The sequence below is a fragment of the Ostrea edulis genome, chromosome 1 (genome assembly GCF_947568905.1).
Source record: "Ostrea edulis chromosome 1, xbOstEdul1.1, whole genome shotgun sequence".
NCBI lineage: Eukaryota > Metazoa > Mollusca > Bivalvia > Ostreida > Ostreidae > Ostrea > Ostrea edulis.
In genome coordinates this window covers 143,007-256,432 of record NC_079164.1, presented here as the reverse complement: position 1 = coordinate 256,432, position 113,426 = coordinate 143,007, and the positions used below count along the sequence as shown (strand labels likewise).

At 35.2% G+C, this 113,426-nt stretch overlaps 2 protein-coding genes and 3 long non-coding RNA genes across 6 annotated transcripts; 4 read left to right on the top strand and 1 right to left on the bottom strand.

Moving 5' to 3' along the window:
- Positions 1-9,840: 9,840 nt before the first annotated feature.
- LOC125665100 (uncharacterized) lies at positions 9,841-10,241 on the top strand. The gene is made up of 2 exons (XR_008799672.1): positions 9,841-9,999; positions 10,129-10,241. It is a non-coding gene; the product is annotated as an uncharacterized LOC125665100 (long non-coding RNA).
- Positions 10,242-10,540: 299 nt separating this feature from the next.
- LOC125664576 (uncharacterized) lies at positions 10,541-11,416 on the top strand. Its single transcript, XR_008799671.1, has 3 exons — positions 10,541-10,642; positions 10,753-10,901; positions 11,002-11,416. It is a non-coding gene; the product is annotated as an uncharacterized LOC125664576 (long non-coding RNA).
- A 1,928-nt stretch (positions 11,417-13,344) lies between these two features.
- Positions 13,345-26,791, top strand: LOC125664565 (uncharacterized). 2 transcript variants are annotated; one of them, XM_048897378.2, is made up of 8 exons: positions 13,345-13,582; positions 13,954-14,118; positions 18,106-18,153; positions 23,107-23,247; positions 25,019-25,117; positions 25,236-25,334; positions 25,771-25,885; positions 25,971-26,791. In XM_048897378.2, the coding sequence occupies exons 1-8, from the start codon at positions 13,549-13,551 to the stop codon at positions 26,113-26,115; spliced, it is 846 nt and encodes a 281-aa protein (XP_048753335.2). In that variant the 5' UTR covers positions 13,345-13,548; the 3' UTR covers positions 26,116-26,791. The 2 variants fall into 2 exon arrangements, with proteins under 2 accessions (XP_048753335.2, XP_056008802.1); XM_056152827.1 differs by lacking the exon at positions 23,107-23,247.
- Positions 20,116-21,067, top strand: LOC130051235 (uncharacterized). The gene is made up of 2 exons (XR_008799670.1): positions 20,116-20,607; positions 20,697-21,067. It is a non-coding gene; the product is annotated as an uncharacterized LOC130051235 (long non-coding RNA).
- A 4,427-nt stretch (positions 26,792-31,218) lies between the features above and the next one.
- Positions 31,219-78,106, bottom strand: LOC125664556 (atrial natriuretic peptide receptor 1-like). The gene is made up of 20 exons (XM_056152806.1): positions 77,980-78,106; positions 77,564-77,760; positions 76,998-77,123; positions 76,754-76,889; positions 71,469-71,599; positions 70,723-70,831; positions 66,363-66,444; positions 63,927-64,023; positions 53,891-54,052; positions 53,069-53,173; positions 52,809-52,880; positions 52,536-52,701; positions 46,754-46,906; positions 40,688-40,859; positions 37,434-37,574; positions 36,993-37,185; positions 34,499-34,688; positions 33,737-33,820; positions 33,527-33,618; positions 31,219-31,567 (listed from the first exon to the last, which is right to left on the bottom strand). The coding sequence occupies exons 1-20, from the start codon at positions 78,104-78,106 to the stop codon at positions 31,388-31,390; spliced, it is 2,715 nt and encodes a 904-aa protein (XP_056008781.1). The 3' UTR covers positions 31,219-31,387.
- Between the last annotated feature and the right edge of the window lie 35,320 nt (positions 78,107-113,426).

The following is a 113,426-nucleotide window of genomic DNA, read 5'->3' as shown; positions in this document are numbered from 1 at the left end:
GATAATCAGCATTTCCAGTGTACATTTTCTTGTGAAATATACTTATCTGTCACTTAGGATTCAATTGAATATTAAATTACTCATCGATCAGTTTACATTTGTTTGCACTGTAATAGTTAATTAAAACTATCAATAAATAGTATCACATCATTTCATCATGTTCTCATATCCACTTGTCATGTAATTGTTTTCTTTCTCAATTACTTGTAAAATAATCAGTACAAACGTCAAGTGTAACCGCAAGTAACCCCCTACGTTAAAATCAAAGTTGCTAAACTTCGTTTTTATGATAGATATTAGGCTACCTCTAATATATTAGCATAATAAATGATTTAACAAGAGTCCACTGGGCCACATCGCTTACCTGAGGCACCTTGGTCCTGCTGTTCAGTTGTTGTACATTTTATAAGTTTTTTTTTCCAATTTTTATTTCCATGAAATGTAGTTAACGTGCTAACCTACTGAACTACTCAGTTAGGTGATGATTATTGCAATGAATAGGGAACTATTGCTGATATCTATATTCCCATCCGTGTTTGAAATGGAAGTCACCCATTATGACAATGTAAACTACCTCTTTAAGATGAGAACGGAACGCTTTGGTCTAGGAACGGATCGTTGAATGGTTTCAACGGGACGGTTTGATGTAGGAACGGAACTTTTCTTTTAAAAAATGGAACAGTTCACATGATGTTGTCGTACGTTTCAGGGTCTGTATATTTACAAACGACTCAGATAATCGGTATCGATATTGTGTTTGCCGTTAATGAACTGAATATGAAATTGGTAAGGCTGGGAGCTAAGAGCAGCTCAGCGCCTCAACATTGTTATTAACGTACACGAGCGGACTATGATCAGTTTTTAACACAAATTTGTGACATACAAAATATTTCTGGAATTTTTGTGGATTACTCAAACGGTTCAACTAGAGCATACGGATAAGTAACTCCCTCTAACCAATCAACACCTTCCGTTTTTTGTGTTTAAATTGAAAAATGGCGGCATATAAACTTTGGTCAACTGCATCTGATTGAAAATTAAATAAAAAAATCACTGCGATTAGGCAATTTCAAAATAGGTGAGCAAGTGATAAATGTTTATTCATGGCACTTTTCCTAAGCAAGTTTAGTTGACATTTCTTTGTAAGATCTGTAAGTGGTAATGTTATATGAACAAGGTTCCTTACAAACTTTGGTAAAATACGACAACACCCAAACACCATTATACCATTGCGAAAGGCGAATGTAAACAATAGTGATCAATCTCATAACTCCTACAAGGAATAAAAAATAAAAAGTTGGCAAACACGGACCCTTGAAAGTATCTTATAATAATAACGATAATAATAATAATATCCTTTATTTATACAGGATTGCACAATTTGTTATATAAACTAGTTTACATTGTGGTCCTGTCTATAACATATACATGTACATATCGAGAACATATATCACAAAGCATGGAAATATCACAATTTATATGCATACAAATAAGAACTAAATGAAAAGAAAATATAAACACACAAGTATCATTGGGGATCAAAATAATGTTTTAGATAGGCTGATTTAAAAGATGTGAAAGTTGTGCATTTCTTATAAAATATGGTAATGAGTTCCATAAAATTGCTGCTGAAATGATAAAAGATCTTCTAAAATATTCTGTTTTGGCTCTTGTAACATAAATGAAATTAGTAAAGCTCTCTCGTGTATTTCTTGTGTTTACCTCATTCACAAATCTAAAAACATGTAAATACTCTGGAGTCATATGTTGTAAAACGTTAAACATAAGAATAATTTTTCGATAAATAAAATAGTCAATCAAAGGCATCCATCTCAAATTTGATATCAAAAAGTTGATACTGAATGAGGTACTTTGATTTTGCCCTCTTTTGTAATTTAAAAAGCCTATCAATATTTGTCTTGTCCTTTGTATCCTACTGTACAACAATAATTAAACTGAGGAAAGCCAATAGTATTGTAAATTTTGACTAGTGCCTCCTTTGACATAAAATATCCCAATCTCCTTAAAACACATAGTTGCTGACTAAGTGTTTTACATAAGGCATCTGTGAGATAAGAACACGTAAGACATTCATCGATGTTAACACCAAAAAGTCTGACACATTTAACATGTGCTATAAAGAATTCACCAACATTAATACAAAGATTTCTACATTTCGATAATATATGTGACGTTCCTATTAAAATACATTGTGTTTTCTTTAAATTTATTGTCAATTTGTTCTTATGCATCCATTCCATAGAATTTATAAGATCTTCCTTTAAATTTTTTTCAATCACATTTAAAGATTTATCAGAAACATCTTGCGTGGTATCATATGCATATATATTGACTGTAGAGTGCTTGAAACACGTTGGGTAGTCATTTACAGACAAAATAAAAAACAGAGGAACAAATATAGAAACTCGAGGGACTCCAATGGTAACATCTTTTTCCTTTGAGATGGTCCCTTTCCATTTGACACATTGCGATTTTTCATATAGATAAGAATGAAACCATTTAAAAGTTTTTTCACAGATACTATAAGATAAGAGTTAGTGCATCAATAAGCCATGATTGACTTTGTCAAATGCTTTGCTTAAATCAATAAAAAGTACACCTGTAAGTTTCCTTTATCAATGTTCTCAAGCCATTTGTCAATGATATTATGTAAAGCAGTTTCGCAAGAATATTTTGGTCTGAAATCTGATTGATGCTCTGTTAAAAGATTATTTGCACTCACATACTCGTAAAAAGTATTAAAACATGTCTTTCCATAATTTTACTTATGATAAGTAAACCAGATACCGGTTTATATTTATTAACATGGAAATTATCCCCAGATTTGAAAAGCGGGGTAACTCTAGCTTTTTTCCATTCATTTACAACGTTACCCTCCTGTATAGAGAAATTCATGATGAAACACAATATGTCAGCTACAACATCAATATTCAATTGTAATTTTACAGAAATTTCATCCATACCTGTAGCTTTTGAACTTGACCTGCTTTTAATTTCTTTTTTAAAAATTCTATAGATATATTTGGAATTGTAAATGAGCCTTTGGCATTAGTTGTTCAATTTTCGGGAGCGAATGATCAAACTTTGTCGCAAATTTATGACCTATGCCACAAAAGAAATCATTGAAGGCATTTGAAATTTTATAGGAGTCTGAAATTACTTCGCCATCAATTTCTAGGTAGGATGCTGATGCGCCTGTAGATTTAGATGGTAGAAATTGCTTTAATCTTTTCCACATATCCTTAGGTTTGTCACTGCATTGATTTATCGCATTGTCAACAAAGTCCCTTTTAGCATCACCAATTATTTTTACAACGCGGTTCCTTGCTGATCGATATAAGGCCCAGTCCGATTCGTGGCGGGATCTTGGAACCTTCCGATGGAGATAATCCCTTTGACGAATTTCAGATATAACGTCGTCATTATTCCATTTTTCGAAATCGGCCCGGATATGGTGCACTTTGACTACCATATGTTTGTCAACTATTTCCATATAAGGCTTCTTAAATGTTGACCACATTTGATTTACGTTGTCAAAAGATTTAATATCATTCCATTCAACACCCCGCAAATCCCCGAGAAAATCATTTTCGTAAAATTTCTTCTGATCTCTGTATTTCACATAAATATGATCAGTTTGTGTGTTACGCTTTTTTTTTTAATGTTTTCAGTTGGTCAATATTGAAGTCACCCATTATTACACGTTAGTGACCACTACTCGTTATATCTTCGATATATTCCTCATAATTTGCAAGCCATTGGGTGTTTGAATCCGGTGGTCGATACACAACCCCAATATTTATTGTCGGAGAGTTCATTGATTTAATATCCACAGTAAGCATTTCACACTTGCATACGTTTTAGTTGCTCATTTCTCTTTAATGTACATTAGCACTCCTTCACCATGTACATTGCGATTTCTGTGTACAATATCGTACCCGTTTACCTGTATTTCAGAATCCATAATTGTATCGTCAGCGATATTATAAACTTTCCGGAAATATTATAGTTTGTCACTATTTATTTTTTATTCTACTGGAAGTGTGTTTGTTTTGGAACGGCATGCATGGATATATAACCCCACGTTTTGTTTCGTATCTTATAGCTCAATAATGTTGGATCTATCAATGTGTGAGTAACTTCATGTAGATTTATTAAGTATGAGTTCTATAATTATCAGATGTAGACTGTTATGCGGTTTTGAGGAACTATTGACTGGCTGTTCAAACTAATTTGTATGATTTATTTTGATGTGAAAATTACATAACAAAGTTTTGTCATGATTTTGGTAATTTTTGTACTTTCATTTGTAGGTTGAAACACTGGAATAAATGGTTACAACAGATGGTGTATTGTTTTATTGTTGAGCTATACAGTGATATTTGAATCTGGTTTACTTTCAGAGATTGCCAGAATATCGTAAATCCCATCTTTCAATAAAATTCTGATTTGGTCCAGTTTATTCATTAAACCACATAGATTCACATGGGCAAATTTTGTACCTTTAGGGAGATTAATATCATTTTCTTCTATTTTTTCGGTGTTGTAGAAGTTTTCAGCTATGTCGATGATACACGAATCACAAATCCATTCAATATTTTCATTGTCATTAAACTTAACATCCTTCGTGTTAGTATTCGCACAACCTATATTTATGTAGGTAACAGTAGGTCAAGGATTTAATTGAATATCACTCGAAAGCAAGAGGCACAAAACCGTGAATAGCTGATTTGTTCTCACTTCGCCTTGATACTTGGATGTGCTTTTTCTGTGTTTTGCACAGTATTGGTGAAATTCCACCTTTCTTTTTTAACCAAATGAATCTTCACCTTTCTTTCCTAACCAAATTGATGTGGAAAGGTTTGATCTCTCCTTGCATATTAAGCTTATAATTAACCCTATTTACAGTCTTTAAGATATCAAATGGGCCATTCCACTGTAAAAATAATTTATTGTTATTTGTTGATAATTTTAAATCTTTATCACCTGCCTGTAGTGTTTGATTTCTTGCCCTACTGTCATGATGTTTCTTATACCTTGTAGGAGATTTTTCTAGATTGTCCTTCGCAAGCTCGAAATTGTCTTCAAGATATAAAGTATACAGATATTGTTATCGGTCAGAACAAACCCTTAATATAGCACGGCAGTATTTACTAACAAAAGGCAATCAAGCAATTGATGATATTTATTTACAATCAATAATTGATACTTAGTTGAACGCACACAAAAACCCATTTCATGCAAGAATATACAGATACGAAAGCATAAGATTTAGAGGAAGAAATGAAATACTACAAGCAAGAGTAAATGTATATTTAAAAAATCATCATTAAAATTCAATCTAATTCTCCATTTTTGCTTCAGATATTGCGAAAAGTGCAAGCTATTTCAAATAGAAAGCTGGATAAATGGTATAAGAATTTTGAAGATAATCTAAATATAATTAAAATCAATAATGATAATCAGTTAATCGTGTAAAGATTTTAAAATTCATTGCTGGCAGAATTAACTAAAAAAATAAATAAAAAACTAGAAAAGAAAGGTCTACTGAGCCATGCAAACACACCACATTAACGATGCATAGATAAAAAGAGGAGAAGCAACATATAAAGCTACGTACACTGGACCTAAGATCTGCATGATTTACAATCACAGGTGGGACCAGACCAATTGGAAATAAAACTTTTAAATTGATTTAAGGTAGTAAGGTGCCTAGCTTCATTTGGCAAAAAGTTCCAGATTTTAGGAGCACTGCACCTAAAGGATTACAGCCCATACCTGGTTGTCCTGACACTGGACACAATGGCAGTGTTTGTCTATCTGAAACTGTAAGAATGGTCGTTAAGTGCAATGCTGTCATGAATAAACAGGGCTGGATTTGTTTACAATTTTATAAGTTTCTATAGCCAGTGTGCGCATACGCCTTACTTTTAAGGTTGGCAGAAGAGATATCGAAGGAATTCATCATATGTAAAAACATAATCATTATACAGTCAACTCCGGATATAATGAAATTTAGGGGACCGACCTGAATTATATCCAAAATGTTCCAATATGTTCATTATATCCAAAGTTCAATATAACCAATCCTGAACTACACAAATATTGCTACTGGGGGATTTATTCTAACTTCAATATAACATATACTTCAATATAACCGACTTCAATATAAGTGGAGTGGACTGTATATGAAACGAAAGACCCTTTTCTGTAGTTTTTCCATTTTTATGGTATTCTTTTCAGAACAGAAGTGCCAGGTAGGGGGATTAACTAAAATTTGATAAAAATAAAGGAATGGTGAATTGTGAGTTTACTTAAATGACTAAAATTGTGTTCTATTCTTTTTAAAACATTTAATTGCTTAGCTGCCTTCCTACAGATGTCAGCAATATGGGAGTTGAAATTTAATTGAAAATCTATGGTTACCCCTAATAATTTAACCTCCGATTCACAACATCAAGTAGTTTCTCGTAAGTCAAAAGTTAATTCAAAATCTTTGCTCCTCTTTCCTACTGAGATTGCCTGGAATTTGTTAGGGGTTGCCTCCATTTTGTTGCAATTGAACCAGTTTAAAAGGGATAAGCTATAATTTTCCAAGGTGGTCTTTGATAGATGCAAGGTGAAGATAACGAACAGTGATCAATCTCATAACTCCTACAAGCAATACAAAATAGATAATTGGGCAAACACGGACCCCTGGACACACCAGAGGTGGAATCAGGTGCCTAGGAGGAGTAAGCATCCCCTGTTGACCGGTCACACCCGCCGTGAGCCCCATATCCTGATAAGGTAAACGGAGTTATCCGCAGTCAAAATCAGTGTGTCAAGAACGGCTTAACAATCGGTATGAAACACGTCAGACAGCATTTGACCCAATGCGAGGTTGTATTGACGAACTAGATCGTTATAACGACCATAGAATTTGCGAAATTCAATCGAGATTTGCTTTTTCATGAGAGTAAGAAACAGAGTCAGAGACAAATCCAAAAATATTATTTATAAAGATATTAAACAGTATTGGTCCAAGTATCGAGGCCTGAGAGACACCTTTGAAAACTGGTGGAAATGAACTAGAAAACTCCCCGATTTTCACATATCGATATCTCGCACTGAGGTAACTTTCCAGGAGACTTAAAGCCTCATTTCCAAGATCGTAGTGTTTAAGGTAGCCCACTACACTAAAGCTTATACTCTTTATGACACTATGTCACAAGATGACGATTTAAATGTTTTGTGAAATTATTTGTATACATCAATTTGTTTCTCTATCATTGTAGCGCAGTGTTTAAAGCATTGGGCTGGTGAACCACAGATCTCGAGTTCAAATCTGCCAGAGTCTTTTGTTCATGTGTGTTAAAAGAATTTTTGGAAAATCATGTTGTTATCCAAATTTGCATATTTTCTGCCTTTATGGCATATATGCTTATTATATATCATCATATCATTTATGATTAAACAATTTGTACTGATTTGAGAAATTATTTCAGGGTGTAGTGAGCCACCTTAAGTTTAAAGAACATGTCCATCGCTTATCATAAACAAAATCATCAAATAACACATAATTCGCTGGTTAATTTGATAAATTACTCAAACACATACACCAACGCGTAAGCAAGTTATCGGTGAAAATCGAGTTTTACACATCTGAATGCGAAGTCTAAAAATAAGAATTTCCGGATGTGATGTCACATTAGTGACTCTAAGGTAAACACAGAGCTCAGTCATGCCGAAAGAAAAGAAAAGAACCGGAAAATATTGTGTCGCAGCGGGTTGTACATCAACTAATGCTGACAACGTTTCTACACACGAATTTCCCAAGGAATCTAAACGTGAGCTACGGCGTAAATGGATTAATTTTGTAAGGACAAAACGTCAAGACTTTACTCAACCAACGAGATTTTCAGTGTTATGTGAACTTCACTTTGCGCCTGAAAGTTACCTAGTTGAATACAGAATTAAAAAGTCCCTGGGAAATGAAGTGAAAAAGAAATGTCTGCTACCTGATGCTGTGCCAACCGTCCATTTAACAGGATTTAAACCTTCTACATGTATGTCTTCAAATAGCCCCATTCACGATGCAAGCAACTTAAATGTCACACACGTGGCTGACATAGGTTCACCTGTGGCTGCATCAACACCAGTGAGGGGAGCATTTAGGAATAGGGAATGCCTACGGGTAATACACAAAACTTGTTTGGACTATATAAATACAGAAAAAATGTAATAACAACTAGATATATTAATAATATTTATCTTACTGATTTTACTATAAATCAACCTGTTTTTAGCTACTGGACAGTTAGTTGCACACAAGACACTAAATATGTTGAACACAACATGGAGATACAAGGCGTAGAGGATGGATTTAATCAGAATGAGGTTATAGTCTTTTTTATCAATCAAAATTTCTTGATTAAATAACTAAACATGTATAAAGTTTGTACATATAATTTTGAAATATGTTAATAGAATACATGTTCAGTGGGAGTACAATGTACTGGATGGAAACCTCATCAAAGGTCCAAGAAAATACCAACTAAAATAAAGCAATGCGAGAAAGGTTAGTATCTTTGTATTTCGAGTCTTTATTGTTCATTGTAAAGAAATAAGTATAGATTAAAAACATCAGCTCATTTCCTCCTCAGCTGTGCAGTGTGACTTTCGAGGTGATACGCCCAAAATGCGCAGTATTGCTGTACAGTGTAGCAGATATCTCGAGGAGAGAAGAGGTGTGTATAGTGTTTTTTTTAAATATTCATAACTGCTCGTTGAGACAGCAGGTACATAAATTATTTAAATTCATATTACTTTCAGATACTATAAAGCCTTGCAGAGTTGTGAGTACAACTACAATTAAGCAAGGCGATTTCTCTGTTCCCTCCAGTGAGGATGAAAATGAGGACAAAGGAACAGACACAAAATACTGCCCGGAGTCAGCTGATGAACTTGAATCATCAGAAATGTCTTCCAATGATGGATCCGACCAGTTAGTTAAATTATTGCTTAATTCTTTTTTTCATTTGGCATATTGATTTATGTGATATATATGATATAAAAATATATTCTTTTAGAGATGATAATCCATGCCAAAAAACAGATAGGAAGTACATAGTATCTGAATCCAAGTTAGTACAATTGTTTTCAATTTGTACAATTTGTGCATCTGCCACACGTTGCCAAATTAAACAAGTTTTAGGCACAATGATCAAGATAGACCAGTTCTGTGGTATGTGCGGATTTCAAAGAGCATGGGACAGTCAGGAAATGATTGGAGCCCTACCGTCTGGAAATCTTTCCTTGTCGGCAGCCATTTTATTTTCAGGTATGTTACTTGTATGAATATGATCATTCCTGGTAAGTAAAAGAAAATATGCTTAAACAATTAATGTATTATTATTCCTTATTCATTAGGCCTCATACCAAGCAAAGCTCTTCGTTTTATGGATCATATGAATGTTGCTGCCATAGCATTAAGTACCTTCCATCAACACCAGAAATATTATCTACAACCAGCTGTGTCAACATTATGGGAAGATTTCCAAAATAATTATTTTAGTCAAAAGACAGAGCAAGGTGACTCCTTAATACTGGGTGGAGATGGCAGGGCTGATACTCCAGGACACTCTGCTAAATATGGCAGTTATGCTATGCTCGACATGGATCTAATGCTGGTCATAGATATTCAATTTGTGCAGGTTTGCGTTTGATGAAGAGAAAATTGTATTATGAAGATTTTGTTTAGTGAAAAAGCTATATTCATCTATCATTTTTATTATAATATGTTTTTATAGAGCAATGAAGTTCAAGGTAGCTACCACATGGAAAAGGAGGGGTTTATTAGAAGCATCAATAACATCGAGGGGAAAGGATTGAAGATAGAGAAATTAATAACAGACCGTCATCTTCAGATCCAGAAGCATGTCAGAGAAAACATGCCGAATACAACCCATAACTATGATGTGTGGCATGTTGCCAAAGGTACGATTTATGATATCTAATTTTGTCTTAAATGACATTGATATACATTTATGCCATTGTATTTAAATACACTGTAGTAATAAGAAATACAAACAATAACTAATATACCATAGAATTATTTGTTATCAGGTTTTAAGAAGAAATTAACCGCTCTATCTAAGATTAGGGATTGTGAGTTCCTGCAGCCTTGGATCAAGAGCTTGTGTAACCATCTTTACTGGGTTCCAGCATCAACTCCAAATGGTCATAGGCAATTGATGCTGGAGAAGTGGTAGTCTGTCTGTAATCAAGTTCAGAATATCCATGAGCATGATGGTGACATTTTTCAGTCTTGTGAACATGGACCGTTGGATGAGCAAGATAGGCGAAAGGAATGGTTAGAAAAAGGCAAGTATTTAAAGAAATATTTCAAATCATAATCCTGCAAAACTAAACTATGCAAAACCCAAATGATAATTAAATTTTCTGTAGGAAGCAAAGCCTGTGTTAAGCTAGAGGAGCTTGTAATGTCCAGACAAATGCAGAAAGACATTCCAAAACTTTCCCCAGGAGCCCAAACAGCAAGTCTGGAAGGCTTTCATTCCGTAATCAATCACTTTGCTCCAAAAATGTTTGGATTTTCATACCATGGGATGTTAAGCAGGTAAATTGTGAATTCACATCTGCTTGGGAATTGTGAAATATACTAAATTCAGTCAGTAATTATAAATAACTAGGGAATAAACAAACATCTTATTTATGATTTTATTTCAGATAAAAAATTGCTGCCCTTCATTACAATGAAAATGCTATGCGAGAGCAAGCATTTACCAAAGATGGACAAGCACAATATAATATTGTGTATCCAAAGTTCAAAAAGGGTGGATTCACAGTTCGCGAGGTGAAAATAGGTTGCACATATGGTAAGTATTATTAACAGATTTATTTATCTAATTAATCTTCAAATTTATAGTACATTGTATTTATCATTATTAACGTAAATCTTTTGTGTATATCTTGTAGGTTATGTCAGCAAGCTTATGGACATTGTGTTTTCCAATGCCAGAAAAACTAAATTAAGTCATGTAGAAGTGGACGGAATTGCAGCGCCTCCTCCTCTCTGCAGTTCATTTGAAAAACCTGACAAAGCGTCAGCGACTCTAGAGATGACATCGCGTTATACTAATAATAGACAGGCCGAAAATTATGAAATGGCTGATGATGGTTGCTGTTGATGGTTAATCGTGATCCTGAAAACCAACATAAGCATCTTGGGGTGAAGGAAAACGACTTCGTATTTGGTTAACAGCACATGCTGGCAAAACCACCCTCACATGCTTCCCAAGGTATCCCCATGTCCATCTCACGAGCTGCCTGTAGCTAGTATACCTATATCGTCTGAAAAGGACATTAATTATTCAATTTTATTCATGTTTGCTAAAACGATTTAATTAATATTTTTACTATTATTTATCATAGCAACTTACTCTGGAGCATTCAGGATTTTGTTATTGTATTGTTGCTTATACTGGTTGTATGCTGTGTCCAGTACATATGTATTCAAGCATACTGGGTCGAATCCCTGATGATTAATCAATTTTGGAGAACTTCTAAAGTACGTATAGTGAATTTAAAATCAAAAACATTCCCAAAATCAACAGCAAACGTATTATCATTATTTTATTCATTTATAAAGCACAAAATTACACAATTTATATAGTTTCTATGCGCTGTAAATGTTTGTGTAAATAATCAATAATAATATACCAAACAAAACCTGCAAGAGCTATAAAGTAAATGATAAAACAATAGAAAGACATGTTTGTGATAGTCAAGGTGGGAAGTTTCTGTTGCATTGAAGACCTTCGCACACGTTTCCTGGTTGAGATGGTGTTTCACCTTGGAGTTCTCCTGATGTTGAAGTACATCTTTCTTACTTTGAAGCTGACTTGTATTTCCATTGATAAGGTGGCGTCTAGGGCAGCACCGATACTTGGAACAGTAGACTTAGGTGTCAATATTGCCCCACCCATCTTCAGACGGACGGACCATTATCTCAGTATTACTTTTCAAACGTATGACACGAACATTCTGCACGATGAAATGAAGACTGTTTTTTTAAATATCACAGCCAGCTACTTCTTCAACAAATACGAAACATAGAAATATTCATATCTTCTGATCAGCCATTCAAAAATTACTTTGTTAAACACTGCTCTGGCTCTTCGGACAAGTACTCTGACATAAATGTTAAAAAGAGTTCCTCATTAACAATATGTACTTGGTATTTAAAGATTAAACCATTCATCAGTCTGTTGGAATTCCCATGGGCACGAATTATGCTCCTATATTAGCCGACGTGTTTTTGTATTCTTATTAGGCATAATGTATTCAAAAGCTTCTACAAGAGACGAAAACAATCTCTAATTTTCTTGGCCTTCATCGCAACATTTTGGTAGCTCGACGACGTTTCATCTATCAAGTCTGCTCATTTTCATTCATATTCGATTCGATATAGCCATGTGAAAATTCCGAGACTCCCATATCTGCATCATGTATGGTTATGTTATCTAACATATATGTTAACGACACAATGATAACTCAACTTTATGAGAAACGGGGTGATTTCAACTTCTCCATCGTCAACTCCCATATCTATGTAGCAATCCATGTGGTGTTCATGTATAAACTGATTCGAAATGCGAGAGCATGTTATGCCTATGATCAATTTTTTAATCGAGGCAAACTACTGAAGTTGATGTTACATAGGGTGTCAAAAGTCTTAGGATATATCGAATCGTGATATGAATGAAAATGAGGATTGTAATGTTATAGAGAAGAATATTTCAAAAGATGTTTCCTACGTTGATCCCCCTATTGTGGTCCACCCTACTCATGTGGGTCACGATTCTAACACACGTGAATACACTGTATGTCAAGAAGCTTTCACGTAACTTTAAACCTTAAGCTCATGTGTGATAAAATTGAAAGCGAGACAATGCACTGCATGTATTCGTTTTTATACTGGTGGGCCTCAACGATAAGCACTCCCCCAATGTCTGGTATAGTGTTGAGACGAGAACTACAATAATATGGGTTGGTTGCATATATTTTAACATCCTGCTCGAGCAATTTACTGAAAATTACATGTACTACATAGAACTAATAATAGATAATATTGTTTACTTTCGTGATGTCCAAATTTATTTGTGTGTGGCATGGCACGTGAAGGTACAACATATTGGGAATGTTAACGCAAACTGCTACAAATTCCTGTTTTAAAGTTTGAACTTCCGGATGTCAATAGAGATTTTTTTACCAATATTCCATATAAATAGTTTCTATAACGAGTTTAATCCTAGGTCATAATTATTGCAGTCTTAGATTACCACATACGATGGATATTCGATAAATGCTATTGAAGCTGAGTTCTGGAATTTTTGTGTGGAATTGTTTCAACCAATCCATTCTAAGCTACACGGAACGTTACCAAGTCAATATAATTTCCTGTGTCGTCCCCATTCTGTTATTCAACCCTCACACACAATCAGAGGAGCCATATCAGGAAAGATGAGATTTATTTTCTACCTCGTCTGTGTTCTTGGTGAGATGTAAATCTAACTTACAAAAATGAACTGACTTAAATGATTTAAGAGTCTTTTAAAAATGTATTTCTTGTTCCCTTAGCAAAGAACAAGTCAAGCAATGTTTATATCATTAGATATTATGTACGCTGCTTTACGTAATAAATTTCAACTATTATCATTCAAATTGTAGATTATTTCACATCAATATTTCTTTGTTTTTTTATTATTTCATTATCTCCTTATTGATTCAGACATGTTTTGTTTGATTCGAAATGCTTTTGGGGGGATTATAAAACTATCAGCATTTCACATATTTGATCTAAATTAATTGTCATCCAGCACATTCCCCATGTTTTATCAAGATATTCTATTTTTTTATTACTTTCAGTGTCCGTGTTTTCGTATGAATCAATGCAGGCCTCTTACAACAGTTGGCAGAATGGTTTACAGAACTGCTTGGACAATGACAATGGCATGCCTGTAACTGCTGAAGATGTCTCGCTATTACAGAATAACTCGTGGGTGTATGCTGCTCAGTTTAGGATTAACACAAGTTGGTATCCGAATCCATTCCATATATATACTGTATAGACAAAGCAGGTTAATATCTGAATCCAGTCCATACGTACATTGTATTAACACAGGGTAATGTGTGAATCCATTCCATGCATGCATTGTATAGACAGAACAGGTCAATGTCTGAATCCATTCCATGCACGCATTGTATAGACAAAACAGATAAATGTCTGAATCCATTCCATGCATGCATTGTATAGACAGAACAGGTAAATGTCTGAATCCATTCAAAGCATGCATTGTATAGACAGAACAGGTCAATGTCTGAATCCATTCCATGCATGCATTGTATAGACAGAACAGGTCAATGTCTGAATCCATTCCATGCATGCATTGTATAGACAGAACAGGTCAATGTCTGAATCCATTCCATGCATGCATTGTATAGACAGAACAGGTCAATGTCTGAATCCATTCCATGCATACATTGTATATACAGAACAGGTCAATGTCTGAATCCATTCTATGCATGCATTGTATAGACAGAACAGGCCAATGTCTGAATCCATTCCATGCATGCATTGTATAGACAAAACAGACAAATGTCTGAATCCATTCCATGCATGCATTGTATAGACAGAACAGGTTAATGTCTGAATCCATTCCATGCATACACTGTATAAACAGAACAGGTTAATATATGATACCAGTCCATGCATACACTGCATATTCAGAAGTGAATTCATGTACATGTCGACAGGGGATGCTTTCGATTCCTAGGCACCTGATCCCACCTCTGGTCAGTGTTTGCCGAACTCTCTATTTTGTATTGTTTATAGGAGTTATGAGATTAGTCACTGTTCGTTATCATCACCTTTCATTTATTTATGTGCAGTTTTACATTCAGTAAGTCATCGCTCATGAGGTTTTCTAAATGTCATTGTTGATAATCAAAGTTGTATCGGTGTCATCCATAAACATAGGGAATATATCTCAAGCACGAGGGGTGTGTAGTATACATGTGTGGACGTTGAGTGTATATTATATAAGCATGCTGTTTTTTAAGATAAGATATGTCCTATATTTTGTTGTGAGATACATATTGCTTGTCGTCGATATGATACATATGTCACCAGATGACCACCTTTCAGACATACTGTACTAGTAGAGTCCTTCCGTGAATATCAACTTTCCAACGCAAATTCTTCATTAATATAAAACCAAATTATAAATACTATAAAACGTTAGGAAATCAAAGCTGAAAGGTACTACTTGAGGTAAGTGAAATTTTTGGTTTTGTCCAATCTAAATGAATATTTTGCAGTAGCGTATGCGACAAAGGGTGGTTGGTGCTGTAAGGGGAACAGGTGACGCATGAGTCCTTTTTTGTGCGCAGAACATAGAAACAAGTGTATTTATAATATATCATACAAAATAGATATCTAACTAATCAACTGTCAGACTTCATAACCTTATTAATGGAGAGTTTTGAATCGCCAGTTCGCGAAACTTAGCAATCTATCCCTGCATATCTGTACATACCACCCTCTCTATTAGAGCTCCACCCTAGGGGTATTCAATGAAACCATTTACATATCTGTACACACCGCCCTCTCTATTAGAGCTCCACCCCTAGGGGTATTCAATGAAACCATTTACATATCTGTACACACCGCCCTCTCTATTAGAGCTCCACCCCTAGGGGCATTCAATGAAACCATTTACAGGGATTATACAGAATGCAAAACAATATGACAAAAAATAAATTTAATTTTCAAAAGGGCATGTGTCATGTTTGTTGCTGGTGAATGCAACTTTAAAATTCATTTTCCGTTACAAACTTGTATAAAATGTCAGTTGTGCTCATCTTTTCCTGTAATTTTACCAGGAAATATGATGTATGAATTATCGTCCAAAATAGTTCGCCCTCTGCTTAAATAATCCAGCCAATACTTTTATCTGGGTAATGTTATTAACAAGTACAGTCATTTAATGATTTGCTTACTTCTCTATACTATGGTTTATGATCTTTGTGGTACTTTATTGTGTGATATTTGTATAGTATGGTGTAATGTAACTTTACATGATTAAAAAGAGAACATGAGGAAATGTTAAGTTGTTGGTTGCATATTATTTAACACCCCCGCTCGAGAACTTTTCACTCATGTGGAAACGTCACCATTTCCGGTGAAGGGCTGCAAAATTTTGGCCTATGCTCAGCGCTTACGGTCTCTGAACAGGGAGGGGTCTTTATAGTGTCACACCCACTATGATATGGGGCATCGGTTTTTTGATATCATCCGAATGACGGTCCCATTTAGTCGCCTCTTACAAGCAAGGTTCTATTCTAACGTTGATCCCTACGAGACTGAAATCTTGGGCTAATTTCTGAAGTAACTGTTAACTAACTAAATCTTTAAAATGCCCCGTCAAAATTGTATATATGAAAGGCGACGATAACAAAGATTGACAATTCTCATAATTTCTGTAAGCAATACAAAATACAGAGTTGGGCAAACACGGACCCTTAGATGAAAGGTTGGATGGAGTGCCTAGGTGAAGTAGGCACCCCTTATCGACCGGTCACACCCACCGTAAGTCCTATACCTTGATCAGGTAAACGGAGTTATCCGTAGTCAAAATCAATGTACCGCGAGCGGCCTAACAATCGGTATGAAACACGTCAGACAGCATATGGCCCTATGCTGGGTTGTATTGGCAAATTAGATCGTTATAACGACCATGAAATTTGCGAAATGCTGACTTTAAACGAAACTATTAAAATCCCTGAACCATCGACATGTTTGTCAGTAGCCTGTTTCGGTTTAATGACTAATCATTTGTTGAACAAGCTCTTTCGTATCGAATCAGTTGACATATATACACACCATATGCAGGTGATAATGGAATATTGCTACATAAATATGGAAAGTTGACGAAGGAGAAGCTGAAATCATCCTGTTTGTCAGAACGTAGAGTTGTTAGATTGCCGTTAATATCTATTTGCAATAAAATATCTAAGTATGAAGCAGAAGTGGATGAATCTGTGTGTCTTACTTCGAGTTCACTGGGATATATCGAATCGTCATATGAATGAAAAATATTATGTCGAATTGAAGGCCACAGCAAGAGATTTTATTCTTCTCACATAGACGTTTTTGAATAAATGTTGCTTCATAAGAATATAAAAACAGGCCAGCTAACAATGGAGCACTATCCACGCCAATGGTAATTTTGACATACATAAGATGAATTTGACTCGCACACGGGTGTGGCCGATCGATAGTGGATGCTTACTCCTCGTATATACCTGATTCCACCTCTGATATAACCAGGAGTCCGTGTTTACCTAACTCTCTATTTTTGTATTCCTTGTGGGATTTTTAATTACTGTTCGCTATCTTCGCCTTACATGTAGGTATAATAGATAATACTTTCATTTGACAATGCTGTGGTATGGTAAATCACGCGTTTTCTGCGATAGGTATTTATAGTATTATTTATGTTGTAAAAGGTTAGCATGAAATGATTGTACGTATAGAAATTGCCTTGCATAAAATATTTACGTTGATGATGTGACGATCCTATTCTTTCTCAATACGCAAACGATGTATGCATCATGCTACATTGCAGTATGGGTTATAGTAAAAGTATCATCCAATATCCACATACTAAATGCATTGCAATGTGTTATAAACTTCATACATTTGTTTGACCTACGAACATAAAATACAACGTGCATGGATGCGGTTTTTGAAAAGATTAAAACCAAATCCGGTCTAATATTTTTTCTTTTGTTTTCCTGAATTGATTCTTTACGTAGATGATATAATACTATGTGCCTTTTTACAGTCTTTTATAAGGAGAGCATGGGAATTTTGAATTAAATATTCTAAATGCAGTTTCAAATTTTAAAAATGTTTGACAAATGTTGTTTTCAATGAAAATTACAATGGATAAACAACCGCGTGAAAAATTTATAACCTGTCACTATATATTGAAATCTACTGACTCTTACTTGCAGGTGGTATTATCATAGTTCAGATGAGGAAGGTGGAAGATAACAAGATATGTAAGATTTCGTCATTTTTATCAGTTTCGCATGTCGTGGTAATTTGACAGTGCAATGCTTCGTACGAGGCTATGTGTAAAAATTAAGTCATGATCCTGTTTCCATTCAGTTTAATTTCAACATCAAATATTTACTACCCTTATTCATAAATCATAACAACATATCTATAGATCAATGTTCCAAAACTTGCGTATTCATTCTTATAAAGTATATATCACGCCAAAATTGTCTTGCTGTATTTAAAAAAAACAAAACAAACAAACGACAGAAATATATCTGCAATGACCTCCATTCCGCATCTAAATAAATGATAAACACACTGATAATAACACAATGAAAATACAACGCGTGTACGTGTAATAAGCTAAATGGGTTAACGGGTGGATGAAAAACGGTGAAACACGTGGGCCGTCTTGAGCTTGAACGACGAGAAACCGAACCTGCTAGTCATGTCGTATATATAACCCGCTGTACATGTATCGATACGCATAACTTAAGTATATAAACTATAAATAGAAAACCACGTGTTCAAAGACAATAGTGAGATTTTATGAATTTGGAATGAATTTAAACGTTTAACATAGGAGAGTGACTGTTCCTTCGTCAAACATCAAACGTTAGAAGCGAAGTACACGAGTCTGTCGGACATTATACGATAAAGAACACTGTTATATATTTAGCGCGATGCATCAATGTGTTCAAGATTTGAGTCATTTCACCTACAACTGATCATATATTTAACAGTGAAACATTCTGGTCATATATGTAACAGTGAAACATTCTGGTCATTTATTTAACAGTGAAACATTCTGGAATGGGACGTAAATATCTCCGTTTTTCATTATTTCATAAAGAATATAGTTTGAACGTGTTTTATTGACATCAACTATCAACAAAAGAATTAGGATAAAAGTTAAACCACCTTACTAATGCATTCTCCAGCTAGTAATTAGTACAAGTATCACGATGACATATAAAATGTATTGAAAGATAGTAACAATTTCCTATTATGATACAATAAAGATATGTTGGAGGTGGAGGGCAAGTGAATTGGGTTGGAGACACTCAAATCCTGTATTGCGTCCGTATAAATGAAGCTCACTGTATGCGTGTAGCTATTTTTTGTAAAGATATATCTTTATATGTGAATCGTTTGGTATTTGTAATGTATTTGAAAAGAAGCAGTTCTAGGAGATGCCAAGCTACTCCAAACGACATTAGTGTTACTAACAGATCTTTATGCCAAACTCTTATCAAACGCTTTTGAAATGTCACAATAGACTAAACATTTGTTTTCACCATTTTCCCTGTTTACATATATATTGTGATATATTTCTATTAGTTGATGGATAGTTGAATGATTAAGCAAGAACCCAATTGCATATTATGTAAGAGAGAATTGTCTAAGGCAAAATTATGTTAAAACTTGATTTTTTTCAAATGATTTCCACATGGTGCTTAAAAGTGATTTTGGCCTATAATAATATGGTATATGTGTATTTTCTTTCTTGTATATTGGTATTATAGAATACAGTATTAATTATAGTTCTTGGAAGGCCTTGCGACATTACATGTACTGGTACATAATTTACATAGCATTCCGTATTAGGCAAAGGCCACTTAATGTCACTTAAAAACCAACAGGATCGACGGATGATCCACTTTACATCACTTCAACAGCCATTTAGATCGATGGTTGATCCACTTAATATCTCTTGAACGGCTATTAGGATCGACAGCTGATATAAGGTCATCAATAACTTGATGCTTAGTCATGATGTTTACATAAACCAATATTTCGTTGATAATAGATTTACGCTGTTTCTGTGTATTTTGTTTAAAAAATAAGGTATTTAGGGCTTTATGGAAAATTTGATCTCGTATCAGCGCGTCCCATTAGACATTTTAAAATGATGCCTTATTACTAATGTTTACATTTTTGATCGATAGCCAAATGTTGCCCACTTGTGTGAACAGCACGTTTTCGTACATTTCACATTGTTGACCTACATAACGCTTCGTTCAAAATGACGAAAACACAAAACAAAGTTCCATCAAATGAAGAACTACTTTAATCATTAAAAAGCTGAAAAGCAATTATATCAACACCGACATATACATTAACCCAGGAGCATATAATTAAAAGCTGCCTTATGTCTAATTTGGTAATTTTGGAAAACTGATAAAAAAGTAGGCCAACTGTGAAATGGGTTGCGCAACGTTACAGTTTTGATGCGCCCTTTCACATTTGAAAGTTGAAGACGCAGCTGTTGAAGACCGACTTTGAAAGACATTCTACGGACATTAAGGAGTTAACAGAAGACTAAGGTTGAGAAACATGAAGAATAGGGCGGTAGTCGTCATGTGTAGACAAATAATTTATAGACGGGACAGAGGACGCAGATGAATATCCTTAAAGAACTGACATCTCAAAGAATGTGGAAGTGCAGGAAGGTAAAGAATGGTTTTTATTTGGATTTGTAATTGTTGACAAACATGAGATCACTGAACTCTTCTGTTGACTTGATAAATTTCTATTACAGGTTTTCAACGACGCCTCGAAATCGATGCCTCGGCATAGCATGATTTGACGTGCTTAGAAACCGTTATTACTTATGGTTGTTGTGGCACGCAGGCGGTGCGGTGTGTAGGTCTAAATGCACGCGGACGACTTACAAATATTGGCCATAAACCCCGTGAATGACCTCTTTGCTAAAGGTCAAATTTCTTGTCTAACAGAAAGTACAATTCCGCATCACCCACATGAAAGTTGCCAAATGTTTGCCATTGTTTACATAAAGTTGACCAGAGGTCAGTGTAGCAGACAAACATAAGGAGGACATTGTTTTACAGAAATGTTTTTATTATTGATGAAAGTCCACTGCTTGGAATAGAAATAAAATCATAAACACATCTTGTGATGTTGATTTCATCTATTGATAGATTTTCTGTAATAAGCAGAAGTAATGGCTAGATGTGTATTGCCTTAGTAAGAGTATTACCACTAACCCAATTTTAGCAAATGTTCATACGCATAGCCGTGACCTCTATTGACCCCATTTAGGCATTTATACAGTTATAAATATGTCATCCTCTTAATAGTGTTATATAAGAGAAAACAATTGAATATGTAAATATATGAGAAATAAATTTTATGACGGGATGACCTGCAATGCTTCACGCCGGCGAAAAATTGCAGTTCATCACCTCAATGAAATTTATTTTTATATTTACATTCTACTTTCGTTTATGTCGGAATCCCAGTCGTTAAAACAGATATACTATATTTATCAAGATTCACATAAGCATTGAATACAATGCAGCATATTCATGACAAAATGACTATCATTACAATTTGTAAAGATGTCAAAGGCATGAAAATTCAAAATATATATATGTGACGATAAACACGCCTACCTTTTAACTTGAAATAACACCTACCTTTACAAAATGTACAGACTGAATCCTAGACAGCTTGTATTATGGGGAAAACTTGATATTTTCTGCACAATGGATGATCATGACAAGATGGGAGATGTGAGGAGCAAAGGGTTATGTTACAATGACATGGGTAACTACTGACAACTTAAAAAGAGAAGTGGGTGCTTAGTAACACGAAAGGATTGTATTGTATATTTCATAATAACTGACAAATTTGGCATATAATTCACAAGGCACTACATAGTGCATACTTACCGTCTATAACTATAAGTTCATTTTGCGCAATTAAAATCACACCACAAAATTAACTAACAAATCAGAGATGGCTTATGTAACATACAATTTAAAATAGATAAATAGAAGTAGAACAAAGATGGTGGGTACTTGTATGCATGGTACACAAAAACACCTTCATCATTACACATAACCTCTTTTTCGTGCAGAGCCATAATATATCTTCTCTTGATTATATGGACCCACGATATATATTTTTAATATGCATATAATGTGTGACTGTTGGACCGAGCGAAGTATGAAATGGTTATTGACTTATCCCAAGTGATAATAATAATTCGGTAAAGTACGGTAAATTAGAATCCACTTAAAAATAAATAATATGCATGAAATTCCCCTTGCGCTTATCATACAGTAACATTTAAAGAGAAATATATGAGGATAACAACAGGATCGACCTATGCATTTATCGCGGGGAATTTAACGCCAGCCGACGTAAACAGTGCATTGTAAGGTTACAATTACCCTCGATTTTTTTCCTTCCAAATCAAAAACAACACATCCCGTATTTTTTAATTTAAAGGACATGAAAAACTAAACAATAATAATAAGCAAATTTACTTGGGTAAAAAAAAAGTGTAAACATATGTATATTTTGATTTAAAGAAACTTATGAACTCGTTCATCTATTAAGTCGTATTACTTTTTTTCTATTTAATGATTTGCTTAAAACTATTACAATAATAATTATACCATTCATTTTCAACAAATTGAGTTTTTGAATTCCAAATAACGCATCAGAGTATTGTATTTTTGGCATTCCAAATCAAAACACGAATAACTGTTAAAGTAACTGATGACACAATAATGGCGGCACCCATATGGATAACAAAATGTTCGGTGAACGTACGTAGATATTAGCTCATTTCTTTTGCAGATTTTGTCATTTTTCATTTTACATACGTGTTACATTTACAGCATTGTTTCGCGGACGGACCTTTGCCCGAGCTTTGCTCGGTATAACATGCATCTCTTGTTCAAGAGGGTCCACATCACATCTTTCTTACAAAACATGGATCATCTGCTTGTGTGAAACTACAATTTATTGTTTTAGAACACGTGGATTTCTTCGATTTATGAATATATTAAATAGATCATAATATAGTTTGAAAGACCGTGGATTAATGTAGGTAAAATTTGTTGACTTGCATATCATTCTACGTGCATGTTTTATATTGTTATGCAGTGATAACAAATAATTCAATCTATGTATCTAAGGCAAAGAGAATTGCAACAAGACTTGTCAAGCCTGTGATACAGATTTTGTCTTTAACGGCAAGAACAGATCGTCCCTAAGAAGTCATCAAAATATCATGGATCATGGGATACATTACATTATGAAAGATTCTCATTTCGATGGTATGGATACATTATCTAATCTCGAAGCGTAAGATAGAACATCAGCTATAACTTTGTTTGATTTACAAATATCTATGTTCATTATCTGATTGAATAACTCTGCGCTTTCTGATTGACCGCGACCCAACAATTAGAAACGAGACAAAAAACCGACGCTTTGAACTGCACGTACCTTCAATGTAAATGTAACGTTTGATTTGTCTAACATCGGACCAACCTAAAATTGGGAATATCCAAATTGAAAAGATTGGTAAGACATATTGCTTACTCCAACTAGGCACCTGATCCAATCTCTGATATGTCCAGGGGTCCGAGTTTGCCCAACTCTTTATTTTGTATTGCTTATAGGATTTATGAGATTGATCACTGTCCGTTATGTTTGCCTTTCAGGTTTTAATATTTGGTAGTTTAATGGAAACCAGCGTCTCTATTAATTTTAGCTCAGTCTTGCATCGTAATAAAAACGATCTAGTTTGCCAATATAAGCTGTCATTGGGTAAAATGCTCTCTGACGTCTTACATCCTTGTGAGGTCGAAATAGAGGACACCAAAGAGTCGTCCATTTCTGCTTCATACTTAGATATTTTATTGAAAGTACACATTAACGGCAAACTGACAACTCATCTGTATGACAAACGGGATGATTTCATCTTCCCCATCGTCAACTTCCCATATCTGTGTAGCAATATTCCATTATCACCTGCATATGGTGTTTATATATCTCAACTGATTTTATATACAAGAGCTTGTTCTGCGTATGGTCAGTGTTTAAATCGAGGTAAGCTACTGACAAACAAGTTGATGGTACAGGGGTTTCAACAGTCTCGACTGAAGTCAGCATTTCGCAAATTCTATGGTCGTTATAACGATCTAGTTCGTCAATACAACCTCGCATTGAGTCAAATGTTGTCTGACGTGTTTCATACGGATTGTTAAGCCGTTCTTGGCACACTGATTTTTACTGCAGATAACTTCGTTTACCTGATCAGGATATAGGGCTTACGGCGGGTGTGACCTGTGAACAGGGGATGCATACTCCTCCTATGCACCTGACCCCACCTCTGGTGTCTCCAGGGGTCCGTGTTTGCCCAACTATCTATTTTGTATTGCTTGTAGGAGTTATGAGATTGATCACTGTTCGTTATCTACACCTTGCATCCCGATTATTAGACCGTTCTTGGCACACTGATATAGACCACAGCTTTCTACGTTTACATGATCAAGATATAGGGCACACGGCGGTTGTAACCGTCGACGGAGGATGGTTATGCCTCCTAGGTGAATTCCACCTATGGTATATTCAGGTGTCCGCGTTTGCCCAACTTTTAGTTTTGTATTCTGTATAGGAGTTATTAGATTGACTATTGTTCATTACCTTCACCTTTTCATTGTTACTAAAAAGATACGATTTCTATCGCGAAATTGAGGAACCATTGTTGAAGTACAGGAACATCGATCCCGATATAAAGCTTACTAAAGGTATCGTTTGGTATATGCAGTTTCTAGTAGCCGTTTTTATTTCTAAAATTATGTAATCATAAAATAGACAAAACCTTTTAATCAGTTTTGCCTAGATCGTACAACAATTTGTATCTGTATCACGTTAAATTATATAATATTCAGCACAGAACAAATCAAAGTAAAGCGAGCCAACCAATCATTGACGTCTTATCCACCAATAAAGCTGACAACTGTTGATTAATTTAGTCTACAAACATCCATACCTGTGGCGGGAATGTTTCCTTAATATAAAGTATCAGTCTTATTACAGATTATCCAGATCCTGATGAATGTTTAGAATACGAATTTGCTGTTAGAAAACTGGTAGCTAGAAACTGCAGTGACTTTCGTCAAGTTCAATGTATTAACGGTAAGGTATATCTCCCCCTATTCTTATAAAACTTTGTTTGCAATAAGCGGAATCGTAAAATTATAATTATATGTATAGTTATTTTGTAAAATCAGTAACCGCTTTTTGTCTGTAAAAGGTCCCAGAGAAGCTTATATAACGACGGCGTGTTATCAGGTCTCAGGGGAGGAATCATGCTTACCAAACATTGAGAGATTGATGACCACTGATAGCTACGGTAACAATGTGTTATATCACCTACGGAGAATTATTCTTCACTATTACGCACTATAATATTAAATTGACACTTTGCGATTAGGATGATATTGTCTAATAGCACGTCCCAAAAACTATTTTAAATATTTCAGAATTTCTAAAAGCCATATTGAACCCAAGAGTTTCCCATGAAACCATTTGGTTTTGCATTATTCGTAAATATTTAATTAGAAATTCAAGTAAAAAATGCATTACATTAAAACCGGTTTTTATTGGTACATTTCATGTATTCCTGACCATTTTATCTTGTAGTTTCATCAAATGACAGAAAATGTCACGTAAAAAAAGCAAAATGCTATTTCATTTGATGCTTAAAAAATTCTGGGTGTCTTATGACCTTAAGTCTGCATCATAAGCAGATTTTATGATTAACATTGAATGACATCATCCCATTGTAGGCCCACAGGAATGTAGATTTCCAGCCTCTTGTCTTGAGGGATCCTTTTGCCAGATCATTCTTATTGGAGGGATTTTGTTTATAAGTATCATATTCAGCATAGTCTGTATAAAATGGTAAAACTTTAATTCTGCGGACTAATTTCTATTTCAAACACTGTAAAATTGATAAATGTAAAACAGAAAATATTGGATATTTCAGCTGCATTAAGTACCAAGTTAGAAGGATACTGAAGAACATAAGACACGAGGAAACCACAACAGATCAAAAGGACCCCAAGATAAAAATATATACCTACAACTATACTGACGAGCATCACCGCCCCGCCCACAGCACGAGTGTCTAATCATAAAAACCACGACAGATCGAGATCTCAAGATCAACTATACTGACCAGCATCACCGCCCCGCCCACAGCACGAGTGTCTAATTATAGAAAACACGACAGATCGAGATCTCAAGATAAATAACTATACTAACGAACATCACCGCCCCGCCCACAGCACGAGTGTCTAATTATAGAAAACACGACAGATCGAGATCTCAAGATAAATATCTATACTGACGAGCTTCACCGCCCCGCCCACAGCACGAGTGTCTAATCATAGAAAACACGACAGATCGAGATCTCCAGATAACAATACTCACTAGGATCTCCGCCCCGCCCACAGCACGAGTGTTTAATTATAGAAACCACGAGAGATCGAGAAGATCTCAAGATGAATAACTATACTGATTAGCATCTCCGCCCCACCCACTGCACGAGTAATTAACTATAATTCCAATATTATTGATTACAATTGTTTTGATTGGACAAAAATAAATCTCAACCAGAATTTACACATCTGTAAATCCAAAAACGCTATGTATACATAGACGCCTGATAAGGAATAACAGTGCAGGGAAAATATTCAAATGTTTGACATTGATAATATATGTGTAAACTCAGGACATTTTACCTACAAACTTAAAATAAAAGTAGTGTGCAGTTTAATTTAGCTTGTGAGTAAAATGTATTGAAATTACACATCGATTTTTTTTCAAAACGAATGTTTAATCCTATAATACAAATCATCTGGTTCTAGAAGACAAATCATGAATGCCAAGATTTCAGATGATTGGCGTAAATTGAAGAGAAAAAAACTTCATTCTGATCAATGTAATGGAAATCGCAAATAAGTTGAAGGAACCTGTGAATAAGGCGGAGGGAAGAATGCTGGACAACTCCCCCCAAACAACTCGCCCCATTGTTGGGACAATTCGCCTCCTCTCAGGACAAGTCGCCCTCTTTCAAGACAAGTCGCCCCTTCTCTTGAGACAACTCGCCCCCAATATTATATATGAATATATTATCACACTTTATTCTTATTTTGTGTTTGTACTTGTACAAAAATTTACACTATTGACTGTATAAAGATACGTCTCTTTATTTCATACTTTTACACAAATGGTAAATTCTAATACACAAATTTAATTAGTGTATTTAAGAAAAACTAAAATATTTTTCATACTTCAATTGATTAAGAAAATTATATTTACTGATCTTCAGGTAACTGATTAAGTGTCCCCAATATTGAGAACAAATGGGGGTTGGGGGTGTTTGCGTCTCTCAACTAATTTTCGTTGAAAATCAAAATTCCCAATTTCGAAATTTTATAGCGACATTGTTTCAGTGCTTCTTTTTATGCAGCGATTTCAAAGTGAAAAGTACTCTGATGATAATCAACTTAACTTTGGAAGTAAATATATAACAACTTGGGGGAAATCAAACAATTAGATTTAACAGACGCAGATTACTGATAATTATTTAGTTATACTCTCCCTACCAAACGCTAACTTGTTTCCGCTGAAATTATATATTTTACATGTACATAAAAGTGATGACGAATTTACGGAACCCCAGCACTGGATTTTCACTTAAATTGTTCGTCTTGCATAAAATGACACGACGTTCGTTGTCCATGTGAACATGTCTTTTTGTCTGTGATGTATGTACACGTACTATCTATGCTAAATGTATTAATTTGTGCTAACACATCTCTTGGGTTTAGACCAAAAATAATAATTGTAAACATGCATGCTATGAAGTGGTGAGTTATCTCAAGAGAGGGGGCGAGTTGTCTTGAGGGCGAGTTGTCTTAGGGGCGAGTTGTCTCAATGAGGGGGCGAGTTGTCTTGAGGGCAAGTTGTTTAGGGGCGAGTTGTTTTGATACCGGAGGGAATGATGAATGTAAATAAAAGACAGTGTAAATCAAACAATAATTGATGAACTATAACTCTAACTCCCGATGTGTTAAATCATTGTACTAGCATAATGAAAGGTGAAGATAACGAACAGTGATCAATCCCATAACTCCTATAAGCAATACAAAGTAGATAGTTGGACAAACACGGACCCCTGGCACATAATAAAGATAAATTAATCACCATTATTTGACACTCATTATAAACTATTTAACCCATCTTAGCGATTGATACTTAACTCAGAAGAATTGCAGCCAATGCAATTAACTAGATTTGTATATATTCATGTTTTTGTTCATTGAACTCATTGATTTTTATGTGTGTATATTTTTAGATGCACCAATTCATTATCTAACAGGTTGCCACATTATAAAGATATTTCACTATAACAATTGGCTGCAATATATGTATTCCTCTCCGTTTTTTTTTTGGGGGGGGGGGGCTACAACTCCTTAGCTAGCTGCAATAATGTAGCCCTCTCTGATTTTTTTTTTTTTTTTTTTTTTTTTATAGGAGAGGGCTACAACTCCTTAGGATCTCCGTAATGGTGCAAATGCGGGAGTGATTCACTCCCGCAACATTTGCGCTCATTCTAAACATTTCCTGACTTTCTTTACGTAAATAAAATGATATTCTATGTTTCTTAGTCAATATATAAATTTACAACCTGCAACTTAAGATTTGTGAGGCTCTATTCTACCGTTTTCAACAATTTCGATAAATTCCAATTTCTCGATTCATATTTGTGCGCCATGTTTGATGTACTGAAGTATAAACTTCCGATTGTCAAGTCATTTGCATATGCCATATAAGGTAATATTTACATCAGTGGAAAAGTATGGAGGCGAAAGCTATTTCGTCGATATTGAAAAGGTTTGAATTTAATATCAAGTTAAAAACCGAACAGCAGAGTGTAAATTCTTTCTGCAACAATATGATTTTCCTTTCTTTGTCGAAGTGGCTCGAGTAACTACATTTTCGCGCTGATTGTCAATGCTTAGGTTTTTCATTGGATCCACCTACGAGATCTCGCGATAAGCATGGCGGAGCAGACGAAGAATTTTGCATGCTGTACATTGTATTTAATGAAAAACACCTTTATTAGACATGCCCGAGCACAAAGTTGGTACTCCTTTTGGTGTAAACAACATTTGGGACTAATACACATAGTTTATTATCGGTTATTCATAAAATTATTTTGCACCATTACGGAGATCCTGTGGAATTGTAGCCCTATCCCGAAAACGTAAGAATTAAAAAAAATTGGATAGGGCTACATTATTGCAGCTACTCCTTAGCATCTCCGTAATGGTGCGGATGCAGGTGGGATTCACTCCGGCAACATTTTCGATCAGTCTAAACAATTGCTGACTTTCTTTACGTAAATAAAATGATATTCTATGTTTTTTTAGTCAATGTATAAATTTACAACCCGCAATTTACGATTTGTGAGGCCCTATTCTACCGTTATCAACAATTTCGATAAATTCCAATTTCTCGCTTCATATTTGTACGCGATATTTAATGTACTGAAGTTTCAACTTTCGATTGTCTAGTTATTTGCATATGCCATACAAAGTAGTATTTACATCAATGGATGAGTACGCAGGAGAAAGCTATTTCGCCGGTATTGAAAAGGTTTGAATTTAATATCAAGATAAAAACCGAACAGCAGTGTGTAAATTCTTTCAGCAAGCATATGCTTTTCCTATATTTGTCGAAATGGCTCAAGTAACTACATTTTCATGCTGACTGTCAATGTTGAAGTTTTTCAGTAGATCCACCAACGAGATCTCACGATAACAAGCATGACGGAGCAGAAGGAAAACAAATACATGCTGTACATGATATTCAATGGAAAAACACCTTTATTAGACATGTCCGAGCGCAAAGTTTGGTGTAAACAATATTTGGGACTAAAGCACATAGGTTATTTTCGATATTTCATAAAATCATTTCACACCATTACGGAGATCTTATGAAATTGTAGTCCTATCCCGAAAAACCGGATATGGCTACATTATTGCAGCTATATAACAACATACTGAGTGAAAGGCATTTGTGATATATCGACCTTAACACATTTACTCCCTAATTTGTTCACATGTACTTTTCACGCCTTACCCATCCACCTCCTCTATCATTAAAATCTCTTTAAAGTCGTATCAGGGAAACAAGTATATAACAGTTACAAAAATAATGCTATATTTGTATTTCCAATGGTTTCCCGATTTATATATTTATAAATGGCAATAAAAGCCATTTCTTCATGAAAACATTGCAGTTGGGAACAATACGCGTATGAATCTTGATAAGTATAGCACGTCATTTAGCGATTAGAAATTCCGACTGAATAATGTAGAATGAAAATGTAATTTTCAACGCTTAAAGCAAACATACTTTTCATGAAACGCTAACACACTTCATGGAGAATGACGGCGCGAAGCGTCATGCCCTTTGAAAATGAATTTTATTTTTTACATGACACCAATCAATATGGAATACCAGAACCATTATTTCGTCTCCGATTCCGTAGCGCTTTTTATACTTAGTCATATCAGGAAAATAAGTATATAACAGCTACAAAAATAATGCTATATTTGCATTTCCTATGGTTTTAGTATGTCCAAAGAGATTACCTTTTCAGTTAACAGGCATATGCTACTTACTTACGATCAGCTATAATGAGTTCAGGCACAGTTTAGCGTCGTTTTTGAAAGTTGAGGGGTGGGGAAGAAATTGAGAAAAAGTGTCGTTATATTTAGCTGAAAATTCTTAGCAAGAAAAGCAGTTCTGCCCAAACCCCAAATCGTAAAAGGGAGATATGTTATCCTTCAGTACATGTCTACGAGTTCAATTCATCGGCTCAACCTTGCAATTCCAATTCACAGCTATTATAAGAAGTGACCAGCTAATATATTGATCTTTGCATGTACTAATAACGAATGTTGTGATGATAACGCGATGTCAAGAAAGAAGGAGGATGGAGGCAGGTGTACAGACATTTAATCCAACAACTCAAAATATTTGGTACTAAGGTATTCATGAGTCGTCTTTATCCAACACATTTTTTGTTTTACAAGAGTTGCCCAAGTGAGGCATAATTTTCGTAACTTCCCTTTTCTGAATAGTTCCAAAATATTTTTCTAGTTCCGCTATCCCGTATTTGACAATTAATCATTATCAAATATATGATAAGCAAAAACACCGAGCAACCTATTTAATATCAATAACGACAGATGGACGGAACTGAAGACTATATAAATAAACTAGACATCCTCATTTCAAACGTTCATATTCTCATTGTATTGTCAGACTAGATTTTCCTTTAGTGCACGATTTCGATCGGTGATACATTAAGCGACATTTGCAGAGTCAGAAATGTCCCCTTTCTTCTATTGAGAGTCCATCCGTTTCGTCTACTTCACTGTGCAATGGCCTCATGTGACTGGGAAAACTACGTGGGCGATGCTGGTCCAAGTTAGACGGTGAGGATGATTGAGGATGTGTGTCTGTTTTGTTGACCAACCAGTAAGTATACATTTCCCCCTTCCCCTGAAATAGCAGAAGGTATTTTTACAATTAGTCTTGTATTGTGATTTAAATGACTCCTCCTCTGCTTTATCTAGGGGTCCGTTTTTGCAAACTTTTAATTTTGTATTCCAATGAAAGACGAAGATAACGAACAGTGATCAATTTCCAATAAACAATACAACATTGAGAATTGGGAAAACACGGACTCCTGGATAAATCAGAAGTGATATCAGTTACCTAGGAGGAGTAATCATCCCCTGTCGACCGATCACACCCTCCGTGAGCTCTATATCTTGGTCAGGTACACGGAGTTATCGGCGGTCAAAATCAATGTGCCAAGAACGACTTAACAATTGGTATGATACACGTCAGACAACATTTGACCCAATGATAGGTTGTAATGGCACACTAGATCGTTATAACGGCCATAGAAATTGCGAAGTGCTGACTTTAATCGAAACTGTTGAAGCTCCTGCACCATGAACCCGTTTGTCAGTAGCTTAGCATAGGAGTTATGAGATTGGTCACTGTTCGTTACTTTAATTTTTTCATGGGTATACTAATAAAATTGCACCTCATATTAATTTAAGATTAATTGAATTATTATGAATTTAGCATTAATGATGGATTACTGTCATTATTCAAACAAATTGAGGTATTGTGTTGGTCATCCATAAATGAACGTTAATTGGCCTAACATTTATTGAACATAATTGAATATAACGTTATTCTAAGTTGAAGATAACGAACAGTGATCAATCTCATAACTCCTATAAGCAATACAAAGTAGAGGTAAGGTAATGTTAAATCACTGTTATTCAAACATTGAATGAACGCTTATCAGGCGTTAGACACAGTTGTGCAGAACAGTGTTATTAGTCTTAATTTGTGTTTGCTAATTAACTGAGTTCATCAGCATTTTGATGATTCTTCGATGTTTGATGCTACAAGTAGGCTTAGACTTTACTATGCTTTTGCACGGAAAAATGTTACTCTATTTCACTTTGCAATGAAAATGAATTATCTAATTTTATGCTTGTTTGCCAAACTATTTATTTTGTATTGCTTATAGGAGTTATGAGATTGATCACTGTTCGTTATCTTCACCTTACTTGATATTCTTGCTATAAAGATTATTGTCGAACACATTTAAACAAGAGAAAATAGTGTACCATTAAAGTTAGCAGTATGATGTCATCTTATTTGTGTAGTCATCGAATTTCGTGTAAACACCTTGCATCGTCGTATTTCAAAGGGATCCGAAGAAGTTGGAAAATTACTTTCCAAAAACTTTAAATTCTTGAGAAGGAAAGAAAAAAAAATCCCTATCTTGAAAATCTTATATCGAGGAGGGGAGGTTTGGCGGAAATTTTGAGTTTCAATCACTCCGTAGATACCAGGGGTGGAACCAGGTTCAGTATGCAAAGAACGGCCTCAGTTGGTATGAAACAAGTCAGACAGCACTTTACCCATACGTTTTACTGACTACTTCTATCAAAAATAGTTGGAGCCAGTCACCCAATATATCTGTATTTGCATTCGGAAATCACAGATATGTTCATTGTCAAGACAAATGGGTGGGGTTGTCCTTCCGATTCTACTTGTCTAAAATTTGTAATAAACATAGTTTGAAGCAATTTATCATTCATTTATATGTTTGATATGTAAGTGATATTAAAGCATCGGTCACAGGAAAATGTTATGTTGAAAAACAGTGATCAATCTCACAATGTCTGTAAAAAATACAGAATATAGAGCTGGGCAAAGACAAACCCCTATGCATACCGGAAGTGTAATCAGGTTCCGGGGAGGAGTAAGCATCCCCAGTTGACCGGTCGTGGCTCGTCGTGAGCCCTCAGTTTTGATCATATAAACGGATACCTTAAAAATGCCAATTATATTCAGAATAAATCAAAGGTAGAATTGCAACCCATTTTAACTGATTTTGAAAAATTATAATAAGGACGTTACGTAGTATACCTTAATCGGAATATTTCCTCGATCTACTATCTCATACCCTCCAAAACTCATCAGTGCACTCCTCGTCATCTGTGTGATGTGTATTTTCCCACCTGTTCAAACAATCACTTCAATGTTTCAAAATTTACAATTATGCAGATATTTTATCTACTAGATCGGATGCGTTTGGGTAGTCTAAAATTCATGAAATTTAGACCAGTAATTTCTCACCTTCTCCATTAGACTCCATCCGGGAAGCTGTGTTCACGGTGTCGCCGAACAAACAGTACCTTGGCATCGTCTGTCCTACAACGCCTACAACAACAATAGTTATAAGTAACACAACACCTATAACAATGCCGGTTATAAATAACATCTCCCAATACCGACATGATCTCAGATGTAGTTACTGTCATAATCTTATATTTCTCTACTTTGTACCTTTCAATAAATCATTAGTGTTGAAATCAGGGTTTTTGGATAATTGTAAACGGTATGTAGTTTTACTGCACCCTTTCATTTGTATAATTCACTGTTTTCATACAATTTTGACAAAAGTGATAGAAGAAATTTGAGAAAGAGAAGGAGAGAATGAGATAATTAGATGAACATTCTCCCTCAGTTCTTTCTTACGTAACAGTCTTCGATACATTTATCATGGATTGAATATCAATGTAAGCATATCGTGTTAGAGTTTATGTAAATGTTTCATCGCTATATGTTGTTTAGCGAAATTATGTTTTGATGCATTAAATGATGTCAAATGATTACTACATCAATAGGAAGAAACAATATGTAAAATTACTTAATCAGTGATTCAGGTAAAATGTGTAATTACACATTAAGGTAAAATTGTTAAATTAGACATCATGATGAAATTGTTTAATTAAAAAATTCAGGTAAATTGTTTGATTATATATTAATGTGAAATTGCTTAGTTAGACATTAAGGTAAAATTTCTTAATTAGACATTAAGGTGAAATCGTTTCATACCTGCGCATACTGGGCCAGTGTGTAGTCCTATGCGGACCATAACTTTTTGCTCTGGTATTGCCTTCAATTTAAATTGTTTGAGCTGTTTCAGTATGGCCAGAGACATGCTACCTATCTGACCACTGTGGGCGTTTTCATTCCTTTCCGGCAGACCGCTGACTACCATATAAGCATCGCCAATTGTCTCCACCTTAATGCAGAAAAAATAAAGCACTGATGGATTCCTATTCATTTCTTAAAGTTCATTATTTCCTTATTACTTTATTTGACTTTACTTAGATATAGCGTGATTATTCTTGATATCGATGTGCAGGCGCATTGTGATAATTTGTCTACAATCTGTTTCGAGTTATTTCCACAACAGATGTGAAAATGATTACAAGGGCTACGCATGATTGGATATATCCTCTCGCATTGAGTGTCTACTAACTTTTCAATGAAGTATCATAGTGACCTTAATCTTTAGCCTTTTGATCACAAACTCAGTAGGCCTCTTCATCTCTTGATTGCAAATCTACATGTGAAGTATCCATCGAGCAACAAATGTCTCCTTTAGAGTGTTTATGTTTTTATGAGGTCCTGTAGTAACCCTGCCCTCTCTTGATAGCATAGTTACATTTGAAGTATTAAATGATTCGAGCAAGAAATGTGGCTTGTAGAGTGTCTAAAATGTCAGTGTTACATATACATTTACACCTCTGGCACACTGTAATACCGAGGGGTTCGTGTTTGCCTAACTCTTTATTTTGTATTACCTATAGGAGTTATGGGAGTGATCACTGATTGCAAGGCATTACGTGGTATATTAATGTAGTATTTAAAAAGAAACTATTTCTCTTTCTGATTCCGGAATACGTCACGCGCTTAAGCTTAAGTAACAATGACCGACGATGGAAACAGAGACTTGTCAGCTATAACCAGACACAAAGTAAAGTGAAAATATGTTTAGAAATAAATAAGTAAATCAAATACAAATGAAAATTCCTGATGTTTTCATTATTTTTAAATAATAGTTATAATTTAGGCCCTAAGTATCCATGATACATACCATTCCCCTGTTGCAAGACGGGATATGTAAACGCGTTATTTTGAGCAAAAAATATTTAAAATTGTAATCATACCTCTCCTAAGTACGTTATACATATATTTAAATCACTTTATTTTGCTACAAATATTTCCATCGTCCACTTTGGGATCATCAGCTATTATTGAGGAAATCGAGGGAGTCTACTATGTAACGTGGATGTTAAGAGAAATCAAAAATGTGTATTTTGAAAAGCAGCACTTGTTTTTAATATCTTTTTCTCAATTACTTCAGTTATTTCTTATGATATAGAAATAAGAAAGTTTTGTTATTGTTTGATAATCGCTTGATTTGAAAAGAGAGAAAAAACAACGTTGCTGGTAAATCGACGTCGAAATGCACAGTTTACATCGGATGTGTTATATTTCCCGCGTTTTTAACATACACTTTCAGAACATGAATATTGTAAGTAATTTTAAACAGAAAGTAATAAAAAAAGAACATCTCAAAAGCAACAGTTCTATCATTCCATGTGGAATAAATTCAATAATAAACATCAAAACATTTTTATATTTTCATTTTCATTTTCAACATGTAAGATGCATATTTATTGTAATTATTACTTGCAGCATTTATGTAAGGAAGAGGAGGGGATGACTAGACTGCTTTTAGCGCCATAGTAAACATGAAAACCATATTGATACTTTCAGGAAAACTTCCTGCTAACATATGTAAAACATATTTAAAATTTTTAAAAAATACACTGGTCATTTATTTCTCAGGGAGTGAAAATATGTCTGCTTTGGTGAATAGTTGCCTTTTAAAAATTGCGAAATTGTTCATAAGCAGCCCTGCTTCTACTTCATATGAAAATAGACGGACATATCAATACAAATTATAAATCAATTAAGACTTTAACTTCAATTTGATATAAAAATATCACTTACTCTTTTTGTATCATTTTTAAACACCACCTGAAACACCTGTACCATTTATTACAGAAAGTCGACAAGTGGGGTTACTATGACAACCGTGGCGTCACAATTCCCGTGAAAACCGTATATGATACTTTCATAATGAGTTACAAATACTGCCAGCTACAAAATATGTAAAAATTAAAAACAAAATCATAGATTCATTAATTTTCAATGACCCATGCAATCACTACCTTAAATCTCATATTTCCTATAGAAATACAAAAGTAAGAGTAGGGCAAACACGGACCTCTGGCCAGATTCATATCATTGAATATGTATTTTATTAATTACAACATACATGAATATTAAAATGGCAGAATAGCTAGTTCAGCTTAACCCTAACCCCATGCCGGTTTTGACCTGTGGTGTGATAAGAAGAGTTAAGTTTCCCCTTTCTTTCGGAGGTCTGGATAAAGTGCAAACTTGCAATTCAGTTTCATGGGAATAATACAATGGACTGCAAATATTATAGTGTATTGTTTTTCCAAATTACCTTATATACGTCAAAAGTGGAGATGATATCGTCAAATAACGTGTAAATCTCGTTGAGAAACTGTACGACATCTATTGGTGTGATTTTAGATGCGATGGTGGTAAATCCTACGATGTCCGAGAAGAAAATTGTAACTGCTTCGAACGTTTCAGGATCAACTGATTCCCCTCTCTTTAATTTCTCGGCCACAAGCCTATATAATTACGAGTATACTACATGTGCACAAATATCATGTATTCCAAATAAAAACTTCCCATGGAATAATACAACACAGAATAGATAAATGTATTACATCAGGGATGTACCTTTCGCATTCTTATCCTTAGATCAGTGCAAAACCGAAATAAAACATAAGTTAAGAGTGTTGAAAGAACGACTCGGTAAGTACGATGAGTTTGGGGATTTTTACTAAAACATCGTGTCTGTGATATGAGATCTTACCTGGGTAACATCCGATTTAGGAGAAGATCTGTCTTCTCTTTTTCTTCGTTCAGTGCGACCGTCCTCTCTTCCACGAGGTCCTCCAGGTTGTTGGCATACTTCTCCAGCATGTTGATCATGTTGTCTATTATACTCACACTCCTACGAATCGAGGAATGTCGCAATCAACAATCATCTTTGTAGTATCATCAGACTAACACTAATTGCAGTCACATTACTCTAGCAATTAGGGTAATCGAGGATTAATTTCGGTGCCTCGTCAAACCGTTTAACCCTAACCCTGCCACCGGTACTACATAAGTAGATAATGTTCCTTCGCAAAGTGACCGGTATCAGAAATGAAAGTCAGTTGTCTTTTATATACGTCCTTAAAAACAAAGGTCCTTTTCATGGCAGACGATACCTCGAAAACGAACCTTCGGTGCTCTTTGTGTCACGTTAACTAAATTGGTGATGTATCTAAGTGTATGAAAAAGCACGAGGCATACAATTAAAACACGGTGGTAATGTTGTGCATGTTTGTTTGATAACAACAGAACACGAATAAAGGCTATACTAAAACATCACACACAATATCTCCAATCCCTCTACGAAATAAGTAACTTCGATTTAGAATCGTCATCAACTTTTCAAAGTGGTCATTATTTACATCCATATCTAAAAGGAATCGTTTTTATTCCATTGAAATCATAATCAGAAATTTGGTGCGGTTGATTTAGAAAATTAACATTTGATCACAAGTACTTCCTAATTAAACTGGAGATGACTGTTTGATAAATATGTGTACGGGTTCCATAACGAATTAATTTACGATTTGTCTTTAACACGACTTAAACTTTAGTTTTTCCTATTATATTAACTAAAGATACGATGGTTGCTATGATCTTATTTGGGAGAACGAGGAACAAACTCTTTAGAACGAGTTAGTATTTCGTTATAGTAAGTTATTGTTTTGTTATAAAGAGTTGATTATCTGGAAATCACTCGTTCGTTATCTTGTGATAAAAAGTTGGTATCTTGTCATGCCAATAAAGAGCAGGTAGTTATATTTTACAGTGCCGGACAGCTACCGACCCTACTGGGTATCACATCCACAAACAATTCTATCATTTATAAGTGGATTGACATTAAATTGTGTAAATAGATATTTATTCGATAGAACCTGTATCTGGGCTGCCTGATTTTTGGAGGTAAAATACCGAATTAGCCCTACAATGCTGGCAAACCAATGTTTTACAAATCGACTAGTCATCAAAATGACAAATAAAATTACGTTCATTCATTCTTGATAACGGACACTCGGACTTTGTGTTCCATTCAAGAAAATATAGTCAACAATTCATTTGTTTGGAGCAAGAAATTACCCTTTTCACGTTGTTTGTTTTACAAACATGTCAAACGAAAATGTCAAACATTGTGCATTCATATTGAGACGTCATCAACTGTAAGTGAACTGCCTCAGATTTAAACCCGTAACTAGCACTAAGGACCGTGACATTGAAAGTTCTTTAATATGCCAACGCCTTTCAGGCACAGGATTCCGTTTTAATATCATATCCGAATGACGCATAATTTTCACTTCTAAATGCCGAGTGTGTGGTGAAGGAGCAATTACTACTTATATTAACGTCTTAGTTTTAACGTGGTCATCGTACGAACGGGGTTCGAACTCACGACCTCCCATATACGATGCGAACGTTCTACCACTGATGTTGTGTGTTGCTATTTGACCTAGATTGTTCTAGAGAGTGATGTTTACTTGTCATTGACATCTCTGACCAATATTGTTCTAGATACGTGTTATTTTTAGTACAAAGATTACGTAATGGTTGCATCATTGTCTTTCAAGATTGTACTAGAAAATGCATTCCCATTATAAATACAATGAAATTCTTATGATGAAAAAAAAAACTCTGGTTAGACACTTTTCTATTGATTTGGATTTTATACTGGGAACTACGATTTCAGATAATTATTTTTGTGTGTTTGGATTTATTGTTCAACTACCGCAGGCTAATATTTTGCTATTGTAACAATTTTCTTTCAATTATTAATTGCAAAAAAAATCTTATTAATTGTTTAATTGCCTTTTGTTGGTAAATGCTGCCGCGCTATATCAATTGTTTGTTCCGACACATAACACTGAGCTACCACGATCGGTAAACCTTTTCCAGGAATGTTTACGACGATTAATTGTCTTACATCATAGGCATTGTGAAATTATCGTTTAGAAGTGAGTTATTTCATTGGTTTCATTTTGGGTGAGATTAAATAATTTCTACTATATGCTACGTTGATGTTTTTAGGTTTAGAAAGACTTTTCTATAGATGCTAACTCACAGTAAGGGTATACTAATATATTATAACAAATTAACTAACACGTTTTCTTTTATCTTTCACAGAAATTAGCCCACCTGTGTTTTGCAGCGTTTCAAGTATTTTTGTTGATATTTCAAGATACAGATCGAAATTAGTTGATATATTTCATCCCCTCACGGGGTGTGTGATTACTCCTCCTAAGCACCCGATTCCACCTCTGGTGTGTCCAGGGATCCTTGTTTGCCCAACTATCTATTTGGTATTGCTTATAGGAGTTATGAGATTGATCAATGTTGGTTATATTCACCTTTCATCATCTAAAAGTTGTGGATTGGGGAACTGCTCGAAGATCACAACCACACTTTGGAAATAAGATACACCATTGAAAACTTTGGTAAGCAACGTCTGTGCGAAGCTTTCACGTAAAGGAATGCACCATATCATAGGAAAGGCTGTCTTATGTGGGTATCAGACCCTAACCCTAATCCTGTAACACCAGGTGTACAATGTTGCACCAAACAAATGTTATTTATCAACAGTTTATAATAAGCACTTTAAGATATCGTATACCTTTGCAAATAAATGTTCCTGATATTATACATCTTCAAGAGACTAGGGCGTGTCTTGCAGTTGAAGATGATATACACATTCCTCTTATTCACATAGCACATATAATTTTCTCTTAGTCTAATGAGAAAAAATCAACAGTCGACAAGATCCACATCCTGAGAGTTGGTAGTAATGTACCATGTATCTCCAATGTGAAAACAAACGCTATGTTTCGTAGTTTTTTTCAATGAGAGTCTAAAATCTAAATGGGACAAAATAACTGTAGTTGTGAGATGAACTCACAAAGATTTGCTGCGTTATGTGTTTTGCTTAAACGAAAATTTGTAATCGCGCTAACTTCGATTAGTTTCAATGTACAGACTTACGCCTCTATGTTGTTCTCGCGGATGGATCTGAGAATATTCGTGAAATCCGGTCTCTGCTGCCAGTCATCGTCCCAGCACATCTTCATCAGCCTCACCATCTGAGTCCTGATGTCATCGGAGTTATTGATGTCCGGTTTATAGGAATGACCATTGTATATCCCCAAAATTATATCTAAAAATATAATGTACATGTATTATAATCAGCCATACCCCAAAATAATATCTATAAATACCATGGATCTTCATCGGCCACATTCCAAAATCATATCTATGGATATTATGGATTTTAATCGACCGTAATATATATTGACCGTTGTTCGTTATCTTCACCTTTCATTCTATAATCATACAGAATCTAGATTCACAGCAAATTATGCATGTGGTAATTTCTATTACAATTATTTTGTCACAAATTATCTCGATCTGTTAATTAAGCTTCACTTTTGTCTCTACTGACGTCTGAATAATAATAATCTTGAAAAATGGTGAAAAGACAAGACTTTAACTATTTTTCCTATGTTTTTCATATATAGAATAGGCAAAATGCGTTCCCTAGTAATAAATGGCATATGATCACTGTTCATTATCTTCACCTTGCATATGGGAGAGACTTGCTATGATATTTATGAAGTTTTCTTGAATTCATTCATACATTTGTTTATGTTCACCAATGGACTACCCTGGATATTCTTATAAGATAATGACTATATGAAAGGTGACGATAACCAACAGTGATCAATCTCATAGCTCCTACAAGCAATACAAAATAGATAGTTGGGCAAACACGGACCCCTGGACACACCAGAGGTGGGATCAGGTACCTAGGAGGAGCAAGCATCCCCTGTCGACAGGTAACACACGCCGTGAGCCTATTTTCTTGATCAGATACACGGAGTTAACCATAGTCAAAATCAATGTGCCAAGAATAGCCTAACAATTGGTATGAAACAACCTCATTCACAAATCTAAAAAGATTCAAATACTTAGGTGGCATATAATGTGGAACTTAAAAAACAGTACAATATGTTTTCTTCATTTTTGTTGTCAACGTTTTCTTTTGCATCCATTCCATATAATTTATAATATCATCCATTAACTTTCTTTCTATCACATCTAAAGATTTATCAGAAACATCTTGCGTAGTATCATACAGTACCCGCAACGTTATTCTTGGCATGGTAAACGACAGAACACGATACTCACACGATAGGATAGGATACACACACGATACGATAGGATGCACGCACGATACGATAGGATACACGATAAACCTGATAAACACAAAACCTGATAAACGATCTTCACGATAGACCTGATAAACGCAAAACACGATAAGCGATCTTCACGATAAACGGAAAACCTGATAGAAATGTTGTAAATTTAGAAGCAATTTAGACAGAACCAAATTTTGATACCTACAACATAAATACATTATGTTGATAATGATATTGAAATATTTCAATATTCATTATACACATAAAATGTATAATTTCTTTAGTACACGGTCGTACTTTAAAGACAAATTCTAATTCAATTGTTTGCGCCATCACAGCTAAAATCAGAAAATTAAACTGAATACGGTTTTTAATTCATTATTTGAAATCAATATGAATTGATTCTAAAATTATATTGTCACCTAATGTTTAATAAAAAAAACATTACACTGGGAATTAACTAAATTACAATGTAGTGGTACCATGATTCAGTAGCTCTCTTATTCTAATGTCTATTATCTTGAATGTGAAATAAAACCAAGTAATATTTTGTGTGTAGCGAGTAGGGGGTTATTTTGCATCAAACTCTTAAGTTCACCCGTCATTCAACAATTACAATTATTTTCATCATGACCGCTTAAAAAAAATTCACTGCACTACACCAAATCTTCATAAGTTAGATATCTCTACACTATAATTGATAATTGATAGTCATAAGTAATTGGAATATATGTATTTGAATCGATATCTTGATAACAAAAAATAAACTATGAACAAAATAAACAAAACTCGGCTTTTTTAAATTCACAATTTTGAAACGCTTAAAAAAATTTGTGTTTAGTATAACAAAATTCAAATAGTCATAAAAACGGGCATCAATTTTAAGTATCTACTCGTACGACTATTGGTACATGTACAAGTAAGAAAAAACGATGACAGCAGAGTCGTGCCCAGTTGAGCAGACTTTTGGGAGATGCAACACCATTGTACCCTTTTAAAACGTAATCTTCTAAATGTGTGAAATACAATGTCCCTGAGAAACACAGGTGATACACAGACGCTCACAAGTTCAGTAGCTGGTATATAAATAGAATACAGGTGGAAAAAATCGGAAGAAAAAAACCCTTTATTAAAATATATGTACATGTAATAAACAATGTAATTTACTGATTTTTCCTTTCAAATCCGAACTTCCTATTTTTCTGTTAGTGTTAATTACAAATAATTGTTTCTAGACAAACAAATGTTTATGAACTTCAGATGAAGGAGGTTTCAGGTTTACTGTACCCGGTTTGCTCGGCAAACCACTGTCTACTTTTTATACTACTTAGAATGAAATTGTGATAAATTTTCACCCTCTCTGGACAGACAAATAACTCTTCTTCTACCTTAAAATCGCCACCTTTATTTTCTCCTTCAAATATACTGTCTTATCTCGATTCCTAAAAATAGTTTCTTTAACAAAACGAATAAAGCTTTCGAAAAGTATCGTACTTTATCATTAGATTTAATGTAAAATACCGATATTTTCCGAAGCTACACGATAAACGATTTTCACGATAAACGGAAAACCTGATACACCCAAAAAACGATAGACCTGATAAACGCAAAACACTATAGAAAACGGAAAACCTGATAAACGCAAAAACACGATGCGATAGGATACACACACAATACGATAGGATACATGCACGATACGATAGAACACATGCACGATAGAACACAATAGGAATGTCAACAATAACGTTGCGGGTACTGTACGCATAGATATCGACTGTAGAGTGTTTCAAACATGTTAGATAGTCCTTTACAAACAGAATAAAACAGAAGACCCAATATAAATCCCCGAGGGATCGATTTCCTTTTAGATGGTCCCTTTCCATTTGAGACATTGCGAACTGTCATGGAAATGAGAATGAAACAATATAGAAGTCTTCACAAATACCAAAAGATCAAAGTTTGTGCATCAATATATCATGATTAAGTGTGTTAAATGATTTGCTTACATCAATAAAAAGTACAGCAGTAAGTTTCTCTTTATCAAACTTCTCAAACTATTTGTGAATGATATGTAAAACAGTGTCGTAAGATTATTTTGGTTTGAACCTGATGGATGCTCTGTGGGAAGCTTATTTGCATTGAAATACTCGTATGAAGTGGTACAAACATATCTTTCCCTAATTTTGCTCATGATAGGTAAATCAGATACAGGTCCATAATGATTAACATGGAAATTATCCCCAGAAAAGCGGGGTAACTCTAGCTTTTTTCAGTCATTTACAAAGTCTCCCTCCATTACAGAGGAATTCATGATGAAACACAATATGTTAGCTACAACATCAACACCCACTTTCAGTAATTGTACATAAATTTTCATCATACCTATCGCTTTTAAATTTGACATGTTCTTCTTTCTTTTAAAAATTCTACAGATACATTAGAAATTGTAGATGGGCCTTTAGGCATTAGTTTTTAATTGTCGGGAGTGAATCATTCAATAATTAACTGGGAACAAGTGCTTCATTGTTATCTGATTGGTTTTGTATTCTTTGGAAGCAAATTTTATTCAAAGGTTCTACATGAGAAGAAATCTCTTCCAGTGACTTTTAATTCGTAATTAAGACACATCGACCGATATTTCATGTATTCAATATTCAGATTCATTCATATATCAATGTATCCCAGTGGACTCAAAATAAAAGAGACAAAAGAGTCTTCAATGTTTGTTTTATACTTGGATATTTTACAATACATATGAGATAACTAATACCTCAGCTTTATGATCATTGCACACTATACACCATCAACTTCCAATATTTACATAGCAATATACCATTATTGCTTGCGTGTGGTATTTATGTCTCTCAACTGATTCAATACAGAATAGTTTGTTCTGAGTGTGACCAAATTTTGAATAGAGACATGCTACTTAAACTAAGCTGATGTTACAGTGGTTTCAACAGTCCCGTTTAAAATCACCATTTCGCTAATTCAAAAGTCGTTTTAATTATCTTAATTGCAAGTACAACATGACAACACATCTCAGTTAAGGCGCTTTGCAAAGATAAGGAGAGGAATAAGACAATAAAACACAATGAAATAAAATTAAATAACAGTATGGCATAATATCTTATATTTGTAAGATATCCAAAATGAAATAATATAATTAAGATCAATAGCTAATTTTGTTTTGGTTATATATGTCGAGCACCATGCAAAGTACACGTATTAGAAATCAACGAAATAAAACATTAAGAAAATATAGAAATTTGCATTAAAATGGTCATCGACAAAAAACTTGTACCGTGTAAAAAGTTTAAAAATAAGGGGAACAGTTTTTTTTTAAAGTGGCTTTTAGCATTAAAAAAACGTTAATGCTTTTGCAGCTTTAACATGTTGTGGAAGGTCATTCCACAAACTTGCTGCAGTCCAACTAAACGTGCGTTCTCCAAAATACTTTGTACGAATATTTGGCACAGTGAGTGTCAGTGATGTTTCAGATCTTAGTGGTCAAGATGAAAAATACACGTCAATGAGAGCACAGAAGGTAAACACAGAATTGTGAACGAAAGTGCACTGAAAGCCAAAGCAATTGCGCTTAGACTTGGGAAATATGATCCCATGTCGTTGTTACAAGCCTGGCTGCAGTATTCGGTATCTTCTGTAATCGGTCGAAGGTGGTCGTGTTGATTCCAAACAGAAGTGAATTGGCATAATCAAGCTTTGATGTTATGAGTCCACTGACAATTGTCTTACACGCTTCTGTAGTTATGAAAGGTGAATATAAAGAACAGTGATCAATCTGACGAATTTGCCTAATATTGCCAATATGCTTATAATTATTGTGAGCTGCAGTAAGTGTAAAAGTGCGATGATATACCGTATGTGGTGGCGTTTGAAGTTGATTTATCTATATTCATATCACATTGATGAAATGTGAATATAACAAACAGTAATCAATCTCATAACTCCTATAAGCAATACAAATCGATATTTGGGTAAACACGGGCCCCAGGATATACCAGACGTGGGACCAGATGCCTAAAAATAGTATGCATCCCCTGTCGACCAGTCACACCCGCAGTGAGCCCTTAATCTTGATCAGGTAAACGGAGTTATCCGTAGTTAATATATGAGAAAAGTATTAGAAGCAACTTCTGACACAAAAAGAAACCCCTTCCCGCAGCTGGTTATTTCTTACATACTCTAGATTTTTTTTTTAAAATGCTTCATTAGATGTATTTGTAAAATATCATTCATTTATCGACAAAGTTGTTCCCAATACTCTTCAGTTAATGTAAAGTAATGTAAAAGTTATAAGGTACCAATTTTGATGCACCAGATGCGCATACGCTTTGTTTTTCAATATAAGAAAGGTGACCTGCATATAGTCACTATCGTTGCATTTTTGCGATTATTACAATCATTTTTGTTGGGTCTAGAATTCAAAATATCACGTGACAGTCACATGATGATAAACTGCTGCCTCGATGAAAATGTATGAAAGCCTACTAGTTACCGTATGAACATCGATTCGTTATCGGATTTTTTTCATGGACTAATATCCATGTAAAACACTTATGACTGTTTTATGTAGAATGGATTGAGAATAGGGCTGTCTAATGTCTAATCATAAAGCTTGATTACTGTTCATTCCGGTTCTTTCACGAACGCAAATGATATCCTTGTCAAGATGTCAAACAGTGTTAGTTCTTGTGATGAGAAATGAAGAGAGTGAACATAGATCAATCTCATAAATTCTATAACGAATACAAAATCAAGAATAGGGTTAACATGATGTGATTAATTTCGATCGTATCAATGCTGGCGTTGTCAACTCATTTCTAATTACCTTTCGGTGTCTTTCCTGCGACCGGAAATGGTCCACAGCGGTAGAAGATCTCATGTAGTATAATACCGTAGCTGTAGACATCACCAGTCCGTGTCCCATTCCTGGAGCGAATGTCGTCCGACTTCAGGATTTCCGGAGAACTCCATAACAAATCTGTAGATCAACAGGAAATTAACCAGATTAGTCAAATTCAAAATATGACTTTCTGACTCTGATCACATGAAGGGTTAAAATCAGCAAGAACTATATTGATATATCGACGTGATATGTCATTAAACGTCTGCTTCATATTAACAGAACACGATATATGGTCTATGACATTATAAGATCATTCTAATGTGTCGTTACTATATGCATGTATGGGATTTGCAATGAGAGTTACTTTAGAGCACTTATGCTACGCGAGTAGTAGTATTCCATAATCACAATTCAGATTTAATTTCGAAAGAACGTAAAATTCCGGGTGATATATCGTAAGCGCTCTCATTCTACATGTATCGCTGTGTATTTAGATTAACCATAATTTTTTCAGTGATAAACCTAATCTAGAATATTGTATTCAATCGGTAACTAGATTTTTCAACTTCACATAAAACAGGATAGTTATATATTCCAAAATAGAAGGAATAAATGTGAATGTTTACATCTTGTGGCATATAAAGCTAATAAAACCATGAGATACATTGTGATTTTTGAATTATTGGAAACTACTCCATGCCCATGTTTCCATTCCTTTAATGAGAAAAACGAAGATAACGAACAATAACCGATCTGGTATTTACCAAAACAAATACAAAATTATGATAATGGCATAGAAGGACCCCTGGGTACACTAGCGTAGAAATCAGGTGTCTACAAAGAGTAATCATTCCCTTGTAGATCAGTCACAACCTCCGTGAACCCTATATCTTGATCAGGTAAAAAAGATGATCCGCAGTGAAAGTCACTATGTAAAGAACAACATACCTATACGGGATTCCTAAACTTCATAAAAAGCCTTACAGAGATACATTGCTGGATCCAGTAAATGTTCTACCGACCCCTATCTTTGCTTTTCGCGAAAATATTGACAACTGTAAATGAGAAATTTCAAACATACTGTGCGACTACATATCCCAGGAGTGGTGTAAATCAAATATGGATTCTAAAAAATTCTAAAGAAATTTCAATGAACTTGAAATCACAAAACTTTTCTCAAATCAACAACATCAAGATGTATGACAGCTCAACTCTTTACACGACCATTCCTCACGATAAATTAAGGACCAGACGTTTTGACCTCATAGACAGCTGCTTCTTCAACAAAAATGAAAAACGCAAAAATTCCTATCTAGTGATCAGACATCCAAAAAATTACTTTGTTAAACACCACACTGATTTCACGCACAAGTACTCTGAAGTTGAAATAAAAATATGCTGAAGTTCCTCATTGACAATATCTTCGTGGTCTTTGGTGATCAGTTCCTCCAACAATCTGTTGGAATCCTTACGGGCACCAATTGTGCTCCTTTGTCAGCTGACCTGTTTTTATATTCCTATGAAGCAGAATCTATTCAAAAACTTCTACGTGAGAAGAAAAATATCTTGCTGCAGCCTTTAATTCGACATTTAGACATACCAACGATGTGTTATCTGTTGACAATGATAATTTTCATTCATGAAAGGTGAAGATAACGAACAGTGATCAATCTCATATATCAATTCACTATATCCCAGTGAACTCTAAATAACTAACACCACTGAGTCGTCGACTTCTGCGTCACACTTAGATATTTTATTGAAAGATTTTATTGAACGGCCAACTAACAACTTAACTTGTTGACAAAGGGGATGATTTCAACTTTTCCATCGTCGACATCCCATATTTATGTACCAATGTCCTGTCATATGTTTGAATCCACTTGCGAAACATTCTCTTTCTATACGAATTACATATGTAGGAGTTAATTATATAAGAGAGGATGGAACTCTTGTATTTTGAGTTAACGCACGTTTTTTCTTCGGGCCAGCAATGTTTAGAGCATTCTGTGTATTCATCTTTTCTTTTTGGTTCGCCACGGTGTAAGTATTTACATTTATTTGTAAATCATTTGTACTTATCGTGCTGATATATTTGTATTTTCAATTATGATCTATTGTTTACATTTGCACATTATTGCAGATCGAATTGAGTTGTGTCAATCATACGCATGCAACATGTGTTTAGTCAAGAGTCAGCTTAATTATCTTTAAGTCATAAGTAATTGATGGTATTGTTGCAATACATACTTGATTCTTGTAAATATTACTGATTTATTCAATTCCTACATTCTACGGTTCACCATTAGTGTCATAGTTGTATCGGCATAAGTTACCTTCTGCTATTGTGTCATTCATCTCAATATTTGATACTGAATTAATTAGCTATCAGATGACTTTATATTTCATTTGGAGGATACCATGCATGTATTTGCATGTTATATACATTGTATATTGATGTGTGTCATGATTGTGAACTTATGATTGTTTTGTTTTGTTTGTAGCCTTTTACCACTTTCACTTTCACTTGCACCTGTGCAACATTAAAAGGAGGTTAGCTATCTGCAGACTTCATCTTGTCTATGGCAGAATAGTAAAAGGACCCACATGGAGCCATCGAAAGAAATTGACCCCGTCAATATCAAGAAGGAGCCTAGCTCACCACATATGGAGGACACAGACTCCATGAAATCAAAACGCACATCAAAACATGGTTCACATCACAGCTCAAGACATTCATCTTCTTCGAGTACATTGAAACGTGCCAAAGCGGAAGCCGCCCGTGCTCTCATCAAACTGGCTGAAGAGGAGGCAGCTCTAAGGAAGAAGTTATCCCAATTTGAGGAACAGGACGAAATTAATCAGGCAACTATAAAGGCCTCAGCAGCAAGAAGAAAAGCTGACTACCAGGCTGACATGGATCTATTGACAGCCAGGAAAACAGCAGCCGCACTGGACGCGGAAGCAAAAGTATTCGAACAGGACTTCTCCGGAAGTGACATAAGTGAGGACGACATTCCTGTACCAAAAGAAGATTCACAAAGGAGGACGAGTGAATATGTGAGTGATGTGTGTACTCGGGAACAAAGTGATATTTTGTACCATGGTGCATCTGTTATCCCACAGAATACTACAAACTTGTCTTCCCAGACTGAACCGCAGCACGAAAATCAAACCACAGGTATACATGATGCACATCGTGTGATTCGTACTGATCATCCTGTTGAGGAGTATATCAGCTCGCGTACACAACCACTGACACCAGCTTCGTCATACGCTGAATTGCTACCTTCTGTGTTTTCACGCTCGAATCATTTGCCACATGTACCTGACATTTCTAAGTTTCTCTTAAGGAAAGAACTGTTGATATCAAGACTTTATCGATTTAGTGATAGACCCGAGTCCTATTTTGTATGGAAGTCTAGCTTCCAGAACATTCTTACCGATTTGCAGGTAACGGACTTTGAGCAATTAGATCTCTTAGTGAAATGACTCGGACCCGAATCGAGTTCCTATGCCTTAAGCATTAGAGCTGCTAATGCTGACTGCCCAACAAAGGCCGTACGTCTCCTGTGGGAAAGGCTAGATCAGAGATATGGTTCACCTGAGAGAATCGAAAGCGTGTTGAAGGACAAACTTGCCAAGTTTCCTAAGCTCAACTTTAAGGACAGCCTCAAACTTTATGAACTTATTTATTTTCACACGTCCCTCTACTTTATTGTAAGTAGTAAACACATCTGATTATTTTATTTGTTCTTATGCCTGAAACTAAACAAATATGAAATAATTGATAAATAATCCTAACCTAAACCCAAATAATTGATTTTTACAGGAGAATGAGAAATCTGAACTCATTGGAGAACACGTTTATTCTCTAAAACATCTTTTATACTGGTTTCGATTAATGCTAGTATTTACACATGTATTGTATTGCTTGTAGGAGTTATGAGATTGATCACTGTTCGTTATCTTCACCTTGCATGTATACAAGCCACATACGAAATTCTATTTTACTCCAATATATCATATAACCGATTCCTATACCAAGGAATGAAGGCAACTGTATATGACAAATTCGCTGATTTTGCCTGAATTGAAGCCAAAACGTTAAAAAGCCATATCATAATAGTATATCAAAATCGTTTAAAACATTTCTTGTTCTACTTAAATTCAATATATAGCACTTCTTTTTGTTAGAACAAAAATTAATTCCGACTACGGATATCACATGCACAGTGTTATCTGTCAGGAAAATTTAATACTAGCTAGGGAAAGTATCAAATTAATTGGCCTATATGTTTGAAAAATTTGATACCAGATAGGGACAGCATCAGATTAATAAGCCTATATGTTTGAAAAATTTGATACTAGTCCGTGTTTGGATTCTTCAACACCAGACTATAGACTGAATTCTATGATTATGGATATCGTCAAAGGCTCTTTAGATCACAGCGGCTTATGGATGACAATCATTCCAAATCATGCCGTGAGTTCCTTAATTTAAAATTTATTAAGAAATGAATAGATGCTGCCAACATCAGCAATATTCTTCGTCATAAAAATGTCTAGTCTTGTTTTCCAGCATATTTCAAGTTGAAGTCCACATCCTGTATTTCATACTTCTACTATTAAATCCAAAAAATTTTAATTAGAAAAAACCCACATTTCAGTGCCTAGATGTAGATCATGAAAGGCGAAGATAACGAACAATGATCAATCTCATAACTCCTATAAGCAATCATCTTAAATACAATCCGTCTCGTGTTCTTGTTCTTTGTTTTTATTTTCAACTATAGTCTACCAGGACATGTCATCACTGGTAATGTTGATATACAGATTTAGTGGAAAATAGGGAAATGAAGTAACTGTTTTAAAAGGTCCTAAATCATGATAACTCCAGTCTTATGAAAGTCGAAGATAACGAATAGTGTTCAATCTCATGACTTCCACAGGTATACAAAATAGAGAGTTGGGAAAACACGGACCCCTGGATATACTAGAGGTTGGTTCAGATGCCAAAGGAGTGTGAAGATACCAAACAGAGATCAATCCCATAACTCCTATAAGGAATACAAGATGGATCACTGTTCGTTATCGTTATGTTATGTCATACTCAGTGAATAAAGTTCCTAAAACAAAGTTCTATCATAAACAAAGTTATCTTAAATCAAGATTTTGTAAGAACATTTGACATCACAGAAAAACTACTTATTATGAAAGCCTAATTGAAAATATTGTACTGTCATTTCATCTATTAGTGAGACTCATTTTGTCATATTCATGAAAGTGTGGTATAAGTAAAATCCTATAGGGTAGTTTTTCATGTTAATGCAAATATTTATTTTTAACTTCTAGAATTGACCGCACTCGATATTACATTTAAGATATTCAAGTGGGAACAATCTTATGGCTTTCTACACCCCGTCAAGAGAGTTAACGAGTTTGTATATAAATATCGCTTTATGGAGTTATATGAATCGGACAGTAGGGACAACATCAGATTAAAGTCCTATCTGATAGGCAAATCTAATAATAGCTTGCAACTGCATCAGATTAATGACTATCTAGGGAAAGGACCAGATTAAATGTTCTATCTGTGAAGGAAATTTAGTACTAGATATTGGAAGCATAAGATTTATACCCCTCTATTTTCGAGAAAACCTATCTGTAGTTTTCTCTCACAGAGAAAATTAGGAACTATATCTGATTTGTATTTATATTCATATGACATTATTGTGCATTATATCGTTTTATTAGACACTACCCTTGAAATCCTCCATTCGCTTGATGTTTGCCAGTTTCTTATTTTCGTAGAATGTAGATACGCCATAGTCGGTTATTTTCACCGTCCATCTGTTGTCAATGATGCAGTTGGAACTCTTCAGTCTTCCGTGTGACTTCAAGACTGATAGGTGGATATAGTGCATTCCCTGAATTTACGAAACATCAATAGCATTATACTGAACAGTGTAGGTGTGTATTTACACACTCCGAATAAAGATTCCATGTCAAAGAGAATTCAATTGGTTAAACTCACCATGGCAATGTCCTTCAGAATTGCGACTTTGAATGCCCACTCTAATTTGATGTCATCATTTTCCAATACATCCTTAGGAAGACAAAAATCATTAAAAAAAACCCATAGAAGACAGTCTTTTTTTTATTACAATAGAAAATCTAATAAGTATGATTGATTACACCAACACTTTCGTCATCAATTTCTGACTACGTCTTATGCTTTTCTTTTGTAACAATAGAACATGAAACGATTGGGTTCATACGTGACGTCACACATACCTGGAGGCTTCCTTTGGAGCCATACAAAAATAGGAAGCAGATATCAGGGGATTCGATACAGGCTCCGATAAATGGGTTCACATTGGGATGAATGAAGTCTCTCATCTAGAATTCAAACATTACGTGTACTTTTTATTGCTATCACCGTCAATGATACACACAAATTTTGATAACGTAAATAAATGTACAAACATTTAGGGTGTGAATATGGGATGTTTGACGAACATTTGAAACTGCATCTAGATTTTAGAAACTGTGAATTTTCCTCAAGAAATTCTTTAGCATATATTGAAATGGGTGAATGAGAATGTGAATATATCGAACAGTGATCAATCTTATAACTCCTATAAGGAATAAAAAATTAAGCGTTGGGCAATCATGGACCCCTGGACATAACAAAAGGTAGGGTCAGGTGCCTAGGACAAGTATGCATCCCCTGCCGAATATAACAATTGAAAATAACAAACAGTGATTAATCTCATAGATAGTTTTATTGACGTAATGAAATATTTGGGAATTTTTGTTTACAGTCAAAAGACATTTAAAGGAGTGTAATTTAATGGGACCGGGAAGAAAAACAGTATCTGCTTGATGTGTAATATACACTGTACATTGTAGATTTACATTCAAGTGAGGTTAAGCGCGGGGATTTTAAAACTCAATGCGAGTTTGAATTAAAACGGCTAATAAATTAACATCATGGCGGGTAAAAACCCTAAAACACCAAGTTATGATAAAGATAATTGATATCATTAACCATTGTAAGAGTGTAACCAAAAAAGAGACCACAAAACGTAAATAAGTTCATTATGCAACAATTACCGCTCTAAGTTCCACCAGGTCTGTCATAGAAAGCTGGACTGTCGACAGGGGGCTGATTCTGAGAGCCACAGTCTGACCGTTATATTCCGCCGTTTGTGTAAAATTCTGGTTATTAGTAACAATACTACTGCATTCACGGTCAGCCAGAGATAATACACTCAGCTACAACACAAAGAATTGAAATGAAAGATGTTTCAACAAATAAAATATATGTAAATGAATTCTATAGCAATATGAAGTTTTCGAGCTGCTGTTTTATCAAAAACGCATTAGAGGTCCTCGCTGACAATGTATAATTCGTCTTTGGTCATCAGGTGAATGGTGAAGATAACGAGCAGTGATCAATCTCATAACTCCAATAAGCAATACAGAATAGAGAGCTAGGCAAACACGGACCCCTGGATACACCAGAGGCAGGACCAGACACCCAGGAGGAGCAAGGACCCCACCGACCGGCCACACTCGCCGTGAGCCCCTCACCCCGATCAGGAAAACGGAGTAATTCGCAGACAAAATCAGTGCGCCAAGAACAGCCAAACAATTGGTATGAAACACGTCAGACAGCCTTTGAGCAAATAATAGGTTGTATTGGCAAACTAGATCGTTATAACCAAATAATCTGTTAAATGCTGACTTTAAACGAGACTGTTAAAACCCCATGTACCACCAACGTGTTTGTTAGTAGCCTGCCTTGATTTAAAACGCTCACCACACGCATATCAAACTCATGCGTATCGAATCAGTTGAGAGATATAAACACCATATGTAGCTGATGATGGAATGCAAGGTGAAGATAACGAACAGTGATCAATCTCATAATTCCTACAAGCAAAACAAAATAGATAGTTGGGCAAACACGGACCCCTGGACACACCAGAGGTGGGATCAGGTGCCTAGGAGGAGTAAGCATCCCCAGTTGACCGGTCACACCCGCCGTGAGCCCCATATCCTGATCAGGTAATATTGCTACATAAATATGAGAAGTTGACGATGAAGCTGAAATAATCCCGTTTGTCATAAAGTTGAGTTGCCGTTAGAATCTACCTTCAAGGTCTTTATCATTTTCTCTTTAAAATTGAAGATAATATAGAACACCATTAATTATTGTTTTTAATACATGTATCTCTCTCGTTTGCGTACAAATACAGCATCGTGTGTAAATAATGCATAAACAATGTAAGTATACCTAAAGTAAATTATAATGTGGAGATAGGAAGGTAACCGCACATATCACATAATATAACTACATACTTTCACGTCGCCTGAATACTTTGAAATCATTAATGATTTCCTTACATATGTTCCTACTGTGTCAATATAAACAGTACAGGCAACACAGATCTGTTGTTTACCGCGTTCCGCGATGGGAAAAATCTATAGGTAACTCAGGTAAACCACGTTCTCATCGCGGGATGACTATCAACTATCTTTCCCCGTCACGGTAACATATGTTAAAAAGATTGGTCGGTTTTGTACCGTAAACAAATGCGAGTTATCTCCTCCGATTTTATAATTAAATGCTTCAATTCGGCTTACATTCCATTATGGATGTATTCATTTTGTTTGTTTCATTTATTCAATGTATTGTTAATTCATCTATCAAGATTACTGATTGTAAGGAAGATGATTATTTTAAAGTCATCAAGGATTGGGAGTTTTAAAAATGCACAACGAATTGCATCGTGAATTTCGTGTAATGTATAACTACATTTATATTAAACAATGTATATATTCTCGTGCAAGGTTAACACAAAACATCATTCTTATTGAGAGAGAGAGAGAGAGAGAGAGAGAGAGAGAGAGAGAGAGAGAGAGAGAGAGAGCAAGAGCATTGACGGATCTAGAACCCTGTTCAGCCATGGGGGCACATGTCCTCCTATACACATCTCCCCACCTACCCACATTCACACATATACAATTACACCATAACATCTTACTAAATTACAAATAATATAAATGTATTCACGCAGTACTTATCCTAATGCAGCTCACGGGCAGTCGGAGAGGACCTTCCAAAACAATCATTTGATGTGTCCTGCATATGGACAGAGTGAAACATTTTAAAACCGAATGTCCAGTCAATAGTCAGGGTGAAGACATTTTGAATATTTGCGTACAAATGGTGTGATGTCATATAGTTATGTCACATAATTTTATTAGACATATTTCAGTCCTGAATATTTGGTTGATTCCAATATGACTTATTTTCAAAAAAAGTCAATAAAAATATTATTTTGAATGAAATTAAAATCAACATGTTTTAATTTCGTTGTGTGTTTTAATTGGGTTACTATCTCAATATTTATTTTGATTAGCTATTGCTACAAAATCCCGGTGTTGTCTAATTAGAGCCCCTTTCCGCTCCCATTTCCTGTGTATTTCAGTAACTTGTTTGCGAAGCGACTCTCTTCAAAACTGTGATAGTACATGTAGATGTATGTCAAAACTCACAGGTAAACAAGAAGTAGTATTACACAAGCTCAAGATCACACTGCACAACATATTAGCGAGACAAATAAAGTCAGTCACAGACACAGTTAAAATCTAATATTCTATTAGATTACATTTACATATACCAGTGAGATGTACAGTTTCCAAAGAATGAAATGATATGCAAAATGAATGTAAATTGAATATTTAGGTTTTTTCGCAAGTGAATTCGTTAATTTATGAAATACTATCGTAAACTTAATATTTTGCTTAGATAAAAGAATCAAAGTACTGAAAGTTCTGAAAAGCGCTAAGTTGACTTCACGAATCCTGTCTGTGATGTTAATGAGCAGGAACAACAGATCAAGTTCCTTTATTATTCTTTCTTTTTTCCCGCACAACCATATAATACATTTCCTGTAAGGAAATAACACATATGGATGGAAAACGATGTCCTGGAACGTTTCACCATGATGAAATATAAACTTTATATGACGTTGTTATACACAATGTTCACTACAATAATCCTGGTCCCACCCGGAACAAAAATCCTGTCCTTGGATCATGAAATTTTGGTAAATTACACCAGCTTCTTTTAAATATCTATGTAATAAGAATTCAATATCAATTGCATTAAAGACGATATCATAGAAATGTTTTACACATAAACACTTTATACCCAATTTGGCCCCACCCTGGAGTTAAAACCTCTTTCCCCAAAGATCATGAAATTTACAATTATAGTAGAGGTTTCGCTGTTCTACAAGATTATGCTAAAACAATTGTTACAGATGTGATGTTGTAAAAAAGAATATTTTTGGAAATTGGTCAAGTGTTGGTTGTGCTTGAAAATTTGAAAACCATTGTTATGGTAGTTTTCGGCTGAAAGTGTTCAATTGTTATCAGACAACGGATGCTGATCACCTACAATATAAATAAATGGAAACTTTCAAGCCTATCATCATTTAAAACATCTAATATCTAACATATGCAAGGTGAAGATAACGAACAGTGATCAATCTCATAACTCCTACAAGCAATACAAAATAGATAGTTGGGCAAACACGGACCCCTGGGCAGCCCATAGGTGGGATCAGGTGCCTAGGAGGAGTAAGCATCCCCTGTTGACCAGTCACACCCGCCGTGATCCCCGTATCCTGATCAGGTAAACGGAGTTATCCGCAGTCAAAATCAGTGTGCCAAAAACGGCTTAAAAATCGGTATGAAACACGTCAGACAGCATTTGACCCAATGCGAGGTTGTATTGACGAACTAGATCGTTATAACGACCATAGAATTTGTGAAATGCTGACTTCAATCGAGACTGTTGAAATCCCTGTACCATCAACTTGTTTGTCAGTAGCTTACCTCGATTTAAAAACTGACTATACCCTGAACAAGCTCTTGCATATCGAATCAGTTGAGATATATAAACACCATATACAGGTGATAATGGAATATTGCTACATAAATGTGGGAAGTTGACGATGGAGAAGCTGAAATCATCCCGTTTGTCATACAGTTGAGTTGTCAAATTGCCGTTAATGTCTACTTTCAATAAAATATCTAAGTATGAAGCAGAAGTGGACAACTCTGTGGTGTCCTTTATTTCCAGCTCACAGGGATATATCAAATCAACATATGAATGAAAGCTATCATTGTTAATAGACAAAACGTCATCGATATATCTAAAAGTCGAATTGAAGGTCACAGCGAGAGATTTTTTCTTCTCACGTAGAAGTTTTTGAATAAATTCTGCTTCATATGAATATAAAAACAGGTCAGCTAACAAAGGAGCACAATTCGTGCCCATGGGAATTCCAACAGACTGTTGGAAGACCTGATCACCAAAGACCACGAAGATATTGTCAATGAGGAACTCTAGCATATTTTTTATTTCAACTTCAGAGTACTTGTGCGTGGAATCAGAGTGGTGTTTAACAAAGTAAGTTTTTGAATGACTGATCACTAGATATGAATATTTCGGTTTTCCGTTTTTGTTGAAGAAGCAACTGTCTATGATGTCAAAAAGTCTAGTCTTTAATTTATCGTGAGAAATGATCGTGTATAGTGTTGAAAAGTCATAGGTTTTAATGCTATTGATTTGGGAAAAATTCTGTGATTTCAAGCTTACTAAAAGTTCTTTAGAATTTTTTAGAATCCACATTTGATTAACACCACTTCTGGCATATGTAGTCGCACAGTAAGTTGAAGTTTCTCCTTCACAGCTGTTAACATTTTCGTGAGGAGCAAAGATAGGGGCTTGGTAGAGCACTTATTGGATCCAGCAATGTATCTTTGTTTGTAAGGGTTTTTATGTAGTTTAGGAATCCAGTATAGGTACGGTAACTCATATTCATTCGACCCATTGACTGGAATATTAAATGTGTCTAAAACTGAAGCATGGTTTTGAAGAATTTCGTCTTTTGAAAGGGCAGTTGGAGTATAAATATGATTACCAAAAGTGGAATTAATGCCAAGTTCGTTTAAAATACAGTTGTAATAATGAGCCTTACAAACAAAGACAATGTTGTTACTAGCTTTGTCAGCTGGAACCAAAACATATTCCTCATGTAACCTATCTAATTCTTTTATCACTTCTGGTTTACTAAACACAGAAGGATAGCTGGTACGTACTTTGGTTTTCATGTGTCTAATGCGGGATTTTAATATCCCTCTTATGCTTTTAACCCATTCTGACAATGTATCAAGTTCTTCTTTTTCATATTTAGCCCATTGTCTGGCATAATCTTCGACAGAACTCATGATAGAGATGAAGTTATGTCGCCAATTAAAAGACTGAGGTTGTCTGTATTTAGGACCTTTAAGAATAAGTGATTTGAGGTCCTCATTTTCAACTATATCAACATCACCAGTAATTACATGTCCAGCTGGACTGTAGTTGAAAGAAGACGAAGAACAAGAACATGTTGGTGGATTACGTATAAGATGGTCTATATCTAAGCACTGCAAAGTGTGTTTATAATTAAAAAGTTTGGATGCAATAGTAGAAGTATAGCTGTATATAACATATATTCATGTAAAACATATCAACATAATAATGATGGTCTATGAAACACTTAAAATCCATTTCATCACCTTATCAGAGATCATTTGAATATATACATAAATATACACCTCTATGACTTAAATAATGAAGTTGATTTCAATTCAAAATCGGGTAGAAGAGAATGCGAATCCAAATAAGCCAGCTAAATCCGTATACTATTGAAAGCAAAATTTAGGTTTTTTTTAAAAAAAAGATGTTCATTATATATGTGCAATATTGATAACTTTAAAACTGAATACTGTTTTATCAACAAGATGGAAGAGAACTCATTTTTAACATGAAAGTGAGTGCAAGAGGATATATCAAATCCAATGTAATAAATTAAATTAATATATATGTACATGGATTTACATGTAGGCAGTGTAGTGATTATTTGTTGATCTGTAAATCTACCCCCTCAAATACTTATGGATTGTACACAAGTACATTATACACTGTACTCATCAACATGTGTATATTACAGTCCTGGTGTAAAATATCACATGTGTATTGCAAAGTAAACTCACCTGTTTGTCTTAGGTCTGAATGAGACACAATACAAATTGCTATTGTTTGCATCGTATAAAAATGTTCTTTATATGAAAATACAAATAGCTTTAGCAAAAAAGTACAATATTCACTGCTTGTGTTCTAATAAGACAAAACTCAACTGAAGTGACTCGCAATAAATATATTTCCAACATGTAAATGTACAAGCTCAACGAGAATCCCGAGCTAGGCACTTAAAAGTTATATGTACAAAAGTAATTTTCAAACGGTAATGTTCAAACATGTTATACGCAACTAAACTTGACTGGTCCCTTAACAAAGAGATTACGGAATAGGTAGAACCAGTCTAATGCAAGATGAAGAAAACGAACAGTTATCAATCTCATAACTCCTATAATAATAATATTGACAAGTCTAGCTTTTGAAAAAAGCTTAGGGAGTCAGCCAGTGAAATTTCCATAATTAAATCACCTACATTTTAAATACTGTAAACTCATATACGGACTATATACCTATTTGGTATCATCATTTTCCGAAAGGGGAGAGGGTGTCGGTCTCCATAAACTTTAATAAAAATCAAAAACTAATAATGCTCCTGTTAGAAATAATAAAGAGGCATCTCGCCGAAACAAGATGATTTTTTATGTGAAAAGATCATTCACAGAAAAAATGTGGGAACGAGGAACACAGACAGTAAAAGAATGCTTCCTTTGTATGTTTTGAAATAGCATAAGAAAGGTGAAGATAACGAACAGTGATAAATCTCATAACTCTTACAAGGAATACAAAACAGATAGTTGGGCAAACACAGACCCCTGGACACCCCAGAGGTGGGATCAGGTGCCTAGGAGGAGTAAACATCCCCTGTCGACCGGTCACACCCGCCGTGAGCCCTATATCCTGATCAGGTAAACGGGAGTCATCCGTGGTCAAAATCAATGTGCCAACAATGGCCTGACAATCGGTAAGAAACACGTCAGACAGCATTTGACCCAATGCGAGGTTGTATTGACGAACTAGATCGTTATAACGACCATAGAATTTGCGAAATGGTGACTTCAATCGAGACTGTTGAAACCCCTGTACCATCAACTTGTTTGTCAGTAGCTTACCTGGATTTAAAAACTGACTATACCCAGAACAAGCTCTTGCATATCGAATCAGTTGAGATATATAAACACCATACGCAGGTGATAATGGAATATTGCTACATAAATACGGGAAGTTGACGATGGAGAAACTGAAATCATCCCTTTCGTCATACAGTTGAGTTGTCAGTTTGCCGTTAATGTATATTTTCAATAAAATATCTAAGTATAAAGCAGAAGTGGACGACTCTGTGGTGTCCTTTATTTCGAGCTCACAGGGATATATCAAATCGACATATGACTGAAAGTTATTATTGTTAATAATATACCTGTTATTGTCAATAATTTATGTTTGAAGTAAAACAAAATTAATAACACGATTACTTTTCATTGTGTGTTGCATGATGTGGACCGCTTGACACAATGACAACCTTTCTAACACTAATCAGATGTACACGTATTTCAGTGAACAGCCTCGTAAAATTCCAGGCGGTGTTTTGAAACCGAGACATTGTCTTTCGTAAACGCAGACCTATAATTTTTTACCGTTTGTCTATTCCCTCCCGTAAAATCTTTATTCTGATCTTTGAAACTATAAAAAAGTCTGACACCAGATGGCGACAAAAAAGGTTTCCGGTTTCACTTAAAATAATTGGTAAATACAGTATCATGGATTATACATATGGCCTTTTTATATGTTTATATGTTATATGTTTACCTATTGAAAAAATAGCAAAATATTCAACTCCATTAATTTCTCCTGTCAGAGACTAGTAAATGGGTATACTTATATGATTTGCAAAAATGTCACCTTTTTAGGTATATTTTATCCATTGTTCAACGAACTATATTTCCGGACAACTGATAAAATTTCCCCTACGGATATGAATGTAAACCTCGTTATAGGTCGGTTGCAAAATTACGACTAATTTAAACTCGACTTCTTTACTACAGCGATGCATGCATTTGCCTGTAGGTGGCGATAAACCGGAAACGTGATGATGAAAGCAATATCCAACTGGCGACAATAAAGCGCTGCTACGCTTAGCGCTTTAAAAAGACATGCATATGCCATTGAAATGTTTGTTTTCTAACAAATAATAAAAGGATATGTAACAAGAATGTGTCAAGCTTAACTTTCAATATTCTTACAATGATAATGAGAAGGGGGTGTCTTCAACCTTAATCTGACCACATTTCGGGTGATGTTTGCAGAGAAGCCATACTGCTTCAAAGGGACTTTTCCTCATAAAACCCGTGCACGAGTATTTCAAAACTCGGATCCTCGGGTAGACAGGAAGTATTACGCAACCATAGATCGACACTATTTACAACATAACAAGATGACTACGAAAATTCTAACATTGAATTTATCTTCCAAACAATAATCTGATATGCAACAGGAATGTTCTAAACAAAAACGAGAAGATTCAAGTAGAATTTAAATTTATGTTCCATTTTACAAACGACGTTCTCAATTCGTGTATTATTGAAGACTGAGTTTTTTTGTTAAGATCAATGATTTTATTTTAAAATTTCGATACTCAATAAAAGAATTATATGTATCAAACAAAGACACATGTCCCATCAATTTTAGTCCCAATATAAAATATTCGCCATGGTTTCGCTTTCCAACTAATTTTTTTTATTATCACGACTTTTCGTGCAATGATCATCAAGGAAATATCTCAGTTTCAGAACTGGGTTTTAGTATCTTGATCATTAACACATTCAATAAATACTGTATTATGAGATACTGATTTTCTTAAAATCGATGCAATTATTTCTTTTATTTTTCTAATTTCGAAATTCAATGAAATGGAATGTATGCAGAAGAAAGATACTTGTCCATGTACGTGCAATTTGCGGTTTCCACTTTGCATGTTTGATCTCAGCTGACTAGAAATCTACACGGTAAGTCATGATCTGACAAGAATACAGAACCGTCAAGGTATAGATCTCTTGGACATGTTATCTAATATTTTCTAAACTCTAGTTTCAAATTAATTTCTATTAAAAAGATGTTTATAAATACCGATTAACTTTCCGGTGATCATCACTGACACTACGAAACCTAAATCTCTGAAGTAAAAAATCATGTTTTACATTTTCGATTTTACGAATAGTGCACGTATATATTCGTTCTGAATTACTGCAAAATTTTTAATTCACAAACATACATGTATAAGTTTTAAATTGCACTTTTCAATTGATTCTATCCATTGGAAGTACGCAACTGTCATTGGAGACAAGATCCAGTATTCAGACCTGTTATCAACTGTAAAATTACAGGTAGTTTACCCCGCCGCGGTATAAACGAGGTCCCGCGAAGCCCCGCTATGAAAACAGCGACGGTGTAATGCGGAAAGGATTAACTTTCCTTCGCGGGGACGCGGTAAATAAGGGATCCGCGTTGGCTGTACTGCATCATCAAACATTTAGCAATGTGTCATTCGAGTTAAAATCCCAAAGCTTCGATATATTTCCCTTCATATTGCCATGTCATTTTCAATGGAGCATTCATAAAGATTTGAAAGTGTGTATTAGCACTGGTGTAGTGGGGAAATATGATTTAAAATATTTGATATTAAAATCCTGAGGGGGAAAAATAAAAATATGGATATAAGTTTCATTGAAAATAGAAAGGTGTCTTCTTATATATGGTGGATTAAGAGTACTGAGGTAGACCCCCCCCCCCCCCCAGGACTGCAATTTTACGAATCTCAACGCAAACAATACATATGAATCCATTGTTTGTTAGGCTTAAAGATCATTACAATATATTTCAAGATCAATGACATTTCATGTGTTTAATGTGTTCATATAAAATGTTCACACCTAATTAGACTTCCCGATGATCAAGGAAATAATAAATTAATCAAAAAGAATCATTAAAAGGAAGCTGATGATTGATACACCTGATATTCCATTAAATCCGTAATTGCGTAAGTTCTATTACCTGACTCCCAATTCCACGTTTTTTTCTTTTCATGTTGATGTCACTGAAATTGATTTTCCAGGCCATCTTTAAAATCTGCGTGTCATAATTCCTTTTTCTGTAGAAATGAATGGCATCACATAAACGTCATTGTTATGGGATAACCAACAAAACATTATTTCAGTAGTATGACAATCAACTCTGATCCCGATAAGAAAACATTCAATTAGTATTTACGTCTGGTTTACAAGAAGAGACAAATAATAAGTATTATAACCGAACACTTTGCATGTAAACAAGAAGTATCGCATGTTGATGATGCAATAGTTATCTTTCAAAGCCGCAGAATATAATTGGCTTTAGATTTTGTACTTGTGATTATTACACATCGTACAAGTAATTAGTTAAAGGTATGAACTTTTAATATATGTAAAACTTATACGGTACCAATTTTGATTCACCAGATGCGCATTTCGACAAATAATGTCTCTTCAGTGATGCTCAACCGAAATGTTTGAAATCCGAAATAACAATGAAGTTTTAGAGCTATTAAAGCCAAAAACATCGTGCCAAAAAAGTGGAGTCAAATTCGTCTAAGGATAAGAGCTATGCATGAGGGAGATAATCCTTAATTTTGAAATGAATTTCATCCATATCGCAACGTTGTTGTCTAGTTTCAAACAGGAAGGGATGAATACATTATCACCTGCATAATATGTTGTTTATATATTTCAACTGAATCGATACGTACGAGCATGTTCTGCTTATGAGGGATTTTCAAATCGAGGCAGGCTACTAACAAATAAGTTCATGTTGCAGGGAATTAAAATATTATCACTTAAAGTCGGCATTCTCAAATTCTATGGCCGTTATGATAATATAATTTGCAGAAAAATCCGCCGTGTTGTATGCCAAATTTCATGTAGTTCATTATATACTGATATTAACATCTTATTACTCTTTTTACCTATTCAAGATAGATGATTAAGGTGGATGTGACCGGTCAACAGGGAATGATTATTCCTCTAGGTAAATAATGAAATCCGTAGTTAAAATCAGTGTGCAAAGAACGCCTTAACAACGGGAAATGAAACAGGTCAGAGAGCACTCGACCCAATGGTAGACGGTATCTGTATCTTTGATCGTGATTACAAACACATTTTCTGCTTAATGTCACTGAGTAATGGAGATTGTATCTTTGATCGTTATTACAAACACATTTTCTGCTTCATGTCACTGAGTAATGGAGATTGTATCTTTGATCGTTATTACAAACACATTTTCTGCTTAATGTCACTGAGTAATGGAGATGATGCTAAAATATTCCATTTTTTTAATGTTTAGATTATATCTATTATAAAGAAAGTTGCAGTGGTCATGAAATTCACAATCATCTAGTTTTAGAAATAATGTTGATTATGTTCGAATGGTGACAATGCGAAAAGACCCGAATGAACTCCCATTAGGAATACAAAATTAAGACACCGGGAAACACGGATCCTGGTGCTAGGAGAATTAAACATCTTCTGTTGACCGGTCCCACTCGCCATGAGTCCTAAATCTACGGATCCCTGGTATCAGGTGCTAGGAGAATTAAACAGCTTCTGTTGACCGGTCCCACTCGCCATGAGTCCTAAATCTACGGATCCCCGGTTTCAGGTGCTAAGAGAATTAAACATCTTCTGTTGACCGGTCCCACTCGCCATGAGTCCTAAATCTACAGATCCCTGGTATCAGGTGCTTGGAGAATTAAACATCTTCTGGTGACCGGTCTCACTCGCCATGAGTCCTAAATCTACGGATCCCTGGTATCAGGTGCTAGGAAAATTAAACATCTTCTGGTGACCGGTCCCACTCGCCATGAGTTCTAAATCTACGGATCCCTGGTATCAGGTGCTAGGAGAATTAAACAGCTTCTGTTGACCGGTCCCACTCGCCATGAGTCCTAAATCTACGGATCCCCGGTTTCAGGTGCTAAGAGAATTAAACATCTTCTGTTGACCGGTCCCACTCGCCATGAGTCCTAAATCTACAGATCCCTGGTATCAGGTGCTTGGAGAATTAAACATCTTCTGGTGACCGGTCTCACTCGCCATGAGTCCTAAATCTACGGATCCCTGGTATCAGGTGCTAGGAAAATTAAACATCTTCTGTTGACCGGTCCCACTTGCCATGAGTCCTAAATCTTGATCCGGTACAGGGAGTAATCCATAGTGAACATTAGTGTATAAAGAACTGCCTAACAATTGGTATGAAATACGTCAGACATTTGTCTCAATGAATGGTTGTCTTGACGAACTAGATTTTTATAACAAACACAGAATTTTCGAAAGACTTTTAACGAGACAGTTAAAGCCACTGTAACTTCAACTTGTTTGTCACTATCCTGCCTCGATTTAAAAAAAAACAACTGATGATACCCAGGACAATACACAAAATATAAATATAACTCCAAACCTGATATAAAATCCCGTGGTGATGACAGCGATAATAAATACGAGAATCCCACAGAGAGAGACGATGATCTTTACTGTATTGTCTGTAATATCAAACGTTTAGAGCTGATAAACTAATTCTCATAACAAACGTTTAAAGCTGACAAACTCATTCTCATAACAAACGTTTAAAGCTGACAAACTAATTCTCATAACAAATGTTTAAAACTGACAAACTAATTCTCATAACAAACGTATAAAGCTAAGAAACTAATTCTCATAACAAACATTTAGAGCTTATATACTAATTCTCATATCAAACGTCTAAAGCTGAAAAACTCATTCTCATATCAAACGTCTAAAGCTGATAAACTCATTCTCATAACAAACGTTTAAAGCTGATAAACTCATTCTGATAGCAAACATTTAAAACTGATAAACTGATTCTCATAACAAACGTTTAAAGCTGAAAAACTCATTCTCATAACAAACGTTTAAAGCTGATAAACTCATTCTCATATCAAATATTTAAAGCTGAGAAACTAATTCTCATAACAAACGTTTAAAGCTTATCAACTAATTCTCCTATCAAATATTTAGACCTGATAAACCCATTCTCATATCAAACGTTTAAAGTTGACAAACTAATTCTCATAACAAACGTTTAGAGGTGACAAACTCATTCTCATATCAAATATTTAGAGCTGATAAACCCAATCTCATATCAAACGTTTAGAGTTGACAAACTCATTCTCATATCACATGGTTAGAGCTGAAAAACTCATTCTCATATCAAACGTTTAGAACTGATAAAGTCATTCTCATATACCACGTTTAGAAATGACAAAGTTATTGTCATATCAAACGTTTGGAGCTGATAAACTAATTCTCATAACAAACATTTAGAGCTGATAAACTCATTCTCATATCAAACGTTTAAAGCTGATAAACTCATTCCCATATCAAACGTTTTGAGCCTATAAACTCATTCTCATATCACACGGTTAGAGCTATGTGCAATTTCATTTCGCTGAAACGTGTTATATTTTGTGTCATCAAGTGATGTTTGCTGCAAATCAAGAGACTGTCCATTAAAACGCCAGGCACAGGAGTCACAGGTCTACCCCATAAAACCGTCAATTTGCAGCGTAGTAATTTCTTCGCGCGTTCTGTATCCTGTCATGGACATCGTTCATATGAAAGACCAAGGATAAATGATGTCACGATTGAGTCACTTTTACCTTACGTGAACAGACAATTAGGTCTACGTCATATTCGCACAAAACTTTACTCTGTTCCATCGAGAGTTTTACATAAGTTATTTGAAGCAGCTACAGCTAGTCTATACTTGGATTTTTCATCACCTGAATATAGACTGAACTCAATGATTATGGATGTTGCCAATCACAGGCTATTTAAACCAGCACGGACCTAGGGCGATATTCCTTCCAAATCATGCAGCCAGTTCCTTAACCTCACGAACAAAGGAATAGATGCCGTCAGCATCAGCAACATTTGTCGTCATAAAAGGGTTACGTCGTGTATTCCAACTTATTTCAAGTTTAAGTCTAAATACGATAGATAGAGAGTTGGGCAGACACAGACCCCTGGACACACCAGAGGTGGGATCAGGTGCCTAGGAGGAGTGAACATCTCCTGTCGACTGGTCACACCCTGCGTGAGCCCAATATCTTAAATAAGGTAAACGGAGTTATCCATAGTCAAAATCAGTGTGTCATGAACGGCATGACAATCGGTATGGGACAAATCAGACAGAATTTGACCCAATGATAGGTTCTATTGGCAAACTAGATTGTTATAACGACCATAGAATTTGCAAAATGTTGACTTTAAAGGAAATTGTTGAAACCCCTGTAACATCAATTTATTTGTCAGTAGCCTATCTCGGTTGTTAAAGTGGATACACATTGTTAATTTGTTTGTTAACTTGTATCCAGCAATATTACAGAGTTAGCAGGGTATATTTAATCATAACTAATGATGTAGCAGATGCTATGAATGTTGCTGTTTACATATATATTAGGTATATCTATCTCATGTATGTATTTTAGAAAACATTGCTCACAATTTGATATTGTGTTGATATTTTGTACGCACGTGTACATCAGTGTCCAGTCATAATGATCCATTTCCCTGTGGAAAATATATGGACCGCAAAATCTAGCCAAATTCAGTTCCGCTGAAATCGATGTTTTATTAGGTAAACTTCATATTGGTATATAATAATAACAAAATTTCCTGAATATATTCTACGTATGTGTCTATAGATAATAGAATACTGAAATGTTAGATACATGCAATTTTATTCTGAATTGACAATATTATCAGGCAGATTTAAATTTTTCATTTATTTACATGTCAAAACATTAATACTTGATATCAAAATGTTCAGACAGCAAAATCAATTGATTGATTAAATATTGTTTTACGTCCCTCTCGAGAATACTTCACTCATATGGAGACATCACCACTGCCGGTGAAGGGCTGCAAAAATTAGGTCTATACTCGGCGCTTATGGCCATTGAGCAGGAAGGGATCTTTATCGTGCCACGCCTGCTGTGATATGGGACCTCGGTTTTTGCGATCTCATCCAAAGAACTGCCCCATTTAGTCGCCTCTTACGACAAGCAAGGGGGTACTGAGGACCTATTCTAACCCGGATCCCCACGTGTTTGTTAGAGGTGACCTGTATCTCTGTGATACGTCATGAGAGCTGTTACGTCCCAACGTGAGTTTAGTTTCTGTGATTTGCTTGGTTACCAAATACATGTATTTCAGCAGTAATGATATTGATTTTTCCGTTCCGAATGTATTGGTTATGATGCGAAACGGTGTTTTTGTACATGCCTACAAATTTCAATAAAGTGACAAGATTTATCTGCACATCAAAACGGTTATTGTGGTAACCTTCGTGGAATAGTACTTAAAATTTAGGAGTTCAAAATTGAATTCATCAAATGAAAGGAGAAGATAAAGACCAGTGATTAATGTCATAACTCCTACTAGCAATACAAAATAGATAGTTGGGCAAACACGGCCCCCTTGATACACCAGAGGTGGGATCAAGTGTCTAGGAGGAGTAAGCATTCCCTTTCGACCGGTCACACCCCCGTGAGCCCTAAATCCTGTTTAGGTAAATGGAGTTATCCGCAGTCAAAATCAGTGTGCCAAGAACGGCTTAACAAATATGATTTATATGATTTATTTTTGCAAAGAGCAAATGTCTTCCAAATTCCCAAAAATGAAAGTGGTCTAAATTACCCCCACCCCTTTAAAGAAAGTTTAATGTACTGCAAAGTATGGAAAAAGGCGTGAGAAGGAACATAAACATTGTGAACTGCACTTTGTGCATCAAGGAAAGACTCAACATTGATGTGAAAAATGTCATTGTTGTATATGATACAAAAGCAATGACTGTTTTGCCAAAGTACCAGTAGTAACGTGAACATGACAAGATCCGTAGGCAAAATATCATTAAATAATAATGAAGTATGGTCGTTATAACTATAACCTATCATTGGGTCAAATACTGTCTGTCGTGTTTCATACCGATTGTTAGGACGTTCATGGCACATTGATGTTGACTATGGATAACTCCTTTTACCTGATCAAACAATATGGCTCATGGCGGGTGTGGCCGGTCGACAGGGGATGATTAGTCCATCTAGGCACCTGATCCCACATCTGGTATATTTAGGGGTCTGTGTTTGCCCAACTTTTTATTTTGTATTGTTATAAGAGTACTGAGATCGATAACTGTTTTCTTCATCTTTCATTGTGCAAAATTCCAAGGCTCTATGGTAAGCTATAGAGAAGAAGCAGTGTCTAGATCCTACACCCACTCCTCTTACATTCACTATAACTCTAATGATTCAATTTGATGCTCCTGTCCCAACATCTGCCAATAGCAATGCAGCGTTGTATGAGGCTTCAAGTCTTTCCAATGAGCCACACAGGAGAAGCACTCCCCAGATTTTATGGCAGAGATATAAAACACAATAAAGAAGAGGGGGTACATGATGATAGATTTATATTATATATGGATCTAGTTTTACATTTACCAAACATTTATCGAGAAATCGACGCGTCATTTTTACTTCAGCCTGATTTGATTATAAGCAGCGCCTCAAATGAATGCAGAATGTCCTTTGATATTACTATTCTTTCACGATAAACATTTTAGTAAATGAATGGTACACATGTACAATGAACTTTTCAAAACAAGTGAAGAAAAATAGATTCGGATACAATTCATTTGAATATCCAGGTGTCTTTAGTCTCATTTTACGATTCATTAGTGCAGGTTTGAAACAATCGGTGATTATTTGATATGAATAACCTCTGTTAGAAATACATGTTACCTTCGATACTCGGTGGACAAAATTCATTAGCGAAGCCACACAGCGGAATGCTCGGGGGTGGATTCCCGTCAGGTGTCGCCCATAACGGGTCATGCCAGATAGTCACCATCTACAATGTCAATAATATGAACCATTGCTTACTGAAACTGGAATGAATTCGAGCTAGCACGGGTAATTCGGATGCCAGTCTTTGATTCTACAGATATGGCACCACCTTTACTCATGTAATACACCTGTACACGTAAGCCCTTGAGAGAGTTTATAGTACAGACACCAAGGCGACACAACACATACCCTACGTAACACAGTCTACAGATCATGACAATACATGACATATTCTCCATTTTGTCTTCTTTACAAGTTGATTGATATCTTCACTTTTTCATGAAATATAGTTTTTATATACTTATTTACTTAGTAGATTCCTAGGATTGTTGACACAAAAATGTTAGTCACCTTCTTATTTCCATACAGCAGAGTTACAAACGGATATAATAAGTTATCCGTGCAATCACATGTTCATTGGCGTGTGTGGGGGTTGTATTTCAACCTAATTTACATCTCTTACCCAATTTAATTTAGGATTAATTAAAGAAATGATGCATTGCATACAGACGTAAATATATGTTATATATGTGGATAAATGCAACACGACTTGTTTTGTTTGTTTTATGTTTTATTGGAGATTTTTTAACTTGGATAAAGACGCCACTAGTTTTAAGTGTCAATTTTCAATATTGACCAACCTCTGACTTCTCCAGGTACGTTTCTACAATGGCAAAGATCCTGGAATCGTCGCTCGTGTTCTTCAGGTCCTCTACCCAGAACATGGGCTGCTTATCTCCATTACCATCAAAGTGAATCCTACCACTTGTACCTTAAAGATAAAACGCTTGCCGTGAACTACGCATATTCCAATGGATTATCTATTACTGAATAAGTAAATATTAACATATTGATATTTGGTTCCGAACGAAAATGCCGGGATATTTCGGCAAGTCTCGTCTCTAATCATGTTGTTTCTAAAACAATACCTTATGATTTGATTATCATGCAGCACATGATCAAGAAAAATAGAAATTTGCGTACATTTCGTTTGGTTTTTTTTTAAAGATCCCTTTGATAATTTTACACCTATATTGAGACGTCACCAGCTGTAGATGAAGCACCACAAATTTAGACTTATGCATAGCGCTCAGGGTCCTAGCAATCAGGGTCCTTTATCGTGCCAACGCCTGTGGAGACACGGGACCTCCGTTTTGAAGATCATATTTAAATAATCCGTGGTTTTCACTTCCAAATCTCCAGTGTTTGACTAAGGGATAATCACTACCTATGTTTATGTTTTAAGATTTACGTGGCCATGACACAATCGGGGCTCAGTCGTATGACCTCTCTGTTGCGAAACGAGTGTTCTACCACTGAGCTACATCGACTGATTGATTGATCATAATACATGATAAATTAGAAATATGACTTGGACACATCATAATGACAGTTACTAACATCGTCCTAACATTGCAACTGTAACTTCACTATGGGGACTGCTACTGTTACAAAAATATACTGATGTAAGACTATACTGGTACAAGATTACACTTATACGAAACTATACTGATATAAGACTATACTGGTACAATATTAACTGTTACAAAACTATACTGATATAAGACTATACTGGTACAAGACTACACTTATACGAAACTATACTGATATAAGACTATACTGGTACAAGACTACACTTATACGAAACTATACTGATATAAGACTATACTGGTACAAGATTACACTTATACGAAATTATACTGATATAAGACTATATTGGTACAAGACTACACTTATACGAAACTATACTGATATAAGACTATACTGGTACAAGATTACACTTATACGAAACTATACTGATATAAGACTATACTGGTACAAGACTACACTTATACGAAACTATACTGATATAAGACTATACTGGTACAAGACTACACTTATACGAAACTATACTGATATAAGACTATACTGGTACAAGACTACACTTATACGAAACTATACTGATATAAGACTATACTGGTACAAGACTACACTTATACGAAACTATACTGATATAAGACTATACTGGTACAAGATCACACTGATACGAAACTATACTGATTTTAACCACAGGTTACTCCATTTACCTGATCAAGATATTGGGCCCATAAAGAGGGTGACCGGTCAGCGGGGGATCTTAGGCACCTGATCCCAATTTTGATGTTTCTAGGTGTCCGTGTTTGCCTTTCTTTTGATTTTCATTCGTTATGGGATTCATGAGATTGATGACTGTTCTTAATGTTCATCAATTGGTCATTGAGCAAATCTCATTTTTGCTTACTATGGTATCATGATTTGTCAGGGAAAGGGTATTTGTAGGACAAAATTATCTTATATCACATGAATTGTATTGGTGTTAAACTTTTTGTTTAGATGTATTGCTGTGCAAAACATTACCAGATCAGATATTGTCCTTCAAACATTTGTTCGGCGATATTTTTCTTTCGAAAAGAAATGAAAATTTAATAATATTGCCGGCTTTTAGAATATCCCGCCGTTAGTGAAGTTGAGATTCGCGCATACCGTATATCAGGTTTTTTTCCGCGTGGATCTAATTTCCGCTTTGTTTGCGAAGATTTCCGAATCGCGGAAAATAAATCCGCGTAAATTTGATACAAAGTTTTCTTTTTATAATAGAGTTATATAGCATATATGGAATAGTGCATTGAAAGTTCCGTGTTCAGTGTGCTTTGTTTCTCCCGACAAGCGCCATGTAACAGGTATGTAAGTCTCGGTGTTTATTTAATAAAGGACAAACTAATTCAATAAACCACGTTCTTTGCTTCCATCAATGTACAATCATATCTGAGCTACTCATACATGCAACGGTACATAGTATATGGCTATTTTAAACTGAAAATAATTACCGATAAATATTTAACATTAGTACCATCACAACTAACGAACAGTGATTTACGTTACTATACCGCCAAGTCGTACATATTTAAATATACGTGAGTGTATTAAAAGTGCAAAATTGTTTTTGAAAACTGGTGTGTGATCAGTTGAGTGCGTCTCCCGAAATTAGGAGGTAAAGGTCGACCTATATCTCACCTGAATGAAGCCACTTGGAGCGAAATGACCGACAAGCCAAAGCTCTATAATTACATGCGAACACAACCCGAAATCGTCAGAAATGGATTCAGAGAAGCAGTAATATCATCCATATTGAGATTTGATTATAATTGCGACAGTAGCCCAGAAATCGTGTAAATCGTTTCAGTGACTGAATCTTTGCAGAGTTATACGTATAAATGCTGGCTTTACCCCCAATTCCTACTTAAGTTTAAATGATAGGGAATCATATTTTCGCTATGACTTTGAAATAGCGAAAATTTGATTCGCGTGAATTTAATATGCTGTTTTAGGTTCTGATATGTAGAAAAAAAACATGACTCGGAAAAAACCCTGATATCCGATATGTGGGATACATAAATAACAACAGCAATTTCGGTTTACAGTATTTATCAGGTTTTAAGAATCCTTTGTTAAGAAATGGAAAATAAAAACTTCATTCGTTCCTTAGACGAGTGTTGCTCATGCTTAGCTCGCCATGAATCTCATAGCGTGAAAATTATATTTCTTCTGGAAAGCTGTAATTTTTGTTTAAAGGAGTATGGAAAAGATATTTTGATTGATAAAAAACGACAGTTTTTTTCTCATAGATAAAAAATCTGTGGAATTAAAAAAAAAATTCACATGATACATTGCATTTCCATAAAACCCACTCCCCCAAAATCGGGTTTTACACATTTTGTGATTGTCTAAATCTAGAATGAGACAAATGTGTACGCTTTTCATAGGAATGTAAACACATGCTTGTATTAGGTAGGAAACCACGTGTGGAAGTGAGAACGTCACTATTTTGAAAAAGTATGTCAAATGCATTCTACATTTCGACACAGGTTAATAATCAATCAATTTCGGTGAATGTACAAAAAAGAAAACCGCCTGAAATATCCATTCTAAAAGGGTTTTTGTTTTCACTGAAGACATAATAATGAATACATTTATTTTGTAAAGCGTAAAATTCGTATTGCTCTAAAGGTTATTTAAATAGCAATGAAATAAGTAAAATAAGTTGTATAAGAACATATTACTAATAGGTGAAAAAAGGAGTCCGTTATGGTTGCACAACATAGTAATCTTAACTTAAGAGTTCATCTGCACATACTAATTGTAATGAATTGCAAACAGATGAGTCTTTAGTTTAAATTTAAAGATACAGAGACTAGCAGCAGTTCTGATATGATATGGTAGAGCATTCCACAGTTTAGGGCTAGCCACATTAAAAGCTTGAGTTTGAATAAAAAACGAATTCGTAAATGGCACTTGTAGTAGGCTTTGATCACTGGACCGCATAGTTCCTGCAGATGGATGGGATGGAACCATGATGTTGAATGTTTTATATACTATCACCAATGTCTTTGCTGAAGTGGCAGCCAATGGAGGAAGCGTATTACTGGTGTAATGCTGTCATATTTGCGGGTGCCCGAGATGATTCTGGATGCAGCGTTTTGGATGTAAAACTTATACGGTACCAATTTTGATGCACCAGATGCGCATTTCGACAAATAATGTCTCTTCAGTGATGCTCAACCGAAATGTTTGAAATCCAAAATAACTATGAAGTGTTGGAGCTCAATATAGCCAAAAACAGCGTACCAAAAAAAGTGGAGCCAAATTCGTCCAAGGATAAGAGCTATGGACGAGGGAGATAATCCTTAATTTTGAAATGAATATCTAAATTTTATAACAGCAATTAAATATACATCCGTATTTTCAAGCTAGTAACGAAGTACTAAGCTACTGGGCTGTAGAGACCCTCGGGGACTAACAGTCCACCAGCAGATGCCTCCACCCAGGGGTCATAATGTAAAACTTATACGGTACCAATTTTGATGCACCAGATGCGCATTTCGACAAACAATGTCTCTTCAGTGATGCTCAACCGAAATGTTTGAAATCCAAAATAACTATTAAGTATTGGAGCTCAATATAGCCAAAAACAGTGTACCAAAAAAAGTGGAGCCAAATTCGTCCAAGGATAAGAGCTATGGACGAGGGAGATAATCCTTAATTTTGAAATGAATTTCTAAATTTTATAACAGCAATTAAATATACATCCGTATTTTCAAGCTAGTAACGAAGTACTAAGCTACTGGGCTGTAGAGACCCTCGGGGACTAACAGTCCACCACCAGAGGCCTCGACCCAGGGGTCATAATGTAAAACTTATACGGTACCAATTTTGATGCACCAGATGCGCATTTCTACAAATAATGTCTCTTCAGTGATGCTCAACTGAAATGTTTGAAATCCAAAATAACTATGAAGTGTTGGAGCTCAATATAACCCTAACCCTGTATATGTACAATGTATATGTACAATGAATATGTATAATGTATATGTACAGTGTTTATGTACAATGTATACGTACACTTTATATATACAATGTATATGTACAATGTATATGTACAATGTATACGTACAATGTCTATGTACAATGTTTATGTACAATGTATATGTACAATGTATACGTACAATGTTTACGTGCAATGTATATGTACAATGTTTATGTACAATGTTTACGTACAATGTATACGTACAATGTATATCTACAATATATATGTACAATGTATATTTACAATGCATATGTACAATGTATATGTACAATGTCTATGTACAATGTATATGTACAATGTATACGTATAATGTTTACGTACAATGTATATATACAATGTATATGTGCAATGTTTATGTACAATGTTTATGTACAATGTATATGTACAATGTATATGTACAATAAATATGTACAATGTATATGTATAATGTATATATATTATGCCCTAAATCACTACGCTACCACTGCTATTTCTACCATTATGTGTACAATGTCTACGTTTGTACTATGCCCTAAATCACTACGCTACCGCTGCTATTTCTACCATTATATGTAAGGTTATTTGTGAACTCGAACAGCCCTGTTCCGTTCCGATGTTCCAGACCGTTATTATAGCAATGTTCCCACCATAGAACGGCAAGGTACATAGAATCATGCAGAGTAGGAGAGGACGTCGACGGCTGTAAAAAAGAAAAAAGCGTTAATCAAACAGAATTTTTTTCGCGACTGTATGTTAATACGATATTTCATACTAACATATATGTACAGTAAGAACACTATCTATTTACTAATATGCCCTCATCAAGTGCTATGGAGTCATTCCAGGGCATCTCGGTCATCTTTTGTGGTATTGCTCTATATAGCCCCAAGTGTCTTTTTTTGCTGGACTCGTCATACCATCTAACTTGAGTTATCTGAATTGAAACATTCAATGGGCTCACTTATTGACATTGAGAGTTCCTAATAAGAATAACATTAATCATAAATTGATTTGCTGTACAGCGTGTTATTTTGGTGGATGCTAATTTTGGAAATCTGAATCACCACGATAATAATCCACAAATTAAAAACCCTTCGTATCTATACATAATATATCTACATATTGTATATAATTTCAATCACCAAATCCAGTTGTAGAAATAATTTTCATGACTTTAATTGGATCTCGTTCCTTCGCCAAATCTTAAACCCGCCAAAACGCGTTATACAATATATGTGTTTTCATCGAGCTTTTTCATTCCGGAACTAACGGGTTTTATATCAAGCAAATGTCATACCTTAAATGTACTAGGAATGAATAAAACCTTTCAGTCTTAATCCATGATCAACACCATTCATTCAATAATAAACTCACATGAATAACGTGACGAAATGCTTCTCGTGATATGACGTCATTGGAATCGTTCTTGTACCACACCCTGTATCGGTATAAGTTGTCATTCGATTTGAAATTGGAATCAATAAAGACATAATTTCCGCCGGTCATGTCGCTGTGATGAGCTCGTAACATTATGTTACGGAAATTATTTTTCTCTGCACACATAAACACAACTAAACAAAGAAAATACCAATGTCATACAAATCATTGTGTTCCTTAGAAGAGATCAGGGTCTTAAAATCTCAAGATATCAATATTAAAAAAAACTCATCAAAGATTCAACATTGATCCTATTTAAACTTCAAAGAGATTTTCTGCAATAAAATTGCAATTAAAGATGTTTTAAAATATTACAATGTGAGTAAAATCAATTATACAGTCAATTTTCCTACTTCTTGCTGATTTCTTGATAATACGCAGATATTCATCAATCTGACTGTCTGATGGGTCTTCATCAAAACGCTGATAGGAAGCAACAGTTATCTTATACTCTGAAACCTTGGTAAGGAAACCATTCATCGCATGCAAACATAAATCTGTAAAATAGAGCACCCAAGACAAGGGGTTAAACCAAGCTTACCTTAACCCTTCAAATCATATCAACATTAAATTATTTAGGATTTACTTTCCACGAAAGTGCACCATAATTTATATGTTCAGAAATATATTCACCGCTAGATGCCTGTATCAGTATTGCAGTTATATTCCAGTTGAATTTGGTGAACAACGCTGTCACAGCTAAACCGGCCTTGTTAAACGTTGCGGAAAGTCGTACAAGGGTCCGAAAAATGTGCTTCTTCTCGAAAGTTGGATCATTACCTTCCCAAGTGATGTGGGGCAAATTGTAGTATGGTGTCACATAAGCGGCCCCAAGATTACCTGATTTATCAAATAAGATAATGAAGACGTACTAAAATGAAACTGACTGGAAACTTGAATGCACATCGCACAACAATACACTTCTAGTAAAAAGAACACCAGTAGTGCAAGTATTTATTTCACTGTTTGTAGTCCCAAAGGTATTCATATCATTGACAATATTTCGAAAGCATAAGAGAAATACCGGTAAAGAAACATATGTTCTTGCCGACAACAATTTGTCTTCAATTTGTTACACACGTTTTCGTTTATGATTTATAATATTAAGAATGCTCTGCGTATGATCCATGATAAATTTTTAAATCGAGACAGGCTATTGGCAAATAAGTTGACGTTAGAGGACTTTAAAAACTCTCGTTTAAAGTAAGCTTTTCTTAAATTAAAAAATTATCCAAGACAAACAAAGGTATTCTCATATCTTACATTACTGAACCAAGCGAAATGAGTTTTGCATGCAATTTGGAAATCAAAAGTTTATATGTGATTTGTCCCTAATTGGAGAGGTATGTCGTGAGTTTGGTAGATCTGGGCCTGTAATGAAGTACTGTCCATAGTCATGATAGATAGGGCCTGTGAGGACGGGCTGTCATTTGTCATAGTAGATAGGGCCTGTGTTGAAGGACTGTTCTTAATCATGGTAGATTTGGGATTTTGATGACGGGCTGTCATTAGTAATGGTAGATTGGGGATTTTGATGACGGGCTGTCATTTGTCATGGTAGAGAGGCGCCTATGACGACGGACTGTCATTTGTCATGGTAGATAGAGGCCTGTGATGACGGACTGTCATTTGTCATGGTAGATATGAGCCTATGATGACCTGCTGCCATTTGCCATGGCAAATGCAAACTAGCACAAAACTATTGTTTCTTAATGAAAGGCGAAGATAACGAACAGTGATCAATCTCATAATAAAGAAAGAAATAATGATTTTTTTTTCAATTTCCCCACCCTGCATCTCAATGTTGAAAATCCATTACCTTTGTTACTTCTGCTAATTGTTTATATGGTGTAAGTAGCAGTGGACGAAATTTTCCAGACATATTCAAAGGAGATGGAATGGTAAAAGACAGTTTTATTATCATGACACAACTCTGTTTTCGATGGCGAATGTATTACAAAGGGAAACAATGACACGTGTGAGATCAGGCACTTTCTGTTGTGCAAGCAGGCGTCAGTGAGCATTAAGTAGATAGCCATTGTAACATTCACCCTTGCACAATATTTTATACGACACCATCGTCACAGAAATGATTGCCCACGAGTTTTGACAACACAACATTAACAAACGCTCAAAATCCAACGACATGGGCCGGACAGCGGATAGCTCAATACCAAGAAAGAACACCGGTCTTGTTTTCTGAGGACTAGAGAATCAAGATTGAACGTCAGTGATGTGGACGACAGAATACGAGTAAATGAACACTATGTATACTATGCGTGCTTGAATGAGACAGACTTGGTGGAGGTAATATTATGGTTTAGGTTGCGATTAACACAAATTTTCGCTCCTTATTGGTCATTTTGTACGGAAACTTAATTGCTTAGCAGTAAGTAGAAGACGTTCTGCAGCCTGAATCGGTACCATTAATACAACAGAACAGATAAAGCAACATATTTGTTTTAAATCAGGACAATGAGCCCGCATATTGCGTTATTGATACAGAATTTTCTTTAAAGAAACGATATCAATATCATTGATTGGCCTGTCATGTCCAAGACCTTAATTCCATTGAACATGTTTGGCACAAGATTCGTAGACGTGTGCACAACTGCCAGCAACAGCCTCAGAATCCACAAGAACTGGAAAGGGTGTTGGTTTTTTAATGAGTGACAGGATATTCCTTGAAGAACCATTCGGACCGTTTATCAGTCAACAGAACGTCTCCTACACGCATTCATAACCACTAATGCCATGTGTCAGTCAACAGAACGTCTCCTACACGCATTCATATTCACTAATGCCATTTGTCAGTCAACAGAACGTCTCCTACACGCATTCATAACCACTAATGCCATGTGTCAGTCAACAGAACGTCTCCTACACGCATTCATATTCACTAATGCCATTTGTCAGTCAACAGAACGTCTCCTACACGTATTCATATCCACTAATGCCATTTATCAGTCAACAGAACGTCTCCTACACGCATTCATATCCACTAATGCCATTTGTCAGTCAACATAACGTCTCTTACGCGCAATTATAACCACTAATGCCATTTGTCAGTCAACAGAACGTCTCCTACACGCATTCATATCCACTAATACCATTTGTCAGTCAACAGAACGTCTCCTACACGCATTCATATCCACTAATACCATTTGTCAGTCAACAGAACGTCTCCTACGCGCATTCATATCCACTAATGCCATTTATCAGTCAATAGAACGTCTCCTACACGCATTCATATCCACTAATACCATGTGTCAGTCAATAGAACATCTCCTACACGCATTCATATCCACTAATACCATTTGTCAGTCAACAGAACGTCTCCTACGCGCAATCATAACCACTAATGGTGGTATTAATGAACCAAATCAGAATGTTTAGCCACCCCTTTCGCCTTTGACTTCATTTGTAGCTTCTGGGTGACTAGAAATGACGTTTTTAATTGATGAATATAAGACTTTATCTATCAAACATACATTATATACCAGAAATACGATATGTTTTAAATTTACGAAATTAAAAAATTAAACGAAAAATGACCGAATTCTGTGAATTAATTCCTTCAGTGCACATGCCCCATTCAATATAATATTCTATTCTAGATCGGTTATCGTCCCTATTAACGGAAAGACAGGTAAACGGCACACGATAAGTGTATCACAGTCTATATGATGGAATTACAACGATTTCACTGTAGGATAGACAATCACCATTTGATAAAGAAACAGAATATTTGGCACGTGAGCATCTCCGGTCTGATACTGTACTTTTCAAAGGTGCTTTCCACTTTACAAGAGGTGTAATGAATACCGGATAAAACTTTGTATATACTGATGATATTCTACAATCAAATATAATTCTTATATGGATATCAATAATTAGAACCAGAGTTGATTATGGTATCAAATAAAACTATAACTTTAAAACCAAATGAACATCTAATTCTACAATAATCAATTTTGAGAAAAAATGCAGTTATAAGATGCAAGGTCACGTTTTACAAGAAAAATAACCAAAAAAAAAAAAATACGACTAGGATTTTCAATTTATGAATAGGTGATGATAACGAACAGTGACCAGTCTCTATATGGATTTTATTCTTTACATTGATTAAAGTTTGACAGGGGATGCTTACTCCTCCTAAGCACCTGATCCCACCTCTGGTGTGTCCAGGGGTCCGTGTTTGCCCAACTATCTATTTTGTATTGCTTGTAGGACTTATGAGATTGATCACTGTTCGTTATCTTCACCTTGCATTAATGTGAATAAGGATTTTGTTAGGTAAGTTTATAAAGTATAATCTTACAAATTAATAAAATTGACTAGTTTTAGGTGTGTGTAACATTTTTAGTCTTAGTTTTAAGTTCTTTAGTAAAGAAGCGACCTGGATCTTCAACCATATGCTATACTAACTTTGCTCAACACACCTGCAAAATGATATAAAAACTTTCTTCTATTTGCCAATAACACCTACGGTATCATTGGGTCAAATACTATGTGACTTGTTTTATAACTCATACAAATAATACAGAACTAAGAGTTGGGCAAACGTGGATCCTTGGACATAGAAGAGGTGGGATCAGACAAACACGGACCTTTGGACATACCAAGGGTGGGATCAGACAAACACGGACCCCTGGACATATTAGACGTGAAATTAACTGTCTAAGAGGCGACTGTCGACTGGTCAAACCTGTCGTGAGCCCTATATCTCGATCGGGTAAACGGTGTAATCCGTAGTCAAAATCAGTGTGCAAAGAACGACCTCAGTTGGTATGAAATATGTCGAAGCATTTTTTCCAATGATAAATATAGATGACAAACAATATTTCTGGTGCGAATGAAATGTTTATTGATATGTGTGTTGTTTTTCTATATTTTCAGCCTTTAAGGTGGAAAAAAGGATTTCAATCTCATTATCCTCCGAATTAAATCTGGTTATTTATGTTGATTTTTTTTATATGACTAGGATACTGTTCATATCTTATAAAACCATTGAAAAAAAGCCAATGGTAGGTTTTCTAGAGACCAATAGGTACCTTACACACCTCTCGTTTGTGTATTGTTGTGTTTTATGTGATAATAATGCAAAATGCGTGTTGAAAATTTAAATTAAAATGTCTATTCGGTATATACATACATACAAACATACATAAATAGGTATCAAGGATAACCCATGAAGGCTCGAAAGCGTATTTCCAATGGGGTCCTTTATTACACTAATGTTTGTGCTAGGGGTCATTTATGTGGGAGGAAACGGGAGTACCTAGAGGAAACCCATGTGTCCGAGCGGGCCACCACCATGCCCTATCACATACAACCACTGTCGATCACGGGGACCCAACTCGGGTCGCAGCAGTGAGAAGTGAGAGCGCTACCTCTACGCTATCCTGACACCCAATGAAATCAAGAGAAGAAGAATTATATCCCCTTGGAATACAGCAGGGTCCCAAATACGATCAATATAACGACCATATAATTTGCGAAATGCTGTAGAAAATGCTCTCGCGTATAGAATCATTTGAGAAATATCAACACCCTAAAATGAAATGAAGCAAAGGATAAAACAACAGAAAAGTTCGCCCAAGACCATCCTGAAATATGAAAAGAGAAAAGAAAACACATGATTTTATCACCGGAATTTTTTACGCCAGTGGACAATCTAATTCAAATAAGATGTTATATCTGGTCGCACATTCGATACACAAACACCTGTTTGTCTTCTGAGTAGGTGAATAAAGCATTTTTCTAAATCCTTTTTATTATGATTACCTAGAACAGCTTGGTTTTGTTTGCCTGGCTATGCATTACATTTGTGCTTGATAATATTGATTGATACATGTGATGTACACAAGATCCTGGGCCTTCGCTTTTTAGAGTTCAATAGAAAGGTGATGTAATACCTGTTTACTGATATCCAGAATATTGTAAATGTTATAGCAAGGACTCTTGAAAACTACATTGGATATTACATTACAGGTGAATGTATTTCAAGGCCGATTTCGGCAGCTCTATAAACAGTCTTATCATCTTGTGTGAATTCAGTTCACACCTGAACACACAAAGGACACTGTTTTGAAAACTTACAATAAATTAATTTGTTTTTCATTAAGATATTTATCTGTAAATAACTCTAAATATATTGTTAAAGTTTTAGGTCACCTGATTAAACTCAGATGACCTATTGCAATACACAACTTCCGAGATGTCAGCTCTTCTGTGATAGAGGTATGTTCTGTGTTCTGTTGAACGCTTGGATGGGTACAAGATGTATATTTGTATACTCTAGACTAGCGATATGAAAACGAAAAATAATGAAAGTGTAAATTGTGTTTATATCAACCGTTGGTATACATTAAACTGACCATATCAAGAATAATATTTGATTGAATTAGGGGATTGAATGAAATATGAATATTTTTTTAATTTCCTCTTCTGCACGAGTGATATTTTGATCAAAGAAAATTGGTTATTATCGATATTTGTTTGAGCTATTTTATTATCAAATACTAATACACTTACCAACATCGTGTGTCCCTGCAGTTTGGATGGTTGTAGGATGTCTGATAATCGGCCTTAAGGCAATATATTAAGGCAGCGATAAACATTTGTACCCACTGCGTGTGTACGATATTATATTTTGTGTCTCACTGTACGTAAGAGTTACACAAAGGGAAAGAACTATAGGGCAACTCGGAAATTGCATATGATTTGTTGTCGCCTTAACAATTAAACATTTTTAACTTCTTCTTAATAAGTAGCAATCCAATTCTTTTCAAATTTGGTATGAGGCATCTTTGGGACAAGGGGGACACAAATTGTAAATTGAAGGGCTCCAACTCCCCTGGGGTCTTGGGGACGGGGCAAAAACTGTCCAAAAGTGACCAATTTTCAAAAATCTTCTCCTCAAGAACCGCACACATGTAAGAAAAACTAAATGCATGGTGATAGAGAGCAGGGAGGCCTCTACCAAACTTGTAAATTTCATAATTACCGGAGTAGGAGTTCTGAACCCAGGGCGGGGCCAAACTTGTTATATAGTGGTTTTGTGTAAACACTCAAATAACATGTTCTTTAGTGCTGTTAATACTATATTGAAGTTAAATAGATATTTAGAAAGAGCAGGTAGTCCTTTCTTAAATTGTAAATTTGATGATCCCAGGGGTAGGGGTTTTGGTATCAGGATGGGGCCAAAATGATCAATTACTAAATGTGTGAACAATAGACATTTTCAACTTTGTCTTGATAACTATCACTTTCTTTTCATATTTGGTATGAAGCATCTTTGGGCCAAGGAAGACAAAAATTGTAAATTTCAGGATTCCTGTACCCCTGGGGCCTTAAGGGCGGGACAAAAACTGCACAAAATTTACCAATTTTGAAAAAGCTTCTTCTCAAGAACCACACACATGTAAGAAAAACTAAATGCATGGTGACAGAAAGCAGGAAAGCTTCTACCAAAATTGTACATTTCATGTTTCCCAGGGCCTGATTCCCAGGGCGGGGTCTAACTTGTTATGTACTGTTTATGTATATAACACTTAAATAACATGTTGTTTAGTGCTATTGATACTAAGTTGAAACGTAATGGATATTTAGAAAGAACAGATACATGTAGTTCTTTATCCAAATTGTAAACTTGATGATTCCAGGGGTAGGGTTTTTGGTATCAAGTTGAGGCCAAAATGATCAGTTATTTAATGTGTGAACAAAAAACATTTTTAACTTTTTGGAACAAGGAGGATACAAATTGTAGATTCCAAGGTTCCTGCACCCCTGGGGCCTTAGGGGCGGGGCAAAAATTGACCAAAATTGACCAATTTTTCAAAAATCTTCTCCTAAAGAAGCGCACAATTGCAAGAAAAACTAGTTCTAATTGTAACGGAGACTGTTACACATGTTCCCCACCACCCCAATTAAAAAGTGATGTCCTTGTGAATCTATAGCAAAAAATCATTTTATTTTAGCCTTTAATTACATGTAGTACGTTCAATATGGTCATTTCATTACCAAGAAAAGAAAGAAAGCGTTGCACGTGCATACACGCACACGCGTGTATGATTTCGAATTTTTGTTGATGTCGTTCAACAGGCATTTGTATCATATACCCACAGTATGAATTTCATAACGTTTCCACCAAATATAAGGAAGTTATAGTGATTTTAAAATCGTCCAATCAGAATTCAGCACACGTGCATGCACGTGCTTAGCAGTAATTCTAACCACAGCAATTTGTAAGGAGTACCAAGACACATCTAAATCCCTAATATCAATATAATTTGATGAAAAACAAAAACGTTATCGTCCTTTAAAAATTGAACATTTGAAAAATGTTGCACGCGCATGCACGTGTGCGTTGGCATTTTTTGTTACACTAATATATAGATACACATATTGTCTACGTATGCTGTGAATATCATCTCATTCGCTTTATAACTAAGATAGTTACAAACGTTTTAGTATTATCCAATTAAAATGAAGCGCACGTGAATGCGCGTGCAAATTGGTAATTTTGACCATGTCAATCAGTTACGGGTCTCAATATCTACCTATGATATGAATATCAAGCCATTTCAATGAAGAACAAAAAGGTTAGACTGATTCCAAAGTTAGTGTACACATTTTGTAATGTAACTATTATTTTTCATATCTACGAATGATATGCTACCATCCTATTTAAGTTTCATATCGATCCCTTTAATATTCTGATTTTCCATTTTTTGTACCAAAATTGCAGTGCATGTGCGCGCGTGCATGCACGTGCAGACAAAATGACTATCACTATGCACATCTACAAACGCTATACTATCATCCTGGAAAGTTTCATATCGATCCCTTTTGTATTTTCTGAGAGCACTACCGGACAAAAAAGTACCGGAGAATAATAATAATAACGAGCTATAACTGTGTTGGGATGCCAACACAAATGTCTCCGAACACCTCCCCATGTCAGAAATGGTTTTTGATGCCAGATATGCACTCAGGATCCTCAAAAAAAAAAAACCAGAAACTAAATGTCGTTGAAATCCGACGGACTTGATTTTTGGCCGCCATTTTCTTCAATGGCGGCCATTTTGAAACATCTGAAAATTGATTGGAAGGAAATACTGATGCTAGAAATGAACTGTGGACCCTCCAATTACTCGGAAACCAAATATTGTAGAGATTTTAACATTTTCAAATATTATGGTATATGGCGGCCATTTTGAAAATGGCGGCTCAAAAAAAAATTTGATGGTGGGAATGAACTCGGGGTCACCAAATTACCCTAGAAATAAAATTTGGTTGAAATCCGACAACCTTGATTTTTTTACGTTTTTGGCCGCCATTTTGAAAAGGCGGCCATTTTTGAAAATTTCGAAAGTTGATTGCACCCCTCCTTATGACCCCCTATCAGCTCACAAAGTTTGAAGTGAATCGGTCGAAGCACTTTCATAAAATCGAGCGGACAAATTTCTCTGGAAAGAAGAGGAATAAAAAGAAGAAGAAACTAGATGCGATCTCGTTGCGAGCAACGAGTGGGTCTTCCATCCAATTTTAGATGTGATGAGATAAGAATTTGACTGGGATTTTCGTTCATAAATAATGATACAAATATATTGTCTAGACGTACAATTTAGCTTCGGTAATGTTTTACAATTTAAATTGATCATTTAAGTGCTATAAATTAAAGAATCTCTGCGGTTCTCGGCCACTAGTTAAAGGGGTCAGCCTTTTTTTTCGACAAAAAAGTTAATAATGTTATTTACTGCGATACAAATTCGACTGATCAGGCGAGTCATGTCGCCCGGAGGCCTATTTTTTTAAAATATCATTCTAGATATATCTCGCAAAACTGAACAAATTTTGTTCTACATGTGTTATTAAAATTTTCTTGAGAAAAAAGTTATTTATTGCGACATTTATCAGGCTGTTAAGGCGAGTCATAAGGCCCGTGGGCCTCTTTTTTTATATCATTTGAAAAATCTTGCAAACCTGAATAACTTTTGTTCTACATGTCTTATCAAAAGTTTTTCGAGAAAAAAGTTATTGATTGTGACACTAATCAAACTGTTCAGGCGAGCCATGAGGCCTGTTCGCCTTTTTCATGATGTTGTTCGAAAGATCTTGCAAAACTGAACAACTTTTGTTCTAGATGACAAAAATGTTATAGCTTGCAACAATAACCCAACTGTTCAGGTGAGCCATGAGACTCGCAGGCCTATTTCATAACATCGTTAAGTTAACACTTGCGAAACTGAACAACTTTTGTTCTACATGTCTTATAAAAAGTTTCTCCAGAAAAAAGTTATCGATTGTGACACTAAGCAAACTTTTCAGGCGAGCTATGAGGCCCGTTGGCCTTTTTTATAATGTTGTTCGAAAGATCTTGCAAATCTTAACAACTTTTGTTCTAGATGTCTTATTAAAAGTTTCTTGACAAAAATGTTATAGATTGCAACAATAACCCAACTGTTCAGGTGAGCTATGAGACCTGCAGGCCTATTTCTTAACATAGTTAGTTAACGCTTGCGAAACTGAACAACTTTTGTTCTACATGTCTTGTCAAGAGTTTCTCGAGAAAAAAGTTATTAATGCTATTAATTGTGTTACAAATTCGACTGTTTAGGCGAGCTATGATGCCCGGAGGCCTTTTTGTAGATATCATTAGATAGATCTTGCAAAATTGAACAACTTTTATTCTACATGTCTTATCAAAAGTGTCGTCAGAAAAAAGTTAATCATTGTAACAGAAATTCAATGGTTCAGGCGAGCCATGAGGCCCATGGGCCCATTTCTTGATATGGCACGAAAGATCTCAATAAACTGTACAACTTTTGTTATATATGTCTAAACAAAATATTTACGAGTAAAAAGTTATGATTTAAAACGTGGAAAAAACTTGTACACTTTTTTAAACTCCATTTTCGACCCCTACCGAGCTTCCATACTAGGCACTTCCGGAAATTTTGAAAACCCAGGTGCACAACTACAACATGTCGTCTAACATCACTGAACATTTCAGCACTCTAACTTTTATCGTTTTTGAGTTTTTGTCTGGACAAAATGGTCATCTGAAAATCGATAAAAGGGGGATAACTCCCAACCGGAAGTGATTTTCGAAAAATTGAAACGGCGGTACAAACTTCAAATGGCAACGCATCAACCCTAAAAATTTGAAGTAAATCGATCCAGCCATCTCCGAGAAATCTTCTGCACAAAAATCTGTAAGGAGAAAAAAAAAGAATAATAATAATAACTAGATGCAATCTCGTTGCGAGCAACGAGTGGGTCTTCCGTCCAATTTTAGATGTGATGAGATAAGAATTTGACTGAGATTTTCGTTCATAAATAATGATACAAATATATTGTCTAGACGTACAATTTAGCTTCGGTAATGTTTTACAAATATTGATCATTTAAGTGCTATGAATTAAAGAATCCCTGCCGCTCTCGGCCACTAATGAAAGGGGTCAGCCTTTTTTTTCGACAAAAAAGTTAATAATGTTATTTACTGCGATACAAATTCGACTGATCAGGCAAGTCATGTCGCCCGGAGGCTTTTTATATATATATATATATATATATCATTCTAGATATACCTCGGAAAATTGAACAAATTTTGTTCTACATGTCCAAAGGAAATTTTCTTGAGAAAAAAGTTATTGATTGCGACATTTATCAGACTGTTAAGGGGAGTCATAAGGCCTGTGGGCCTTTTTCTTGATATCATTTGAAAGATCTTGCAAAACTGAACAACTTTTGCTCTACATGTCTTATCAAAAGTTTTTCGAGAAAAAAGCTATTGATTGTGACATTAATCAAACTGTTCAGGCGAGCCATGAGGCCCGTTCGTCTTTTTCATGATGTTGTTCGAAAGATCTTGCAAAACTGAACAACTTTTGTTCTAGATGTCTTATTAAAAGTTTCTTGACAAAAATGTTATAGCTTGCAACAATAACCCAACTGTTCAGGTGAGCCATGAGACCTGCAGGCCTATTTCTTAACATCGTTAGTTAACGCTTGCGAAACTAAACAACTTTTGTTCTACATGTCTTGTCAAAAGTTTCTCGAGAAAAAAGTTATCAATGTTATTAATTGTGATACAATTCGACTGTTCAGGCGAGCCATGCCGCCCTGAGGCCTAGTTTTTGATATCATTAGATAGATCTTGCAAAACTAAACAACTTTTATTCTACATGTCTTATCAAAAGTTTCGTGAGAAAAAAGTTAATCATTGTAATAGAAATTCAATGGTTCAGGCGAGCCATGAGGCCTATGGGCCCATTTCTTGATATGACACGAACGATCTCAATATACTGTACAACTTTTGTTATATATGTCTAAGCAAAATATTTACGAATAAAAAGTTATGATTTAAAACGTGGAAAAAAATGGAACACTTTTTTAAACTCCATTTTCGACCCCTACCGAGCTTCCATACTAGGCACTTCCGGAAATTTTTAAAACGATGTGCACAACTACAACATGTCGTCTAACATCACTGAAAATTTCAGCACTCTAGCTTTTATCGTTTTTGAGATTTTGGCTGGACAAAATGGTCATCTGAAAATCGATAAAAGGGGGATAACTTCCAACCGGAAGTGAATTTTCAAAAATCCAAAAAAGATATAAACTTCAAAGAGCAATGTATCAACCTTTAAAATTTGAAGTAAATCGGTCAAACCATCTCTGAGAAATCCTCTGCACAAAATCGGTAAAGAAAAAAAAAAGAATGAAAATAATAATAATAATAATAAGAAAAGTGAAAAATCAACAATAGAATAATAGAAGGGTCTTCCGCTGAAGACGGAAGACCCTAATAATAACTAGACACGATCTCGTTGCAAGCAACGAGTAGGTCTTCCGTCCGATTTGTTGATGCACTCGGAGTTAAAAAAAAAAAAAAAGACAAATGAGTCCCAATTTAGTTTCCGACTTTAAGACACTTTAGATATAATCAATTTTTCATATCATAAGCTTCTGAAGCAAAGTTGCGGTGAAATTCGTTTGAAATTCGACTCTCCAGGCGAGCCATAAGGCCCGCGGGCCTATTTCTTGATGTCATTTGTTAGCCCTCTATAGACTCAACAACTTTAGTTCTATATGTCTTTACAAAATATTTACCTGTAAAAAGTTATTGAGATCGACCGATATCGACAAAAAATCGACTCTACAGGCGAGCCATTAGGACTATAGTCCTATTTCTTGATATCAATCCATAGATATCGATAAACTGAACAACTTTTGTTCAATATGTCCTTACAAAATATTTACCAGTTACAAGTTTTTGAAATCGACTGATATCAACAAAAATCGACTCTACAGGCGAGCCATGAGGCCCACAGACCCATTTTTTTGATATTGATCGATAGGTTATGACACATTGAACAACTTTTGTTCAATAATGCTTTTTAAAAAATATGTCGTTTTAAAGATATGAGGCGTCAAATATTTACGATTTTGGCCCCTAAAATCTCTAATTACGTAACATATGACCTAGTTTTTGATTTGATAAGATCAAGCTCGTTGAGATGAACATTTCCGCTTCTACAACTTATTATAAAATATTAATAGTTTCTGAGATATTCTCAAAAACATTTGGACCCTTCTGAACCCCTAATTTAAAGGGCCAGCCCGTTTTGCTTGATATCGTAAGAAAGGCCTTGTCATTTTAAACATTTTTTGCTCAACAAGTATTTAGAAATTCTTTACCGTTCTCGAGTTATCTCTACAAGAAATATTTAGGGGCCAAACTGTAGCTCCCTAACGGGGCCACATAGGGAAAAAACGAAATGTACATATTGTTTAGATTATCATTCTGAACAACTTTTGTTCAATAATGCTTTTCAAAATATTTGTCGTTTTCAAGATATGAGGCGTCAATTATTTATGATTTTGGCCCTTAAAATCCCTTATTACGTAACATATGACCTACTTTTTGATTTGATAAGATCAAGCTCGTTGAGATGAACATTTCCGCTTCTACAACTTATTATAAAATATTAATAGTTTCTGAGATATTCTCAAAAACATTTGGACCCTTCTGAACCCCTAATTTAAAGGGCCAGCCCGTTTTGCTTGATATCGTAAGAAAGGCCTTGTCATTTTAAACATTTTTTGCTCAACAAGTATTTAGAAATTCTTTACCGTTCTCGAGTTATCTCTACAAGAAATATTTAGGGGCCAAACTGTAGCTCCCTAACGGGGCCACATAGGGAAAAAACGAAATGTACATATTGTTTAGATTATCATTCTGAACAACTTTTGTTCAATAATGCTTTTCAAAATATTTGTCGTTTTCAAGATATGAGGCGTCAATTATTTATGATTTTGGCCCTTAAAATCCCTTATTACGTAACATATGACCTACTTTTTGATTTGATAAGAACAAGCTCGTTTAGATGAACATTTCCGCTTCAATGACTTATTACAAAATATGAATAGTTTCTGAGATATTCTTATAAACCTTTGGACCCTTCTGGGCCCCTAATTTAAAGGGTCAGCCCCTTTTGCTTGATATCGTAAGAAAGGTCATGACATTTCAAACATTTTTTGTTCAACAAGTATTTAGAAATTCTTTACCGTTCTCGAGTTATTTCTAGAAGTAATTTTTAGGGGCCAAACTGTAGCTCCCTAACGGAGCCACATAGGGTAAAAACGAAATATGCATATTGTTCAGATCATCATTCTGAACAACTTTTGTTCTTTATTGCTTTTCAAAATATTTGTCGTTTTCGAGATACAAGGGGTAAAAAATTTATAGTTTTGGCCCTTAAAATCCCTTATTACGTAACATATGACCTAACTTTTTATATGAATAGATTTGGATTGTTGAGATGAACATTTTTTGTTCTTTGACTTATACCAAAATATTAACGATTTTTGAGATATTTGATCTAGACTTTGAGCCCTTCTAGATCCCTCATTTAAGGGGCTAGCCCCTAAATCTTGATATTTACGAAAAGATCTTGTAAATGTGCACAACTTTTGTTCTACATGTCTTAACAAAATATTTGCAAGAAAAAAGATATTGGAGATCAAAGGTCAAAAATCGCCGAAATCGGCGAAAAATTTTGGCATCCATTTTTTCAAGTCCAGGCGAGCGTTTAGGCAAATCGCCTCCGGTAAAATCGAATCCCCCACAAATCTTCTAAAATGTTTACTCTATCTTGTGTAGAAATTTCAAGACTCTAGCTTCAAAACTAACGGAGGAGATGTGTGGACAACAAGGTCCTTCAAAAAGTCACTAAAAGAGAGATAACTCCTGACTGGAAGTGACGTAAAGCAGGAAATTTTGCAAGCAAAGTCTCGTCACCAAAAGACATCTTTCCTGAAAATTTCGTGAAAATCGATCGAGAAATGGCTGAGAAAAACGCGTGTACTACCAAGGAAAATAATAATAATAATGAAGAAGAAAAACGCGAACAATAATAGTAAGGTCTTCCGCAGGAGACGGAAGACCTTAATAAGAAAAGTGAAAAATCAACAATAGAATAATAGAAGGGTCTTCCGCTGAAGACGGAAGACCCTAAATAAGAATAACGAGCTATAACTGTGTTGGGATGCCAACACAAATGTCTCCGAACACCTCCCCATGTCAGAAATGGTTTTTGATGCCAGATATGCACTCAGGATTCTCAAAAACCCCTAAAAACTGAATTTGGTTGAAATCCGACGGACTTGATTTTTGGCCGCTATTTTCTTCAATGGCGACCATTTTGAAACATTTGAAAATTGATTGGAAGGAAATACTGACGTTGGAAATGAATTGTGGACCCTCCATTTACCCCAGAACCCAAATGTTGTAGAGATTTTAACACTTTCAAATATTTCGGTATATAGCGGCCATTTTGAAAACGGCGGCTCAAAAAAAAATTGATGGTGGAAATGGACTCGGGGTCACTAAATTACACTAGAAATTGAATTTGGTTGAAATCCGACATACTTGAGTTTTTGACGGTTTTTGGCCGCCATCTTGAAACGGCGGCGATTTTGAAAATTTGAAAAGTTGAATGCACCCCTCCTAGTGACCCCCTATCAGCTCACAAAGTTTGAAATGGATCTGTCGAAGCACTTTCACAAAATCGGTCGGACAAATTTCTCACTAAAGAAGAGGAATAATAAGAATAAGAAGAAAATAATAATAACGAGCTATAATTGTGTTGGGATGCCAACACAAATGTCTCCGAACACCTCACCATGTCAGAAATATTTTTTTGATACCAGATATGCACTCAGAATCCTCCATAAACCCTAAGAAGTAAATTAAGTTAAAATCCGACGGACTTGATATTTGGCCGTCATTTTCTTGAATGGCAGCCATTTTGAAACATTTGAACATTGATTGGAAGGAAATACTGATGCTAGAAATGAACTGTGGACCCTCCATTTACCCCAGAACTCAAATGTTGTAGAGATTTTAACACTTTCAAATATTTCGGTATATGGCGGCCATTTTGAAAACGGCGGCTCAAAAAAAAATTTGATGGTGGAAATGGACTTGGGGTCACTAAATTACCCTAGAATTAGAATTTGGTTGAAATCTGACAACCTTGAGTTTTTGACGTTTTTTGGCCGCCATCTTGAAACGGCGGCCATTTTGAAAATTTGAAAAGTTGATCGCACCCCAACTAGTGACCCCCTATCAGCTCACAAAGTTTGAAGTGGATCAGTCGAAGCGTGTTCATATAATCGTGCGGACAAATTTCTCACTAAATAAGAGGAAAAATAATAAGAAGAAAATAATAATAATAAGAAGAACGAGCTATAACTGTGTTGGGATGCCAACACAAATGTCTCCGAACACCTCCCCATGTCAGAAATGTTTTTTTGATACCAGATATGCACTCAGAATCCTCCATAAACCCTAAGAAGTAAATTAAGTTAAAATCCGACGGACTTGATATTTGGCCGTCATTTTCTTGAATGGCAGCCATTTTGAAACATTTGAAAATTGATTGGAAGGAAATACTGATGCTAGAAATGAACTGTGGACCCTCCATTTACCCCAGAACTCAAATGTTGTAGAGATTTTAACACTTTCAAATATTTCGGTATATGGCGGCCATTTTGAAAACGGCGGCTCAAAAAAAAATTTGATGGTGGAAATGGACTTGGGGTCACTAAATTACCCTAGAATTAGAATTTGGTTGAAATCTGACAACCTTGAGTTTTTGACGTTTTTTGGCCGCCATCTTGAAACGGCGGCCATTTTGAAAATTTGAAAAGTTGATCGCACCCCAACTAGTGACCTCCTATCAGCTCAGAAAGTTTGAAGTGGATCAGTCGAAGCGTGTTCATATAATCGTGCGGACAAATTTCTCACTAAAGAAGAGGAAAAATAAGAAGAAGAAAATAATAATAATAATAAGAACGAGCTATAACTGTGTTGGGATGCCAACACAAATGTCTCCGAACACCTCCCCATGTCAGAAATGGTTTTTAATGCCAGATATGCACTCAGGATCCTCCATAAACCTTAGAAACTAAATTTGGTTGAAATCCGACGGACTTGTTTTTTGGCCGCCATTTTCTTTAATGGCGGCCATTTTGAAACATTTGAAAATTGATTGGAAGGAAATACTGATGCTAGAAATGAATTGTGGACCCTCCATTTACCCCAGAAGCCAAATGTTGTAGAGATTTTAACACTTTTAAGTATTTAGGTATATGGCGGCCATTTTGAAAATGGCGGCTCAAAATATTATTTTGATGGTGGAAATGGACTCGGGGTCACTAATTTACCCTAGAAATAGAATTTGGTTGAAATCTGACAACCTTGAGTTTTTGACGTTTTTTGGCCGCCATCTTGAAACGGCGGCCATTTTGAAAATTTGAAAAGTTGAATGCACCCCTCCTAGTGACCCTTTATCAGCTCACAAAGTTTGAAGTGGATCTGTCGAAGCACTTTCACAAAATCGTGCGGACAAATTTCTCACTAAGGAAGAGGAATAATAAGAACGAGCTATAACTGTGTTTGGATGCAAACACAAATGTTTCCGAACACCTCCCCATGGCAGAAATGGTTTTTGATGCCAGATATGCACTCAGGATCCAAAAAAACCCCTAGAAACTGAATTTGGTTGAAAACCGACGGACTTGATTTTTGGCCGCCATTTTCGTCAATAGCAGCCATTTTGAAAGATTTCAAAATTGATGGGAAGGAAATACTGAAGCTAGAAATGGATTGTGGACCTTCAATTTACCCCAAAACCCAAATGATGTAGAGATTTTAACACTTTCAAAGATTTGGGTATATGGCGGCCATTTTGAAAATGGCGGCTCAAAAAAAAATTTTCATGTTGGAAATGGACTCGGGGTCACCAAATTACCCTAAAAATATAATTTGGTTGAAATCCGACAACCTTGATTTTTTGACATTTTTTGGCCGCCATTTTGAAAATTTGAAAAGTTGATTGCACCCCTCCTAATGACCCCCTATCAGCTCAGAAAGTTTGAAGTGGATCAGTCGAAGCATGTTCATAAAATCGCGGGGACAAATTTCTCACTAAAGAAGAGGGAAAATAAGAAGAAAATAATAATAAGAATAAGAATAATAAGAAACGGAGCAAAAACAATATGTCTCCGACACTTTGTGTTCGGAGACATAATAAGAAACGGAGCAAAAACAATATGTCTCCGACACTTTGTGTTCGGAGACATAATAAGAAACAGAGTAAAAACAATATGTTCCCAAACTTTGTTTGGGGAACATAATTAAATGCATAGTGATATAGAGCAGGATAGCCTCTACGAAAGTGGTAAATTTCATGACCCCCGAGGTAGGGGCTCTGACCCCAGGGTGGGACCAAACTTGTTATAAAATGTTTTTGAGTAAATCACTTAAATAACATCTTCTTTAGTGCTATCCTAAATGGATAGAGCAGGTAGTCCAAAATTGTAAATTTGATGCTCCCGAGAGAAAGGGTTCTGAACCCAGGGTAAGGCTAAACTTAGTATTTATGTGTGAGTTTGCTGATACTATATAAAATCAAAATGCATACGTATGAATAGCAGAAAAAGATGTACGAAAACTGGCGATTTTTTTCATAACCCAGGGTTATGACTTTAGGATGAGTATAAATTAGTCATACCTTTCCATATTTTGATGTCAATAAACTATTATTTAAAGCCTTTCATCGGTGTATGTACTTTTGAGACTGGTTGTACTGTTGCTGAACATTAGAATTTAGCTTAGATATTCAGAACAGGAAATCATCTCTAGATCCCATAGCCCATGTAAGTAGTGATACATTTTCACTAGTGTTCAGGTGACCTATAAGGCGTGTGGGCCTCTTGTTTGTTCATGTGACTAATGCTAGTTGTCGATACATTCTGACAAATCAGCATGTCATATCACATGAATGCAGTTTGCAATAAACTGTTATCTTATTCAGCTTTACTATCTGCCTATGAAATTGTTTAGATCATGCTTAAGAAAGCGAAATTATGAATTTCAGAAATCTCACAAAAGTGTAAAAGTTATAGCAGCGTAGTGTAAAACTTGAAATTTGTCAATGAAAGTGGAGATTTCAAGACTTTTAAAAAATCAAACTCTCGGTCTCTCAGAAGTTTATTGATGTCTTCTGAGCCCGGTTTTTCGAAAGCTGGTTAACTTTAAAACAATGTTAACTCGGTGTTAACTTCTGTGTTAAAGTTAACTGTTTTTCAAAATACGAGTTTGCGTGAACACTGTGTTAACGTTGTGTCAACTTTAATCCACCTCCAGTACTTGTGTTAAATCTTAACACAGTGGTTAAAAATGGCCTCAGACTTCATTTTCTGTCCGCCTCAGACCAAAAATCATGAAAATTTCAAAGGTTCCGACATTCTGAAATGTGTATTGATGCTGAACTATGACGGTGTGTTGTTTATGTTGTCATAAATTAATATATTCGTCAAATCTCACGAAATTTACCCAAGGGGAACAGCTAATGGAAAAAACTAGTACAGTTGGATGATGGTGTTACACTTTTCTGTCAGTGGCAATATCTTGCACCCATCTATAGATACTTTCGGCATAAACTTCCAATAAGGTAGGGGTTGTCAATAAAGCTTGTATTATATTCACTTATATGAAATCCTGCAACAGGATCCATGCTTAAGATGTAATTTTACCTATTTTTGGCTTCCAAATGTCAAAGTGCATGCAGACCCTTAGGTCATGATGATAATCTCCATTGAAACACCAACTTTAAAAACACTATCGTCTTCACTGGCCTTGACCTTTTGAAAATCCGTTGTATAATTTAAAACTGATTCAAATGAAGATTTGCTTACATGAAACGTGCATACATGTTTTTTTCTTTTTTGAAGGCTATCTAATATGAACAGTATTCAATTCAATTCAGGCTAATACAGAATAGTTGTTAACACAAACGTAGGAAGAATAGTTTTTCATTGTTGATATTCCAGATTAATCTCCCTTAGTAGAAATGGAGTGGTGGATCAAGTGTTATGTTTAAAATAAAAAAGAATATCAAAATAAATAAATGCATAAAAAGAACATAGATATAAAATGCTATAGATATGTAGGTGAACAGACTATCATAAGGTAATTAATTTATCATTTTCTTCATGAATAATTTTAACTGTTTTGGGGAAAATAAGACTTAAGAGTATATAAAAAAAGAAAGAAAGTTAGATATTCTTAGAAATTCAGAATTGTTTATAGGCTAGCATCGTCGTTAAACCCCTCCCATAAATTTTGTCCAATTATGAATCAAATAATATAGAAAACCATGTTTTATTTCCTAGTTCAAAACATGTAGCACCCTGCCCCCTTATTTCTGACAACATACGTTTACTGTTATTTTTACATGCAAAGTCTGACAGCCCCCCCCCCCTTTCCCTGCTTTTTCATATCATAGCACCAGTGATTGGTATTTGAAATGTAAACTTGAACTGAACCCGTATATTTTACTGATAAAGGATAAAACTGCCCCCCCCCTTCCCCATCACGCAGCTTAGGATTTTAGGTTCGGCCCGTACAGAACAACTCATTTTAGGGGTGTGTGAATGAATTAGTTTGTTTTGGCTTGTCAAGTATTTTCAGACAATTGTGAAGTCAACTTGTTCGACTCCCTATAAACCCCCACTTTGATAAACTATGCAATGAGCCTGCTTTCTACAACATAAGCACCGTTTTTCTCAACTAGGCTTCTAAAGGCCTAGTATATATCATTATATCTAATACCTCTATGATTATTCAAATTGAATAGACTAATAAACGCATTTATAAAAGTATAAGTGCATGGCTCACAGTCACTGTCATGTATTTCGAAACAAAACAATACATGAACATTTCATCAGCTATCTCCCACAAACAAGACTTTTATTTACTCCTGCATTCTTATTGTTTACATAGGAAGTACATGTGCATTATGGGTAATCAAATGATTAGCAAGTGGTTAACTCGGTTAACACAGTGTTAACTAACCAATGTGTTAAATTGCTTTCGAAAAACAGAATTTAACCATTGTGTTAGCTAATCACTTGGTTAGGAGTTAACACTGCGTTAAAGTTAACCAGCTTTCGAAAAGCCGGGTCCAGACGGTTAAAATAATGGGTTGTGTTAAGTAAATAGACGGCTATCACAATGTGTTCTGTTAAATAAACAGGCGGTAAATATAATGCTTTGTGTTAAGTAAACATACAGTTAGCATAATATATTGTGCTAAGTAAACAGACTGTTAACATAATGTGTGGCGTTAAATAAATAGACGGTTAACATAATGTGCTGTGTTAAATAAACAGACGGATAACATACTGTGTAGTATTGAGTAAATAGATGGTTAACATAATGTGTTGAGTTAAGTAAACAGACGGTTAACATAATGTGTTGTGTTAAGAAAACAGACGGTTAACATAATGTGTTTTTTTGATAAACAGACGGTTAACATAATGTGTTGTGTTAAGAAAACAGACGGTTAACATAATGTGTTGTGTTAAGTAAACAGACTGTTAACATAATGTGCTGTGTTCAATAAAAAGATGGTTAACATAATGTGGTTTTTTTTAAATAAACAGACGGTTAACATAATGGGTTGTTTCAATAAACAGACGGTTAACATAATGTGCTATGTTAAGTAAACAGACGGTTGACATAATGTGCTGTGTTAAGTAAACAGATGGTTAACATAAAGTGTTGTGTTAAATAAACAGACAGTTAACATAATGTGCTGTGTTAAGTAAGTATATTTTCCTGCTTTTTTATTGAATTATTTTGACTGTGATATCAACTCTTTCTATTTGGATTATTTATATATATATATATATATATATATATATATATATATATATATATATATATATATATATGCAAGGTGAAGATAACGAACAGTGATCAATCTCATAATATATCTCATATATATATATATATATATATATATATATATATATATATATATATATCTTACGTTTTGATGAAGGGTGGCCTAGAAGCAGGTTAACTTTATATCACATTTTATGTAGTGCAAATATGTATCTTACGTTTTGATGAAGGGTGGCCCAGAAGCAGGTCAACTTTATCTTCCGTGATCATACGGACGGTCTCTCCAGCTGACTGTGACATGTCACTCACAAAACGCGATCCCACACTAAAACAGATTATCTCTATTAACATTGCTTTACACAAAAAGTGATCTCACACTAAACAGATTATCTCTATTAACATTGCTTCACACAAAACGTGATCTTACACTAAAACAGATCATCTCTATTAACATTGCTTCACACAAAACGTGATCTCACACTAAAACAGATCATCTCTATTGACATTGCTTTACACAAAACGCGATCCCACACTAAAACAGATCATCTCTATTGACATTGCTTTACACAAAACGTGATCTTACACTAAAACGGATCATCTCTATTAACATTGCTTTACAGAAAACGTGATCTTACACTAAACAGATAATATTTATTAACATTGTTTTACACAAAACGTAATCTCACACTAAAACAGATCATCTATATTAACATTGCTTTACACAAAACGCGATCCCACACTAAAACATATCATCTATATTAACATTGTTTCACACAAAAGGTGATCTCACACTAAAACAGATATTTATTAACATTGCTTTACACATAACATGATCCAACACTAAAACAGATTATCTTTATTGACATTGCTTTATACAAAAAGATTCTCTTTTCATAAAAGGTAAAGATAACGAACCGAACAGTGATCAATCTCATCACTCTTATAAGCAATCCAAAATTGATAATTGGGCTAACACATAACCATGGACACATCAGAGGTGGGACTCGTTGTCTAGGAGGACTTAGTATCTCCTGTCTACTACTCACATCCGCCGTGAGCCCCACATCCTGATCATGTTATCCGTAGTCAAGATCACCGTGCCAAGAACGGCCTAACAATCGTTATGAAACACGTCAGACAGCATTTCGCCCAATAATAGGTTGTATTTACGAACTAGATCGTTATAACAACCATAGAATTTGCAAAATGCTGACTGTTGAAACCCCTGTACCTTTAACTTGTTTGTCAGTAGCTTGCCTCGATTTAAAAACTGGGTATACACAGAACAAGCTCTTACGTATCGAATCAGTTGAAAGATATAAACACTATATGCAGGTGATAATGGAATATTGCTATATGAATATGGGAAGTTGACGATGAAGAAGCTGAAATCATCCCTTTTATCATACACTTGAGTTTTCAGTTTGAAGTTAATGTCTACTTTCAATAAACTATCTACGTATGACGCAAAAGAAGACGACTCTGTGGTGTCTTTTATTTTGAACTTACAGAGATATATCGAATCAACATATGAATGAAAGTTAATATTGTTAATAGACAAAAACGTCGTCAATATATCTAAATGTCGAATTGGAGGCCACAGCAAGAGATTTTTTATTCTTAAGTAGAAGTGTTTGAATAAATTCTGCTTCATATGAATATAGAAACAGGTCAGCTAACAAAGGAGCTCAATTCGTGCCCATTGAACTCCGAAAAAATGTTGAAAGACCTGATCACCAAAGACCACGAAGTTATGGTCAATGAGGAACTCTAGCATATTTTCTATTTAAACATCAAGGTACTTGTGCGTGGAATCAGATTGGTGTTTAACAAAGTATTTTGTTTTGGATGACTGATCACTGGATATGAATATTTCCGTTTTCCATATCTGTTGAGGAAGCAACTGTCTATGATGTCAAAAAGTATTGTCTTTAATTTATCGTGAGGAATGATCATGTAAAGTGCTTAAAAGTCATAGGTTTTGATGTTATTAATTTGGGAAAAGTTTTGCGATTTCAAGTTTACTAAAAGCACATTTGATTAACACTACCTCTGGCATCTGTAGTCGAACATTAAGTTTGAAGTTTCTCTTTCACAGCTGTTAATGAATGTAAACGGAGCAAAGATAGGGGCTTGGTAGAACACTTAGTGGATCCAGCAATGTATATCTGTTTGTAAGGCTTTTTATGTAGTTTATTAATCTAGTGTAAGTGCAGTAACTCATATTCATTCGACCCATTGCCTGGGATATTGAATGTGTCTAAAAGGAAGGCATGGTTTTGAAGAATTTCATCTTTTGAAAGGACAATTTAGTATAAGTGCGATTACCAAAAGTGGAATTAATGCCAAAGTCGTTTAAAATACAGTTGTAATGATGAGCCTTACAAAGACAATGTTGTTCAAAGCTTTGTCAGCTGAAACCAAAACATATTCCCCATGTAACCTATGTAAAACTTATACGATACCAATTTTGATGCACCAGATGCGCATTTCGACAAATAATGTCGCTTCAGTGATGCTCAACCCAAATGTTTGAAATATACATCCGTATTTTCAAGCTAGTAACGAAGTACTTAGCTAATGGGCTGTAGAGACCATCGGGGTCTAACAGTCCACCAGCAGAGGCCTCGACCCAGGGGTCATAATGTAAAACTTATACGGTACCAATTATTTTTTATTACTTCTGGTTTACAAATAAGGATAGATGATAGATGGTACGTACTTTTGTTTTAATATGTCTAATGCGGAATTTTGATATTCCTCTTATGCTTTTATCCCATTCTGACAATGCATCAAGGTCTTCTTTTTCATGTCTATCCCATCGTCTGGCATAATCTTCGACATAATTCATAATATAGATGAAGTTCTCTTGCCAATTGAAAGACCAAGGTTCTCTGTACCTAGGACCTTTTAGAATAAGTAATTTGAGGTTCTCATTTTCAACTATATCAACATCACCAGTAATGACATATCCAGCTACATGGTAAGATCAGATTTCTACTGCCAGATACAAATTACTACATAGCAAAATGAAATTTCTACTCCTAGATACAAAATTACCACATAGTAAAATTAGACTAGCTGTGGATTCTTGGAATAACGTATGTAAAATTCTCTGTGGAAGAGAGTAAATTTTGTACGAATATGATGTCTATTTCCAAACTGCCAGGTATAAAAATACCACATAGTATACTAAGCTAACTATGCTGTAATTTCACAACATATCAACAGTCATCATCGAATTACCGGGGTTGTCCACATTCTTAGATATATCATACCGTTAATATACAAGAGAGAAATTGTTCACCGCACTTGTCAAACGCATAAATATTTCTATATTATATATTAGAAAGATTCATATTGGTTTTTTATAGCAGATAAACCTGAACTTTGCCACTGTTTCTGTAGTATGAGATTATCTATGTACATGAGTGAATTTTTAAAAGCATTAGTCATTCAGATCGGGGACGATTTCATGGTCACAATATAATATGAATATCACCATCGTTCACACTACATATTAAACATGGAGAATGATTTGATGTCATAAAGGAATGATATATATAATGATTTGAAAAGAAATGTTTCACGTATACAGGTTATCAATTGACAACAGTAGTAAATAACCACAAAATATTATGACACTTTCCCCACGATACAACTATCAGAACATGTACGCTGTGACGTACTTTTACATTGTGACGTCATATGGTGCAAAGTGCACAGAAGTACATTTATAACAGCACTGTGATCGTTCTTGGATAGCCTTAACTGAGCTGCGTATTTCATAGCTTACGTTTGATTCGCTTTTCATGGGTCCCACTTGCAAAGAACTACAATGACTTTGTAACCTTATACACACGCGTTTGTCCATCTTTATCTGAAAAGGTGATTGTTCAATCGCCAAACGCTTGGCAATTAGAAGTGAGAATCACGTGTTTTTCGGACACGACCTTAAAACGGAGGTCCCGTGTCGAGACAGGCGTTGGCAATACCGAGGTCTCAAAATGGTTTAAAATTCTCAACGGGACGTAACGCAACCAACCAACCTCATGGAAATATGTTATGTTAGTGAGGATAGCTGTTTTATGTTATGTTAGTGAGGATAGCTGTTTTATGTTATGTTAGTGAGGATATCTGTTTTATGTTATGTTAGTGAGGATAGCTGTTTTATGTTATGTTAGTGAGGATAGCTGTTTTATGTTATGTTAGTGAGGATAGCTGTTTTAAGCCATTGTCATGATTTGTTTAAATTCTGTTTAAAAAAAGGGCGACAAATTGTGTTCCTTTCTAAAAACCGAGTAATATTTCTTACTGTATCATTTTCTTCTAGATTGACAGGGATACAACAAAATATGCTGATTAGTTGATTATTTACTGATACCTGTAACAATCTAAAAATAAGAAAATATAATAACAATAAGTGATAACACTACAGGATCAGTATTGGCAGTTGTTCATAAGATGATTTTAGTGAAAGAAAATATGAAGTTCGTTTATTTTGGGTTCCTGTAATAATTCACCGTCAAATATATCCGACAATTTACAGTCAACGTTAGAATTATTTAAATGTCTTTCTTGAAACGACCATGAAATGTTTCAGATCAAGGCAAATGGACACCTGACATTAAAAGATTTCGGCAGTCGACACGGGACCCCCCCCCCCTCCCACCTCCTCCAACCTCCGATCGTGGATTATCCTCGTGCCGAATACTGTCAACTAATCTGGGCATAATTGACATATGGATCCAGAAATCTGCGGAAAACTCCTTTTACATGATCAATGTATAAGGCTTACGGCGGGTGTGACCGGTCGACAGGGGATGTGCTTACTCATCCTAGGCACCTGAACCCACCTCTGATGTGTCCAGGGGTCCGTGTTTGCCAAACTATCTATTTTGTATTGCTTGTAGGAGTTATGAGATTGATCACTGTTCGTTATTTTCACCTTTCATAGAATTGATGAAGTAAAACACTACTGAATGTAGAAATTTACTTGAACTCTCAATGCCTTGAACTTCGATCTGTCGCTGTAATTTCGTGGTCTTGATTTTCCACTTATATGTTTAACCAAATTCCTGTCTTTCTTTCAATCTTTAGAAATTCTCGATATAAAATTGCTGTCTCATTATAAGTAATTGTTCAGAATTTTTTCTCGAGAATAATTAGCTTGGATACTTCTTCGGGTATCAGGAGTTTGTCAAAATCTTACGGTGAGATTAGCCAAGTTACCATGGCTTCCTGCTTTTAAAACGGTCCTCGGTATATAAGATTTTATATTCGTCACTTTTAAAAAGTATCTAGATATGTCGGTACAATGACAGTCCCAATATACAAACATGAAAAAATTAAAAACAACAAACTTTAGGCATACTTTAAGAAATTGAAATGAAACTAAAAAATACCTGTCCATACAACCTATCATTGGATCAAATGCTGTCTGACGTGTTTCACACTGATTGTTACGCCGTTCTTGACACATTGATTTTGACTACAAATAATTCCGTTTACCTGATCAAGATATAGGGCTCATGGCGGGTGTAACCGGTCAGCAGGGCATGTTTCTTCCTCCTATGTACCTGATACCACCTCTGGTATATCCAGGGGTCCGTGTTTGCCCAGATCTCTATTTTGTACTACTTATAGGAGTTATGGGATTGATCACTGTTCGTTATCTTTACCTTTCATATGTGTATGTAAAACTTATACGGTACAAATTTTGATGCAACAGATGTGCATTTTGACAATTAATGTCTCTTCAGTGATGCTTAACCGAAATGTTTGAAATCCGAAATAACTGAAGTTTTAGAGCTAAATATAGCCAAAAGCGTGCCAAAAAAGTTTTAGAGCTATTACAGACAAAAACAGTGTGCCAAAAAGTGGAGTCAAATTCGTCTAAGGATAAGACCTATGTGTGAGGGGGATAATCCAAAATTTTGAAATGAATTTCTAAATTTTATAATAAGGAGTACTGCGACAAGTTTTCCTTTCTGCTTGACGCTCCTAACTCTAGCTCATTAGTAAATTGTTTACCACATATATGCACTTGTTTGCTAGTAATGAAGTCTTTAGCATTCATCTAATTACATTTAATAGCTTTGTGGCCAAATTGAGACGTTTTTTGTATCGATAGTGATCATAGATACACGCTTTGTCTACCGGGCCGTACACATATACTAGATAACGTATGACACAACGATGGAAAAAAAATAAAATTATTCAGGATCTCTGTCAGTTTCCATCGGTATATTGTGTTGGTCAATATTGTACATTGATGTTAAATGAAATTGTATTATTTTTTTTCCAACGATTTTTTTTAATATCTAGATAAAGACTTACGTAAACGTATGGTTCAGGAAATGTCCGTCTCTTTGGGCGTTTTCTACGGCAATAGAAATGGCACTGGCTTGCAGTTCGTAGCTAGCCCAATTTCTTTTCCCCCGTAACATCATTAGTCCAAGATGAAAGTTCTTGCAGAGAACGACATTCATAAGCTCCAGAAGGACAACACTCACCACACTACAGATCCACAGCGCCATTTCGAGTCCACTATCGACAATTCTCTAATTTCATATCAACACGGCGTTATATATGTACATGTATGACAGTAATGATCTGAACTGTCGTTATTTCATTAATAGACATTTCTGGTCTCTTCAGCTGAATAATATCTGTCATTAAAGACAAATCAGTTGGGAAATGGTTTTCTAGTAAATTTTCATCTCTATTGAAAATTAACGAGATTTGTATCATTAGTTTGAAATTCCATAAACATTCTACTTTGTTATAACATATGGAGTTCAGTGCAATTTGTAAGAGATTAGAAATCTCGAAATGTATGTGAAATACTGTCTTCGATAATTACTCAAGTGAACTATTCATTATAGATCACAAAGAGGCATGGAGCAGCCGGAGAATAGAATATCGATTTGGAGGCCTTGTTTAAAATTCTTGACAAGAAAAATAAAATAAGAATGAAATATAGCAAGAGACCCACAGGCATTATCGGTCACCTGAGTATTAGTTGAAATGTACTCACATTGTCCATATCCTACATTGAATGACAATGTTACATATAATTAATGACAACGATATGCATAAAATATAACAATTTCGTATGCCTTAGAGCTGTATTGTATCATTATCAAACATGTAGATTGCACATCCCAAGTCATATGTAATATTGCTTGGAAATGTAAATGATGTTAAATATCAAATCAGAAACCGTTTCATTAAATAGGGCTTGAAAACAAGTTTCACGCTATTAAGGTTGATCGATCCTCATGTGATGTCATAGGTTTTTGCAAAAATCTTAATAAATTTAACATTGCACATGATAGAAATTTATCTTTCTAATGAATGCTATTCACTGGATATAATAAAATTTCTGGTAAACTAATAATACTGAAAAAGTTTATATTTTCCATAGATAATCAATTATTTATGATTCAAAAAATGTTGTCAAGGGCAATAACTCCTATGTTGGAATTTCCTCTACTGGATGTCTATTATACATTGGTTTCCCTAATATGCACAATTAATCTATACACATTTATGAATTAACAGTTTTTTAAAACTGTTGATATTCAAATTTTGTCATTTCAACAAGTTTTTATCTATTTTTATTATTCTGTTTAACGAAAATGTGTGATTTTCTGATGTTCATGTATACTTCTGTTTTTGTATGGCTGACATCTTTGAAAAGGTGGTGACATATACATTTTCTTTGGTTATTAATTTAATTAAACTATACTGGGTGGAAATTAAAAAAGTTTTTCCACTTTTAACCATTAATATTGATAAGTCACATGAGGATGGAACCACCTTAAGTTGCATCAAAAAGCGTATTTTGACCAAATGTCTATGTTCAAAGGGAGCATAACTCCCATGAATAAAAGTGAATAAGAATTATATACAAATATGCACCTCTAAACACTACGCCCTTATTAACTACAAAGTTTCATGAAATTTTGTTGTGCGGTTTATGAAGAGTTTTGCTGGGTCCCTGTAAAATGCGAAGCGAAATCGAAACGAATCGAAACGAAATCTGCCGAAACAAAACGAAACCTATCGAAACGAAAAAGAATGTAGAACCAAATTGTGCAATCATGATAATAAGAAATGGTGTCACAGGTCCTTGTGAAAGTTACCACACATAAATGAAATTCTCTTCCCTGTTGATGTGGTCTTTCGGTTTGACTGATACATTTTCCAGCGGTCCATCGGTTAGCATCAAGCATTGCTTGAATAAGCTATATAGTGTCTGAGAAAGTTAAAAGCAGGAAGACGTTTAACCTCTTCTTTTATCTCTATAACTGCTGAGGTGCGAGTACTTTCAATAATGAAAAAAAATCAAATAGTATACCATATTATATGAATGAAATTCGGTAAGATAAATATACATGTACTATTAGAAATCATGATTGATATGTAGTAAGTCTAAAGATAACTCCATGTATTTGGGATGCTGCTAAACGGAGAATTGAAAACGGAACGGAAAATATGTTATGCAATAATACCAGGAGGATATCAGCATTTTGCAAATCAAAAGGCTTATGAACAAGAGATGCAGAAATTATAAAAAGAACGGGAAAACATACGCAGAATCCACCGTTTGATACAACACATACAAATACACAATATCCACATGTATACATAGATTTGTCTTTAGAGCAAAAATATGGAAACATGTATGTATGCCCAAAGGCGGATCCAACGCCGACGACACCACCCCTCGTTTAGTGTGTTTCCCCAGACCTCCAACCTGTGAGACTGTAACCACCCCCCTTTCTGAAATTTCTGGATCAGAAACTTATTGCGCATGGTATTGATAGACTTTTAAAACTTTGTATCAGTCAACGTGAAAGCCTACACAAAAGTGGAGGCGAATTTTATTTTATGTGGTAGCTATCACAGGGCCTGAAATACCATTTTCAACTATCATAATTAGAAAAGTTCGGTTATACAATCTGTTTCGTTTCATTTCGGTAGGTATCGTTTTGTTTCGATGGGTTTCGTTCGGTATATTTCGTTTCGTTTCGATTTCGATTCGCACTTTACAAGTATCCAATTTTGCTTACAAGAACAGGGCTGTCTAAAGGACAGGTAAAAATATCATATCATTAATGACAATGATAATAGAATATTTATAGCGCCTTATATAAAACAAATTACTCTAAGACGCATTACAAGGGTAAGAAGAGAAACGCACCAATAAAACAATTAAATGAAAGGTGAAGATAACGAACAGTGATCAATCTCAAAACTTCTATAAGCAATACAAATTAGATAGCTGGGCAAACACGGACCCACGGATACACCAGCGGTGGGATCATAATCGCAAATATGTGGTCCGGTATCGGCGACCTCGTAACTAGACTATCAGCAGTATTTTGCACCTGATGCAGCTGTCCAATGTTTTTCCCAACTCCAAAATCTAGACAGTTTCCATAATCAAGTTTAGATGTTATAAAGGCGCTCACAAGGGTTTGTAAGCTGAGTCTGTGAAGTAGCGAGGTGTTATAAAGGCGCTCACAGGGGTTTGTAAGCTGAATATGTGAAGTAGCGAGGTGTTATAAAGGCGCTCACAAGGGTTTGTAAGCTGAGTCTGTTAAGTAGCGTCTTATCCCGCTGTTAATATCTGATGGTGACAGATGCTTTTCCATTGTAAGATGTTGATCAAAAACACGTCAAAATTCTTCACACATGTTGTACTCTTGATAGTGTGGTCTCCCAAATCAACAGTCACTAACTATATTAGACGTCTTAGGTTTGAACAGCTACTAACTATGTTAGACATCTTAGGTTTGACATTGTAATTAACAATCGAATGATCTTACACTAACATTAATTAACAGTCACAAACTATATTAGACGTCTTAGGTTTGACACTGTAATTAACAATCGAATGATCTTACACTAACATTAGTGAACAGTCACTAACTATATTAGACGTTTTAAGTTTGACACTGTAATTAATAATCGAATGATCTTACACTAACATTAATGAACAGACACTAACTATATTAGACATCTTAGGTTTGACACTGTAATTAATAATCGAATGATCTTACACTAACATTAATGAACAGTCACTAACTATATTAGACGCCTTAGGTTTGACACTGTAATTAACAATCGAATGATCTTACACTAACATTAATTAACATACACTAACTATATTAGACGTTTTAGGTTTGACACTGTAATTAATAATCGAATGATCTTACACTAACATTAATGAACAGTTACTAACTATATTAGACGTCTTAGGTTTGACACTGTAATTAACAATCGAATGATCTTACACTAACATTAATGAACATACACTAACTATATTAGATGTCTTAGGTTTGACACTGTAATTAACAATCGAGTTATGTTACACTAACATTAATGGACAGTCACTAACTATGTTAGACGTTTTAGGTTTGACATTGTAATTAACAATCGAGTTATCTTACACTAACATTAATACAAAAACGAGTACAGCTATGCTCTATAAGAATGAAAATAAACCATCCATATAGAATTTAAAATAAATGACTAAGCAACGCTAATAAGATTATTACTAATATGTGCCGTTCTTGGCACACTGATTTGACTGCGGATAACTCCGTTTACCTGATCAGGATATGGGGCTCACGGCGGGTGTGACCGGTCAACAGGGGATGCTTACCCCTCCTAGGCACCTGATCCCACCTCTGGTGTGTCCAGGGGTCCGTGTTTGCCCAACTATCTATTTTGTATTGCTTGTAGGAGTTATGAGATTGATCACTGTTCGTTATCTTCACTTTGCATCTATCAATGATATAAGCTTTATTTGGAAACAGGCAAACTACATGGCATCAAGTATTGTAACGTCAGTCAAATGTTGTAATCAGTAGTATATTTAGGGAAAATGTAATCACTAGTAACATCAGTGAAAAGCTGTAATAACTATCAAACTCAGGAAAAATGTAATCACTAATAACTTCCAGGAAAATGTAACTAATAATTTCAAGGAAATTTTATTTTTTTGTAATCTTAGGAAATAATTGTAATAACAACAACCTCAGCGAAAATGTAATCCCTAGTAACCTCTGGGAATATGAATTCTGTGCATATATGAGGGCGAGTCAATAAGTAACAAGCCGAACTTATTGTCGGTTGAGATCCACCTCTTCTTTTTAAATACATTTGCCCTCTAATTTGAACATATTTCATTGTCTGGATGTTATTACAAACGGATTGAGCACAAGTTCTTAAAACAGAACGCAATGTAATTTGCCCTCTAGTGTGATGCAATTAGACCAACAGTGTTCAAGTACCATCAGCTCATAACTGAAAAAATCAGGGTCCTTTTCATTGACCCACTCCTCAACTGCCGTCATGACCTTTTCGTCGGACCAGAAGTGATGTCCACAGGTGTCCTTTTTAGGTTTGGGAATAGGAAGAAGTCGCTAGAAGCTAGGTCAGGCGAATAGGAAGGATGTGATATTAATTCATACCCGTTTCGCTCCACAGCATCCATTGCAACTTTGTAAGTGTGGACTCTCGCGTTGTCCTATTGCAGGTAAACACCTTTGGAGAAATTACCTTGGCATTTTTCACGATGGTGGTTTTCAGTTGATCTAGCAAGTTTGCCTAGTACATTCCAGTTATTGTACCTCTCTTGGGTAAAAACCACAACATAATAATGCATTTTGCGTCACAACATACTATGGCCATCACCTTGCCAAGATGCGTCTTGAATCTTGGGGACCCAGGCCCTACCCACATACAACTCTGAGATTTATTTTTGGCTCATAATAATGAACAACCCAAGTCTAGTCTACAGTCTCCAGACGCAAAAGAAAATCCACTTTTGACCTAAAACGCATGCTGATGCTCTGATTACCATTTTTCTCATCTTTAAGAAATTTTGGGACCCAATGGACCCTAAGCTTGTGCATACCTAAACAATCATGTAAGATTTTTGAAACGATGCCGTGAGAAATGCCTAATGCCTCTGATATTTTGTTCTCCCAGAATTCGCCAATCAGAGTATACCAGATCCCGAACTTTCGTACACATTTCTTTGTCGGTGGCATCCAGTAGGCGTCCAGAGCCGCCTTCATCTTCTAAAGACGTTCTACAGCGTTTGAATACCCCTACCCAGTATTTAACTTGAGCATAAGGTGGTGCATAAGGCCCATAAACATCGGCTAACTCGACGTATATTTCCTTGCCTGTTTTACCTTTTAAATATAAGTATCGCATTAAGCACGGTACTCAACTTTAGATTAAAAGCATGTATTTGCATCATTAACCATGTTTGACATTCAATACCTCATTAAAGAATGACTCAATACGCGTGCAATTCATATATGTATAAACATGTATAGAAACAAGGCATGAAAATCGTGACTGTCTAAGTCAATCAGAAATAGGCTTGTTACTTATTGACTATATTAGAAAAGACTCGAAATAAAAGGCACTACAGAGTCGTCCACTTCTGCATCATATTTAGATATCTTATTGAAAGTAGATATTAACGACAAACGACAAACTAGCAACTCAACTTTATGACAAATGGGATGATTTCAGTAACACTATTTCATTATCACATGCATATGGTGTTTATATCTATCAACTGATTCGGTATGCAAGGGTTTCTTCTTCTTATGGTCAGTTTTCAAATCGAAGCAGGCTACTGACAAACAAGTTGATGGTGCAGGGTTTCCAGCAGTTTCGTTTAAAGTCAGCATTTCACAAATTATATGGTCGTTATAACGATCTAGTTTCCCAATACAACCTATCATTGGGTCAAATGTTGTTGAACGTGTTTCATGCCGATTGTTAAGCCGTTCTTGGCACACTGATTTTGACTACGGATATTCCATTGATCTGGCCGGGATATAGGGTTCATGGCAAGTGTGACCGGTCGACAGGGAGTACTTACTCCACCTAGGCACCTTATCCCACCTCTGGTATATCCAGGAATCCGCGTTTGCCAAACTTTCTATTTGGATTCTTTGTAGGAGTTATTACATTGATCACTGTTCGTTATCTTCACCTTTCATTACCTATTTTAAACATCGTATGTGCGGTACGTCATACTTGGATAAACCGATAGATCAAATTGTACGAGAGTGGTCGGTTAAGACAGTTGATTGAACATATAATTTTTGAAAGACATCGGAGTAGAATGTAAATTTTAAAAAGTAACATTATATTTGAAAATATTTGAAAATACATGGGGTATAAACTGTGACGCTACATTTCTTAAATAAATCAATCGGAAGAAAAGTACAATTGTTTATATAAATCGTGTTTACAGAATTTGAATTTTAAAAAAATTCATTTTGAAATTGATTCCTTCAGGATTTTACATTTCTTGAATATGAACTTTCGAACTAAACTTGACTTTCGTTTTCATTTGTACAGGTGTTTTTAACATATCTAATCAACTCCATTTCATGATGAAACATTAGTTGTAATCCACGGAGGTATATGAAATTGTATCATGGAATCAAATTTCAAGATGATTATTGCTTCATAAGTAAGAAT

Excerpts from the sequence above, each read along its gene's own strand:
- LOC125664565 (XM_048897378.2), top strand. The coding sequence starts at position 13,549 with ATGAGATTTATTTTCTACCTCGTCTGTGTTCTTG. Across the intron at positions 25,118-25,235 it reads TCAAGTTCAATGTATTAACG|GTCCCAGAGAAGCTTATATA; the intron begins GTAAGGTATATC and ends TGTCTGTAAAAG. Across the intron at positions 25,886-25,970 it reads AGCATAGTCTGTATAAAATG|CTGCATTAAGTACCAAGTTA; the intron begins GTAAAACTTTAA and ends TGGATATTTCAG.
- LOC125664556 (XM_056152806.1), bottom strand. The coding sequence starts at position 78,106 with ATGAATGGTTTCCTTACCAAGGTTTCAGAGTATAAGATAACTGTTGCT. Across the intron at positions 66,445-70,722 it reads TTGTCCACCGAGTATCGAAG|ACAATACAGTAAAGATCATC; the intron begins GTAACATGTATT and ends TTGATATTACAG. Across the intron at positions 37,186-37,433 it reads CTAAATCGGATGTTACCCAG|GCTTGTGGCCGAGAAATTAA; the intron begins GTAAGATCTCAT and ends GTAATTATATAG.